Source organism: Schistocerca americana, chromosome 3, assembly GCF_021461395.2.
Source record: "Schistocerca americana isolate TAMUIC-IGC-003095 chromosome 3, iqSchAmer2.1, whole genome shotgun sequence".
Classification (NCBI taxonomy): Eukaryota; Metazoa; Arthropoda; class Insecta; order Orthoptera; family Acrididae; genus Schistocerca; species Schistocerca americana.
In genome coordinates, this window is record NC_060121.1 from 572,762,689 (window position 1) to 572,906,867 (window position 144,179).

Sequence of the window (144,179 nt, forward strand, 5' to 3'; positions counted from 1 at the left end):
ACATGGAACAGCAGACATTGTTTTCACATATTTCATAATAATTCCAGCTGGTCTTATAGATTTTAATAACTGCATTAACGTACTTGCTATCGTATTATTTTGCTTTAATCGTTAATAAAAAGTGGCTCTGAGCACTATGGGACTTAACATCTATGGTCATCAGTCCCCTAGAACTTAGAACTACTTAAATCTAACTAACCTAAGGACAGCACACAACACCCAGTCATCAATGTTAGAACCAATATTGCAAGGAGAAACGAATCTTCTATTTTACATGTTTATATTGCATGGAAAAGTAATGTCTGTGCTGACACAGATGTGAGACGATGTGCAACATTTTGTTTCAGCTTCCTAATACGGTGAATAGTCTGTCTGGTATTCAATAGTGTGGTCCTTAACGGTACTCTTCTGTTGTCTGAAACGCAGGAGAGCTTCTGTAAAGTTTGGAAGGTAGGAGACGAGGTACTGGCAGAAGTAAAGCTGTGAGGACGGGGCGTGAGTCGTGCTTGGGTAGCTCAGTTGGTAGAGCACTTGCCCGCGAAAGGCAAAGTTCCCGAGTTCGATTCTCGGTCCGGCACGCAGTTTTAATCTGCCAGGATGTTTCATATCAGCGCACACTCCACTGTAGAGTGAACATTTCCTTCTAGAAACATCTTCTGTTTTCTCTTTTTCACTATGGGATTTACTTCAGGTAAATTTAATCATTTCATGTTGGTACTTTGTTGATGATTGCATTTTCCCATTGTGCTACCATTAGGCTCTTCTACCAAGCCGATAGTCATCAAAAGTAAGAATTCTGGCCAATTAGTCCTAGAGATAACTGACTACTTTTTGTAGTTGGAGTAAAAGACTTAATAGACTGTTCTACGAACAAGATGACACAAGGTGGCCAATTACAATATGCACTAAGTTTTTAATAGATCGTTAGTTATTAAATCAGTCATCTTGCATTGCACTTCCACGTGCCTGTAGAGAGAGGATCATTAGCTTTCAAAGTCATTTCCACATCAAGATTAGCATGGAGACGCTGATTCAGTCTCTACAGGCACGTAGAAGTTCTTAATTAGACATAACGTTTTCGTCTATGTGATTACTAAGTAATCTCCTCTACAGTATTCACTAATTCAACAATATGATATACCTTCATAGCTCAGCCAAAATTTTCTGCAGCGAAAAAGACATAGAATTTCTTAATTACTATAATTATTCAAACAACGAACAGAATAATTATTCAAACAATTTCAACAATACGTTTAATGTTTATTCAACGAAACTCTAAAATACATATCACTTAAATATTGAAAACTTTGTTTGTGGCAGCAATCAAAACGTAATTGTCAATTTTATTCGGACTTGACAGCAGCATAGTAATCCGTTGTTTTGTAGGGCTGGCAACCACAGCCAAACCTCGGCATTTTTTGTGAGAAACTTCCGCACTGGCTGTATGAATGATTTTTATTAAATCTGCGACCGGTTTCGCACCACTTATCGGTGCATCCTCAGGCAATCTGAACAAAAAATAATATAATAAGAGCTCATATAAACTATTCGATCCCCCAATTTTGAGGTGTAAATTAAATTTTTAAGTAGCCAGTTTTTTTAATGAAACAAAGTACTCACATACGCTATTTATAACATAGTAACGTTGAACATTGCCCTGTAGCTGCTCCCCACAATTCACGTCCAATATACCGTCATCTGGTGAAAACAGTAGTTAAAATTTAAAAATATTTTTTAAAATGATGGGAGCGGCAATGACCTAGAAAATAAAAATAAAATACGATGCTGATAAAACACTCCTAAACACGAACGACGAAGAGCGGAACATTAGCATGAACAAACAGCGGAATTAGGGCCATGTAAATACATCAGAACATACCGTGCAAGTTGAGAGGAGCCGCGCGGCACCGGAACGCGGAAAGCGCTCACGCAGTGGCGCGAGACTCGCCAGAGGCCAGATGACGTTTACAAGGTGAGAAGAGTGGGGGGTGCTGAACATTTGATAATTCATTATGTCTATTTTTTAATCTAATACCATACTATGTGGCCAATATAAAAAATGGGCAGTTAGTTAAAACTAAGGGGTAAGGCTACATGTTTAAGTAATCAAAATTTTCTGAAAGACCCTTGTGTCTCAATCGTTTGTGAAGATTTTTGATCATCTACATTCACTCTAAATCATATAAGCGATGTTTCCTCAGTTAAAACAAGACGTCTACAAACAACATAGCAAACACGAGAATGGCCAGTAGATGTTCCTAGGGCACCCGATTGAAAGGTGATACGTCAACGTCACTACTCCCATCAATGAAACAATGAAGAGAGAGGAACAATAGTACTCGAGTATAATGAGAATTTCAGTGGTTCTCAGGTGAAAATACGTGATGCACTCTGATCGGACGCCATGTAGTCTGGCAATAGCGAAGGTTTTCTGGATCCGGTAGGTCTGGTGTGGATCGTACAGAGAAACCAGTAAAGGTGAGGTGTTTGTTTCTTTCTCACTCTACAGTGCTATGGAGTGGGCAGCATCAGATAGTGTCACCTCGAGCAAGTTGGTTCTCTAGTGGGGGAGCAGAAGTAAATTCAGCAATGCTCAGCTTGCAAGGGTATGGATTTGCGAGTATTGTTTATGCTACAGCGATGGTTCTAGTCCGCACACGGCAGGGGCGCGCCGTCAGAATCCTGACCGGAGCTGTCGTGCAGCGTGGGTCGGAGCAGAGCGTTCTCACTTGGCGCTGCCCTCTAATGGCTGAGGATGAGTTACTGCTGATGCTGCAGCCATGGGCGTAAACTTGCAGAAAGATGTTGCTAGCCGATTGGTGGGGCTTGTTGTGAGGGAGCGAATAGAGCCCCCCTCCTCCACGACATCTGGCTAGCGGCGTCTGGCGACGCCAGTCACTACACAGACTGTGGCCAGTTCGACCCTTTATCCCATCAGTGTTAGATGCAGAGCTGTATTTGTGATGCTGACTGAGCCTGGCATGTTCACCAGTAGACTGTGATGGGGTCACGAGGGTTCTCCAGAACCCATGACAATTATCCACTTAACAGTGGTCGCTGACTCAAGACTCCTTGACAGCTGGGCAGCCGATATTTATACACACCCGGACGCAGCACATCTTCATGTATACGCCTCAGGTATCATCCTTTCCCTCTGTCGTCACACTCAAGCGGCTTCTTGGATTTTGGTAACACTGTTGACTGCTGATGTGCTGGTGGCTGTCAGAAATATGTGGCGGTTTCGTGGTCATCACTGTCACTGGCAAGAGGTGTTACAAAAGAAGATAAATGTGTGGTTACAAGACCGTGTACTAGTTATTAGTGCTCTGATACTGAAAGACCTAAACATCATGAAACATATTCAGAGTATTAGTATTTTGAGCCATATTTTGGCACAACAGCAGCAAGTAATACTTGTAGTAGTTGTGGTTGCAATAGTAGTATGGGGGGTGTCCAGAGACTTAAGAACATTTCGGTATCATCAAATAAAAACAGAACATACCAACACAAAACCTTATTTATGAAGTTACTGTACGTTACTGTATTTTTCAATGTAGGCGCCATAGCTGTAAAGGCACTTATAGTAGTTTGGGACAAAGCTGTACTCCTCTGCCGCCAAAGATTTGACTCAGGATTTCACTGCTTGTTTGAGGTTTCCATTTTCTGCAAACTGTTTTCCACTCAAAAATTCTGATAGTTTCATGAATAAGTGACAATAACTTGGTGTCAAGTACGACATTGAAGTTCTTGCTGTGTTCATGCTGATGCCATAATATCTGATAGCTCCCCACTCAGATCTTCTTTGTGGACACTGGTCCCTCACTAATTAAAGATAATGAGCGTCTACGTCACTGAATCCCCTTTAATTACACTATCACCAGTTATATTCTTTACTTGCTACACATTTAGTTAGGTCAAACATTTTGTGCACTCCGGGACGAATGAAATACACACTTCCTACATGGCGGTATTTTTAATGGGTGGTGCCATTTTAAAGTGTACAGAAAAAGAGACTTGATCGCTCGACTGTAGAACTCTGGTCACACCGAGATGGGGGAAGAAGCTAACCGGCACCTTTGCGCTAGCGATGGTGGGGGACAGGCGCCGGGCGTTGGGCTCGATCGTTCATTACTTTCTGGACAACCTCATTTCTAAAATGTGGTATCGGCTGCACTTTCAAATTTGTGGCCGCTTTTCCCACAGCCGCCACCAAAGCATGAGGGCGCTGCCACGAACGATTACGCCGCTGCAAACAATATGCAAGCATCCCCTTCCCGGAGCTCCAGCGGTGGACCTACTGAAGTTCGAACAGTCATGCATAGTCCGAATTTTGTGTGTTTGTCAGTTGAATAATATTTACCGACTTTTATAGTGGCTAGAGCTCGACGTTTTCAGAATACATGTTGCACTGAAGAGTGACGGATTTATAAATCTATTGTAACTGTATGTGTTTCAACCTTCAAGTCTTGTGTTCACGTCTGAAGCTTAAAATACAGCAAAAATGTTATGCATTATTACCACTGTTTGATATTGTATACATTGTATTGTATGTTAACCGGTGGCCTAGAAACGACGGAGGGCCTCCGTCGCCGCCGCGACTGCGGTGGTCCACAACCCCACGACTACCGCAGTCCACTTCACCCCTCCGCCGCCCCACACTGAACCACTGTTTCAGGGTTATTGTGCGGTTTGGCCCCCAGTGGACCCTCCACCTGCCCCCCTCCCAGGGAACGTCTCACACCAGACGAGTGTAACCCCTATGTTTGCTTGGTAGAGTAATGGTCGAGTACACATACGTGGAGAACTTGTTTGCGCAGCAGCCGCCGACATAGTGTAACTGAGGCGGAATAAGAAGAACCAGCCCACATTCGCCGAGGCAGATGGAAAACCACCTAAAAACCATCCACAGACTGGCTAGCTCACCGGACCTGGACACAAGTCTGTCGGGCGGATTCGTGCCGGGGACCAGTCGCTCCTTCCCGTCTGGCAGTGCGTTAGACCGCACGGTTAACCGGACGGGCACTGTTTGATATCAGATGTAGAACAAATTAATATCTGAAGTCTCTGTTCATGAACAGCATCTGTTCGTCGCTCCTGTGTTCACTAAAGAACCATACAGCGTGCAAGGGAGTCATATCATAAAACTGCAGTCATACTTGACATTAAACACTAACAGCGGCAGAAGGTAAAGATATTAGCAACATTAGTTAAAGCACATTGATGTAATCAAAAGCAATAGATAATTTCCTGGGACACGAAAGGAACAACTGTGAGTGAAAAAAAGCAACAGGAATACTACAGAAAAAAAGAGCTCCAAAATAGTTTTGACATAATGATTTACATAAATTTAGTGTGGTGTGCCGCTGTCAGCAAGAAAATGGTGTGGAAAGAATTAATACATAAATAAATTTCAATAAATAAAAATTTATTCTAAAAACGTTAGATCTTTTAAGGGTGTAGCTCTGTGTACACGATATTGATTTGTTGATTCCCACATGGGTTATTTAGTGACAATTAATAGTGAAACTATGTTACTGTTCCTAATTTCGTTCAAGAATTCGACGGGGCCCTGATGAAACGATTCCTTCAGTGCCAAAGGAATCCATTTTTACCTTTTCATTTTTTAAATACAGTCGTACGCAGCAGTATGATCTCTTCTACGGCTAGGTTTCTACACCAAATAATACTAGTAATTACTCAACTAAAATATATCATAAGACTCATTTTGTAATTGCCTTACTAGTATGTTACCAGAAAAAATTCCACTTAGCTGCCAGAACCTATGATATTCCAACTAACTCCTATAACAGGCCTGAATAGATCTAGTTCTCATAACAGAGCAGTTCAGCCATACTGAATGTCTTAGACAAATGATTACCACAATTTCATCGGGATACTTTATATATAGTGTAGTGAAACAGTGTCACTTTAAATACAAGTTACAGTTCTCAGTTACTTTATTAAATATGTATTTACATCACCAAGTATTCATTTATTTTGCTTGTTAACTGTTTAGTTGAAAAGAACACAGAAACTTTTCTTAATTCACTTCCCTCATTCTGACACCACAATTAAGGTTTCAGGTTTTAAAATGAAACTTAATAATACAAGTTTTCAGCGTCATTTTGTCGTATATGGTGGTCTACTTAATGAACCCTTCATGACCTACAATTGATAATCCTTTCCTTCCTCTTGGAAATTTCCATCAATAATTAGTAAGTTCAAACAATAAATCAAATTACCTTTCCAACATACTGTTTTATTTTTATTTTAATAAATTTAGTGTGATGACCAGCATCTAAGAAGGAAAGAGGCGATCGTCTGGTTATTGGTCAAACAGACGCCTACATTGTTACTGCCTTGAAACTGCTCCAGTTCGCTTGTCAGTAGTAATCCTTAAGCACAAACAACTCGTTGTAAGCTGCGTCATGTATCGGTGAAGATCCATAGAGATTGTGAAATATGGTATAGTATTTTATTAATAATTTCTTTTCATTTTTATTTTCTCATGTCAGTGATATGAAATTAATAATTTTATTTCAATAAATACAAATACAGTAGTTCCATCTTCAAGCAAATAAAAAAATAAATGAAATTAATAATTCCATCTTACTGAGAAGAGAAAACTGAAAACGAAGTTAACTATAACGGACAGTACCACAATGCTTAAGTGTTTAGTTGCACTTAGGCCGTTTCCTGAAATTTCTTAACATTTGTGGGATTTAAGTATCAGGATTATGTTCAGGAACGACGAAACCGCCATTTCGCAGTGACTTGTTACTTATACTTTAGAGATGTTTCTCTCGAGTTTTGGATTAAGTCCTTTCTGGCAGAGAGTATTCAATATTTAGGTGCTGTTTCTCCTCTTCTCTGCAACTGATGAATATCTGTAACATTTGTGAGGTTGAAGTATCAGGATTATGTTCAACAACATCTAAACCCCAAATTAAGGGAATTTTTCGAAGTGCCTCAGTAACTAAGCATTAGAGATGTTTGTTTCGAATTCTTAGTTAATTGCTTTCCAGGTAATCATTATCTATCTGTAAAGTGCTGTTTTTCCTCTTCTTTGGAATCGGTCAATGTCTGTAACAGGAAACAGAACAATATATTAATACGTCCTGAGAGATAAGTGGCTGTAAGATAATGTAGCCCTACCACATAAAATGATGAAATTCTTTACAGCATTTTTAAACGTATGTTTTAGGGTCAATTGCATTCCATAGTAGCTGAGACACGTGGTGATATTCTTTATAGTCAAGAAAGGATATAGAAGAAAATGAGAAAATAATGGAAGAATAAGATTACTGAATAAAAACCGACAAGGTATACTACAAAATCATCACAAAAAGAATCAGCAAAACTGCTGTAGTCATCTTTAACAGAAGAGGAATCAAGATTCAGGAGACGAAGGTGCTGTATTGCTAACATAACAAGCGTGGACAAAATTGTAGAAAAATATACAGACAATAGTAAGGAAATATAATCTCTTCGATTTCATTAAATCTTTTGATCGTGATGCTAGACAACAGAGGTTTATCTAAAAGTTTAAGAGAAATCATAAAAGGCATGTATGAATAGTCACTTATATCTGTTGTAGGGAAAAGAATTCAAAATGGTTTTGAGAGCATGGGCCTAGGCATGGGACAAATGTTCGGCTAATCCGTTTTCTTTACCCTAAAAATACATTCTACAATCTTACGATATTATATAATAACTAATTGCTGACACTGAGAGTAATCTGAAAAGAGAAGCATGTCAACAGTAAAGATAGTGCGCTTCGTGCAACCAGTAGTTACCTGATAAGAAGCAAAGACAATTGTAATTTATGCGAAAAAGAAAATTTTGTCCCATATCGTAATAAACGGGAAGCAGTAGAACAACTAACAAATAATAAATACTACGGGTGCAGTATATCTCATGGAGGCTGAATTGATTTCGAAATTAAAGTAGAGAAACTTAAAGTAATGAATGGCAGAACTAACGTATGGGAACGAAAGCTGGCTAAAAGAATAAATGAACTGATGCAATAAGGATCCAGAGTGTACAAATTAAATTCCTGAGATGTGCCGAAGGACGCACATTTTCGAACGAGAAGTTCAGATATAAGAGCAGAGTTACGATTAATGACTCGAAATGAAAAATAGGAAGATCGGTGAAGCAAATTTAAAGAGCACATCACTAGGAGGGAAGTTGACAGACTTCAAAGAAATACTACAAAAATATTAGGCAATACGAAGAAGCAACATGGGGAAACTCTAAACCATGTTAAAAGACTTAGACTAGTCTCTGTAAGTAGGCGGAACAGGCAATGGCTAATATGTGCAGGAGAATATTACGATGATGACACCATAGGTGTAAATAATAATACACCACGAATTGCAATTCTCTCGTTCCTTGAAATAATTCCTCCAGGGAGGATCGTGCTCTGTTAGTGTTCCTAAAATGTACCGAAGGGTTTTCCATATCGTTAGAAGAGCTTTTGGAGGAAGATATTCATGTTTGTCCTTACCTCTTGTGGCATATCATATTGTGTCGGGAAATGGCATGAGTGGAACGTTCTCTCTCCAGAAGGCCATACGCTCGCCATATGGGTCGTGTGCGATCGAGAAGTTGGCCTGCATCAGAAAGTAACTATGGCTGGAGAGGTCGTAGGGCTGCCACACCACGGGATCCGCCTCAGGAGTAGGGTTGCTGTTGAGGCACACAGACATGCATTATTCTTTATGTCGTCTACAGATCCTCAGACGAACAAGTAAAAAGCAAGACTGAAAGTTACTTATTAATTACGTGATGAAGGAAGTACAAGGCAGAATATGCTTAATTCACTGACATTCAGTTCTATAAGCATACCAGAAAAAAATATCAGTAACATTAAGGAGATTTGGCGACACTACGGCGTAACACCACCTCTATAATTGAGAATAGCTTCAGTTCCGCAATACCGAGACAAAGTATGTTCTCTAGTATGCTATATGCAGCTGAAACCACTCACTAAAGATAAAATTCCGTTGAGTATCCTAACTGCGAGGATGTTGATAGCTACATTCCGTCTACTGTTCGAAATAATCGCAGACCATTTGGATGGGATAGAGATTGTGTAATTTAGACAGCCATTGCGGCTAAAATAAGGTTTTTAACAATTCACCAAACGAGAATCGTATACAGGCAGCTCTGTGAACACAGCTGACGCTACCTTCGAACTCCGGTGTGTTCACAGCGTACGCATCATCAAGATCTAGAAGAAAGGCCAACACCTGGGCATCGCTAATGCTGTAATAAACGTCGTCGTTCACCTTCACATTACCCTCAATACGTTGACTCTAGTGGTGGTTTCGAAAAACACCCACAAAAAATCACAGGACCACCTCTGTCCTTAACTACTCTCGCGTACACCGTGCGTTACAGCTATCACCACGTCGTGGATGATCGCTACGATTTGCGTCATTGGAAATGAGACAAAATCGCCACTCAATGGACCAAACTACTCACCTCGAGACAGTTCCTGTCAAACTCCTATACTGTTTGTCCTAACGAAGACCTGCAGCGTCGTGGGAAGCTGTATTCACAGATCTTTTGCAAGGATTCCAACTTCTAATGTCCATTTCACGAAGTTCCCGTTGCAGTCCACTATGCAATTTTCACTCTCCAGTGGACTGTGCGCTGGTATGAAATTTACTGGTTAAATAAAACTGTGTGCCGGACCGAAACTCGAACTCGGGACCTTTGCTTTCGCGAGTTTCTGCGTAGTTGGAAGCTAGGAAACGATATACTGGAGGAAGTAAAGCTGCAACAACGGACCAGAGTCATGCTTGGGAAGCTCAGTCCGTGTAGCACATGCCTGTGAAAAGCGAAGTTCACGAGTTCGAGACTCGGTTTGGCATATAGTTTTATTCTCCCAGGAAGTTCCTCTTTGCAGTGTTCAGCAAGAATCTGGTTCAAACTGACTTGCATTCGCCGACAGCAGCAATTCCTATTAGTACTATTGAAAAAAAAACAGCCATAGGTTGCATAATATACGTTATTAACTCAAGAACAATGCGTTTCGTCCGGATTATGTTACGTTAAAAAAATATGAACTTTTCTGCCAAAAAGCATTTATCACGGACGCAAGATACTGAATAAAACCTATAAAAAGGCCACTACATGGAGACGCTATTATGTCTGGCGTGGCCTGCATGAGGTTACTTTAATCGGTATCATATTTCCTCACGTATGCTTTTTTGGAAGAAAATTTCTAACTTTTTAACACAATCTGATGATGCTATATTCGGGTGATACGCATTGTTCTCAAGTTAATAAGGAATATTTTGCTCTAACGACTGTTTTGAAGCAGTAGCAGTAGAACGTCGGTTTACCACCACGCCAAGATGGAATTTCTAATTGCAATAGGGTCTCAAACCAAACACCAGTGAAAAGGTGACACTCGTCTTTTTACAGTGGTACAGTGGATAGTCACATGGTGTCACTCCTAAATATTTATAAAAATCTCTGAATCCCGCTATTAGCTTTTACATTATGTTTAACCGTCTTTCTTTCACACGGTCGGTATATATTTTTAAGAATGTTTCTTCATTCCATCAATTTTCAATCGGAAGCATATTCTTAATGGTGAATTTAGTTTTTGATGTACCGGTAGATTCCTGTTTTCCATTACGTGAAAATGACATCCCTGAATTACTGAGACCCACAGTGGTTCTAAGTCGTAAGGTCGCATATTCGCGAGAAGAACAACAACCAGCTGGCGTCTATAAACACATACTTCCGAAAATAATTGATAAGAAATACATCTCGGCAAAAAGCTAGTTGAATTACGTTAGAAGAAAGAACAACATCGAGAAAGCTTTGAGGCAGAAGATCTGCCGTTTAAGTCAGTTGTCTGGTATCAATCAAACTATGACTAACAGATCCGAAGTGTTTATAGACGGCACAAAATGTTATGTACTGTTGTAAAGTCGGTGATGATACACAGCGTGTTTCAAAATTCCACCGTAAAACGTCAATGGTATATAGAGTATGTTTTGAGGAACAAAACGAGATCATGAGCGCGTGTCCGGAAACGTCATCCAACGACACTACACGACGTCAAAGTAACTGTGTCCGTGTATGTATATATATGGTGATTCCGAGATGATGCTACGTATTTCAGGGATGATGGATCAATTTGACGTAAGGGGCCCAGGTCTGGACCGGACCGAGTTGGAAGTTAAAAGGGAAAATCTTTCTGGTAACTCACAGTGTTGCTGGCAAGATTGCAGCGTAAGCAACTTTGAGAGGTGGTAGTACGCACCGAAACAAGAAAAAAATGTCTAGTAAAATGAGCTTACAGTGCATACTTTAACAGCTGTGAGCATTTGTTCAGTAGTGGAGATGCTTTTCACAAAAGCAGGCGGCCCATGTGGCCGAACATTTCTAGGCGCTTCAGTCTGGAACCGCGCGACAGCAACGATCGCAGGTTCGAATCCTGCCTCGGGCTTGGGTGTGTGTGATGTCCATAGGTTAGTTAGGTTTAAGTGGTTCTAAGTTCTAGGGGACTGATGACCTCAGATGTTAAGTCCCATAGTGCTCATAGCCATTGGAACCACAAAACCGAAGATAAACAAGTGCTTACAGATCCTCAGATATGCGTTGTAGAGCCTATGTTTACTATAATTTTTTTTGTTTTAGTCTGTATTAAAACTTCTGAAACTTGTCTACCATAAAATCTTAGCAACAACAGTGTCGGTACGCCGGCCGGAGTGGCCGTGTGGTTCTAGGCGCTACAGTCTGGAACCAAGCGACCGCTACGGTCGCAGGTTCGAATCCTGCCTAGGGCATGGATGCGTGTGATATTCTTAGGTTAGTTAGGTTTAATTAGTTCTAAGTTCTAGGCGACTGATGACGCATAGTGCTTAAAGCCATTTTGAACAGTGTCGGTACATGCATTCCACTGGCAGGGGTGTCAAACAGATTTTCGTTTGTAACTTTGGACTCCTTCGTTTCTGGACCAGGGTTCCTTACCTCAAACTGATAAATTTATCATTCTATCATTCCCGAAAGTCAGTAACCTCATCACGAAATCACCCTCTTTGTACGTATATATAGGATAGGTGGCGGTATAAGTATGCGGGGGCAAGAGAACACATCAAGTTCCCATGCCCCAAAGCAGAAATTCACCATTCTCCCATCAGGCAGCGCATACGTCATCATATCCCCCGTTTTATATTGGAACCTCGTGGCAGTCGGACGCTTACGGATGGAGAAAACACGATAAGTCACGTTAGTACATTTAGATGTAAGATTTCTATACTTTGACTAAGAGTTAGGTGAAACTAGATATAATTAAAAATTAGATAAACTCAGTACCGGATCTGGCGGCTATAAGCTTCCAGTATCCATGACTTTATTTATGTGTTATCTGTAGATTTCTGGAAAAGAAAATAGCGAAATGGGGTAAAAGTATGCAGGTCTGTAGGGGTAAAACTTCGCAGGGCATACTTTTATCCCATCATAAAACTATTTGCGAACTTTTACGTTAGATAAATCGTTATTCACTTTAGAGAACTTTATTTTTCTTTTTGTAGTTTTTCTTTCGTTGGAGAGCGGTTTATTCAAACACGCCTACCTCTCAAACACACCCCGAGTATAAGCACAGCTTATATAGTGATTTTTTTTTTCGGGAACCGATCGAGAACATGAACGCAACAGCCATTTACAGAGGCGTTCTACCATCAAGCTCCTGGCCTTATTGAAAACGGGAACGTAATACGACAAGCATCCAAAGTTAGCGCGATTTCAGAGACTCCCTTAACAAGACATCTTAAATCAGAGACAGGCAGTGAGCACCTCGGCCGAATCACGGAAATTTTTCCATTGGAGGAAGAATAACTAATAGTGCAGCACTGCATTTTCCTCGATAAAAGTTTTCGGCCTTACTGTCACATCACTACGACATTTACTTTTTGATTGCGCGGAAAAATAAAGAGTTGCTATATTTTATCTCATGTATTTATTTGTAATCCATTTTATTTTCTTCAGCAGGGTGTAACATTACGCGCTGCGTACTCTTGTTCCATGCCCAGGTACTCAAAATTATTTTTTTCGAAAATTTTACTACTCTTCTAATAATAATTGGATAGCAATGAAACTGTTACACAGTGTTACCAATATATCAAACTAGGTGTTGCATGCTACCGTTCGTCATTTATATAAACGGTTTATATAAACGGTATCGTCTAGTAAACTTATCAGAACATCAAAACAAATTGCAAAACGATTTAGAAAAGATATCTGTATGCTGCTAAAATTGTCTGTTGACCCTAAATAATGAAACGTGTGAGGTCATCCACATGAGTGCTAAAGGGAATCCGTGAAACCTCGGTTACACGATAAATCACTCAAATATAAAGGCCGTAAATTCAAATAAATACCTACGAATTACAATTACGAACAACTTATATTGGAAAGAACGCAAAGAAAATGTTGTGGGGAAGGCGAACCAAATACTTCGTTTTATTGACGAAACGCTTACAAGATACAAAAGATCTACTTACTGCCTACATTACCATTATCCGTCGTCTTTTGGAGTACAGCTGCGCGGTGTGGGATCCTTACCAGATACGTTTAAAAGAGTGTATCGAGAAAGTTCAAAGAAGGGCAACGCGTTTTGTAGTGTCGAGAAACACAGGAGAGAGTGTTGCTCACATGATACAGGATTTGGGGTGGACATCATTAAAACAAAGGTGTTCTTTGTTGCGGCGGAATCTTCTCAGAAATGTCGTCACCAATCTTCTCATCCGATTGCGAAAATATTTTTTTGACGCTGTGCTACATAGGGAGAAACGACCATCATAATAAAATAAGGGAAATCGGAGTTCGCAAGGAGAGATACAAGTGTTCGTTTTTCCGTGCGCTGTTCGAGATTGGAATAACAGAGTACTATTGTGAAGAGTGACCGATAAACCCTCTGCCAATCAGATCTGCAGAGTATCCCTGTAGATGTAGACATAGGTGTAGATGTAGTCGATGTAACAATGCTGCAAGTTCTTAAAATCATTTTGTAAAACAGAAATTCATACTTTTATCCGCCCCCCCCTCCTTGCCATACAGGAGCCAGTGCCCTATAACTACTATGCTCTGTTGCGTCGTTGAATGACATTTCTGGGCACCGGTTTCTGTCCTTCATTTCCGGCAATCCATCAAGTGGAACTGCAGCTGGTCACGTAGTATTTGGATTAAAAAAAAAAAAAACTAAACACCGTCCAAACAGGCCTTGGAAGGCGCAACAGTACCGACCGGCCGCCGTGTCATCCTCAGACCACAGGCGTCACTGGATGCGGATATAGAGGGGCATGTGGTCAGCACACCGCTCACCCGGCCTTATGTCAGTTTACGGGACCGGAGCCGCTACTTCTCAGTCAATTAGCTCCTCAGTTTGCCTCACTAGGGCGGAGTGCATCCCGCTTGCCTACAGCGCGCGGCAGACAGGATGGTCACCCATCCAAATGCTTGCTCAGCCCGACTTCGGTGATCTGACGGGGAACCGGTGTTACTACTGCGCCAAGGGGGTTGGCGTAGTAGTAGAATAATGATGACAAAACCAGCGGACTCATTTGAATCTAATGTTGCTTATTCTTTTTAAAACATGCTACCAGTTTGAATTGTCATCTGACCATGCTTGTTATTGCCACGGAAGGTATGGAACGCATTTCATTTTGGCCCGCTCCAAACTCCAAACCATTCTGTTCATTCACATGAAAACGGTTGTGGATAGAAAGTTACGTTCGGGGTATGAGGATGACACCATGTGGTGTTGAAACTGGTTGCATGTTTTGAAAAGAATGAACGACTTTAGATTCAAATACAGCAGCTGGTTTTGTCATCACTGTTCAAGTACTACCCTCTTTTTGTTCCTCAAGACACCTTTTACAACCCATCTAAGTTTGCCGGTGTGATTTTGAAACACTGTGCGTCTATCTTTCACTTTCAGCTTTAGGTTTGTAATTCCTATTCTCCAGAATAATCTCTCCACCTGTTTCAGCTAATGCCAACTTACATTCCGTTATGTACTACTGCGCTAGTTATATTTGAGAGCAGGCAGTAATGTGTCTGCGATGGGACTAGCCCACGATTTCTAATCGTTGTCGTATTCGGTACAGATTGTTGAGGCTATTACTTTCAACTTCGGCTGCAGCCTCGTATTCTGCCAATGTAAATTTATCAGATACTGCATTGCTGTAAATGTACACTCTAATTTCAATGTTTTAAATTTTCGATACTCGCAGGTTCTGTCAGCGGAAATACCTACCCATACTTTGCGAAGTTCGTCCAAAGACGCAGCATGTTTCTGCGCACTTTGTCTTCTTCTGATTCAGGATCCAAGTTATATTCTGTATCTTTTCTCAAGAACAAAATAGCTAACTCTCCTGCATGTGAAACTCCTGAAAGAAGAAAGAAACAAATGACAGATGGGAAAGATTTGGTTATGTTAACATTGAAACCAGTATACTGACCATGGCAAGCAAATCCTCGACTTCCTAGCAGTCAAAGAGTGACGCTAACATACACTATTCAGTGACATTTTTGCCAAGTAAAAAAAAAAAATAATGATACTCCTATACATTTATTTCGACTAAGATTTCTTACAGGTTACACTTGTAAGCTAAATCCTCAACTGGTAATGAGAACCAAATATTTTTAACTAGGATCACCATTGCTACATTATTATCAGTTAGCTGGGATTTGACTGAAGAAAAACCATTTCTACCTTGGGCTGGATCTTAAACAGATCTCTCTCTTTCCGACGTTGACAGCGAAACGTATTTAAAAATTGTTTCTGCTTTCTTAGCGGAAGTAAAACCTAGACAACAGCTTTATTTCAGATAATTTTATTTAATACGTTGCAGAAAGAGATTATTTGAAGTACAGTGCTATGTAATTTGTTTACCACAATTCTTGTAACCCAAATTACAATTCATTTAACGGTCCTTACCAAAGACAACAATAAAAAAATCTGTGTTGCCACCTTTTCAAAAGGGAGATATTACTTGTAACTAAGAGGGGCTCCCACATTTATCTCATGTAGAAATATACAGTATTTAATGAAAGAGTGTAACCGATAGCGAGTGCTCGGATGCACCAGCTTTACACATAAAAGTAACCACTAAGAGCTTTTCGGTGCTCTCTGCAAGTTCTTTCTCGAAATACGAGTAACGGGCAACACAGACGTGAGGAGAAGAGTACCATTGCCCGCCGGAGGGAAAGTACTGTGAAAGCTTCATTATTGATACGGGGGAATCTTCATCACCCGGTTTTCTAACCTAGGAAAACCCCTCCTTGAGAAAGATAACGGATGAGCTAACCTCTCCACAAGTGAACAATCAGCCTAGAGTCCTCTGAAGACTCACCAGCGAGGGAATCCTGTTTTGGATAAGCTGGGAGCTGTCAATCTGTGATTGTAAACCGCGAGAGCGCTTGTTAGATGAATGTACTATTCTCAAATGAAATATTTTATAGACTTTCACTGTCCTGAGCAGAATGTGGGCACGCAGGAACGAGTAATCAAGAAGAGGAGAATTTCCCAGCCGTCAGTGAATGATATGATACTAACGACCAAATTTCAACACTCGAAAGCACAACGTGGAGAACATCTACATCATAACTGGTAAGTCCTTTTCGGTGAAATTGTTCTGTGGAGACCCCCAATTAGGATTGAGAACTCGTTATGATTCTTTTGAGAGACTTCATGTGGGGACTTCATCTCAAGGCTTCATAGTCAGGACTTAACCTGCGCTGACCCATGTATCTGAACTTCAGTCTACTCCATGTTGTTGTGATTCCCATTCTAGTCTTAACTGCAGCTGCAGCCTCGTATTCTGCCAATGTAAATTTATTACATACTTCATAGCTGTAAATGAGCACTCTAATTTCCAAGATTTCAGTCAAATCAGTCAAATCCCGGTGTCGCTAGCTTTCCGACCGTCGGCGTGACCCGTGACGTCAACGTAGTGTTTCGGCCACAAATACTTTATCCGTCGGATTTCCGATCGCCAAAGGAACCCGCAAAATTGGGGAGACTCTGCCGGCTGTTTTATAGTAACACCACATTCTCTTCACATTTAATCCAGGCTTAGGAGTGATTGTGAACATAGTACATAGACATTTTCGGTTTTTTTTTCATTTTTGATTTCATTTTTTACTTTTATCTTTTCTCTTTATACCAGATTACTGGAGAAAGTGATTAGACATCTTGACTTATTTACAAATTTTAAATTCCGACTAGTTTTCGTAAGAAAGCCAGAAATTTAAAATTTCGTAAAACTTTATGCACAGTGACCAGGAAAGGTCTCAGAATCTTGTAAGGGTGTTGCACGGTATGATGTGCCAAGAAATAATTGTTATGAAAAAAATTCGATACGCCGTGCCGTATTTCATTAATCAGTAAATGCAATTGGCCCGCAAGAGACTGTGTCGCCAAAATTGATTTTCGTTTAGTCTCCTAAAACAGAACAAGAGAGCGATACAAAAACTGGACATGGGGCAGTAGTAAGGATCGAACCATAACCAAAGGCTTGGCAATATTGTGCATTGTCATCTACGCTATGAGAGAACGGACACTAATTCTACGTGGCGAGGCACTTGAATTTGCGCGAGAAGTAGCGTGACTGGCTATCTTCAGTACTATCTCGGAAGCGGGGCAACGTATCGAATTCTTGTCTTAATAATTATAATTATATTATACCCTGCAACACGCCTACAAGCCTTTCAGGTTGTTTCTGACCAACCAGTATAATCTTGTAATGTCTTTTAACCTTTCTCCAAGATCTATGTACTGTTTTCTAGAACAAATGAATCTTTTGTAATTTCAAGTATATTAGTATATCACTTACTGCGTTCACATTATTTAAGTTCAGACATTTTTGATTTATTGAGGGACTTAGTTTTCTATGCCACACTTCGACGAGATTCGTACTCCTGAGCCACTGGTTAAAGTCTTTCCACATTTTAGTTGGCATACTAGCATTTTCCATCCTTTGGTTGACCATACAGTCTACTAACATAATGACCTTTTTCCCACTGGGCTTTTCTTCCGTTACGGCCATCCACGATTCATCGGCACTGTTAGGTGGATGAAATGCTATGCAGAACTGACGCCGAGAAAAATAAGTGTTATTCTCTATCCCTGTATTCCTCTGTTAATTCTAGTTCCAGAATTTTCTTCCACAGACATTGGATAAAGTGTAAAATGTAATTGGAAAGGGATTATCAGGGAACATTGTCTTCATAGTTTTAAACAAATCCATTTCAGAGTCTACCACTGCAGCTTTTGGTGACCAACCGGGTCCCCAATTTTTCATTCCAGAAAAAGCTTTCATAAGCATTTTGACATTTGTCTGGGAGAAAAGGAAATCCCTTCGAATCTTCTTTTGTGGTTCCGTTGTTAGCACGTATGCTGTACAGTTGTCTGAACTGTTTCGAACAACAATCAGATGTCCCGTTCATAAGAAGATACCCTTTTTCATACAGGATTTTATCTGCTTCTTCACAACAAGACACCACCGTAGTTTTCTCAAGAACGGAACAGTCGCCAATTTTCATAAGACTCTTAAGGGGACACGCCCATGAACGGGCTGCATTTTTAGCATTATCTTCACCCTCATAGTGCAACTGATCTATAAATGAGAGATAGCTCAAAATTCTTATACACATGTAGGGTCATTACTCAAAGCAGTTCCCAAAAAATCATTGTGATATTTATTATATTTTGGAACTGGCAAAAATATTTATAATAGTCTAAAAAACGGAACACTACTTCACTGCGGTACCATTTTCTTTGGAACCACTGACTGCACAGCATGGATAAAGTGTCAGAGTACAGACAACATTCACTTAAGTGTTTTATGCCTCCAGTTTCCTTCCCTGATGCTGAACTGTCAAAAAGTCAAATATTTTATTGTACTACAACAAAATATTTAAAAATGTAGTTCAAATATCTCCGACATCTTCATCATGTTACAAATTTTTCAGGAAATAGTAGGCAAGAGAGGTGGATGAGGTCATTCTAAATATCTGTACCAATTTTTGTGAATTTAACTTAAGTCATTTAGGAGAAAAGTGTAAATGAATGTTGAAAATTCTAGTTTTCGGTAAATAGCAAATGAAGATTTAGAGATTTATTAATTTACCACTATACTCGTTTAGAACATTCCAGCAGCATACTTCGGTTTTCCCCCTATTTCCTTATATTCCATACTCTTTCTCTTCATTCTTTTCTTTATCTTTGACTCCTTGGTAGCAGCTTCTGCAGCTGCCTCTGCTTCGGTTATTCACCGCTTGTCAATTGCAGTTACAGCTGAAGTCATATTCCTTTCCGTCTGGATGTTCAATTTCTTCATATAATTGATCCTTGAAACTGCACCATCATTGACTGTTATTATTACATGCGTTATACGAACCTTCAGCACTGTTAACCCAACAAATGCAGTTTTTGATATTCTCTATCATATACAACTGTTGAAGCTTTACTGTGCATTCTGAGAGAGTCCAAGCATACATTTCCTGAGTAGATTTTTTCCAGATCCCTACATATAGGCCTAATTGCCTCCATTACAGCAAGTGATAAGGAACGCTTGTGCGTATATTTTGTGCCTGTAACATTGCTCAAGCAGTACCTGCACCACGAATCTTCCTGTTTTGAACACAAACCACTCTGTCGGGTTTCATCTGTTGACATTCTGTGAAACAGTGTTGCCCAAACAGCCTGTTTGATGTTCTCCAAATCTCCTTCATTTCTCCTTATTGCTAGTCCACAATATTGAGTAGAAGAATCAATTTCACTTTTTGTAAGACGACCTGGACCACCTATGTGTTTGCCGTCTGATAGTTTTTTTTTTCACTGAAGTCTTTACATAATTTTCTCAGGCGAGCGCCCATTCTTTTTTGTACATGCCCAACACATTGAAGCTTTTCTATCAGAGTGTCCCTAATAAGGTCTGTCATTAACAACAGTATCACTAACCGATTTGAAAGACTCTTCCTTGCTGAAATGTCCTCAGAAACTTCAATACTACCTTCACAATTTCAGTACTTACATTTCACAGCATTCTTCTTTAAAAGTTTTGACAGAGTATCCTTTACAGTCTCCATCCCTAAGGTAGTCTACATACCTCACACAACGACTGACCTCTGATCTTCTTTCGGTTCCATATTTCCACTTGGGCCATCAAAATTCTTCACAAAACATGGGTGCCAATAAACTTACTTGACCAACCCCGGCAGTGCTTTGTTAGACATTCATAATCCAGTATCTTACCAGTTTCAATAAATGTGGCAGTTACAATCCCATTCAGAGAAGTATGACCTCTCTTCTGCCAAGATCCATCAAATGCTGCTACAATGTCTGTATTCTCAAACAAGGCTACTGCTTCTTCTGCTGCTCTTTTCATTGAATGTTCACTTACACCACATAAAGCATTATATATTAATTTATTGTATCTCTCAAACCTCAGTGGAGGTGGAGGCAAAAGCACAAAAAGTCTGGGCAGCTCTCCTTCCCCTTCTGATACATCGCATTGCATAAGCAAGCTGAATATTTACACTGTAATGTCGTTTCTAAGTTACTGGCGATGTCATAGTATCACTGTGAGTGTTACATGAGTTACAGGCAATCACTAACCAATTTGAAAGATACTTCCTTGCTGAAATGTCCTCAGAAACTTCAATACTACCTTCACAATTTCAGTACTTACATTCCACAGCATTCTTCTTTAAAAGTTTTGACAGAGTATTTAGGTTCACAATAACATTTCCGTCGTTATTGCTGCTCACAATATTACTAGGCTCGCTCTTATTATATTCAGAAAGCGGAAGTGTACGTCTAGAAGCGCTGCCTCTAGACACAGTTTCTGCGGGCGACTTTTGAAGCAACTGATGTGTAATATTCGGTTGTTTGGAACTGGTTGCCGTGAAAATTTCGTTTGGGGCTAAAGTTCTTTACTCTCGGCATTTGTGGCCCAGGAAACACACACACAGAAACAAAGCAACACCCAATAACTACAAAACCACACGCGTATGAAGCCCCGAAATCATATGTTCTCAGATCGTTGTTTACATTGGAACCATAGCCTTCTAGACATGCCTGTACTTTGGTTCCGGGAGTCAGTTCCTTCCAGAATACACCTATGTTAACGATCCGTAACTAACGACGGAAAAAACGGAAGAACAAAATAATACATCACATATTTTGTCGTACGTCAAACCTGTGCAACATTGCGTTCAACCTCAGTTTTAGAACGAACGGAAAATGATAATGCGCATAAACTATACATTTTTGAAATCAGCACGAAATTCCCTTTTCTATAGAGCAAGAAATTTTTCAAATTTTTGCTCATTTTCACGAGCATGTCCCCTTAAACCAACTCTTCGCCAGGCTGTGATGATCTTTTGACTACAAGTAATAAGATGAATCTAGAAATGTAAAAAAAAAAACATTGACAGATGATATTATCTCCAGATTTCTCAAGTTCAATCACCAGAGTTTCCACAGCATTTTATCCAAGTCAGACGGCTCTGGTGTCTTCCTCCTTCCCCAGATACACTTTCATCTTCCAGCAGTAGTTTGTTGCTCTGTCACAGACTGTCCAGAACTTTATTAGTGTATGTATTAGCACTAGGTTTTGATGAGATGTATTGTCGACATTAATGCGACATTGAAATATGAGCAGCCATCCTGGAATCTAAGAGTCCCTCAGGTTCCCACATCTCAGAAATTTCTCTGATTCGTTCCAGTTTGTCATTAGGCATATGTTCAAATACGGCCAAAGCTCAACACCCTCAGAATAGCATGGAAACAGTTGCGAGACATATTTCATTGAGCAGTGGTCGGCGATTCTCAACACTTCAGAGCTGAGTGATATCTTCATTTCTTTACTGGTAAACAGTCGGGATCAGAACACAAAAGATTTTTTTCCATTCCACCCTAATCTATATCCATCCAGGCCTTGTAAACGATTCAGCCTTCCTTGTGGTTCCACAAACACAGTTTCTCAATGAGGGGTACATGAAAATCCAACATAAAAAGACTCTTCATTATCACAGATCCTAATTGAATACCATGTAGGTCTCTGGCCTTCTTTCAGTAGATCATTTTTGCTCTGTCTACCAAAAATTCCAGCCTGAGCACCTGTAGTCCATATTTCATTCCTATTACTAGAAAACAGTAAGTCGTAATCAATAGAATTTACGCTAAATGGTATTGCTTCTTCTTCGTAAAGGAATTCTTCATGACATCATAATTTTCGTGTTGTTCTGAGTTTTCAGCGACGTCTTCTTCACTATAATGTTCAAAATGTCCTCCGTTAGCGAGGATACATGCATCGACCTCCGTCGCATGGAATCCCTGAGGCGCTGATGCAGCCATGGAAAATGGCGTATTGTATCACAGCCGTCCACAATACGAGCACGAAGAGTCTCTACATTTGGTACCGGGGTTGCGTAGACAAGAGCTTTCAAATGCCCCCATAAATGAAAGTCAACAGGGTTGAGGTCAGGAGAGCGTCGAGGCCATGGAATTGGTCCGCCTCTACCAATCCATCGGTCACCGAATCTGTTGTTGAGAAGCGTACGAACACTTCGACTGAAATGTGCAGGAGCTCCATCGTGCATGAACCACATGTTGTGTCGTACTTGTAAAGGCACATGTTCTAGCAGCACAGGTAGAGTATCCCGTATGAAATCATGGTAGGCAATCGAGGAAGTACCGTACATACTGACGAAACTAAAATGAGCCCTATCATGGAAATTAAGCGTTTCCGGACACATGTCCACATAACATCTTTTCTTTATTTGTATGTGAGGAATATTTCCTGAAACTGTGGCAGTACCTTTTTGTAACACCCTGTATATGCTTATCACTCGGATTGAGCCAGCGCGACTCGTTATTTAATTTTTTTTGCCTTTAGAAACCACCCGCCTTCTCAGTACTCGCCTCAGTGTTAATATCGAGAACGTATTGGAGGCCCTGGTCGCCGCTTATCTTTGGCGAGTTGGCTTTAGGCGCGCCGCGAGGCGAACAGGAGGAATAAAGAAGAGGCTTTCTGGGAGTGAGCGCTGGACTGTGCCTGAGGAGCGACGCCGGTGTCGGAGGGCAAGGGAGCATGGTCGGTGGGCCCCTCGGAAGCAGTCGGTTGGGACGGAACGCCGTGGGCTCGAAGATCCCAGGGTGTGGAGGGACGGTGTTGTCCCGATGGCAATCATCGTGTGCTGTTCAACGGCTGAGAAGCGATTTCTTGGTTCTGTCCTTGGATTCCGACGAAGAATTACGGCAAGTTTGCTGTATGAGGTGAACATAACAATTCTAAAAAGCTGCTCGTTGGTGGCGCCTGTATCTGACTTGTGTAAGCTTTGCTTCGGTACTGCTGTCTCCAGCTAGAGCGCTGGTTGGGAGGAGAGCGTTGATATAGGCATTGTCATCTACTTAGCTGCTTTAAGGTAAATGACTGTTTTGGATCGAAGGTAGATCCAAGTGAAGGACCGAATCATTACTTGTCGTATTAAGAAACCTAAGAGGGAGCCCCAGTGTATTAAACTTGTTATCGGCAGTTATAACGAGTAACTGACACCCTGATAGTGTCCACGAGTGAACTTTGGAGGTACTGTTAAGTGTTTGTAGTAAGGGAAAGATTGGCTGTGGAGCTTTTCTGTCGGACGCTCACGAATTGTGTTAACTGCAGTTCACTTCTTATGGTATTTTGCCGTTATACTTGTCGTGGCGAAATCGCCGATAGTATTTCCATAATTTAGCTTGGGACGTCACTCTATTGTTTGGTGTGGCCCTTCCAAGAGTTTAAAGTCTCAGATATTTTGTTACTGCCTTGCTGAGGTTATCTTGCAACAGTTGTTGATTAGTCCCTTGTCTACCCCACCGTACTGCTGTTTAGTGCGGTGCGGTATAGTCAAAGCGTTTAGTAGTATCGCATCTACTACCTCGCCGAGTTTAATATTTGCGAGTCGTATCCACATCGACGTATAATCCTAGTATGCAAGTTTGTAAGTTGGTTGCGCCCTGTTAACGTTTTATCCATCGTGGAAAATGTTTCCCGTGCCGCATGTGATCCTGAAGAACAAAACGGTGCACAACAGTGCATGACCGCTCCGAAATCAAAAGGTATGTTTTAAACATTTTTTAATGGGTGTAAACACTGATCTTAAGAGTTGAATTGTGTTTTTTGATTTTGAAACGTAAAGTTTTACATACCTGGTTAATTATAACATTTATGCTTATTATTTCTCATAATTCTTTGGCGGTAGTGTGCATCACATGTAAGGATGTTTATGGTGTAAAGTGTTTAAAAGGAATGAAAATATTTTGTGATAGGCTATGGGGTTTGAGTGTATCTTGATAGCAATCAAATTTTATTGCATTTAAGTTGTTTTAATTAAAAATTTTTGATCAATATTTTATTGCCTTTAGAGATTGCAGGTCATGTCTACGAAAATTTTTGTACTACCACGTTGCGTTAGAATCTTCTGTTTAACCTTGCATTATGCAATTTGTATTTTTTTCCTTTGACTGAAAACGTATTTTGAGTTGTAAGCGTTGTAAATTGATTCTGAGAGCTGTTCTTTGATCTGTTACAATACTTCAGGAATTATATTCAGGATCTTGTTGTTCATGATAACAAATGTTCACTCACTATTTTAAAATCAAGTCAATAAAGTTGCAAATTTTAAAGGTAAAAGAAAGGGCTTTTATTAGAGAAGCGGTGCCTGTCCGTACCCCCGCAACTCCAACATATTCAAAGCACTGGCCAACGCCTGCGGGGCCATGTCGCGAATGACTGAGAAACTCTAAAATACGAGGCAACAATATCAAATGACGTAACAGACGCTGAGCAGCCAAACATTATCATGTTTAAAAATTGCGTCTAACAGGACGGGCTTGCGAGGTATGTACGGGAGAAATCAACACTTTAACGCAAAGCTATAGGGAAATTTTTATAGCTGATTTCCAAAATTATAACTAACGAGAAAAATTAGGAAACAGCCTTAAAATTTCATTTAAGCAAGGCGTATAGTCATTAACAGACAATGTAATAATAATCATATACCAGCCTCTGAGGGCCAGTGTTAGTTAAAGGATTAATGGCAGGGAGCCATCTTTCTGAGTTAAAAGTAACGTCGAATCATTGGGGAGAGGCAGGTAGGAGCATCACACCACAAATCGCAAAGATTGTTGGTTGCCGTACAGCGACTGCAAAACGAGTGAGAGCGAGATCTAGGGACCACACAGTGTCAAGAAGACAATGCACGGTTCCCTGCGAAAGGACTACACTACGAGAGGACTATAAGATTGTTTGACTGGTCCTGACGGACAGACGAATTATAGCAGCGGCAATATGCGCAGAGGTTACAAGCAAAGTGTCACAATGTAACGCCGGGAAGCTTGGTTGTGATCTGCAGTAGCAATGTGTCGTCTAGTGCTCCCTCTACACCACAGTCAGCCAGAGTATAATGGGACACTGATTGTCTTTACGTAGTGCCCAGCGGAGGCTCACTTCTGTAGATGGCATCCGATCGATGCCAACGTGCCAATAGACGATTTGGTTTCTTTCTACACGTCATTTTACTAGTCATCTGCAATTTACTGGTGTACACCTTTGTTTGAAGCCTTGCGGCGTATTGGTCGTCGAATACTGTTCTTCTTTCCTTAGAGTAGCGCTAGACACATCAAGAGCGTGAACAATGGAAACACCAGCATAATGGCTTGCTGTCGTGCTGTGAAGTTTCCATCAGGAAGGGCATGTTCGTTTCCGTACATTTTCATTTGAAGCTACTGCTCCGGTTCGCGTGTAGGGCAAGCGGGTGTGCGATTCAGGATGACGTACTCCTGACCATGTAGCGGTGGCAACAGCTCACAAATACTAGAAATGATCTTTAGTTTTTTTGTTAAAGCGAAAATAGAAACAATAGTGACATTATCGATATCATTGGGTAGCACAGTGATTATTTTACTTACCCCATGGATTTGTAAGAATGATGTCTCCTCTGTAGTCGAATATATAGGAATGAAGGGTCAAGTTAGAGACCTCTACGACTTTCTTTATCATGGCATCGTTGGGATCAGACCATGCGAAGTCTTCGAAAAACTGAAAGGAAGAGACTTTTGTACATTATTAAGAAAATAGAAATAATTACGGCAGATAAACTCTGCCTGTGCTTTACGGAAGGAAGATGGAAAGGCAAAAAACGAATAAAAATTGAAAGACTGACTTGAACTAACGTAAGCTACTTGGCAGCACTGAGGCGTTACTGATCGAACAGAATGTCGTAACAGTCGTATTTGTTGTAAATGTTTGCCCGGCTAATTTTCTCTGCCCCGTATATACTTTACACATATTTTACAATGTACACTTATTGTTTCTCGGAAATGTTTTACTGACATGTGCAAGTGAGCTATGATGGTCTAGGTGAGGCTTATATAATACTAATACATCGACAAAGATCTTCCCCGTTGGGATACATGGCAAAGACATGCCGCACATTTACAGCGCCCTTAGATACGAAGTGAAAAACATAAAAATAAGAAAAGACACAGGCAACAATATGATAAAGAATTCTATGAGAATAATTATGGCCAATTGTAAATACTATTTACGTGTCACGTAGAATGCGAAACGGAAAAAGTAAAACTAAAATTAGTGTTTTCATACAGAGGCAAACATAAATCAATAACTAAAAGTTCAGCAGTGCAATGAGAAAGTCCGTTTGGATGAAGGTAGCAAAAACATATAACACGTTACTGGAATGGTTGAAATGCTTAACAGAGAATTATGTATTAAGTTACACAAAGATGGAGAAACGCAGAAAAGTGTTACGAAGTCTTATTCAACAATTGGAATGTGATACAGCAAGAAACGATGTCTCTTAGAAGTACATTTGAAAACATCAAATATTTCATTTCAATTGAAATGTGACATCAGTGGTCAGAAACTGAAATATACTGATATATGTTGCTTAAGGAAGACCCTTGATCTATGCGATCGTAATACTTAGGAAGAAAGAACTTAAGTAAGAAATCCTTTGCTGTAAGGAATAAAAATTAGGCTAGCCATAGTTCAAAGTCTTCAGAGGTACTTAATGTGGTGTTGGAAGTAATGAAGTTGTGGGAGATGAAAACCTTAATACGTAGAAGGCACTGTTGTAGACGTTGTCAACGTTGGGCGTCGAGAGATAAAAAGGTTAACATTGGCCAGCAGTGAGAAAACGTTCGCTAACGTACGGATATGTCTATGTAGAAAACAATATGTGATCTCAGATTAATACCAAAGGTTTTATTTTTCATTGAAGGTATGTATTCCATATTTATCAATTTCTTGACAGTGGTAAGTGTACCAGTCTTGCGAACTCATCTAATGGTGCATTATTCCTAATACGTGCATCGCGTATTACAAAATGTAGTAAATCCGACGCCTAAGTTTAAATAGGATACTTCGGAAATGAAACTACCTTTCGTAAAAGTTCGCAACAGTGAAGTCGGTAACGATATCCGACGCTGTACATTTCGACAATATCGAAACTAGGAAGGGCTGTCGGTAATTCATAACCATTTTCATAAAGCTAACAAAACTGGTGTCCTACCCTAACAGGCAACCATTTGTTGTTGGATATAACTCTTTCTACTACAACTCTGTAGTTGTTTACAAAGTATTCCTACGCCGGTGGATGAGGTCTAAGCCGATTTCAGTGTAGGGAATTGGGATTCTGGCGACGAATTCAGCTAAACATGTAGTTACATAACTTCGTACTTACGAAAACAGTTGGCCGTCTATCAAAAACTGTCCGACAAAAACACAGGCACAGAGTGACTAGCAGTTGTGCCGTACCATCACGTCAGTTCATCGTTAGACGTGTTTCTTTACGCATACGGCTTTCACAACTTTTCAAAGGAATCTTTATTGACGGCGGCTGGCTTTGTTCAATCCGAAGTTCGTCTTTTGATTTGTTTCGGACAATTTTACGACAGCCGATTAGGTAAAAACCTACAATGTAACATACATCAAATCTCGAACGAATCTTGAATTCTGCAGGCAAATATAAGGTATAGTTGGACCTACGGCTTTTTTAATACTCTGGAAATTTTCAAGTTACGACAGTCTGAGATACTGTAAGCTTACCTTAACTCTAGCAGTACCAACGCATTGTCCATAACCCACATTACCACAGTGGGATACTTTATGCCCACCATGAAGAGATCATGATTTGTAAACAGGTTCCAGAGCCTGGAAATATCTTGTAGCACATCCTTAGCGACATCAACGCACTTTCAATAATGTACACTACCGACTAGGACTGGTGAGGGGCGGGGGCAGATTACTTAATCCCAGCATAACAATTTAAAAAAAAGGTAAAATTCGTTAAGATTTTGATGTCTAAGTAATGTCTTGAACATAGAATACTCAATATGACATACATTGGGGAATGTGTTCTACTACTAAGACATACCTTTCTGGTTTAAGTTTAACTGAATAAAGAAACGTTTGTGAAATCTGCTGCAAGAATTCATTAAAAACAATAAACATTTTTTCAGAATTTTAAAATATAATGTAAATGACTACATCACAATATTTTCAAAAGGTCGGCACACAGTACCCCCTCCTCCTTAGTACTGCGAGGGTTAAGCAAAGATGCTTCACATATGATAGTAAGGATTGTAGATTTTTTCCGTATTGTTACATTTTTAAATTTTCTATTGTAGGTTACGAACTATTTTTGTAAAATTCTCAGTTATTTCTCCGGAGTCAGTTTTGAGAGTACTTTCTAAACTCAGTACACCATATGCGACATTTTCACTACGTAAACCAATATCTCCAGATACCCGTTGTTTTTCGTTCTAAAGACGCCATACAAGTAGCCAATATTCAATATATGAATGATATCCATTCCGTACCATTTCATTATTCAATTTTGCAACAACAAAAAATTCATGCTATATTCCGATACACTCGGCACAGAGTTTGTTATCATCTGTCCCTAGTCGTTGTGAATAACTGAAGCAGAGTTTCGTTGTGGACGTATCTGCCATAAGGACGCACTGAGCTGATGGCCAAATGGTTGGTCGATGTGGGAAGCCAATTCAGAGAACCTCTCTTACTTTGACGTAGCATGGGATAATCCCATTATCTAAAATATTTTCATAACTGTCTTAATTACCTTTTCACTGATTGAAGATAATGATCCGCGTCCAAACCAGGATCTCTGTAATATGCCAAGAAGACGCTCTGAACAATTATCGTCCTTGCACGTTGACATAATTTTCAAGGCATTCGATAGGTGCACACATGAAAATATTCTTCAGTAGGTTACATACAAATGAGAGCATTGTTTGCACCTCTCTACACATATTCGTGCATTCGTTCATATGATCGATAGCATATTACGATTCGCGATGAAGGAAACTCGGGCCTACCGTCTATTTAAATATAGCTCTCTCATTTATCTCTGTACTGAAGCTGCGACACAGCTACGATTACTGTGTTGCCGCTGATGTTTGGCAGGTCTCTCGTAAGTGCGCTATCGAGTACGGCGACACCTGGTACGTTAATTTTGCTAGTACTATCAAGTGTAATATTCATACTTCTCATAACGCCTTTAGTAATAGCACAGAATTTATTTAAGGTGGTACTATACTATAACTTATTCCGTTTTAAGTCGAATTCGTGACATGAGCGTCAATACTACAATTCTTCCACCTGCGTCATTTCGCGTCGTGTGTATGGGAGGAAGTGATAAATACGTTGCCCACTTTCTCTTGGCAAGAGAGGTCTCGTAAATTTTGACAGTTAATCTCTCCAGTATGTATAACGCCTGCCACTGAAGCCTCATAAGGATCTCTGTGATGCTCTGTCATAATGAAACTTTAAAAATAAATTGAAATTATTTATGCTGGACAAATGTTTCTGCTGTATGGACGAAAATATTAATAGATAGGGGGATGCGCTACATTAATCCTGTTTGTCCTTAGGATAGTTAGATCAATTGAAAATACTGTACACTAGAAACTCAATACGTCTGTTATATATTTTCTGTATTGCCGCTGTACACTGGAAAAGCGATTTTTATATCGAACATGTTCCTTTACTTAGTACTTCTAGTACAGCAACACATACACTCCTGGAAATGGAAAAAAGAACACATTGACACCGGTGTGTCAGACCCACCATACTTGCTCCGGACACTGCGAGAGGGCTGTACAAGCAATGATCACACGCACGGCACAGCGGACACACCAGGAACCGCGGTGTTGGCCGTCGAATGGCGCTAGCTGCGCAGCATTTGTGCACCGCCGCCGTCAGTGTCAGCCAGTTTGCCGTGGCATACGGAGCTCCATCGCAGTCTTTAACACTGGTAGCATGCCGCGACAGCGTGGACGTGAACCGTATGTGCAGTTGACGGACTTTGAGCGAGGGCGTATAGTGGGCATGCGGGAGGCCGGGTGGACGTACCGCCGAATTGCTCAACACGTGGGGCGTGAGGTCTCCACAGTACATCGATGTTGTCGCCAGTGGTCGGTGGAAGGTGCACGTGCCCGTCGACCTGGGACCGGACCGCAGCGACGCACGGATGCACGCCAAGACCGTAGGATCCTACGCAGTGCCGTAGGGGACCGCACCGCCACTTCCCAGCAAATTAGGGACACTGTTCCTCCTGGGGTATCGGCGAGGACCATTCGCAACCGTCTCGATGAAGCTGGGCTACGGTCCCGCACACCGTTAGGCCGTCTTCCGCTCACGCCCCAACATCGTGCAGCCCGCCTCCAGTGGTGTCGCGACAGGCGTGAATGGAGGGACGAATGGAGACGTGTTGTCTTCAGCGATGAGAGTCGCTTCTGCCTTGGTGCCAATGATGGTCGTATGCGTGTTTGGCGCCGTGCAGGTGAGCGCCACAATCAGGACTGCATACGACCGAGGCACACAGGGCCAACACCCGGCATCATGGTGTGGGGAGCGATCTCCTACACTGGCCGTACACCACTGGTGATCGTCGAGGGGACACTGAATAGTGCACGGTACATCCAAACCGTCATCGAACCCATCGTTCTACCATTCCTAGACCGGCAAGGGAACTTGCTGTTCCAACAGGACAATGCACGTCCGCATGTATCCCGTGCCACCCAACGTGCTCTAGAAGGTGTAAGTAAACTACCCTGGCCAGCAAGATCTCCGGATCTGTCCCCCATTGAGCATGTTTGGGACTGGATGAAGCGTCGTCTCACGCGGTCTGCACGTCCAGCACGAACGCTGGTCCAACTGAGGCGCCAGGTGGAAATGGCATGGCAAGCCGTTCCACAGGACTACATCCAGCATCTCTACGATCGTCTCCATCGGAGAATAGCAGCCTGCATTGCTGCGAAAGGTGGATATACACTGTACTAGTGCCGACATTGTGCATGCTCTGTTGCCTGTGTCTATGTGCCTGTGGTTCTGTCAGTGTGATCATGTGATGTATCTGACCCCAGGAATGTGTCAATAAAGTTTCCCCTTCCTGGGACAATGAATTCACGGTGTTCTTATTTCAATTTCCAGGAGTGTATTTATCATCGGTAGAGGTCTCCGAAAAACTTTTTCATGTTTTTGGAAGAGTCACGGTCGATTAAGAGCCTGTCTGGTTTTAAATTGTTAAATACCTAAAAGTAACGCCCTTATAACACTCTTTTATGGTACTCGTACTCGCGAAGGTGCTTATGTATCTGACGGTTACAACCGTTTAAGGATAGCCCTTTCACTTTTCTCTGATGGAAAGTTCTGTGTGCAGTTACTAAGCTGTTCAGGTATTCTGTAAGCTAGTACTTCGTTCACTACTACAGAAAGTAGCTGTAGGAAATGCCTTCCGGAAGTAAGTTCCAAAATCATACAAGAGAATTTCGTTACTGAAAGTGACGGTCTTTGGTCCACCGAATTACCGTAACTGATACCAGAGGGGGAGAAATTCCTTCATCTTAATATACGTAGATTTGCACATATGTTACCATCCATCTGTTACCCTACTTGGGTAGATTTTCTAATGTGTCATTACTTAATACCGATCTTGTTGGCCTTCGTACAGCAACTGAAAAGAGGCACTTTGTTAAATTACTCCGCTGTGAAACAATTTCCGATGATCAGTTTGACGTCAGGTGTGTCATTTTTCCTGCTGCCACTATCATCAACAAGTGATTGAGCAGATGATTTTTATCTACAACTGTTGGTCAGGTCAGTAGCAAAATTTTACATTAGAATTCGTTGGACGATTATCGTATTGGTCTTCTGCGAAATTTGGTTGCATTGGGCTTCCGTCTGTCGGCAACGCTTTGACTTCCTATAAATCCACAGAGAGCAACCACATTGAGTGACCGAACACTTTTATTCACATAAAATAGATAACCATGACAATAAGGAAGTAGTGTTAGTACTAACTAATTACTCACGGGGATCAGAGTGTCTGGATCGTCGTCAGAAATGGTGTTGTTGCCGAAGTAGAAGTCTTTCACCTTCCAGGCGGCCTCTGTCTGCTGTTCCACGGTAGGCAGGTGTAAGCTGGGACCTATCACAGCCGCGAAGTCTTCATTCAAATTGGCAATCAGTTCCGGTCTCTGAAGGGGAAAGGTTCCTGCAACAAAACTACAAAGAATCACCTAGAGCAAAGAACTGCAATGGCTGATTCACTAGGACTATAACTACTAAGCAGACTCAACAAACGGCCAGTCCACTGACGAGCACAGTACACATACATTTACCGAATTGGGCAAGGGTGCAGATAAATCGATTAACACACGAGAGAGAGTGACCACACTAGACTGTGCGGCTGGTCCCGGCGGATGTTCGAGTCCTCCCTCGGGCATGGGTATGTGTGTTTGTCCTTGATAATTTAGGTTAAGTAGTGTGTAAGCTTTAGTGACTGAAGACATTAGAAGTTAAGTCCCATAAGATTTCACACACATTTGACCCTTTTTTGACCACACTAAGAAATACTGGCACTAGACAACATTTACTACCAGGGAACCCGGCTCAGATTTATAAACACCTAATAGCGAAATTCGCTAAACTGGAGTATGAAAGAGACACACATAAATGATACAGACATCACCCTCCGAGACAATAAAACGGGTCTGCTACTTATACGTTGACGCATAATATAGGGTTTTACCGTTAGAGCGTGCAAAAGTTAAACAGGACATAAAGGAATCTCCACTGAACAATTTGAGATAGGGAACCTGGGGTCGAAGAAAGCGCTTAAGGAGATAATAGAAATAAAATCATATTACTGTGTACTTTTTTATTTACTCTTGTTACAGTTGACTGCAAATACCATCATTAACATAATAAACGTACTTTTTGTATTTTATCTTACAAAATATGCTGAAACTGACGGCCATCAACTTCAATGCAAGCATGACATCGGCGAACAAGGTTGTGACGCATTCTTACATATATCCCTGGTGTGTTTCGAATCATATCACAGGCAGCTACAATTCTGGGAACTAATTTCATCTCCGTATCCACTGAGGTCTCATACACATAATACACAATTTAGATGCCTCCATAAGGAATAATCAAGAGGATTCAGTCAAATAACCTCGCAGGGCATGGAACAGGACCTCCCTTTCCAATCCAGCGACCAGGAAATACCGACTGAGAAAGCAGCGGACGTCCACACTGAAGTAAGGCGGTGCAACGTCATACTGTATCCACATCCTCTCACGAACAGCCAATGGCACGTTCTCCGACAACTCAGGTAGAACTCTTTGCACGAACCTCAAGTACAGGTGGTCATTCAGACGGTAAAGTAGAAGATGCGGTCCAATGAGATTGTCGCCAACAATTCCGGCCCTGATACTCACAGCACAACGTACTTGATAGTGTGACTCTGCTACAGCGTGAGGGTTTTCCTCATCCACACATGGCTATTATTGCTGTTCGAAATACCATTACGATCAAATGAGGCCTTGTCAGTAAACAGCACGATTTCGAGGACATCTGGTCGATCAATCTATTGTTGGAGTACCCACTGTAGAAAGCCAGTAACAAGCACTGCGTAGATTCCTTTTTGCGTGATATGGGTGTAATTGTTGTTCGTTGAGTACTCGCCACACGCTAGTATGCGCAACGTCCATTTCACGTGTAATACGACGAGTACGTGTAGTAGGGTCCTCTGCAACACGTTACAGCACCTCCTCTTCAAAATCGGCTTTTCGAGTGGTCCTCATGTTGCCAGGTTTTCGTTTCTTCTTTTTAAATCGCCGGCGAGTTAGTGCGACGGCTTTATCCCCTGAAGATGGCGGCCAGGTGGACCGCCGAAATATCATGTCCAGAGGACGATATGTTACGGCAGCAGACCCGACATGAATATCACAACCCAGGTTCTTATTTATGTATTCTCACAGTGCCTCCTATTGTAGTAGAATATAATGAACTGACTATGACGTCTTTATCAGAAACGACCCACCAACTAATAAGCGCAAGTTCCACGCCACGCCACAGTGCGTCGCACCAACTCGTCTCATCCCCTGGGTATTGTACTGCCACTGCTGCTACCCACTACTGCTGGCATCTACCATGCCTCCGTGATGCGGGGTCCCAAACCCCTTTTCAGATGCACGAGACCCTCTCGCACGTCTCAGACGGAGCCCCGCGCAAGATGACTGACATATATGGGTGTACACTGGGTTCATACTTGCTGCTTTATATCACCAGACTCACGTCTAGAAGCTTACATAGACAGCATATACGTCATTCAACATACTACCACGAGATGGGAGCACAATACAGAGATACTATAACAGAAATCAGAGCTCACATAGAGCATTGTAACAGTGTAAGGAACACTTTCTTTTACGTCGTGTCTACTACATACTAAAACTCAACATTCTCTCCATCTAGTAGCTAGAACTAAGAGCTTCACTACTAATCAGCCTATAACAGCACAGTGCAGAAATACTTTAAGATAAATCAGAGTTCATGTAGAAACATTTAACTGCACAAAACACATTTTTTACGTTGGCCTTACTGCACACGAAAACTCGTCATTCTCTCCACTGTGTACTGTACTGAATTATAAATAGAGGTTCTGCTACTAATCATCCGAGGGAAGTGCTCTCAACCTCTGTACAATCAAGTGTTACCAGCCCTCCTAATAAAGCTGTTTAACCAACAGGTGTCCTACACTAAACAGAAATATATATTGGTAATGAGATAGCGAATTTCTACAGCAGAGAGTAGCTAAGATATTGTTAAATTTATCTCTCGGATGAGGTACTGCGAACAGTTCGGTGATAGGGTTGTTCTCATCAGAATCGACAGAAGAATAACACCGACAACGATAGTTCAGGTATACATGGTGGCGTCGCAACCGATGATGGAAAGGTAGAGAATGTATTTGATAATACTGAACAGGTAAGTCAGTACGGAAAGATAAAAAGTGGTTCAAATGGCTCTGAGCACTATGGGACTTAACATCTGCGGTCATCAGTCCCCTAGAACTTAGAACTACTTAAACATAACTAACCTAAGGACATCACACACATCCATGCCCGAGGCAGGATTCGAACCTGCGACTGTAGCGGTCGCGCGGTTCCACATTGAACCGCCTAGAACCGCTCGGCCACCCGGCCTTCACGGAAAGGCAGATGAAAATCTAATAGTCATAGGGAATGGAATGCGGTTGTAGGGGAAGGAGTAAAAGAAAGGATTGTTGGACAGTATAGGCTTGGTACTAGGAGTAGTGCAAAAGAAAGACTAATTGAGTTCGGCAATAAATTTCCGCAGTAACATCGAATACTCAGTTCGAGAATTACAAGAGGAGGAGATACACTTGGAAAAGGCCAGAAGATACGGGAAGACGTCAGCTAGATTACTTCATGGTCAGACTGATATTCGGAAATCAGGTACTGTGTTGTAAGTTGTGAACTGAGTCTATATATGCTCCAGGGCACCCAGGAGCATATATAGACTCAGTTCACAATTTAGTAGCGACGAAGAGCAGGCTGAAGTTTAAGAGACTAGTCAGAGAGAATCAACGCGCCAAGATGTGGGATACGTATGTACTAAGGGAAGAAGAGACACGAGTGAAGTCTCGAAGGCTATAAATACTGCCATAAGGAATAGCTCAGTAGGCGTTTCAGTTGAAGAAGAGTGGACATCTTTAAAAATGGTACTCACAGAAGCTACAAAGAAAGCAACAGTCAAGGAACCATGGGTAACAGAAGAAAAACTTCAGTTGGTTGATGAAAGAAGGAAGTAGAAAAATGATCAGGGAAAATTAGGAATCCAGAGGTACAAATCACATAGTGATTAAATAAATGGGAAGTGCAGGGAAGCTAAAGCAAAACGGCTGCATGAAAAATGTGAAGCAATCGAAAAAGAACACATATCATTTCTTACAATTTGTTAATCGCTGTTATTATTTTAACACTGAAATTCAAGTTTCAAACAATTATAACATGTAACAAGTAGAAAAAGTACTGTAAATAGGATCTGTTGCATAAACATAGACAGTAAGTCTCAAGGCAACAATAAATATATGCAAAACATATCAAATAATCAAACTCCTATGTTGAAAGAAGTGATAGCAGTATGCATTATCTAATCTCAAACCTATATCATTATACGTCTTTAATGCATTGATAACAAGCAATATGACTGTAGTATTTGCAATTTATTATGTTTCATAGACAGAATTAAAAAATGAAGCCAAACATTTCTTAGTAATTATCTACGTCCTCTTAGAATTAAATGCCAAGGCTTTTTAATATTTGGAATGGAACAGATGTGATTATCTGTAGAAAATTAAGTGACGCAGAAAAATGGTACGTTAAGATTCGTGTGGGATTCTTTGTCGGCAACATTGGGTAGATGTTCGGCAAAATAACATATTCTACAGTACACTTGTTCTTTACCAGGTGCGAGTGTCATATCTTACGATCTTATGTGGACTGGTCTAGATAACCTTATGATTTATTAACTGGAAATCACATAGTTATTTATTGAGAAAATTGCTGCACCGTGGACAATTTAAAGACAACTTAGTTATTTTGTCTATAATTAAACTACGATACATTTGAGTCAGCGCTCTGAAATTATGGGTCCGATAGACATTAGTGTTGCTGTTTTTCCTGTAGAAGCAAATAAACTCAAATTACTAACGTAGAGTATTCTTCAGCAAGGTGTATTCCAGCTGTTTGTATGTATTTCTAATACTGTGTCATGTAAAGCTGAGGACTATAATATTTGGGGCAGAGGATGGTGGTGAGTCAAGGGTTGGAGTGGGGGAAGAAACAACGATTGACTAAAAATGCATTACCTTATAGTATCTTTTTCAGTTCAGATTTTAGATTCTATACATTTACGTAATAAGCTACTAACTCTGATACAAATGCCGTGACCACAAGATTAACAAGAGTCAGCTGTCAAATAATGGAAGAAGCAAATAAGTTACAGAAAGTTTCGCCGAAAAATTTCCTGTTTGAATTTTGTACTAACCTTGTACTAACCTAGAAAAACCTGTCATGCAGCACAAGTGAAGCAGCTTCAACTCGGATGGGGCAAACACGAAATACGTACCAATTTCGGCAGAAACAGTGCCCATCATGATTGGCACGTTGTTGAAACGGCCGTCTATGAGCATCTGATTAGGGGACTCAGTAACTATAGCACCCTCCACGTCTGGCTCGATATTTGGTTCCCATGGACGGTGTATAACTTGCTTCTTTTCCTAAAATGCATAAAATGAAGACATAAGTCACACTTACAGCCTTTTAAGTGGTGTAGCTACCACATCTTTGCTTAGAAATAAATGGTACTTCGCGATGTTCACAGCATTAATCGTTTGTATCTTGTGGAACAAATGCCTAGTGATAAAAGGCATGTTTATTGAGAGGATTGTTACATGAATCTAATTATAAGTGAATTTTGACAAGTCAGATGCTGGTTAAGTATTTTTCACGTTGGCTACAGTTGTTTTATTTGCTGGCGGTCACCATGTACTTGTTATTTTTGCACAGAGAAAACAAACAGCACAAGCAATGAGCACTGTGGGACAAGAGATCGAAAAGTGCACAGTGAAGTGATACACACTGTTCCAATGGAAGCGTTAATTAAAGAAATAAAGGAACTGTTGTTACCATAACGTGTCTAGCAATAGATGCTGTGACCTGAGAAAATTATTTGATCACTGAGCTATTATTATTTCAAATTTGACGTGGGAAAGTAGCTGCCACCCCTGTGTGTCGTAGAAAGTAAAATTATGATCTCCATAAGCCAAAATTCCATTCTACCCCACCACACCCACAGAAATATTGTCCGTTTGAATTTTGTATTAGTCTTGTATTGACCAAGACAAAAGCAGTCATGCTACACAAGTACAACAGTTACAATTCGGATGGAGCAGACACAGAATTTTAATTTCCATAAGTTATTACTACTTCGATCACTTACAAATCATTTTCAGTTACAAAGAATATTTATTTTTCAGAACTAAAGCGTACAGTAGAGAGGAAAAAGTTGTGGGAAGAATTAAAATAATACAACAGACAGCTCTTTCAGACCGATTTCTGAAATATAAAAGATGAGCCAACCACTCTGAAGCGAACTAAGCTCTCCAGGCTAAATCTTAAACTGGAACCTAGAATTATCACAAAATTGTCAAGGTTTATCACACTTGACTGGTCATCACATAAGCTAGAGAACAGGTCTCCACTTAAATTTGCATCTGCTGTCTCACCGCGATGCAAAGTGTACTCACCGCCTGCCATTTATCCTCCCACCGTGTCACGGCTCTGAGTCAACAGCAGAATGACTGCAGGGGAAGGGAAATTGCACCACGTTTTGTCCCCTGTAAATCCCTTTCACTGCTTGGTCTGCTTGATCATTTATCCGAATTTCCGCGGGCGCTGATACCCACCGCGGAGATACAATCTTCCCTTGCAACTAAGAGGGAAGCAGATTTTCTTGAATTTGTTGTAACATTCTACATCTACATCTACATCTATACTCCGCGAGCCACCTTACGGTGTGTGGCGGAGGGTACTTATTGCACCACTATCTGATCCCCCCTTCCCTGTTCCATTCACGAATTGTGCGTGGGAAGAACGACTGCTTGTAAGTCTCCGTATTTGCTCTAATTTCTCGGATCTTTTCGTTGTGATCATTACGCGAGATATATGTGGGTGGTAGTAATATGTTGCCCATCTCTTCCCGGAATGTGCTCTCTCGTAATTTCGATAATAAACCTCTCCGTATTGCGTAACGCCTTTCTTGAAGTGTCCGCCACTGGAGCTTGTTCAGCATCTCCGTAACGCTCTCGCGCTGACTAAATGTCCCCATGACGAATCGCGCTGCTTTTCGCTGGATCATGTCTATCTCTTCTATTAATCCAACCTGGTAAGGGTCCCATACTGATGAGCAATACTCAAGAATCGGACGAACAAGCGTTTTGTAAGCTACTTCTTTCGTCGATGAGTCACATTTTCTTAGAATTCTTCCTATGAATCTCAACCTGGCGCCTGCTTTTCCCACTATTTGTTTTATGTGATCATTCCACATCAGGTCGCTCCGGATAGTAACTCCTAAGTATTTTACGGTCGTTACCGCTTCCAATGATTTACCACCTATGGCATAATCGTACTGGAATGGATTTCTGCCCCTATGTATGCGCATTATATTACATTTATCTACGTTTAGGGAAAGCTGCCAGCTGTCGCACCATGCATTAATCCTCTGCAGGTCCTCCTGGAGTACGTACGAGTCTTCTGATGTTGCTACTTTCTTGTAGACAACCGTGTCATCTGCAAATAGCCTCACGGAGCTACCGATGTTGTCAACTAAGTCATTTATGTATATTGTAAACAATAAAGGTCCTATCACGCTTCCCTGCGGTACTCCCGAAATTACCTCTACATCTGCAGATTTTGAACCGTTAAGAATGACATGTTGTGTTCTTTCTTCTAGGAAATCCTGAATCCAATCACAAACCTGGTCCGATATTCCGTAAGCTCGTATTTTTTTCACTAAACGTAAGTGCGGAACCGTATCAAATGCCTTCCTGAAGTCCAGGAATACGGCATCAATCTGCTCGCCAGTGTCTACGGCACTGTGAATTTCTTGGGCAAATAGGGCGAGCTGAGTTTCACATGATCTCTGTTTGCGGAATCCATGTTGGTTATGATGAAGGAGATTTGTATTATCTAAGAACGTCATAATACGAGAACACAAAACATGTTCCATTATTCTACAACAGATTGACGGAAGCGAAATAGGCCTATAATTATTCGCATCTGATTTATGACCCTTCTTGAAAATGGGAGCGACCTGCGCTTTCTTCCAGTCGCTAGGTACTTTACGTTCTTCCAGCGATCTACGATAAATTGCTGATAGAAAGGGGGCAAGTTCTTTAGCATAATCACTGTAGAATCTTAAGGGTATCTCGTCTGGTCCGGATGCTTTTCCGCTACTAAGTGATAGCAGTTGTTTTTCAATTCCGATATCGTTTATTTCAATATTTTCCATTTTGGCGTCCGTGCGACGGCTGAAGTCAGGGACAGTGTTACGCTTTTCCGCAGTGAAACAGTTTCGGAACACTGAATTCAGTATTTCTGCCTTTCTTCGGTCGTCCTCTGTTTCGGTGCCATCGTGGTCAACGAGTGACTGAATAGGGGATTTAGATCCGCTTACCGATTTTACATATGACCAAAACTTTTTAGGGTTCTTGTTTAGATTGTTTGCCAATGTTTTATGTTCGAATTCGTTGAATGCTTCTCTCATTGCTCTCTTTACGCTCTTTTTCGCTTCGTTCAGCTTTTCCTTATCAGCTATGATTCGACTACTCTTAAACCTATGATGAAGCTTTCTTTGTTTCCGTAGTACCTTTCGTACATGATTGTTATACCACGGTGGATCTTTCCCCTCGCTTTGGACCTTAGTCGGTACGAACTTATCTAAGGCGTACTGGACGATGTTTCTGAATTTTTTCCATTATCTCTGAGGGTGAAATTGATGTAACATTATAGGACACTAAGGAAATTTTAGCAGACGAGGAACTTATTGCTATGAAGACACATCATTTGCCCCAGAGCTTTTTCCAGGTCGACAAATCCTATGAACGTGTCTTGATTTTTCTTTAGTGTTCCTTCCATTATTAACCGCAACGACATAATTGGGTCTCTCATGCCTTTACCTTTCCTAAAGCCAAACTGATTGTCATCTAGCGCATCCTCAATTTTCTTTTCCATTCTTTTGTATATTATTCTTGCAAGAACCTTGGATGCATGAGCTGTTAATCTGATTGTGCGGTAATTCTTGCTCTTGTCAGCTCTTGCCGTCTTCGGATTGTGTGGATGATGCTTTTCCGAGAGTCAGATGGAATGACGCCAGACTCATACATTCTAGACACTAGTTTGAATAGTCGTTTTGTTGCCACTTCCCCCAATGATATTAGAAATTCTGATGGAATGTTATCTATCCCTTTAGCCTTATTTATCTTAAGTCCTCCAAAACTCTTTTGAATTTTGATAATAATACCGGATCCCCTACCTCTTCTAAATCGACTCTTGTATCTTCTTCTATGACATCTGACAAATCTTGCCCCTCATATTGTTTCAACTTATCCGCTCTCTCCTCTGCATTTAACAGTGGAATTCCCGTTGCACTCTTAAGATTGTCACCCTTGCTTTCAATGTCACCGAAGGTTGTTTTGATTTTTCTGTATGCTGAGTCTGTCAAAATTCTCATTGCCTTTTCATGTCTTCAGATTTTCCCTAGAGCCATTTAGTCTCATCCTACCTGCACTTGCTATTTATTTCATTCCTCACCGGCTTGTATTTCTCTATTCCTGAGTTTCTAGAAACATTTTTGAACTTCCTCCTCTCATCGATCAGTTGAAATGTTTCTCTTGTTACCTATGGTTCCTTCGCAGTTACCTCCTTGTACCTATGTTTTCCTTCCCTACTTCTGTGATGTCCCTTTTTAGAGATGTCCATTCCTCTTCAACTGCACTGCCTGCTGAGCAATTCCGTATTGCTGTATCTATAGCCTTAGAGAACTTCAACCGTATCTCGTCATTCCTTAGTACTTCCGTATCCCACTTCTTTACATATTGATTCTTTCTGACTAATATAGTTAACTTCAGCCATTTCTTCATCACTATTACATTGTGATCTGAGACTATGCCTGCTCCTGGGTACGCCTTACATTCCGGTATCTGATTTCGAAATTACTGTCTGACCATGGTGTAATCTAACGGATATCTTCCCCTGTCACCTTGCCTTTTCCTAGTATACTTCTTCCTCTTGTGATTCTTGAAGAGAGTATTCGCAATTACTAGCTGAAACTTTTTACAGAATTCAATTAGTCTTTCTCCTCTCTCATTCCTTGTCCCAAACGCATATTCTCCAGCAACATTTTCTTCTGCTCCTTCCCCTACAACTACATTCCAGTCTCCCATGACTATTAGATTTACTTATCCACATGGTTCAAATGGCTCTAAGCACTATGTCATTTAACATCTGAGGTCATCAGTCCCCTAGACTTAGAACTACTTAAGCTTAACTATTATAAGGACAGCACACATATCCATCTCCAAGGCAGGATTCGAACCTTCGACCGTAGCAGCAGCGCGGTTCCGGACTGAAGCGCCTAGAGCCGCTCGGCCACAGTGGTCGCCATTTACACATCCCTTTGCATACTGTATTACCCTTTCAATATCCTCGTACACATTTTCAATCCATGTTCAGCTTGCGACGTCGGTATGTATACCTGAATTCTCGCTGTCGGTGTTGGTTTGCTTTCGGTTCTGATAAGAACAACCCTATCACTGAACTGTTAATAGTAGCACACACTCTTCCTCTTCATAATGAATCCTACTCCCGTCATACCACTTTCTGCTGCTGTTGATATTATCCTATATTCATTTGGCCAGAAATCCTTGTTTGCTTTCCACTTTACTTCACTGACTCCTAGTGAGAGGAGTGACCATACAAAGGCTGTAAGAGTCCTCGAAAGCAACATTCTTGGAGCTACTGAGGATATTGTGCCTCCAAGTGGTATCACAGTCCGTCTTCATATAAAAAAATTCGACTCGTATGTTATCAAAGGTAGCGTGATATCTGTTGACGGGCTCTGGAGGCGACGAGGTAACTGTCTGTCCACACAAGGTGGAGACTGACCATCTGGTGCAAGGCCTTCCCAAGGCAGACAGTGATGGTAACACTACGAGAAATAATAGAGCATTTAGGGTCCTTCTCGGTGTTTAAAATTGGGATTAAAATTGCCTCACTTCACGAGTCTGCAATGTCTCCTACGGTCCATATGCAGTAATAAAAAGTGAGGAGGGTTTATTTGCTTCGCACTATGAGGTTCCGTAGCATTCCATAATAGAACACAGCAGTTGCCCCTTCATCATTGGTAGAACTGAAGTCTTACCTTCCTCCCCTTCCCCAACCCCCTCCTCCCCCAACCCCACCACCACCATCTTAGAGGCCATCCTGAGGCGTCGGAAACCTGGAATCTGAATGGCAGTGACTGAAAAGACCCTCGTATACGAACAAACTTGTTTGCCAAGTTTCCTCCTACTCAGCCACGGATTTGTAAAATAAGCCTGTTTATATAACAACAATATGTGTCATTGTAATCTCACTTTTGAAGCAGACGATTTTTTGTATGATGTAACTCGACATTAGTGGCAATGGCTACAAATGCAGATAAAGAATTTCTTACACTCTGGCACTGTGTTTAAAGAAGAAGAAGAGGAAAACCAAATGCTGCTGAAGGGAATTGCTTAAAATGAGAGATCTGAAAAGAGACACAAATATAAGCACTGACACCTGGTCATGGAAGTATGACACTCGGAACCTGATGATAAAATCAACTTTCTGCGAATGGACAGTGAAACTTTCAGTAAATTGTTTAGAATGACTTCGCCCTCACATTGCAACAGAGGACACAAGTATTCGAAAATTTATTCTCTGCTGTTGGTCCTCTAATAACAGTTCATTAAAATACCGTAATTTGGGCAAATATGGCATAACGTACATCGTCCTTGCAAGAGTCGGAGAACTTTATTTTTTATTTTATTTTATTGCACTCCTACTTGTATGTTATGTATAGAAGCCTATTTTCTTCTTTAGTCTGTTCCAGCGTAGTATATGACTTGGAATGATGTGACACCTCTACCATTTTGGTACTTGCGGTGCTATATTGTTTTTATCCCCGCTTGTGCTTTCCATAGTTGTGGAAACTCACGATACAGTGGGATAACATGTAATATAATAGTCTTCACGAAACCTATATGTCGTAGCATCGCCGGCCGCGGTGGTCTAGCGGTTCTAGGCGCTCAGTCCGGAACCGCGCGACTGCTACAGTCGCAGCTTCAAATCCTGCCTCGGGCATGGATGTTTGTGATGTCCTTAGGTTAGTTAGGTTTAAGTAGTTCTAAGTTCTAGGGGACTGATGACCACAGATGTTAAGTCCCATAGTGCTCAGAGCCATTTGAACCATTTTGTCGTAGCATCAACACAAACACCGTTCGCCATCTTGCCAGATTTTCGGTCAGTAAAACTTTCTGGTAAATGCGTCCAATACGGTCTACGAATTGACGAGGCATGTACACCGAGAGATTTTGATTCATGAAATACGTCGCGAATGACTTCGTAGCCACAATACGGTCTATGTTTGACAAATTTTTCAAACTTCACCGTACACGTTTTTGAAGGACATGATGTTCGCCGTTGGCTGTAGAAAATTATTAGTTTTACTCCAGTTTTGCAGTTTACGCCTTTAGGCCACTGTCAAGTGGTATTCCATAAGATTCCGCTTCAGAACATATCAGAATTCTAAAATCTTTCGACACCTGCCTACATGTCATCGTCAGAGCTAAGTTTTTTCACTTTAGGAATACTGTAACAAACAGTACATGGTTACATGTTTGGCAAACGTAGTGAAGTTGACAAATTGTTTGATCGTTTGCCGGAGCCTTAACTCTGACAAAATATTGCGCCATGATCTGAGTAAAGTTGCGCGGGTTGGTCTGGAGACTTCCGTTCCCCATTGCAACAGCCACTTTGGTTCTCCCACCTCTACTAGAAATCCTGCAAATGACCTTCCATACGACTGAACTTTCAGTGGAACAGTTTATGATGTTCAGGAAGTTTTTCCACGATTATTTCTTGCCATTTCTAATAATTAGGTAACATTTCACCTTTGTCGCCCGAAAGGCTGCGAAGTTCTTTGCAGTTGACCGTCCGTTGAACCTACAGTCAGCCATTTGCCTGGATTGGACTTCTGAGTGACCTCCATAGCACCACCAAATGAAAGGCTGCCATTTTAGCCGACCTGTAAGTATCTACATCTGCAACTACATGGTTACTCTGCCTGGTAGAGGATTCATCGAACCACCTTGAAGCTATTTCTCTACAGCTTCCCTCTCGAACAGCGTGGGGGAAACGAATACTTAAATCGTTCCGAGCGAGCCCTGACTTATGTCGTTTTATTGTGATGATCATTTCTCCCTGTGCAGATCTGCACTAACAAAATATTTTCACGCTCTGAGGAGAGAAGTTTCTGCCACAACGAGAAAGTCTTTTGATTTAATGATTCCCAGCTCAGTTCGCATATCATATCTCTGGTGCTCTTTCCCTTTTTTCACAGTGATACAAAACGACCTGCCCATTTTTTAACTCTTTTGATGTCCAATTTGACGCTTATCCCACAACGCACAACAATATTCCAGAAGTAGATGGACAATCGTAAAGCAAGCAGCCTCGATAGAACCTGTGAAATGGATGTTTCAGTGGCGTGTTGAATAGACTTGGTAATATGATGGACCCATCCTTAGACACTGCCACAGTGCATAAACGTAAAAGTTGGATGTAAAGCATCCAGTCTTCCTTACTGAGCACCCAAATTGGCTCCTGTCTTTTGGGTATCAATCTGTTTGGCAGGTGAGTACAGATCAGGAAATGGTCAGTTGAATACAAGCCATTGATCACACTCCATTCAGAGTGTGTGCGAAGTATCGAGAGTATACCAAGTGGTCAATAGCAATAAACGACCCTCTTGAAGTGTTGATGTGTGGACAGTGTCCTCTGTTTAATTGATACACTTGTGATGACTTTACGAGACCCTTAATTGGTGGGTTCAGAAACCCAAACAACAATCTCTGTGTTAAAATCTCGATAATGGTGTAAGAGTGGGAGAGCTGAGGGTGAATTTCATGAGAGCCAATGTATCTACATCTTCATGTTGGGGAAGGTGAGGGACCATATTGTAAATCTATGTTGCACATGCACTGATACAGCGATTTTTTGTTAGCTGGTGGATAGGGATAGAGGCGAGGAGTCTTATTAACGCTTACGAGGATAACAACTCCTGCAATAAATTTAATCTCACGAAGATCGTCATTTTTTGGAGGATCTAGCCACATAAACCAGGAGCATCAAATCGTTTAAAATTGGAGACATATAACTGTGCATCTCTCCAGCCTTCGCACACTGCCCAATGAGAAGTGTCAGTGGTCTGCACTCAGGTAACCATTTTCCAGTCGCGACTTACATGCTAAACATATTGGTGCCTAACACACAGCAGCAAGAATGGCCAGACTGGATACTTTACAGTAGTGTTAGGTGACACAAACAGTTAGTCAGTCACAATTATTGTCACCTACATCTACATCTACATCCACATCCATACTCCGCAAGCCACCTGACGGTGTGTGGCGGAGGGTACCTTGAGTACCTCTATCGGTTCTCCCTTCTATTCCAGTCTCGTATTGTTCGTGGAAAGAAGGATTGTCGGTATGCTTCTGGTGGGCTGTAATCTCTCTGATTTTATCCTCATGGTCTCTTCGCGAGATATACGTAGGAGGGAGCAATATACTGCTTGACTCTTCGGTGAAGGTATGTTCTCGAAACTTTAACAAAAGCCCGTACCGAGCTACTGAGCGTCTCTCCTACAGAGTCTTCCACTGGAGTTTATGTATCATCTCCGTAACGCTTTCGCGATTACTAAATGATCCTGTAACGAAGCGCACTGCTCTCCGTTGGATCTTCTCTATCTCTTCTGTCAACCCTATCTGGTACGGATCCCACACTGCTGAGCAGTATTCAAGCAGTGGGCGAACAAGCCGACTGTAACCTACTTCTTTTGTTTTCGGATTGCATTTCCTTAGCATTCTTCCAATGAATCTCAGTCTGGCATTTGCTTTACCGACGATCAACTTTATATGATCATTCCATTTTAAATCACTCCTAATGCGTACTCCCAGATAATTTATGGAATTAACTGCTTCCAGTTGCTGACCTGCTATTTTGTAGCTAAATGATAAGGGATCTATCTTTCTGTGTATTCGCAGCACATAACACTCGTCTACATTCAGATTCAGTTGCCATTCCCTGCACCCTGCGTCAATTCGCTACAGATCCTCCTGCATTTCAGTACAATTTTCCATTGTTACAACCTCTCGATATACCACAGCATCATCTCCAACAAGCCTCAGTGAACTTCCGATGTCATCCACAAGGTCATTTATGTATAATGTTAATAGCAACGGTCCTATGACACTCCCCTGCGGCACACCTGAAGTCACTCTTACTTCGGAAGACTTCTCTCCATTGAGAATGACATGCTGCGTTCTGTTATCTAGGAACTCTTCAATCCAATCACACAATTGGTCTGATAGTCCATATGCTCTTACTCTGTTCATTAAACGACTGAGGGTAATTGTATCGAACGCCTTGCGGAAGTCAAGAAACACGGCATCTACCAGTGAACCCGTGTCTATGGCCCTCTGAGTCTCGTGGACGAATAGCTCGAGCTGGGTTTCACACGACCGTCTTTTTCGAAACCCATGGTGATTCCTACAGAGTAGATTTCTAGTCTCCAGAAAAGTCATTATACTCGACCATAATAGGTGTTCCAAAATTCTACAACTGATCTACTCGAAATATTTTCCAAATTATCCTTCAGGTGCTCAGCCACAACAGCTTCTGAGGCAGGGGGCCTATAGAGACATCCAGTTACCCTCGTCTGAGCCTGCTTTAACCATGACCTTCACCCAAATTATTTCACATTTCGGTTCTCTGTCAATTTCCTTCGATACTATTGCACTTCTTATCGCTATAAATACGCCTCCCCCTTCACTGTCCAGCCTGTCTCTGCGGTATACATTCCAATCTGAGTTTAGGATTTCATGACTGTTTACGTGTGGTTTCAGCCAACTTTCTGTCCCTACTGATAGAACCTAATTAATTTATAATTTACAGTTGCTACCTAAAGCGCAGCAGTGAACTTTCAAATTATGTGCCACAGTGGTAATTCCACGTCTGAATTGTTCTTTAACTGTACAAAGTACATGTCATTTACGATAACATGCTAAGCAGGCAGTGATTATTTTAGGCCTAAATGAGGGCATGTTAAAGAAGAACTTCCAGAGAAGTTTGTGGCTTTTGCCGAGTGGTACTATGGTGCCAAACCCCTCTGTAAGACTCAGTAAATACTGTATGTACCATAATCAATAGCTAAATGATACCACATTCTGTTCACAAAGCTCTGAATATGAGATGCAAACACACAACATAACCAAAGGCATACGAACTGACCAAGCGCCATTTTCGGGCAGAGGAATGCAACATGGCCAAAGACGTGGTGGACAATGTTTCAGACGCAAAGAGGTGCATATATAGGTACGAAACGAGGTATCTATAGTTTCAGCTATCCACTTTTAAAGCCAAACAAGAAAAACAATATTATAGCAACTCCATGCCGGTGTATATGGCAGTAGACAACCTTCCTCATCTTCTGCTAATAATGCTAACTTATTCAGTCACAATACGCCTGCTTAGCTGGGACGTAACGTGGTCGCTTGGCACGCAAATGGGCCCGGGTTCGATTCCCGGCCGGCTTGGAGAATTTTTTCTGCTCGGGGAATGGGTGTTGTGTTGTCCTCATCACCATTTCATTGTTATCACGGGCGCGCAAGTCACCCAATGTGGCGTTGACTGAAATAAGACTTGCACTTGGAGGCCGAACTTCCCCGGATGGGGCCTCCCTGCCAACGATGACATACCCTCATTTTCATTCTGTCATACAGTGGAAACTACAATGCTAGGCAGGCGATGCAGTGACAGTTGACTGAAACAAATACATATTCATAGCTCATATAGTATTCTAAGAGAAGACTATGACAGTGTATGAGCCACAACTTGTTAGTGGGTCTCACATACTGGATTTTCAAAGAGTATTGTAACACCAAAAGCTGTCCTTTTATACGCCGCTACTTGACACTGTCTGTCAGATACAAGTTATCAAAACTGCGCTGGAAAGCTAGTAGCTGTCAGCTTATATGTTCAATGTATTTCGGCATTAATGCATTGTTCTTAAACTACGTGGCTCTGAAAACAGTATTCTAAAACCAGTAGCTGGCCATATGTACCTGGGAGAATGTTGGCCACCATGCAGTGGCATGGAGTGGAATGGATTGGAATGTCATAAAAGTTCCTCAATGCATTTCAAGTGGTAGCATTCACACTGGTTGTGAAAATGTTATAGACTGTATTTGACAGGAACCTCAAAAAAAAAAAAAAAAATTACAACGAGTGTCTTCACTGTGACTTCAAGAATTCTGTGTACTTCAAGCATTTTGAAGATATGGCTTGGTAGGCCCAGCCCCACCTGGAGGAAGACCAACTTAGCAGCTCACCACACTTACATGTGTTGTATGCTGCTTTTCTCATTATTTTACATGTGATGAATGGGATATTTCACTATAATTGTTGACTTTTAAAAACTAATGACTGATCAGTGATAACATTAAGAACATTACATTTTTGATATTTTCTAAATGTGTTACTCACTTGTATAGAGACTTATATTAATGATTTATTTCCATTTATAGATACGAATGCTACAATTAAATGATTGAAATTTGTGACAATTTGCTGCTGATACTATTAAAATAAATACTTTCCTTAAATATAGATTTGCAGCATCTCTCATGATAATGTTGCTGTTGTTCTGGTTTGATGTAGTTCTCCATGCTGGTCTATTTTGTGCAATCTTCTTCATCTCTCAGTCTACATGCCCGCTCACAATATTCAAGCCTTGGTCTCCTTCTACAAGTTTTACCCCATACTCTTCGTCCCGTTACCAAAATAAGAATCACTTGACGCCTAAGTTGTGGCCTATCAAAGGACCCCTTCTTCTACACAAGTTACGTCGTAAATTTCTTTCTTCCAAATTCGTTTCAGTATATCCTCCTAAGTTATTAGATCTACCTATTTCAACTGCAGCGCTCATTTACAGCACTGTAATTCAGAACCTTTTTTTCTCTTCTTGTCGTAATTGCCTGTCGTTCACGTCCACATTCGTACAAGACTTCCCTCCTGAAAAAAATCTCCAGAAAAGACTTCCTAGCTTCCACATTTGTAATAGATGTGAACAAATTTCTCCTAATCAGAGATGCTTTTTCTTGTTATTTCCTGTCTGCATTTTATATTTTCCCTGCATTTGCCATCATCAATTTTCTGCAGCCCGAAAGCAAAACTCATCTACTAATTTTATTGTTCCATTTCCCAAACTAATTCCCTCAACATTGCCGGCTCTACTTCATCTACATTCCATTAGCTTGATTTATTTTTTACGATTTTCATCTTGTAACCTGTTTTCAAGCCATTGTTCATTCCGTTCAGAGCCCTTAGTCATTGCTGGCAGAATTATATTGTCATTAGCGAAACGTTCAGTTTTTATTTATTCTGCATGAACTTTAATTCCTTCCCAAATATATCTTTGGTTTCCTTCATGGCTAGGTCAGTGTATAGATGGAGTAACGTCTGGAATAGGCTACAACACTGTATCACTCCCCTCTTGTAACTGCAGTCTGATTTCCGCACAAGTAGCAAATACCCTTTGGGCAAAGTTATTTTATCCCTGCCATCTTCAGAACTTCAAAGAGTGTACTCCGGTAAACACTGTCAAAAACTGTCTACATTTTCAAATTCTATAAACGTAGGTTTGCTTTTCATCGACTTATTACACGTAAGATTTGTTAGTTTGTTGTTGCTTTGGCGTGCAAAACAGCTGAGGTCATAAGCGCCCGCAGACGTAGGGTGATTATTGCCTCAGGTGTTTCTACATTTTTCCTGATCTACTCCAAGATCTGACTCTATTGCTTTCTCCATTCTTCTGTAAATAGTACGTGTTATTATTTTACAAACACGACTTATTAAACTGACAGTCAGTAGTATTCACACCTGTCAGCACCTGTCTTTAGTGGGATTGGAATTCTTACATTCTTTCTGAAGTGTGAGGGTATTTCGCCTGTCCCCTATGTCTTACACACGAGTTGGAATTTTTTTGACGTGGCTAGCTCTCCCAGCGGTCTCAGTAATTCAGAGGGTACCTTGTCTACATCAGGTGCACTGTTTTTGCAGCTATGTCCTTCAGTGTTCTGCTGATTTTTTTCGCAAATGTCATATATCAGGTCTCCAGCCATCTCTTCTGCTCTTTAATATTCGTCCTCAATTTCGTTCTCTTACACAGACCCTCTATGTATTCCTTTCACCAATCAGCTTTACCTTGTTTGCTTAGTAACGGTTTGCCATCTAAGCTCTTGTTATTCATTCAGTAGCTTCCCTTTTCGATAACGACCTCTGTAATTTTCCTATTCTTCTCCTAATTACGCTCTGTTGTACAGCCTTGCATTTGTCTTCTACCAAATCAGTACAGAGCTATTTTTCAGTTTCTGCCAGTTACATTTTCTACATATCTGTATTCCCTTTCGGCAACTCCGTTTGTTTTGTTTTTAAATTTTCTCTTTTCCTCAGTTACATTCGGTCTCCCCTGAGGTATCCAAGAATTTAAATTAGTACTTGTTTTTTTTTATCTATGTAATTCCCTGCTTCTTTCCTACTTCATCCCTCAGGGCTACCAAATCGTATTCTATATACTCTTAGCAACAGTTTCAGTTCAAGGTTAACAAACGCTCGCTCTAAAACTCTCAACAACCCTTGGTTCCTTCAATTTATCCAGGCCCATCTCCTTAATTTCTCACCTTTCTGCAATTTCTTCAGTTTCAATCTTCAGGTCGTAAACAATAAATTATAGTCGGAGTCCACATCTGCCCCTTGCATTTTAAAATCTGGTTTTGTTATTTTTGCGTTATCATTATATCATCAATCTGTAATCCACGTATATAACCTCGTTACACGATTCTATAAGCAAGTGTTAATGATGACTGAAGTACGCTCTGTTTAAAATTCTACAAGGTGGCTTCCCCTTTCATTCCATTTCTCAGTCCATGTTCTCCAAATATCTTTTTCCCTCTCTTCCTCTTCCTACTACCGAACTGAAGCCGCCCACAAAACTAAATTTTCATGTCATGTAACTACCTGAATAATATCCTTTGCCTTATCATCCATTCTTTTAGTTTCTTCATCTGCAGACCTAGTTGGCATACAAACCTGTACCACTGTGATGTGAACTGGTTTCAACTTTATCTTGGCTACAACGGGTTCACAATGCTCTTCGTAGCAATGTACTTGTATTCCTATTTTCTTGTTAAGGTTTAGGGTTAATACTGTATTACCCCCATCCAATTTTGTGTTGATAATCCAGTACTCACAAAACCTAAAATCTCGTTCTTTCTTCCTCCGCACTCCACTAATTCCCACCATGTATATCTTCGGCCTATCCATTTCCCGTTCGAATTGTTAAACCTACATTCCCAAATTAAAGTATTTAACATTCCACGCACCTTGCTCTAAAGTACCAGTGCTGGTATTTCTTATGACGACCTACTCCACCGAAAGATACAATATTTTACGTAAGAGGATACCATCATCACTAACTGCATGGTCTTAGCACAGAAAATGCTACAATAGCTGTCCCTTGTTTTCAACAGCTCACAGTACCAAACCAGTAAGACCATGTTGGCTCACTGTATAAACCTAGATCCATCAGTCTTAAAGACAGTTCCCCTACACTACTAAAAAGGTTGTTGGTTCTCTTTAGGAACCACGAATTAGACAGACCTCTTCGAAGATACCACTAAATTGTGATAGCACGTGTTATCTGCGTTATTCAGGCAAGCAGTCAGCCCGGTCTCTGTAAGGTCCATGATTCACATGGGACTCAAGACATTTCGTCGTCTACAACCAGTTATCAGTTTGAAGAAATCCAGAAGATATAACAAACATTAACTGCTATCATTTTAAAGCTACTTGTCGTGAAACTCAAAACAAGTTTGCGACAAAACTATTGAACTTCCCCTTAACAGTCTCCGCGTGACCCAAAGTCCCCCCTCCCCGTTTCCCCCTTCCATCACACGTCAAATCTTGTTCACACTTTTGCTCACATGCAGTACGCAGAAGGAGAAAGTTGTGTTTTTACCTACCACATCTGTCTGGATCAGTGAGTCGTTTACCAGAAGGTCTGTAACGTTCACAGACTGCAGAAAGTCGATCAGCTGTTGTGAATTGTTGGTTTCGTAGCCGAGGATGGATCCTAGTTTGAAAGAATGAGTCCGGGCATTTGTTGTTGAGAATGGATTTGCGACGACGAAGTTACTACTCTGAATAATAGCTCTTGAGAACAAACCTGCAAAAGGACGTATTACACATTTCAGTTAGTGTCGGCGCTGAGAGGTGTGCCATAGGTATTGCAGTCAAACAGAAGCTCTGTGACTTATTCACCTTGTTACTCTCCTTCTGAAAGTAGGCATCAATGGACGCTATTTGTAGGGATAGTAACATGTAATCACTTGTTAAGAGGAAAGTGAATCAGTAAAAAATAAATCGTGTGATCTGACTCCTGCACATAATGTATAACCTCGACCTGATGCAAAAGTATTTTGGTGGATCATCGAGACTGATAAGGCATAATCCTCAAATTACAGAAAGGAAGAAATTTTCACGATATAACTACTGCATGACATGATTAACATCTTACGTTCTACACATTAACTAAGGTAAGTACTTGACAAATAAAAAGGAAAAAATAGAAAATTAGTAGCATACTAACTAATTGAGACTAACTCGAGAAAGCAACTAAGCTTTGTGTTCAGTAGAAGAAGGAATTCAGGAAGCTCCAATGTGGATTCCTTTAGATACTTGTGAGGGACTAAAACAACCTTGAACGACATACTCTGAACAACCGTATTCTGTACCTGAGAACAACCGGGATACAAGAAAAGCAAGATGGGAAATTTGCAAGATTTGAAAAACAAGAGACCTGTAGTTGAACGCTTAAGATAGTAGTTAATCTGTTAAAGAAATCTATTGGGGTAGTATTTCGCGGCGTCTGTGGGAAATAATCCAACAACTGAGAGGTATTTTAAGTTCACATGGAAATGGTGCTTACGAGGTTGCATTTGAAAGTCAGTCTTGAAGTCTTTGAAATACTACGGATATTAGCAACTGCCTCGTTGGAAACACTTTCTCACTATGTATACGTTGATTTGTGCAAAAAAAGTATTGCGAGGCTCAAGATATAGGAATATCTCAAAATGCATTTGAAATATTATTAGCAGTAGCTGGCTATGGTTTAAGTGGAGTTACTCATGGAGGTACGATATGGACTCCAATTATCGGATGGCAGCAGGACTTAACAGATACGCTAAAGCGTTCATGCGGAACCAATTTGGGCTGGTAAAAAATAGTTCCAATATTGGCCATCAGGTGCAGATCTGGTTCTGTAGAGCATCTCGTCTACGCCTTCGACGCTGATACTGAATAAACTGTGTAAAGACCTTTCTTACTTGCACACGTCTCTATGCTACTCTTTTACGCATGGAAACATTGCCATACGACTTTTTTTGCGTTCGCAGCGGGAGATATTCATCAGGTGGCGAAAACAGGAACAAATTCTTTTACTTCAGTTAATATGTTCCACATTAACGCATTAGAGTATCTGGCAAGTGTCGTTGCCATACGAGAATTGCAGCCTGTACTGGACCTCTGTGAGTAACTGCACTATAATTATAATCAACCGCTAGTTGATGGGTATGAGCCTCTGCAAGTCAACAGATCTGCACATAACGACCCGCAGGGGGCTCTTGAATAGCTGTCATCGCCAGGACAGCCTCTAAGGGCAGTGATTCGAGATACTGGGCGGCAGTCAGCGAGTATTCCCTGGCAGTTTTCGTAAGACTGTCCATGTGTGCGCGGTCTTGCTTGCCTGTGGGACCCTGGGAGTTGCGTAGTGGGTGCCAATGTGACCAGTAGTGAGAGGCATTCAGTATATATGGTTTGATGTTTTAAGCGCACAAACGGCCTCAGTACATCGCATAACTCACAACTCTGCTATAAAGGGCGTTGTTCGATGCTATCGTCCTGCAAACGGATGTTATTTGAGGGTTATTCCAAAGCAGCGTTAGAAGCTTTGGTTTCTGGACGTTAGCAGTTGCCTGGGTTGTCTGTTTGTGACTGCGCCCCCCAGGGGAATGCGGGAACACCAGCTGTTTTTAGATTCTCGTTATTTCTCTAGAATATGGGAGTATGTCTTATAAGCAAATTATTGACACACTAAAACAAAGAAAATGACGTACCATCAAGGAATTATCAAACTGGTGCGGATATCGATAAATGTGACGCACAAGCATAGGCAAACAAGTGATTGCAATTTCAGAAATGATGGATGATTTGTACACGAGGAAGAGATTCACAAATTTGGGAAGTGAATCACACAATAGTCCACCTCTGGCCTTTATGCAAGCACTTGTTCAGGTTGTCATTGATTGATAGAGTTGATGGCTTTCCTCCTGAGGGATGTCATGTCAAATTCTGTCCAATTGGAGAGTTAGATCGTCAAAATCCCGAGATGGTGGGAGAGCCCTGCCCATAATGCTCCAAACTTTCTCAGTTACGGAAAGGTCCGGCGCCCTTGCTGACCAATTTACGGTTTGGCAAGCAGGAAGATAAGCAGTAGACTCTCTTTCCAAATGTGAGCGAGCTTTGTTGAAATGTAAGCCCAGGATGATTTTCCGTGAAGGGCAATAACGGGGGGCGTAGAATATCGTCAACGTGTCCCTATACTGTAGGGTACCACGAATGACAAGCAAAGTGGTCCTGCTATGAAAAGAAATGGTACCCCAACCGTTAAAAGCTGGCTGTCGGGCCGTATGGCGAGTGATAGTCACGTCGATACCCCACTGCTCTCCGGGGCGTCTCCAGACCCGTCTTGGGCCTGGAATCTCAACGACTGAAGTAGAGTAGTCTTTATGCTGATTCCCGCTTCGAATTAAGCCCGCGGGCCAGCGGAGTCGGATTCGCCTCAGACAGCGGTGGGGTACCAACGCGACTGTCGTCCATCATACGGCGCGACAGCCAGGTTTAATGGTCCGGGTTGCCATTTCTTTTTGTCAGAGGACCCTTTGGTTCTCGTCATTAGGATCCTTACGGCACAACGATAACTCTACGTTATTCTATGCCCCGTTTTGTTGCTTTTCATTGTAAACCACCCTGAGCATCCAGTTCAGCTAGATAATGCCTGCCGCAAACATCTAGAGTTTCTAGAGGTTGTCTTCGTGCTTGCCTAGCCCTACCTTGTGCAGCAAGCTTGCCGCATCTCTCACCAACTGAAAACATTTGAAGCATTATGGGCAGGGCCCTCCTACCAACTCGGGATTTTGACGATCTAACGCTGCAATTGGACAGAATTTGGCACTATGTCCCCCAGGAAGACATTCAAGAACTCTAACAATCAACTCCATGCCGAATAAGTGCTTTAAAAAGGGCCACAGGTGGACCAACATGTTACTGACACGCTTAATTTGTGAAGCTCTTTTTCTTGAATATATCATCTATTTTTTCTGAAATTGTACATCTACCGATTTACTTTCTTTTCGGCTAATTACTTCGTCGTGCGTCGTTTGTTTCTGTCCTAGAATGTACAGGTCAAAAAAGTTAATGTTGTGTGTACACGTGATGTTGTGAGAGCGCTCTAGTTAAAGAAGGAACTTTCTTATAACCTGGGGTGTTCATTGTACATTTCCGTTCGTAATTTTTTTATTTTAACATAAATCAGCAGTTGCTAACTTCCATAACAGCCTACACGCTATGATTCCATAACTTACTTTGAGCTTGTCATTTTATATTTGTGCCGTAAATTTTTTCAGGTGTTAAATCTGAAGAATTTTCCTTCAAGACCATTTTCTTTCAAAGGGAAGATTGTTTTAGTATCAGCGATATATTTAAATTTACCAAAAGTTGGCAAGCTGGAGCGTTAATCTTTCTACAGTTTTGATTTTTTTTTCAGAAGGGGACGGAAGAAGTGATATAGTCATCGTAAATGTTAGACGTTGTCCCGCTACGTCTACTTATTGTTGTAACAAATTGTGAAATGAAATGATCGTATGGCATTGATGGCCGGAAGTCCCCAGCCGGGGATGTTCTGCAGCTAAGTTGCAAGTCTTTTCATGAGATGTCAAATTAGGCGAACTGCGTGTCAGTGATTATGCAATGATAATGAGAACAGTACAACACCCAGTCCCAGAGTGGAGGAAATCTCCGATCTGGCCGGGAATCGAACCCACGATAACTGTATTGCGGTCCGACGCGCTGATCACTCAGCTAAGGGGCGGACTGCAACAAATGGTAATTATCCTTTAATTGTTTTAAGCTAGAAGTAGAAAAACCAGCAATCACAACTTCAGGAACCCGTCTTTCTCCTGTTACAGGTTCTATGCAGTGGAATTCCATCGGCTCTACTGTGTTTATTCCTGAATATGCCCTTAAGATTTGCTTAGCTAATACATTCACTGTATATAATGCTGATTTATATGCGACGTTAAGAGCTTTGGATGTGATGAGATGTAATCACACTACCAAAGTCCTCATTTACTAGTGGTTCTATAAGCTGTCCTTCACTTATAACCAGAAAAAAGACACACCCAATTGAGTAACGACTACCTGGTGCATTTACAAGTGCAGGGAAAGGACGTGTTATTCTTCTGGGTAATATGATATGTCGTAATTCAAGGAGACGAAGCAGCAAATGAAGCTGATAAAACGGTTGTGCAGCATATTCGGTCAGCCCACAGGCCGCTATCTGTAGTAAATAAACTGACTGAAGTTCTCATAGATGGACTTTGAAAGATGTCATGCGACATATGCACAGAAACGCAGATGAAAAACCAACGAAGAAACAAATGGAAAGAAAGAAAAGGGAATAGCGTCTTTGATTAGTAATCAGAACACAATGGGTCCCCGGATAAATCCGCGTTTCTGTTGAAATTCTGTATAAAAATTATCAGCAACGGTGATCGAATACCTCCCGTATAACGAGTCACTCTTGTTCTGCCAACGGCCTTGTCAGTGACGATGAAGGAGTTATGGCAAAGAGCCGCCACGTAAACAGAGAACTGTGCGCTGTTCTCGACAGTTTATGGCCAATGGTTGTTGCTCTGAACAGAGAAGTACCGATCGACCAAATGTGCCTGATCGAATTATGGGGTGGGCGAGGGGAAGTTCCGAACATAGTCCAAAGAAATATCAACCGTCCGCGCAATCTACGAACTGTGATTACCGAACCAAACTGTGTGGAAGATTTTGCGACGGCGGTTATGTTTTAAACTGTACCACTGCAGTTCGCGGAGGAATTAAAACCGAAAGATTATGTCTGGGGCATCACTGAGTCGGTGGTAGTGGTGGACATAATGTGGCTCCGTTCTCTTGGCCCTGTAGGTTTCCTGACCTGACACCTTTCGAATTTTGCCTTTGGCGGTACATTACAGACCGTTTCTGTGTACCCCCACTTACAAGAGCAGTGGAACAGCTCAGAGAACGTGCCAACGCCGCTGTGGTGACCATTGACAGGATGTTGCTACGTAAGGTAAGCAACGAATTTGACTAGCGATTGGACGTGTGTCATGTTATTAGAGGGGCGCTTATAGGACGTTTTTAGAGTTCAAAATGGACAGATGGCGAGTTTACGCTTCTATTCCTGCATCAATCGTATTTGTACATGTAATACTTAGTAATACTTTGAAACGAATGAATCATTTATAGTAGTGCTCTTGTGTACAAAGCTTTGTAATCGGCATTTAGAAGTACGTTATAAAATAGTTCATGATAAACAACAGAAATTCTGCCAGGGAATCTGTAAGGCCAACTTTAATGCAAGTGGAAGAACTCTGTCAGAAGTTTTGCTCACCTGAGGACTGTGGCGAGATAAAGTGATAGCAGGTAGACAGTGCACCGGCGCTATGTCCGAATACGGTGACTTGCTGCTGGTCGCCGCCAAAGCGCTCGATGTTTCTCTGTACCCAGGTCAGTGCCAGCCTCTGGTCCTTGAGGCCCGCGTTACCAGGGGCGACAGCGTCTCCCGTGCTCAGAAAACCTGGAATTAAACACGGCAACCCGGACGTAAGAATGTAACTAACAACCAAGGCAAGCTACAATGGTACAAGGCACTTAAGAACATATGGAACTATACTGATCGCAACCACATTTGTTCAGTTTTCATGTTGTTTCAGTTTTCATGATGTGTTTGAAAAGCATCTGCAGATGTACGATGAAAATATCTTAATTAACCACACAAAAATTACAAAACAAAATCAATGAGACGCATACCAAGATAAGACACGATATTTTAAAATGTGCATGATCCAGTTACGTTAAAATGTACACTGCCTATGGGCAACGTCAACGTGCAATAACAATTCAGAGACGACAGGTGGCATCCAAGCACTGGGGGGGTGGAGGGCAGAGTGCAGGGGGGGTGGGGGGGGGGGGAGGGTATCGTTAAGCTACGCGCCAAGGGTGAAGCATTTCCGAAATGGGTAAGTGTGTAAACTGTTAGCATGCTCCCGTGATTAAAATATACCGTGCGAGACAAAATGGCGCTACCCGAAACCAACGCCGAGGCAACTGTGGCACACCACAGTCCATAGATATACGTGAACGGCGACTGCGGAAATGTGTACGGGCGAATAGACATGGAACTTTTTGGCATCTGACTGCCCAAATAAACCAAGTGTCTACCAACAATGACTCCCCAAAGCTGGTTAAGCGAATGTTACTGCAAATGGGCGTTCGCACGAGGCACTTATTTCATGAACCCCTATTGACTGCTGTTCATTGCCTGGAATTTGCATACCAATACCGCAACTAGACGTTCATTGAGTTGAAAGTGAAAGCCTATTCAGATGAATCACATTTTACGCTCCATCGGAGAGATGGTCGTGGTCGCGGACATTTAACCTCAACTGAGGATTCTCGTTGAGTGTCATCGTACCCCTTTGGAATGAAGCACGACTGCAGTTTTTGCTGTGGTGTACTGGATGGAACCATTAGAGACCGTTCAAATCCGTTCGACGACATTTGAACGAACCAGTAAAAGATGTTTATGCATTTTCGGCTGTCCTGTTTCTCGGCCTCCTATGGTGTGACCACAGGGTGAGGGTATATCGGCGAGACATTGGCACATGCATGAAAAAAACGGGAGTGTCCCTTTAAAGCTTTCTTGATGACACCCGCCAAGCTTTATTGAAAATTTTAAAAATGTGACTTTAGAGAAGCAACTGCAGTCACGCATCTAGAATTGGAGGGTGTCTATGCGTTGCCTCCCTGCAGGTGCGTAAGACTACTTCACAAGTTTTCTCTGTACAAGTTTAGTTTTAAAATTCTCAATAAATGTTGACGGGTGCCACCGAGGATGTTGCGGAACGAGAAGGTTTTAGAAGGACATTCCCCGTTTTATTCACGCATGTGCTAATGACACCTCTCCCCCCCCTCCCCCCTCACCTGTAATCACGACACAGGAGGGCGTGAAACAGGAAAGCGTAAGCACCCATTTGTGTTTTGGGTCACGTTCAAATTCCATCGAATGGGATTGAACTGCCCCCAGTGGTTCCAGCACATACACCAGAGCAACAATTGCTGGTGCACTGCTCTCCATAGTCCAATAGGGATGCATCCTCACAATGTTCCTGTGGAAGTATTAAAATGTCTGTGGCTGTCAGCCGCTTCAAAGGTTGTCAAGAACGTCGCCCTGTTGCTCATAGCATTCCGATCTGTCGTTATATCGCGAGATGTGTTGGAATCAACGCCCTAAGGGAACTTGTTCGTTCATTGACGCCCTTCAGACCACCTGCTAGGGCACTTTCGTGTCGATTCTGATCGGGTGTCTCAGAAATGCTTTCCTCGGCTACCTACAAGAAAATCGCGTGATTTCAACGTTGGGTGTTGCAGTTCTGACTTTTGTTGCAAAGGATGTAAGGCGCCGCGATTTTGGACACCTTAAATGTAGAGTGCCTCAGTTTTAAGAGTCGTTTCTAGTGTTGCTAGACACTAGTTTTGCAACATGGGACAGGTTTTTGTTTGTATATTCGTCGCGTTTGAGATTTAGTACACGTGGCATCGAGAGTGACGAGAATAACTTCCTTACAAAAATTTGTACGTTTAAGTAGAAACAGGATGGAAGCATCACTGGAGGGGAAGCCAGCTTTTAGGTAGCCACGCTTTGGCACAATGGCCTGCACAGCCGCAGCCTAGACAAGGTCAAGCGCTGGTGACGGGCAAGGCAGAGAACTGGGGGAAGAACAGAATATAGTGTGAGCGGCACGTGAGGACGCAAATTACCACTCGTGGATGATGGAGTGTTCATACGGGGGTAACTGACCTGGCTGTTCACTTGAAAGCCAGCCTATTATACGACACTGTACTTACCAAGCCATTTGCTGAATGAGCTGCCGTGGCTATTAGAAGTGAAAGAGCGACTGCCATTGGCTGCTCCATCCACAGTAGAGAAGGGAAACTAGGCTGAGGAGACGCTTCGCTCTCTGACATGACGATAGGGAAAGGAGATACACTGGTGTGAACACTTCGTTCTCCCGGCTCCAAAATTCAGTCAAGATCTGGCTGAATTCTTTTACTAAATCTCCAGAGAAGAGAACGAAGAGAGCCAATATAGTCTTGCGAGAATAGCGAATAGCGCCAGCCTTGCGCGTGTACTTAGCCCTTAAAAGAAGACTGGGATGAAGTTAATGTTTGTCGCTCCATGAAAAGGTGGGGCAAGTTTGGTGATACAGAATCAGACAAGCTCAGTATAGGATTCTTATAGATTTACAGATCCGACGACATATGGCCTCAGCCAAGCCGACGACGCTGTGCAACACAAGGTAAAGAACGTAGCACGCTAGTAAATGTAAATGTCGTGTCACAAGCCAGTTTTTACCCCTGAGATACGAAGCTCGAAGTAGGAAAACCTGTCCTCCATGCAGAATTTCCCCAAATTAACGTAGCCTATTTCCTTCGTGCGCTCGATGGCTACGTTTGATTAGCATTTGTGCGAAAGGAATAAAATTTGTCAAGGCCAGTAACATTGTTCAGTAAGACGTTATGATAGTCTTTAACCAGAGAGTCGTTCTCTCAGTTAAAATAACTGACTATCCAGAATTTTATATTATATTATTATTTATATTTATATTATTCACCTTTTATATTTTATGTTATTTCAAAAATTTAAGACCAGGATACCCATGTGTGGACAGGTGATGCCTGAGATTGCTGTTGAGAACTGTAATGACCTAACATGTGCATATGGGATTCCAATAAATACAATTACAGTGAATAGTTTTTGTCTACTCTAAGATAGAGGTTCCCTTCCTACCTCATTGGAATATTTTCGGAACATGGACGGCAGCTATTCTTCTGAAGTAGTAGCAAGTTTCCTTATAGGTCGTGTTCAAACTACGTTATACGCGCTAAGTGGAATCGAGCACAAAATGCAAACATAGCAGTCACTTATTTCCAACCACAGGTGCGTTTAGAAGGCTTCAGTCGAAGGGATGAAACGCGGGTAAGAGGGCCTGTGACGTCCTTCTCAACGTTTGACACGTCCACGATGAGGCTGGGCACAATTGTAGCGAAATATGGATCCATCGTGAGACCACTGAAATTTGGTACCCGTGTGACACCATTAACCCACCCCACACAAGACGTGATCTTCTGAGCCTTGGCCTTTCTTTGCAAGTGGCGACGCCTTGCTGTTTGAAGCGTCCTTGAGTTCGAGGGTGACGTCCCAGGACGGCGTAGTTTTACTCCATTACAGTGGAAGGTGGCAGGCATCTTTGAGCCAAATTTCAAACTTCTGCGTCGCAATGGGAGACAATGTTGGCGTTTCGAAAAAGTGATCCTTTAAATGTATTGCGCATTGCTGTACATAAAAATAATGAGTCGATCAATACGCAAACCTCAGTACACAATGACGTGCCCATGTCAAGGTTAGACAGCTTTCTGGTGATCTTGATTATCTACAAGTTTTCTGAATCGACAGCTTCATTAGAACATTTTGACTATGTCAAAAAATAAGACTGTTGATAAATCCGATGGTTATGGCTTTAGGGCAGTTTTACGTTTAAGTTTTATCAGCTTCTTCATCCTCTTTGGTAAAACCATGCGCTGAGTGGTTGTGACTCCTTGTTCCAGATCTATTCGTCGAACAATACACATATTCCAAAATTAAGCAGTGGCTCGTAGCGAACCTGGGACCCAATACCTTCTCACAGCCTCTAGACCAGAATGTCGGAAAGCAATACTTACCAAGCTGCCCCAGCCGGTAATTAACCGTGACGAGTATGACACTGTAGGAAACGAGGAAGTCGGGGCCGTATTCCTGGTCAGAACCACTGCCAGTTCTGAATGCGCCACCGTAAATGTAGAACATCACAGGTAGGTTGGCGCCCTCCTGTGGAACGCCCGGCACGTACACGTTCAGGTAGAGGCAGTCCTCGGAGCCGCTGCCGTCCTGTTGGACGCAGTCGTTGCCGTATTGAGTGGCATTGCGTACTCCTTCCCAGTTTCCTGCCGGCTGAGGAGCCTGTAAGGCATTCCTAGGATAATTTCAGATTTAGCAGAGATTCATCACAATGACATTTATGAAACATTTGAGAAAACTGTCACTATGACTAATCTCCTAGGACACATACCTTCTCTCACTGATGAATTCAATCAATTTATTTTCACAGCCGGCCGTGGTGGCCAAGCGGTTAAAGGCGCTACATTCTGGAACCGCGCGACCGCTACGGTCGCAGGTTCGAATCCTGCCTCGGGCATGGATGTGTGTGATGTCCTTAGGTTAGTTAGGTTTAAGTAGTTCTAAGTTCTAGGGGACTGATGACCTTGGAAGTTAAGTCCCATAGTGCTCAGAACCATTTGAACCATTTTTTATTTTCACAGGATAATAGATTTACAATCGCCAAATTAAAATAAAATATAAAAAGGATGTAAAAACGTGACTGATTTCTGATAACTCATTTCTTCGCACACTTATTTTCTGAGATCACACGTAACCATTGCTAGAAAAGCGATACAATGACTGAGTAGGCAATAATGATCTATGTATTTTATAATATCACCACACATTACTTTCGGCGCCTTTCATTGTATTTAGCATCGTGCTTTGTTTTCTGTTTCACGCAGGCAAGACTTACAGAATTCATTTTGTGCCCAAAATGATCTGAAACACAAATAATTTTTGTAATATACACTACTGGCCATTAAAATTGCTGTGATGGTGTACTCAACGACGAACCCGGGTGCACGAATGGCAAAAAGTAATTTTTTCGGATGAATCCAGATTCTGTTTACAGCATCATGATGGTCGTATCCGTGTTTGGCGGCATCGTGGCAAACTCACATTGGAAGCGCGTATTCATCATCGCCATACTGGCGTATCACCCGGCGTGATGGTATGGGGTGCCATTGGTTACACGTCTCGGTCACCCCTTGTTCGCACTGACGGCACTTTGAACAGTGGACGTTACATTTCAGATGGGTTACGACACGTAGCTCTACCCTTCATTAGATCCCTGCGAACTTCAGCAGGATAATGCACGATCGCGTGTTGCAGGTCATGGAAGGGCCTCACTGGATACAGAAAATGTTCGACTGCTGCCCTGGCCAGCACATTCTCCAGATATTTCACCAACTGAAAACGTCTGGTCAATGGAGGCCGAGCAACTAGCTCGTTACAATACGCCAGTCACTACTCTTGATAAATTGTGGTATCGTGTTGAAGCTGCATGGGCAGCTGTACCTGTACGCGCCATCCAAGCTCTGTTTGACTCAATGCCCAGGCGTATCAAGACCGTTATTACGGCCAGAGGTGCTTCTTCTGGGTACTGATTTCTCAGGATCTATGCACTCAAACTGCGCGGAAATGTAATCACATGTCAGTTCTAGTATAATGTATTTGTACAATGAATACCCGTTTATCATCTGCATTTCTTCTTGGTGTAGCAATTTTAATGGCCAGTAGTGTAAATTCATAATATTTAGTTTTCAGTCAACACACATTTCCTTTTACATTTGATTTGCTATTTTAAATAGTCCCCCATTCGGATCTCCGGGCGGGGACTACTCAGGAGGACGTCGTTATCAGGAGAACGAAAACTGGCGTTCTACGGATCGGAGCGTGGGATGTCAGCTCCCTTAATAGGGCAGGTTGGTTAGAAAACTGAAAAAGGGAAATGGATAGGTTAAAGTTAGATATAGTGGGAATTAGTGAAGTTCGGTGGCAGGAGGAACAAGACTTTTGGTCAGGTGGAAACAGGGTTATAAACACAAAATCAAATAGGGGTAATGCAGGTGTAGGTTTAATAGTGAACAAAACAATAGGAATGCGGGTAAGCTACTACAAACAGCACAACGAACGCATTGTTGTGGCCAAGATAGACACGAAGCCCACGCCTACGACAGTAGTACAAGTTTATATGCCAACTACCTATGCAGATGACGAAGAAATTGAAGAGATGTATGATGAAATAAAAGAAATTATTCAGATAGTGAACGGAGATGAAAATTTAATAGTAATGGGTGACTGGAATTCGATAGTAGGAAAAGGGATAGAAGGAAACGTAGTAGGTGAATATGAATTGGGGGTAAGAAATGAAAGAGGAAGCCGCCTGGTAAGAGTTTTGCACAGAGCACAACTTAATCATAGCTAACACTTGGTTCAAGAATCATAAAAGAAGGTTGTATACATGGAAGAAGCCTGGAGATACTGACAGATTTCAGATAGATTATGTAATGGTAAGACAGAGATTTAGGAACCAGGTTTTAAATTATAACACATTTCCAGGGGCAGATGTGGACTCTGACCACAATCTATTGTTTATGAACTGTAGATTAAAACTGAAGAAACTGCAAAAAGGTGGGAATTTAAGGAGATGGGATCTGGATAAACTGACTAAAAGAGAGGTTGTACAGAGTTTCAGGGAGAGTATAAGGGAACAATTGACAAGAAATACAGTAGAAGAAGAATGGGTAGCTTTGAGGGATGAAGTAGTGAAGCCAGCAGAGGATCAAGTAGGTAAAAAGACTAGGGCTAGTAGAAATCCTTGGGTGACAGAAGAAATATTGAATTTGATTGACGAGAGGAGAAAATATAAAAATGCAGTAAATGAAGTAGGCAAAAAGGAATACAAACGACTCAAAAATAAGTTCGACAGGAAGTGCAAAATGGCTAAGCAGGCATGGCTAGAGGACAAATGTAAGGATGTAGAGGCTTATCTCACTAGGGGTAAGATAGATACTGCCTACAGGAAAATTAAAGAGACCTTTGGAAAAAGGAGAACCACTTGCATGATCATCAAGAGCTGAGATGGAAACCCAGCTCTAAGCAAAGAAGGGAAAGCAGAAAGGTTGAAGGAGTATGTAGAGGGTCTATACAAGGGCGATGTGCTTGACGGCAATAATATGGAAATGGAAGAGGATGTAGATGAAGATGAAATGGGAGATATGATTCTGAGTGAAGAGTTTGACAGAGCACTGAAAGACCTAAGTCGAAACAAGGCCCCCCGGAGTAGACAACATTCCATTAGAACTACTGGCAGCCTTGGGAGAGCCAGGCCTAACAAAACTCAACCATCTGGTGAGGAAGATGTATGAGACAGGCGAAATACCCTCAGACTTCAAGAAGAATATAATTATTCCAAACCCAAGGAATGCAGGCGTTGACAGACGTGAAAATTACAGAACTATCAGGTTAATAATATACGGCTGCAAAATACTAAAGCGAATTCTTTACAGACGAATAGAAAAACTGGTACAAGCCGACATCGGGGAAGATCAGTTTGGATTCCGTAGAAATATGGGAACACGTGAGAGAAAGCTTTTGACAATGTTGACTGGAGTACTCTCTTTCAAATTCTGAAGGTGGCAGGGGTAAAATACAGGGAGCTAAAGGCTATTTACAATTTGTACAGAAGCCAGATGGCAGTTATAAGAGTCGAGGGACATGAAGCAGTGGTTGGGAAGGGAGTGAGACCGGGTTGTAGCCTCTCCTCGATGTTGTTCAATTTGTATATTGAGCAAGCAGTAAAGGAAACAAAAGAAAAATTCGGAGTAGGTATTAAAATCCATGGAGAAAAAAAAATATTGAGGTCCACTGATGACATTGTAATCCTTTCAGAGACAGCAAAGGGCTTGGAAGAGCAGTTGAACGGAATTGACAGTGTCTCGAAAGGAGGATATAAGATGAACGTCAACAAAAACAAAACGAGGATAATGGAATGTAGTCGAATAAAGTCGGGTGATGCTGAGGGAGTTAGATTAGGAAATGAGACACTTAAAGTAGTAAAGGAGTTTTGCTGTTTGGGGAGCAAAATAACTGATGATGGTCGAAGTAGAGAGGATATAAAATGTAGACTGGCAATGGCAAGGAAAGCGTTTCTGAAGAAGAGAAATTTGTTAACATCGAGTATAGTTTTAAGTGTCAGGAAGTCTTTTCTAAAAGTATTTGTATGGAGTGTGGCCATGTGTGATGTGAAACATGAACGATAAATAGTTTAGACAAGAAGAGAGTAGAAGCTTTCGAAATGTGGTGCTACAGAAGAATGCTGAAGATTATATGGGTAGATCACATAACTAATGAGGAGATAATGAATAGGATTGGTGAGAAGAGGATTTTGTGGCACAACTTGGTTAGAAGAAGGGATCGGTAGGTAGGACATGTTTTGAGGTTTCAAGGGATCACCAATTTAGTATTTGAGGGCAGCCTGGATGGTAAAAATTGTAGAGGGAGACCAAGAGATGAATACACTAAGCAGATTCAGAGGGATGTAGGCTGCAATAGGTACTGGGAGATGAAGAAGCTTGCACAGGATAGAGTAGCATGGAGAGCTGCATCAAACCAGTCTCAGGACTGAAGACCACAACAACAACAACCTGCTCGTACACCGCTATAGTTGCTGTGCGGTCAGAGACTGGCTGTTGTGTTTCCGTTACGTTCGTATCCTTAAAACTGACATGTCACAGTTAAGATGGCTGCGTAGCTAGGCCCCAAAAGCGAGTAAATGGAATAAATAACCTGCTCGTAAAAAATAGGGCAGAGAGCCCTAGCGCACGAGACAATGAATTGGGTTCTACCAGGATCTATCAGCGTAGCGCATTAACGAAAATGTGTTCGTACACTGGCAAACTGCCTGTGGCGGTTATTAGGCTAGTTTGCAAATGCTGAAGTGGGCACCTAATTCCACCTTAGTTAATATGATACACGAAACAGTTGAAAAACGAGAACACACAAAACAAACTCTACTCGTTTCGCAGATAGATGGCACACATGCATTTTGCTCAATTTGGCCCCCTCGACAACTGTGCGTCAGGTGGGCATCCGGCCATACAGTTTAATAATGAAATAAAATTTGCCTAATATAGAAATAAATGGACGTTGTAACGTACAGAAAGGAGAAAAGCTATGGAAAAGAACTATGTCCTTAATATTTCAACCAAACGCTACAATAAGAAACAGATGTCTTTTCCAAAGAGAGATACGTTTCTTGTTGATATTATTGTTTTTGCTATTGCTTTGATTTTTGCTTCGTATATACTAAACATGATCACAGGAAAATATACGAGGTGCGCTTAACAAGTAATGCAAACACTTTTTTTCTTAAAGCAGATTAGTTTTATTCTGTGCTGCAATACACCACAATATCCCCCACATTTTTGGCTACAAGACTCTAGTTTTCCACATAATTTCCAATAAAACGCAACCCTGCTGGGAGGGTTACAGACGCCATTTTGAAGACCGTTTAAGACGCCGTTTTGAAGACCACATATAGCGCTGCCACCAATCTGAACTTAGTGAAACTAAAGGGGCTGAGGCGGGAGTATTCCAGGATATTCCACAACAAATTCCGCACTTTTTCAACCGAAATCGGTCGAAACAAAAAATTTGTTGCATCACTTATCGAACGGCCTTCTTTCATGGCCACTGTCCCTTCCTCTCAAAGTGGCACAGCACTTTGTAACTGCCACTCGAGCTTTGATATTGTGGTTGTGTCACAGTGTCAAACATTTGGGGTTCAAATGATAGTATTATTCGCCTTGTGTTTGGGTTATCTTTGCATGGAATTGCTACAGGAACGAATTCTGTGGTTAGCTTCTACACGAAGCGCTCATGATCACACGGAATGCTTTCCAATAAATTATCATAAGAGATTGAATCACTGGTTTGCTAGGCAGCTTTACCTCTATATGGATTAACAATTGTTTGTATCTTCGCTCCAGTTCATAGGTTTCGTTGCCTCTATACAACTCTTCATACAATACTCTCAGATCAATTATTATCTTCAGGCCTATTTTTTTGTTTCACAGCATTCTGTTTTGCGGCAGTAACAATATCGACAACTATCTCGTATCTCAGAATGGTTTGCTGCTGCAATAACTGCGGTGGATGCCAAATCAGTGCTCATCAGTTACTGTTGTATACAGGAGACAATGAGGAGCGTTCTCATTATAATGAGTCATCATTTAACTTCCAGAATGGTAGCGGGCGTATTTGCATTAATTACGAGGACAGAATGTATTACCAGATTTGCTGGAACCGACTGCGAAACGAACGCCGCATAGAACGGTGAAATTTACACAGTAGCGACACTGAAACTGACAATAGCACCTCCGTCAGCCTTGTTGTATCTCGAGTGGTGACTCATTGGTTTCTTTGGAAGAAAATAATGAAGCACCAAGACGGCGCTTCATCTCCAGATACCTAGTATTGGCGTCCATAAGCCGCTGTCAGCCAAGTGCCTCTAGAAGCACCACTAATGATGCCACTGGCTGCCAGTAGTTATACGAACCAGACAACGTCTGTCACCAGTTTTTAATGACAGCTCAAATTCTGAGGCATTAAACCGGCTTCTACGGAAATAGTCAGTTGTGAGAATGACATCGTACATAGAACTACGTCTGCTCACTCTTCTGTTAAAATGATAAGCTGAAAGGTTAGGAAAAAGATAATATTCGATATACATTGCTCGATTGACCATAGAAATATGTTACGCTGTTTGACGATCTAACAGCGGACGACAATAAAGTGTTCAACTGTCTTCAAATGTCGAAGTCATTGTTTAACAGGTTGCTTGGCTATATAACAGAAGATACGTCATGTAACTGGAATCAACACAGAACTAAACAAGAAGAGAAATTGGTCCTCGCACTGTCGTCATTATTATATTTCTCATTATACATCTTCAACGGTGTTCTAAAATTCTGAAAACACTTTCTGTAACCAGTGACGACATAGTAAACTAGTGGTAAATAAGGTTGGCAGAAACGAACAATTAAGTGAGTCTTTGAACACGTTATCCATACACATTATAAAAACGGATGTATTCATACATATGTTTTTATGTGTGTATATATGCGTGTTCCACATCTCTTCCTAAACCACTGGACCGATTTCAAGCCGGCCGGAGTGGCCAAGCGGTTCTAGGCGCTACAGCCTGGAACCGCGAGACCGCTACGGTCGCAGGTTCGAATCCTGCCTCGGCCATGGATGTGTGTTATGTCCTTAGGTTAGTTAGGTTCAAGTAGTTCTAAGTTCTAGGGGACTGATGACCTCAGAAGTTAAGTCCCATAGTACTCAGAGCCATTTGAACCATTTGAACCGATTTCAGCCAAACTTAGTATACACACAATGATCAGCCACAACATATTGATCACTTTAGATATAAACCAGTTCAGGCGATAGCAGAATCACCTGGCCATGAATGACTCTTATTGATCACAATCAAGGTGCATACAGTGTCAGTGAGCGTGCTGTCAGTGAGTAAAATTGGGAAGCCACGCGATCTACCTCAGTCTGTCTGAGTGCAGATTGTGATGACCTGGATGCTCGACACGAGGATTTTGGAGACTGCACGACTTAGCGGGTGTTCGAGGAGTGTTGTGGTGAGTGTTGTGGTGTCTTCAAAACGTCGCGAAACCAAGGTGAAACAACGTCGCGATGTCGTGACGTTGGGCGGCCACCCTTCATCAGAGATTTTGGACGTCGTAGGCTAGTAAAACAGGACAGCCGGCGAAATGTGGCGGAACTGACATCAGACATTGATGCTGGGCAGAGTAAAAGTTTGTCTAACACACTATGCACCGAACACTCCTAACGATGGGACTCCGTACTCCGATGCATGGGCCAGTGCTAACAGCACGACATTGGCAACTACGACCGAAATGAGCACGTGACCATCGGCGCTGGACGGTAGTGCTGAGGCAGTGTTGCATGGTCTGATGTATCACGTTACCTTCTTCATGATTCCAATGAGAGGGCGCGAATCCGTCGCCTTCCAGGCGGACAGCTTCTTGACAGCTGCACTGCGGGACGGAGGCAAGCTGGTGGGGGCTCCGTTATGTTCTGGGGAACAATCATGTGGGCATCACTGGTTCCACTGGAGGTCGTGCAAGACACCATGACGACCGAGGAGAGTCGTAGACTGGTTGCAGACCGTGTATAGCCCTTCATGACGATCATGTTTTCCTCCGGCAGTGGTTTTCTTCAGCAAAATAATGCACCATGTTACAAGGCCAGTAGTCTGATGAAGTGGTTCGAGGAAGGCAGTGCTGACCCTCGAACATGCCAGACGTGAATTCGATACAGGATATTTGGGACGCGACTGAACGTGGCGTCAGGGCTCATCGCCCCCTCTGTGAAATTTAAGGCAAGTAGGTGACTTGTGTGCCAACTCCTCCTTTGACCTACCAAGGCCTCATTGCTTCCAGGTAACGACATGTTGCCGCTATTGTCCGTGCTAAAGTTGGACACACCGGCTGTGACGTAGGTGGTCATAATATACTGGTTGATCACTGTATATCTCATTGTCAGACAACAATCACTGTGGGTGCAATAACCAGCGATCTATCATGGGAAGGCGGTGGAGGAAGGGAGGGGGGAGAGGATGGTGAAAAGCAATTGCAGCCCGTGACGCGTGAATTACCGACTTTATACACACAGTATCTGAGAGAGCACTTAGCGACTTGCAGCAGACTTTACACATAATTTCAAAGCTTTGGAAATTTTATCCGTGGTAACCCCTACAAAACTCCCACGGTCTTGCAGCAGTGGTAACACGGGTTCCCGTCAGATCACCGCTGTCGGGCTGGACTAGCACCTGGGTGGGCGACCATCCTGTCTGCCGAGCGCTGTTGGCAAGCGGGGTGCACTTAGCCCTTGTGAGGCGAACTGAGGAGCTACTTAATTGAGAGGTAGCGGCTCCGGTCTCGGAAACTGGCATACGGCAGGAAGAGCGTTCTGCTCACCACATGCCCCTCCATATCCGCATCCAGTGACGCCTACGGGCTGAGGATGACACGGCGGCCGGTCGGTATTGTTGGGCCTTCATGGCCTGTTCGGAAGGAGTTTAGTTGTTTAGTTTAACCCCTACAATAAAGATAATAGATAAACGCTTACTACTTTTCCGCTGTTTATGGAATAAATGTACCACGAGACCTGACGTTATAATTTATTACTTCCTTACTACCAGTTGTATTCGCGAAATGTTTTGCAGACTATGTGAATATATATCGCTGAATTAATCTGCAAAATTATATCACTGTAAGAATCAGTTCATAAGACATGACGTCATATACAATGAGATGCATCGAAAACTGTCACATCGTGCATGACGTTTAAATTTATTACTTCTTTGGTACTAACTTTGTTCGCAATAAATTTCGCAAACATTATTCATTTTTTTTAATTTTCAGGCTTCTGACTGTTCGGGTGCGGCCCCGCCACGAATTCCTCTGGTGTGCCAACCTGTACACCCTTACTATAGCTAGTCTACTGAGGACTAGGCTAAGTGCCCCGACTCATGGCATTTGGAACTCCAGAGGGAAACACTGCTTGGCACATGGACCGTGTGCCATCTACAATGCATGTTTAAACACTTTGATCATGGCTTGGCACCTGGACAAACCTACAAATATGCAACAGAGTACTGAGAGGAAGAAAAAACAACATTGAAAACGCCTTTTTAGAAAAAATTGCGCTTAAAAATTCACAATGTCCACTCTCATAACGCGCAGGGCGGTAAGACGTCAACTAGGACACACAGTCAACGAAAATAAAAGATTAATATTGTGTTGTTGTTGTGGTCTTCAGCCCTGAGACTGGTTTGATGCAGCTCTCCATGCTACTCTATCCTGTGCAAGCTTCTTCATCTCCCAGTACCTACTGCAAACTACATCCTTCTGAATCTGCATAGTGTACTCATCTCGTGGTCTCCCTTGATGCCTCTCAACATGTCCTTCCAACCGACCCTTCTTCTAGTCAAGTTGTGCCACAAATTTCTCTTCTCCCCAATTCTATTCAGTACCTCCTCATTAGTTAAAAATAAATGGTTCAAATGGCTCTGAGCACTATGGGACTCAACTGCTGTGGTCATAAGTCCCCTAGAACTTAGAACTACTTAAACCTAACTAACCTAAGGACAGCACACAACACCCAGCCATCACGAGGCAGAGAAAATCCCTGACCCCGCCGGGAATCGAACCCGGGAACCCGGGCGTGGGAAGCGAGAACGCTACCGCACGACCACGAGATGCGGGCCCTCATTAGTTATGTGATATTCCCACCTAATCTTCAGGATTCTTCTGTAGCACCACATTTCGAAATATTCTATTTTCTTCTTGTCCAAACTATTTATAGTCCATGTTTCACTTCCATACATGGCTACACTCCATACAAATACTTTCGGAAACGACTTACTGGCACTTAAATCCATACTCGATGTTAACAAATTCTCTTCTTCAGAAACGCCTTCCTTGCCATCGCCATCTACATTTTGAATCCTCACTAATTCGTACATCATCAGTTATTTTGCTCCCCAAACAGCAAAACTCCTTTACTACTTTAAGTGTCTCATTTCCTAATCTAACTCCCTCAGCATCACCCGACTTTATTCGACTACATTCCATTATCCTCGTTTTGCTTTTGTTGACGTTCATCTTATATCCTCCTTCAAGACACTGTCAATTCCGTTCAGCTGCTCCTCCAAGTCCTTTGCTGTCTCTGACATAATTACAATGTCATCGGCGAACCTCAAAGTTTTTGTTTCTTCTACATGGTTCAAATGGTTCAAATGGCTCTGAGCACTATGGGACTTAACATCTGTGGTCATCAGTCCCCTAGAACTTAGAACTACTTAAACCTAACTAACCTAAGGACATCACACACATCCATGCCCGAGGCAGGATTCGAACCTGCGACCGTAGCAATCGCGCGGTTCCGGACTGCGCGCCTAGAACCGCTACACCACCGCGGCCGGCCTTCTCCATGGATTTTAATACCAACCCCGAATTTTTCTTTTGTTTCCTTTACTGCATGCTCAATATAGAGATTGAATAACATCGGGAATAGGCTACAACCCTGTCTCACTCCCTTACCAAACACTGCTTCCCTTTCATGCCCCTCGACTGTTACAACCACCATCTTTTTTCTCTACAAATTGTAAATAGCCTTTCGCTCCCTGTATTGTACCCCTGCCGTATTCAGAATTTGAAAGAGAGTGTTCCAGTCAACAATGTCAAAATCTTTCTCTATGTCTACAATTGCTGGAAACGTAGGTTTGCTTTTCCTTAATCTATTTTCTAAGATTAGTCGTAGGGTCAGTATTGCCTCAAGTGTTCCAGTATTTCTACGGAATCCAAATTGATGTTCCCCGAGGTCGGCTTCTACCAGGTTTTCCATTCGTCTGTAAAAAAAATCGCGTTAGTATTTTACAGTAGTGAATTATTATATTGATAGTTTGGTAATTTTCACATCTGTCAACACCTGCTTTTTTTGGGATTGGAATTTTTATATTCTTCTTGAAGTCTGAGGGTATTTCGCCTGTCTCATACATCTTGCTCACCAGATGGTAGAGTTTCGTCAGGGCTGGGTCTCCCAAAGCTGTCTAATGGAACTGTGTCTGCTCCCAGGGCCTTGTTTCGACTTAGGTCTTTCAGTGCTCCGTAAAACACTTCACGCAGTATCGTATCTCCCGTTTCATCCTCTCTACATCCTCTACTATTTCCATAACAATGTCCTCAGGTACATCACCCTTGTATAGACCCTCTATATACTCCTTCCACCCTTCTTTGCTTAGAACTGGGCTTCCATCCGAGCTCTTGATATTCATACAAGTGGTTCTCTTTTCTCCAAAGGCCTCCTTAATTTTCTTGTAGGCAGTATCTATCTTACCCCTAGTGAGATAACCCAGTACATCCTTACATTTGTCCTCTAGCCATCCCTGCTTAGCCATTTTACACTTTCTGTCGATCAAATTTTTCAGACATTTGTATTCTTTATTCCCTGCTTCATTTACTGCATTTTTATATTTTCTCCTTTGGTCAATCAAATTCAATATTTCTTCTGTCACCCAAAGATTTCTACTAGTCCTAGTCTTTTTACCTACTTGATCCTCTGCTGGCTTCACTTCATCCTTCAAAGCTACCCATTCTTCTTCTACTGTGTTTCTTTCCCCCATTCGTGTCAATTGTTCCCTTATAGTCTCCCTGAAACTCTGTACAACCTCTGGTTCACTCAGTTTATCCAGGTCCCATCGCCTTAAATTCCCTCCTTTTTGCTGTTTCTTCAGTTTTAATCTGCAGTTAATAACCAATAGATTGTGGTCAGAGTCCACATCTGTCCCTGGAAATGTCTTATAATTTAAAACCTGGTTCCTAAATCTCTGTCTTACCATTATATAATCTGTCTTAAACTTTCTGTTCTCTCCAGGTCTCTTCCATGTATACAACCTTCTTTCATGGTTCTTAAGCAAGTGTTAGCTCTGATTAAGTTATACTCTGTGCAAAATTCTACAAGGCGGCTTCCTCTTTCATTTCTTACCCCCATTCCATATTCACCTACCACGTTTCCTTCTCTTCCTTTTCCTACTATCGAATTCCAGTCACCCATGACTGTTAAATTTTCCCCTCCCTTCACTATCTGGATAATTTCTTTTATCTCATCATATATATTATCAACCTTTTTCTCATTTGCATAGGTAGTTGGCATATAAACTTGTACTACTGTGGTAGGCGTGGGCTTCGTGTCTATCTTCGCCACAATAATTCGTTCACTGTGCTGATTGTAGTAGCTTACCCGCACTCCTATTTTTTATTGGTTATTGCACCTGCTCCTGCATTACCCCTATTGGATTTTGTATTTATAACACTGTATTCACTTGAACAGAAGTCTTGTTTTTCCTGCCACCGAACTTTGCAAATTCCCACTAGATCTAACTTTAGCCGATCCACTTCCCTTTTTCAATTTTCTAACCAACCTGCCCGATTAAGGGATCTGACATTCCACGAACCGATCCGTAGAACGCCAATATCCTTTCTCCTGGTAACGACGTCCTCCGAAGTAATCCCCGCCCGGAGATCCGAATGGTGGACTATTTTACTCGAGAGGACGTCGTCATCATTTAACCATGCAGTAAAGGTGCATTCCCTCGGGAAAAATTACGGCTGTAGTTTCCCCTTGCTTTCAGCCGTTCGCAGTACCAGCACAGCAAAGCCGTTTTGGTTAGTTTTACAAGGTCAGATCAGTCAATCATCCAGACTTGCCCCTGTAACTACTGAAAAGGCTGTTGCCCCTCTTCAGGAACCACACGTTTGTCTGGTCTCTCAGCAGATACCCCTCCATTGAGGCAAGCAAGCCACCCCACCAACGGCAAGGTCCTTGGTTCATAGGGATTACTATATCCAAATTGTTTATTCAGAGCAGCATTGAGAAGGGAAGCAACAACAGCCTTGGATAAAATTCAGACGACCCCCTTCATTAATAGCTGTGCCTTGTGTAAACTACAGATTGTAGTTGTAATCATTTATAGCGGGAGCTATTTTATGGGTGACAGCACAGCAAATATGAAAAGGAAATATCTCCAAAGTTCCCTTCAAAAATGCTGCCCAGCCCTTTGTAGTTGTTCTCCTGGGTGGATTAACATGCTGCGCATTATGAAACACTTCTCCGACTCAGCACTTAAATGATTATACAAGACAAGAACAGTGTTACAAAATCACTCTTCTACACGCTGCAGTAATATAGCTTGGAGCCCAAGGTAGACAGGCTTTCACTTCCTTATTCGGTTCAGTATGCTCGCAGTATGCCCGTGGTCTAGGGTAGCGTCTTTGATTTATAATCAAAACGTCTTCGGTCCCGGGTTCGATCGCCGCCACTGCCTAAATTTTGGTAAATAATCAGCATTGGCGGCCGAAGACTTCCGACATAAGAAGTCAGCCTCATTCTGCCAACGGCCTTGTCAACGAGGGCGGAGGAGCGGATAGAGGTTCAGGGCACTCTCTTGTACTAGGGGTGGGAAATTGCCCCTAAAGGCGGAAGAATCAGCAATGATCAACGACATGAGGATGCAGAAGGCAATGGAAACCACTGCATTAAAGACACGTAACTTGTATCCACAGGACATGTGGCCTGTAATTGAAGAAGTGTCATGATGATCTCTCCATTGGCAGAACATTCCGGAATAGCCCCCATTCGGATCTCCGGGAGGGGACTGCCAAGTGGGAGGTTACCATGAGAAAAAGATTGAATAATCAACGAAAGGATAACGTTCTACGAGTCGGGGCGTGGAATGTCAGAGGCTTGAACGTGGTAGGGAAACTAGAAAATCTGAAAAGGGAAATGCAAAGGCTCAATCTAGATATAGTAGGGGTCAGTGAAGTGATGTGGAAGGAAGACAAGGATTTCTGGTCAGATGAGTATCGGGTAATATTAACAGCAGAAGAAAATGGTATAACAGGTGTAGGATTCGTTATGAATAGGACGGTAGGGCAGAGGGTGTGTTACTGTGAACAGTTCAGTGACCGGATTGTTCTAATCAGAATCGACAGCAGACCAACGCCGACAACGATAGTTCAGGTATACATGCCGACGTCGCAAGCTGACGATGAACAGATAGAGAAAGTGTATGAAGATATTGAAAGGGTAATGCAGTATGCAAAGGGGGACGAAAATCTAATAGTCATAGGCGCCTGGAATGCAGTTGTAGGGGAAGGAGTGGAAGAAAAGGTTACAGGAGAATATGGGCTTGGGACAAGGAATGAAAGAGGAGAAGGACTAATTGAGTTCTGTAACAAGTTTCAGCTAGTAATAACGAATACCCTGTTCAAGAATCACAAGAGGAGGAGGTTTACTTGGAAAAGGCCGGGAGATACGGGACGATTTCAATTAGATTACGTCATGGTCAGACAGAGATTCCGAAATCAGATACTGGATTGTAAGGCGTACCCAGGAGCAGATATAGACTCAGATCACAATATAGTAGTGATGAAGAGTAGGCTGAAGTTCAAGACATTAGTCAGGAAGAATCAATACGCAAAGAAGTGGGATACGGAGGTACTAAGGAATAACGAGATACGTTTGAAGTTCTCTAACGCTATAGATAGCGCAGTAGGCAGTACAGCTGAAGAGGAATGGACATCTCTAAAAAGGGCCATCACAGAAGTTGGGAAGCAAAACATAGGTACAAATAAGGTAGCTGCGAAGAAACCATGGGTAACAGAAGAAATACTTCGGTTGATTGATGAAAGGAGGAAGTAAAAAACATATTCCGGAAAAATCAGGAATACAGAAATACAAGTCGTTGAGGAATGAAATAAATAGGAAGTGCAGTGAAGCTAAGACGAAATGGCTGCAGGAAAAATGTGAAGACATCGAAAAAGATATGATTGTCGGAAGGACAGACTCAGCATACAGGAAAGTCAAAACAACCATTGGTGACATTAAAAGCAACGGTGGTAACATTAAGAGTGCAACGGGAATTCCACTGTTAAATGCAGAGGAGAGAGCAGATAGGTGGAAAGAATACATTGAAAGCCACTATGAGTGTGAAGATTTGTCTGATGTGATAGAAGAAGAAACAGGAGTCGATTTAGAAGAGATACGGGATCCAGTATTAGAATCGGAATTTAAAAGAGCTTTGGAGGACTTACGGTCAAATAAGGCAGAAGGGATAGATAACATTCTATCAGAATTTCTAAAATCATTTGGGGAAGTGGCAACAAAACGACTATTCACGTTGGTGTGTGGAATATATGAGTGTGGCGACATACCATCTGACTTTCTGAAAAGCATCATCCACACAATTCCGAAGACGGCAAGAGCTGACAAGTGCGAGAATTATAGCACAATCAGCTTAACAGCTCATGCATCGAAGCTGCTTACAAGAATAATATACAGAAGAATGGAAAAGAAAATTGAGAATGCGCTAGGTGACGATCAGTTTGGCTTTAGGAAAAGTAAAGGGACGAGAGAGGCAATTCTGACGTTACGGCTAATAATAGAAGCAAGGCTAAAGAAAAATCAAGACACTTTCATAGGATTTGTCGACCTGGAAAAAGCGTTCGACAACATAAAATGGTGCAAGCTGTTCGAGATTCTGAGAAAAGTAGGGGTAAGCTATAGAGAGAGACGGGTCATATACAATATGTACAACAACCAAGAGGGAATAATAAGAGTGGACCATCAAAAACGAAGTGCTCGTATTAAGAAGGGTGTAGGACAAGGCTGTAGCCTTTCGCCCCTACTCTTCAATCTGTACATCGAGAAAGCAATTATGGAAATAAAAGAAAGGTTCAGGAGTGGAATTAAAATACAAGGTGAAAGGATATCAATGATACGATTCGCTGATGACATTGCTATCCTGAGTGAAAGTGAAGAACGGAACGAACGGAATGAACAGTCTAATGAGTACACAGTATGGTTTGGGAGTAAATCGGAGAAAGACGAAGGTAATGAGAAGTAGTAGAAATGAGAACAGCGAGGAACTTAACATCAGGATTGATGGTCACGAAGTCAATGAAGCTAAGGAATTCTGCTACCTAGGCAGTAAAATAACCAATGACGGATGGAGCAAGGAGGACATCAAAAGCAGACTCGCTATGGCAAAAAAGGCATTTCTAGTCAAGAGAAGTCTACTAATATCAAATACCGACCGTAATTTGAGGAAGAAATTTCTGAGTATGTACGTCTGGAGTACAGCATTGTATGGTAGTGAAACATGGACTGTGGGAAAACCGGAACAGAAGAGAATCGAAGCATTTGAGATGTGGTGCTATAGACGAATGTAGAAAATTAGGTGGACTGATAAGGTAAGGAATGAGGAGGAGGTTCTATGCAGAATCGGAGAGGAAAGGAATATGTAAAAAAACACTGATAAGGAGAAGGGACAGGATGATTGGACATCTGCTAAAACATGAGGGAATGACTTCCATGGTACTAGAGGGAGCTGTAGAGGGCAAAAACTGTAGAGGAAGACAGAGATTGGAATACGTCAAGCAAATAATTGAGGACGTAGGTTGCAAGTGCTACTCTGAGATGAAGAGGTTAGCACAGGAAAGGAATTCGTGGCGGGTAGCATCAAACCAGCCAGTAGAATGATGAAAAAAACAAAAAAAAAAAAAGCTCGCAGTGGGCGAAGGAAGCTTTATGAAATACATATTTCGATATGTCTCTACGTAATGTAATAGTATTCTAATATTACATCTGCGAGTACCAGCGATGATGCGTAACCTTAATTGAGACGACAACGCTCTTTACTGTGAAAAAAAAGCATGTAGCCTTTTCTGGCTATATATTTGAAGTGCAGAAGAGATACAGCTTGTAAACGCAATTATCAAAAATAAACAATTTCTCTTGCGAAAAAGAGTTCAATATCGTCTACGAACCTTTATTCGATGTTAGATGCCCGGACCTTCATAAAACTATTAGTGTGTTTAGCAACACAGTGCGTAGTGATTTCCTCACATATTAACAATACTGGGCGAATCTGCTACTATCACTGTCAAAACGACGCGCAATATTTCGCCGTCAGCTTGTGTGTTCAAGACGTTCGCTAAGCGGCCAATTTGTTAGAAGACACCACATTACCACTGTTGTTCAACCTTCTCCTTCTGAAAATGTTTCCAAAAAATCTTACGGCGACTGTGTACTTTAGCTGCCAAGAGAGACGGTCTTCATCGCGAGTTGGTTTTCTCCGACTCAGTCCGGCGATCTCTGAGAACCGGAGAAACGGAAACGTCCGACCGCCAACTGATCCTATACATAAACCGTTCTCCTCTACAGCAGCCACGAAGAAAACATAACCATCTAAAGTCAAATTCTTTCACATACTTTTATCTTAGACAAGTTAATAATTTTAAAATATATGCATCTAGGCAAAGATATAAGAGAGAGTTTAAATGCAGTACCTGTCTTATCTGCGTCAAAGGTCAAGTTAGTTAATTAATCAGTTTCTTTACGACGTGGCAGTTCACGCTGAACGCATCAGAAAACCCTCAGAGCAAGTAGACGAATACTAGGAAACAAGCGTGGCGAACATCGCATCTGGGAAATACCAGGGTGACCGTGAAAGGATGCTACTGAGCACTCGGTATGCTTGACTGGAGATCTCATCCGAGATGTGGAGGAATCTGTGCCGGCGGCTACTGAACGCACTGGGCGCAACCGGTTGGATGTCGTGACGCGGGACGAATGGTTCCTGACGCTTCGGTTCTGAGGCTTCTCTACTGGGCGGAAAATGTAGATCCCACCTTAACAGGTCAGTCTTTATGACACGGAGGAAGCGACTCCTAAGACAATGTAGAATGTATTGTTTGTACGCTGTTTTTATTAGGTTAGAAGAATTCTGTTTTAGAGCCGTGATTAACTGCGTGCTGAAACTTAGACAGATCAGTCACATTATCCTAAGAGAACATTTGTCCTCACATACATGAAATAGAACACGTCTTGCATTGGTAAAGTCCCAGAAGAGAAATTTCGGTACAGTACTCTTCAGGAGGAGTCGGACAACATATTACTTCCCCCCACACACATCTCGCGTATTGACCATGAAGAGAAAATTCGTGAAATTAGAGCCAATACAGAGGCTTACCGACAATCATTCTTCCTACGCACTATTCGCGAGTGGAACAGAGTTGAAGGGGGCACATAGTGGTACCGAAAGTACCCTCCGCTACACACCGTTAGGTGGCTTGCGGAGTATGATGTAGGTGTAGATGTAATTGGGTAGATACTCTGATAATGAATTTTAATGTAGGCAGTTCAGCTGAAGGCGAATGGAAACCTTTGACAAGGGAAATTACAGAATTAGAAAAGACCAACATTGGTACAAGGGACCTAACAACTAAGAAACCTTCGGTTCTCTAAATACATAAATAATCTGATGGACAGAGTGAGCAGGAACCTACTGCTATTTATGTACAGGTAGTTATCGTCGATGAGTGACAGTAGGACGGTATCAGATGACAGACAAAACTTCTAGTTGATGTGATAAATGGAAGCTTATTCTAAATGTAGAATAGTGTAAGTTAACGTGGATGAGAAGGAAAAACAAGCCTCCAGTTTTCGAGTACAATATTGGTAGAATGCTGCTTGACACAGTCATGTCGATTTACTATTCTGGTGTAACGCTGCAAAGCGGTATAAAGTGGAATGAGCTCGCAAGGACGGTAGTGGGGAAGGCGAGAATTTTAGTATTGGGATAATTTTAGGAACATGTAAATCATGTGTAAAAGATACCGCGTATAGAACAATAAGTGCAATCCGTTCTAGAGAAATGCTTGAGTGGTTCGGATCACCACCAGGTCACATTAAAGGCAGACATCGAACTAAATCAGCGGCGTGAGGCTTGATCTGTAGCGGTAGTTTGATCAACACCGAGTATTATCGGCAAATTTTGTGAGCTCTTATGGAAATACCTGGAGCGAAGACGACGTTCTTGTCGCGAAATAATTTTGAGAAAATTTAGGGAACCGGCATTTGAAGCTGACTACAGAGAGATTGTATTGCTACCAATGGACGTTTTACGTTAGGCCCATGAAAGGAAGGTGAGAAAAATTAGAGCTCACACGGAGGGATACAGACATTCGTTTTTCTCTCACTTCATTTGCGAGTGGAACAGGAAACAAGTTAACTAGTTGTGGTAAGAGTTACCCTCTGCCATTCCATGATTTCCTACATTTCTCCAGACGGACCCCGGGACGATTCCTTTGAAAGTGCACTGCCGAGTTCCTTCCTCACCCTTAAATAAATCGTAATTTGTGCTCCGTCACTAAAGACCTCGACGCCGACGAGACGTCAAACCCTTATCTCTGTTCCTTTTTTTCTTTAGCTCCAGGTACCTGTAACGCTATATAAATTACGAATCGTATGTAAGACAGCACATATGTGTTACAGAAGATGCATCGGTGGCTTTCAGGAAAGCGTGTTGCTGTATTTTTCAAATCCTCGTCAAGCTGGAAGTTTTTTTTTTTTTTCCAAGAAGAATGACGCTGTTGGGGTCTCACACGTCGCCTTTAAAAGAATCGTACTTACAGCATGTAATAATTACTATTCGTAATAGTATTACTTGTACTGTGTCAAACTGACATCCCATTTGTATATTACAAATTATATATAACTTCTAGCACGAGTTATTTATCCGAAACGCTGTTTGCAAGTTCCCGCTTTGCCGGTTTTCTTCATTGTAGATACGTTTCGACATTTTTTCTTCCATCTGGATATTTTTGTTGAGATTTCTCGATGGACTGAAACAAGATCAGTTCAAAAACTGTGTGCCCTGTCACCTTCAGACAGCTGTCCAACTTTACTCACTGACAGTTGAACACTCACCAAAAATCGCAACTTCCCGGTTGGCGGCACGGCATACGGGATACCCAAAAAGGCCGAGTAAGAGGTGTTGTAGACGCTCGTGGCTGTGGATCCTCGTAGTGTTCCCTGCTGAACGGTCACCAGCACATCTTCTCCCTGCAACAGGAGTGAGGATCACGTGGGTATGAGGGTGAGATAAAAAGTCTCCGTTGCCAAAAGCATTCGCCAAAATGTAAATAAACTCATTCCCTCGATCATTAACCCCGGAATGTTTCAGTATATAAAATTTAAAACTGTTACATAAGAATCAATGTCATACTATCACTTTTGAAGACGTTATGAAGTGAATATAGGTTGACGCTGAAAGGTATCTTTACATTTGTGGGGTATCTTTACAGTTAATCTGAATATAGGGGTAAAGTGTGGCCTCAATACAACTGTCGCGCAAACGGAATTCAGTAGGATGTGCCGTACATCACAGCTGGATGAAGCAAGAAGTGGAATTTTAGCAGTGAGAGCGTAAACAAAAATTCTGGCAGAAGAACATTTATTTTATCGGTAAATTGCACTCATGACCGAGTATAGTGGGTAACATGATGACTGCTGTTGGCTGCAATCCAATACGTCGCATACTAATTAATTCTAGAAAATTACTTCGGAGTCCCCTGCAAGGTCTGTGATCTATGGAAAAGGAATGTTTAAAGGATGGTTTAATTACGAACGCTTATATTCACATACACTTGACACACTAACAGGAAGGAAAAGAACTAAAAACCTTCACCACAGCATACGTGGGCAGCAAGAAAGGCTGTTCCGATTTCAACATGCTGGATAAATTAATAAAATTTCTGTTTGAAGTGTATTGCTATAAAAATGAAGCCTAATTAAGAGTCATAATTAATTCAGATATTCTACAGCGGAAGATCACAATAGCCTTGGCACCATAAACTTTCTTATTAGATCGCGAGCACGTGGACCTCACAAACAAAAGCGTGCACAAAGAAAGTTATCAAGTGAGACAAATTGCACAAAATTCTGTCATAAAATCACGGAAATCATACACAACATATATGCTCTTGCGAAAGGGATACTAAACAGAATTAACTGAATCACAATAAACCCAACACGGCTCCACGTGTTTGATTAACAGTTCAACTGAACAATAGCCTACACCTTCCCTGGATTTTAACGCATTTAAGAGTCGCGAATTAGCAAGTAAAATACGTCACACAGGATAATAAGCTATGAACAATGAAAGGAATAATTTTCTTTGACTAGCTCAGAAAAACTTACATAAAACACAACATTAACTTCTCATCGCAAAGGCACAATTACCGCCAGTAGGTCTCGCGTCCAACGGAACAATCCACGAGCATTCGCTCTCAACCAAAACCGCCCCATACCTACGAAAGTGACCAGAGGAACCCCTACTGTGGTGCTAACCTACAAAAAAGGTCCGTCCAAGGCAAACAGAAACCACTTTGCTACCCGGCACGTGTTTCCTACACTTGGCTGTTCTGACACATTGGCAGACTACTACGCTCCCACGTACCTACACCCTGAAATCATTGCACACTCTCATCCATACATTCAACTGATCGGACAAAAAGAGGAAAGAATAGGTACATTGAAATATGGCACATAAATGCATCAAACACGCGTGTGGGGCTCCGACACGTACCAATAACCTAATGAAATGTTAAAATGAAATATGGATAAGATACTGTGGCCACTACGAACATATGCAGCTGCTCAGTCTTTCCCCTTTTCTTCTTTACATCCAGGGTAACAGACCATTTGCAGAGGCAAACAATTAAGAAGTTGGCACAAACCGTAGACAGTCAGCTAGTTACACACCTGACAAATGGGCAGGGAATAGCCTTCTATAACTTGTAGGGGGGACAGAGTACACAATATTACGAACTGGAATCCATGTCTTAAAACGTTCCGTTTACGTACTACAGCCGCTTGAAAACTTGTTTTCTAGGTAGATATACAACAGGGTAGTGACGGCGGCGCAGGGGAGGTGGGGAGGAGGGGGGAGGGCTGATTCTATCGGATCGGCTGATGTCATTTGACGTCTATACTACCTCTCCCACCTGGTTCGAGTTCCATTCTCGTGTCTGTAAGTGTCACGGCTACATGGTTGAGCACACGTTTGCAGAATATACCGACACGATCCTTCTGTATGGCGAAGCTCACAGTAATGAAACAGCTGCTCGTCGCCTTTATCAAGATCGCTATCCACAATGTCCGACTCATTACATACCCCTCTCGCTGCAATTACGCAACGGCCTCGAGAGCAGTACCTTTACTGTGAGCAGGCGTTACTGTGCTGCTGCAGGGAGACACAGCACTTCCGAAATGCAAGAAGCCGTACTAAATCTCGCTGAAACGAGCCCGTCAACTGGTTATCTTTCTTGGATTTTTAATGAGCATAATGGGGAAACAAGTGGTATACTGGGTCACGGTTAATAAATTACTTGTACAAGTGGTTGCGTTACCAATAAATTTTCAAATGATTGTAGCAAGGAACGGTGCGTTTCCAGACATGCGTTCCAACTCGAAATATTATTTACTCAGCCCCCTTACAAGTTATAGATTTCTGTAAGGGTGCTCTAACACTGTGAAAAAACGGTGAAAGGTTAGGGGTTAACATACTGTTGATATCTACGTCATTACAAACGTACTGCTGTCTAACTTCGAGAATGATTCTGAAAATAAATCAATGTGATCAATTTAAGAGAACACCAGCCTTTTAGAAGGGATGATTTTAGTAAACCATAGTAAAACTGTATCAATTTGGTATGGCATGGATCAGATAATTATGAAAATAATTAGTGGTGGTAGTGCATAAACGTCAATCTCCCAGTGTAACTGTTGACAAATTAGTGTCCAATGGGCAGAATGTTCCGTCAGACTATGACGTTGCCATCATCAGGTTAACCGAAATCCCGAGACTCAGTCCTACAACCGTGAACTATTTTGTAAGGCACTGATCATTTACAGGGTTCTTACCCACAACCTGTTACACGTCACACTAGTAGAAATTCTTCTTCGTAAAAGAAGGAGTTGTCAATGGAGAACATTTTCAGTTTATTTTACTTTCCTATCTGTCAGACATTTTATATATCTAGCTAAGTGATCAAAAATGTTGAACACAGCATTATCCACCTATTTTAGTGTTAAAGACTACCTTACACTGGTGTAATGAATTTAATTTTTTCTTCTGGTATTATGTACCAACATCGTTGTTCCTTTACAAATGCACTGTATTATGTACAGCAAACTTCCTGATGGAAAAAAAATTGCATAGCAGTAGTCAGAATACCTAAATCCTGAAACAGATGTCTACAAGATGATCTTGGTAGTTCACGACATGTTTCCATTACACCAAGTTTTTGAATGATGAAGACTATGTTTCCTAAAGATGAGCTGCGCCAGGACGTTGTTACATATACCTTTATTGAATGAAAATATGTAAAAATGTCGACTTACTGATTTGTCTCTCTTCATAACTTGCAGTGATTCCAAGTGTGAATGTGGGTAAACTAAGCTGTTTAAGGAGTTTCAAAATGTTCTTTTCCCAGTTTAAATTCTCGTCAGTACGGTCACATCATCCGTGTAGGACCCCTAGATGTGTAGAACTGAATACGTTGCGTCTTTTTAAAACTGAGAGTGAGACCATTTCCAGACGACCGATCAATGATATTCTTAAGAATACTGTTTATCATTCCTTTAGTTGTTGTACGCATACTTGCATTGGTTACTAGCGTCATCTGCAAAAAAGAACTAATGCTAGTTATTGTATACGTGTGTGAGCAACAACAGCAGACCTAGACTGATCTTTGGCTAACACCACATGTGATTTGTCCTAGTTAGAATAATATCTCTGGAGTGTATCAGCTGAATCACTAAGTAGAACATCCTACATTTTTTTGGTTTGGTGTGGCATTACCCATTGATTGGCTATACAGTCAGTCCCATCAAACTTCAGTTTATCTAAGAGATAATATGTTAACAATAATATATTAACACAGTAAAATGCCTCATATAGGTAGCAGAAAATACCAACCACGAAATTTTATTATTAAATGCTTGTAAAATTTTATTAATGAAATGTAAATGCAGTCTGAGTAGAGCAAATATTCTCAAATCCAATCTCAGATTTGCTGAGGATATTACCGTTGCTCAGGTGAGATACAATTCTATAACACATCCCATTCTTAAAAATGATATCAGTAGTGAAACACGTCGGTAGTTATTGACATCACTCTAATCATCTATCTTAGAAAGGAGTTTAGCAACTACATATTTCAGTCGCTCTGAAAAATGTCTTAAGTCAGTGATGAATTACATTTTTAATGTGATATAAGGTTTACTGACGAACAAATGCTTAGTATTATTTTGGAAGTACCATCAAATCCAGATGAACTTTTATTTTTGAGAGAATATATAATTCTCTAAATTTCAGAAGGAGAAGTTGGTGAATCGTTCATATGAGTGAGCTTGATGAGACTTGCTTTTTCAACATACTGCTGCGATTTTTATGTTGTATTGCTTGTCACTATACTTTCTACTATATTTCATAATTAATTATTAAATACATTTGTTACATGTTATTTATGATTTATCGCCCTTCCGTTTAATACATTAGTAATGTTATGCTGTTTCGTGGCTGATTGTCCTGTCTCTCGTTCCACGACATTCCGTACAGCCTAACGTTTGATGCTGAAATTACTCTTACACTATGTGCATGTTCCTCAATTTTGATGACTTTTCTTAGTAAATCTTAGTTGTTTTGGTACTATGCTGCTACTTCAATATCTCTCCTTGTTCTCGCCAACAGATACTTCTCCATTTTCCTTGTACAAGTATCCCTCTAGTGTCCCACAGTTTTTACATGGCTGTTTGATGGCCTCTCTTATTAACTTAGGTAGTAATGTATTTTAAGATAATAATACGAATTTATCAAGGGATAGATTAAATTTTAAGTTAGCATTTGGTTCCTTATCAAGTTCATTCCAGATCATTTCTTATAAACTATTCTCAAAAAGCATTTTTTGTGGAGTCATTACTTATTCTGATTTCCACCGAGGAGTTTCAGTACTGTAAGGCACTATCTATTTATCGTAAATAGCTGTGTATCATGACCAGAGACAGCATTTGTTACTGGGCAACAAATGTTTTGCCTTTGAGCTTCGCCAAAGAAAATAACACCGATTAGGGTCCTACTGTCTTTATTCACTCATGTTGGAAAGTTAATTACTGAGATATTTTTGAATTTCTGTCTTAATATATACAATAGCTCCTCATTTCCCATATTAGTTCTGCTTGATTAAGATGCTAGAGTGTAAGGTTACCTTGTGTAACTTATCTATCCCTGTGGCTTTGACGTCCCCATATAGTACAGGATGTCTATATTTTCATAGCTGTCTAAATTTTCAGAATAGCTAGAAGCTCTTCTACCTTCTTACTTAGTCTTTTAATGTTCTGATGAAAAAAGCTAACCCCAATTTTCTGTGCACTATCAAGCATTTTGTGAAGCTCTCCAGTTATTTACAACTGTTTTAGAACACGGTGCCTGAATCCTTCTAACCTGATACAGGTGCCTCTTTTACACCAGTAACCACAGGACTGTTGCGATGTGTGAGGACCCCCTGTTCCCCCCCCCCCCCCCCCAGGATATTATCTGCAAAAAGTTCAACCAACTCTTCTCCCATTAAGATGTATGTAATGTCTAACGCATTCCCGTCTCCCAATTGCAGCAACTGGCACTGCACTCGTATGAGATTTCGTTTCAGTTAGCAGCAGCCTCTTAAACTCAATGTTCACACAGTTCACAGAAATGTTAACCAGGGCCGGTCATGGCGCTGCAGCACCTCCAAAAAACATTTGTGTGTGTAATTACTGTTCCTATTTCAACCAGATCACCCCTAATGCCCTAATTGCTCTTCTTATCCAGGTTGTTCTCAACTCCACCTACCACAGTAATGTGACCCACTTTGTCAAAATCCTTGCACAATGGACTTGGCTCAAAAAAAAAAAAAAGGTTCACAAATGGTTCATATGGCTCTAAACACTATGGGACTTATCTGAGGTCATCAGTCCTCTAGACTCAGAACCACTTAAACCTAACCTAACCTAAGGTCATCACACATCCATGTCCGAGGCAGGATTCGAATCGAACCTGCGACCGTAGCAGCAGCGCGGTTCCGGACTGAAGCGCCTAGAGCCACTCCGTCACAGAGGCCTGCTGGCACTTGGCATTACAGTACTCGTGACCTGGTACCCTGTTCCCAATTTGTAATGTACCGTCTGGCCTATACCGTTACAATGACTACAGCCTAGCAGCAAGAAATCTCCTCCTCGTATGCTCCTTTGGTAACGACTTATCGTTGGTATCTTTGGTACAAATGTGTTAAACCCTACTGTGACCTACAACTGAATTAGGCTCTTCTGCTACTACTTCAGGTAGAAAGTCAAGTTTCTTCCATACTGTAACCTCAGATGTAAACGATGAAGTTAAAGGAGTCTTCCTCTTTCATCTATACTCATTACTTGTTACCAGTACCTAGTTTCCATGATCTTCTGCCCCTTCAATCCATCTAGTTCAGATTTCGCGTGGTCTAATTGAGGCTGAAGAACGCAAATCCTTTCCCACTCTTCAGCACCGAGCGAGGTGGCGCAGGGGTTAGACACTGGAGTTGCATTCGGGAGGACGACGGTTCAATCCCGCGTCCGGCCATCCTGGTTTAGGTTTTCCGTGATTTCCCTAAATCACTCCAGGAAAATGACGGGATGGTTCCTTTCAAAGGGCACGGCCGACTTCCTTCCGCGTCCTTCCCTAATCCGATGAGACTGATGACCTCGCTGCCTGGGTTCCTTCCCCAAAACAACCAACCAACCACTCTTCAGCGATTATCCTCTCTTTTATACTGAGTTTCAGTTTTTCTGAAGAGCTTCGCTGAATTCCCACTTCAGACTCCCACTCTAGACCGCGATGAATTTCCAACTCATAATGTACTCGTACCCTACAGCAACAGCCACAGTTGTCTGAATTACAATACAGATCATACGCTTAAAAATAGAATTAAATCACTCAACACACTTTACACAACACCAATTTTCGTTGAAACTTCCTGGAAATTAAATCTGTGTGCCTGGCCGTGACTCTAACTGGGGATCTTTGATTTTCGCGGGCAAGTGCTGTACCGACTGAGATACTCAAGTACGCACTTTTCCATAATCCATATAAACTTTTTTTTACACCACTGTGACGATTTTACCGTTTGTGAAAATACCCAGCATTATGAATACTTCCCAGATATTACTGTCAACAAAGTTTTCGAGTAATAAAACAAATTTTTAGTTTCCTTTGTACGTGAAATATCTGTAACATTTGGAACAAATTGCTATATAAAAGCAATCCTCATCTTGTCCATAAACAGGCGACTTGCCTCACGTCACCTACGGCCCTCCACCCCGCATACCCTTTGACTAGCCACAAGGAGCACTCCTCTCTTGACTCAGGACCACCCAGTACTGGAGCAAATGAATCACATTCTCTGTCAGGGTTCGACTACCCCTCATCATGCCCTGGAATGAATAGTATCGTCCCCATTATCCTTACCATCCTTCTACAGTTGTATTCCCCCACCCACTTAAACTACACAATATCCTCATCCACCTGTACTCTAACCCTGCACTCAACCCCTTGCTCCATGTCTCGTATCCCTACAGTAGACCTAGATGCGAGACTTCTTCTATACATTCTACCAATACCACATACTCTAATCCTATCACAGGCATCTTCTAACTCATCAGATTCAGGGCCACCTGTGAAAGCAGCAATGTGAGCATCCATCTCAGCTGCCACCATTGATCTGCATTCTGTATGTGCATAGCTACTGACAAGCTGCCTGCATTCATGATTGGTCGAACTTTCGCCAGTACTACACATACTTTCTATCCCACCTACACACCCACTCAGTACTTTACCCTCTCCACTTCAGCCCCCTAATCCTCCCTGCACCCTCACTACAGCCCCTGCACTTAGCAGACCTATCCTGTCCCGAACACCTCCACATTCCGTCAGGCAGCACTAGCACAGTCCCCAGTCCTATTCTGCTGTCCCTCCCCCTCCCCATCCCTCACTTCCTCCTTAATACCAAAGCCCCAACCCAGCCACATTACTGTTCATGAGATATGCAGCAGCAGTTGTGTATTAGCCCCTGGATACAGTGGCCATGTGTGTGTCAGTTGTGCTTGCGTCAATGTGTAAATGTGTGTTGTTTCCTATTCTGAAAGATGGAATTTCTCCAAAAGCTTACATATTCAACATCTTTCTTCACTGTCCCTATCTGCGACTCAACACTCTCTACATGTGGCAGGTAGCAATCTGTCATTAGTGTTGTTATTCCATCACGGACCTTACATCGTTTGAAATGCATTACTTAGTTCACTTTGTGAACTGTCAGTCGCTTACAATGAAGTAGTGGATAAGATAATGTATAACATTGGCGAAAGCTGTGAAGACGAGGAGGTTTAACAATGCACTCGACGATAGGCTTGGCTCCATAGCTGATGGTGTCTCCCACCGACGGGGACCACTTGCATAGTGAAAAGGGAACTATCAAGAGGTGGGTAGTGACTGGAAAGGAGGAATTCTTATGCTGAAATCTGCTTAAAGTGAGTATAAAGTGATTTGATAACCTACCAGTATGTGTTGTTCAGATAGTACGTGAGATACTCTTGAGCTGCGAATGGACTGAGAATAGGAGGAGCTAGACTGGTTGATCCAAGTCTGAAAAGCTGAATAATACTGGGGTAATGTTGGTCCTGAATAAGATTTGTGGAGAATTTTCGTCCCACACGATGCGTGGGGCGAAAGATGCCTCCAATTTCTCTTTTATGAAATGAGTGGTACATGTATGTTGTCTTGTAATTCTGTGATACCATTCGTCAGCCGATAAGATGATTTCTGAAAACAAAACTTGATCACCATTCATTTTTCAGTTCTTATTTATATCAAAATAAAGTGACCCTATGTCACTGTTTGAGACACTAAACGTTCTTTTTGAATATTTGGATATGCATGCATTATTTACATTACCAATTTTCCAAAGTTGTCAAAACGCTTTGTGATTTTGTAAATTATAAATGGATTTTTTGAATGGTTGCGCCTGTGAAAGCAATGGGTTTGTTTATAAATAACTTTTCTGCTACCAATCACAATTTTCTTTCATTCGTATTTCACAGGACACGTGTCGGGAAACAGTTCCCGGTTTCAAGTGTGTTTTCTCTTAGCTTGATTGGTATCTGTCAAATAAATGTTTGTTGTTAATTAATTCGTAACCTGCTGGTACACTACATAGTCTAAGACCCAGCACAAGGGTAGAAGATAAAAATGGGGTGTTAGAGGGCTGCGGACTGTGGCGGGGACCTCCTGTGGTAGTGGTTTGACAGATGTCTCTTTCCAGGCAACAGGGAAACCAGTTGTCAAGGACTGATTGAAAATCCCTGTTGTATGGGCAATAATGGGTCACTACGAAACTCTGTCATTAGGACCGAGACCTAACGGGTCCAGTAAATGCTGGTGTGACACGCCTGACAGCTTTTTTTAACAGAATTGCCAGTAATGTGACTTCTCGATCGAGGCAGTTACGTCAAATACCATATTTACTTTGCATTTATGGTTCAAATGGCTCTGAGCACTATGGGACTTAACAGCTGCGGTCATCAGTCCCCTAGAACTTAGAACTACTTAAACCTAACTAACCTAAGGACATCACACACACCCATGCCCGAGGCAGGATCCGAACCTGCGACCGTAGCAGTCACACGGTTCCGGACTGAGCGCCTAGAACCGCGAGACCACCGCGGCCGGCACATTGCATTTATATAGAACAAGCAGTTTGCACTATCAGCGTCTGGTTTATATCAATTGTGAGTTAATGTAGCGTTTCTCGCAGACTGACTAGCTCTGTTGCCTTTGTAATAGTAAGCAACATGATATTCAGGTGTGGGACGTCGTTTCTATGCACGATGTACGGCGTCTCTGAGTTTCCTAAGTTGCTTTACCTCAACCGTTTTACATGTGCTGGTTTTCCTCTTCCTTTTCCGGTCTTTCGGGAACAATAATTGTACCGTAATATAGTGGATTACATATGTTGCTCAGAAAATCAGAAGATTTCTCTTTCATGTTCCTTAACGTAAGGCACGTTAAATACCAATCTGTCACTTGCATCTTTGTTGAAGTTTAAGATACAATGGTGCACTTAACGTCAGAACCATGGACCTTGCCGTCGGTGGGGAGGCTTGCGTGCCTCAGCGATACAGATGGCCGTACCGTAGGTGCAACCACAACGGAGGGGAATCTGTTGAGAGGCCAGACAAACATGTGGTTCCTGAAGAGGGGCAGCAGCCTTTTCAGCAGTTGCAGGGGCAACAGTCTGGATGATTGACTGATCTGGCCTTGTAACATTAACCAAAATGGCCTTGCTGTGCTGGTACTGCGAACGGCTGAAAGCAAGGGGAAACTACAGCCGTAATTTTTCCCGAGGACATGCAGCTTTACTGTATGGAGTAGCATTGGGAGCTGCATCAAACCAGTCTCAGGACTGAAGACAACAACAACAACAACAACGTCTGTGTAAATAGTCCGTTGTGGTTTTCTTTCTTGGACACTCTAGCGACCACAACACGAAATTTATGTTACAGCCACACATAACAGCTGCGGATATTACTCTGAGGATTTCATTGCAAATGTATGTATGAGGCTGTGACAGTTTACTATATAATGGGTAGGTCAAGCTGAAGTGGCGTTAGATTTGAAGAAGATAGTGATCTGGTGTAAATGAGCATACAGCCAACTTGTTTCTCTTCATTAGAGTTGGATGTACATAGCGTGATAATACGTCAGAGCTTGTTTACCCCCTCTCATATCTTACATCTGCCCTGTTCTAGAAGACATAGATGAATGCATTTACACTGTTGTGGATCGCTTCTGTCTGACAGAAATTTTATATACATGTTTGCATCTTGAAACATATGGTGGAACTCGTCGCGATGACAGGCCAGAGACTGGACAATTTATGCAAATTGAAGGTGGAGGAGGTGGTTGGGGAGAGTGCACGGAAGAAGGGAAAAGGCAGAAATTCATTATGTCATCTGCATCGGAACTTTACGCGGAGTAAGTGTGACAAGTGAAACTGTGCCCTAGACCGGGATTCGAACCTGGGGTCTCTTGTTTACTAGGCAATAGCGCTAACCAGTGAGCCACCTGGACACAGTGTCTATTGCTATTACGCAGACTACTTCGGTATTGTCCTCGGCTGACCCACATTCCCACCTCGCACCACCTATCCATAGTGCCCATCTATGTCCACCTTGCTCGCTACTTTGAAATTCCTGCAGGAGGTCGAATGTGATTGTAGATTCGTACTTACGGTGTCAGGATCATAGCTGATCAAGGAGAATTAGGTATATAAATACATGGTGTCTGTTGTTTCAGACATGTCCAAAATCCCAGGCAGCACATCGGAGTCAAAGCATGAAGTATGTGCAGAAGGCGTATGGAAACTGGGAGAAAATAGGAAGGATAGTTCTGCGATCGAGGCCAGCTGGGTTATACAGCTGTCACACGAAAAGAAGAGGTAGTGGGAAGTCAAATTTACTGAGTAGACCAAAAACATTTCTCACACAACTGTAGCAAATGCAAGATAAAAAATGACAGTGTATGATTTAATGTCAATAGCTCTAATGATAAGTAACACCAATTATTTGGTAACAAGGCGCTAAATAAAACATGGTAAAGTTAAGTCAGTACAGGGGAAAAGACACATAAAAAAGAAATAGTTATAAAGTAAAGTAGTTCAGTATCAAACGGGTAAATCACATTTATGTTGTACGGAAACAGTATCATACAAACATATAAATAACCACCGCATGAAAAGACGTGTTTTTAGGTTCTACTTGTTAGGTTTTCAGTTCATTTGCTACGAAAATTGTGTTTTTTAGCAGCTTTCTTCGCCATTATCGTGCCATTACGGGTACACAAGTTGTCTAATTCACATCTTGAGACTCCCAGCTATTGGCAGAGCTAACTCAAAAAGTTTCTTCTCCTCTCTTAACGTCATTCCATATATGATACAAATTTCACTATTATAGTTCTAGGTTTCGTAGAGCACGGCCTCATTTACACCACTTTTTGACTTTCATCGTCATTTTCTGTCACTGCACCCCTAGCTTCTCTCAGGCAAGATTTATCACCGTACTTTCGAAGTTCTCTTTGCCGTGCTCTGGAATTCCGATCTGATAGTGATCAAGCTCGTCAGATTATTCTGTTAAGTTACGTTTGAGCAATTATGCCATATCCACAGTTCCCTTCAATGATTTGGTCAGGGCACAGACAAGGATCACATAGACCTACAGTGTCTTCGCTACATTTTTCGCAACACTGCTGCAGTGACAGCATCAGCAACAGTCTGGACCATTGACCTGAAGCATGTTTTGTCTTGTTTCGCTGCACTCACATTTACCTTGACGAATTCAACACTTCCCACAACGCCCAGTCGTGTGTCCACAGCATTCTCTGTGGGCTCGCCTCCTCTGCTCTCACTGGCCTGGCCATTGTGGCATACGGCTCTTTGGTTTTCCATTTTAGATACAGTTACATATTAAATATCATTAAACAGAATGGTAATGGGGTGTTAGATCAAGGATCTCGAAAATATTTAGCAGTGTTGCTATTTAATAACAGCTCCAAATTTCTGGTAAATCTGCGAAACAAACAAACATGCATTACTCACTAGCAGACAAACATGCTTTTGTCTTCTCTACATAGTTTGTTTCCAAACCTCTTTCAAACTTTCTTATTTCAATAATGAGTCTCTTATATCTTCTTCTTCAGTCATAACTGAAAACAAAATCTCCTACCACATAGTCGTACTTAGGACATTCATTCCACCTGCCAGGTCTATCATCTCTGTTTAACTCTGAAATTTATGTTGCACCACAATGTTGATGCCCTTTCTTTGTTTGTTAAGGAACAATCACATAATTAAAATTTAAATGAATGGAAAATTATTCTCTTATGTGAATTTGATACCAAAGTACATTGGTTTCATTATATAAGTATAATTGATTATAAATAATTTATTTTACAGTTGTGTTAACTGGAACAGCAATTAGATTACTAGTAACGCTAAGAGTAGTCTACCTAAAATTTCGTGGAACATTCAAATTCTTCTTAGGAGGTTCAGACACTGAGAATAAAGTTTTGTGTCTTTAGTATAAAATTTTTCTGCCTTATTTGTATAAATTATGTTTAATTATTTAAATTCATCAAATTTATTTCATTATATTAAGTTAATGCAATAGGAAAGTTATTAAACAGATAATATGGTAGTGATTTTCCTATCAGAAGTAGGCTTTGATACACTCCTGTTTCGTTTAACAGTTCATTGTTTACATTCTTTTATCTCATTACAATGCACATGACGTATTACGTTTACTAACATCTTTAAATGCAGTTCACCAATATTTTTTCAGTAACAGTTGTTATCACTTTAGGCCGTTTTGATGTATGGGCACTGTGTAAATAATAATCCAAGCAGTAGTATTGTAAATATTCCTTAGACTTATTATTTTGATGTTGCATCACTCTTAGCTTCTAATGCTGCATCTGTGCAGGAATATAACATATCTGGGGGTTCTGTTTGATTAAAATTTGTGTTCATATAAAAAATTGTTCGATTTCTACATATAGAGTGTGACATACGTGAATTTCCAGTTTTCTTTCTCATTTTATGTAAACATCTACTACAACATCAATATAATCTGACTATTCATATCTTCAGTTTGATTGTTATCCATGATATTCATTGTGAGCGTTGCTTCAATAGTTTAAACTACACAATAAAATAGCTCTAGTTATGGTATTGTAATAAAATTAATCTTGAAACTGGTAGGAATGTTCATATAGTTCTGATCAATATCCCTGAAGTATATTTAGAAAAGGGTGTCTAATATGTAACTGGGGTATTACTTACAAACACTGCAACTAAAAGTACTATAACTGTTTTGAGAATGATAGATAATATTCCTGTTAATGGTGAATCACTATCTTCTAATGGTTCTGGGGTTTATAACATCACTTGCGATACATGTGTCATTTATTATATAGGACAAACTGGAAGATCATTCAGTCTCATTTATTATATTGGACAAACTGGAAGATCTTTCAGGATCAGATACAAGGAACATTTATTGGGAAAAAGAGGCGCTAATGTATAGAATTACAATTTTGCTGATCATCTATTAATTTCCGGCCACAAATCGAAAAGCGTTGAAGAAAGCTGAGTTTGACGTAGGGAAGAAATGGATCATAGGCTCGACAGATTCGAAGAGTTGGAGGTTATCTATCATATTACTAAGAACGATGGTCTCAATCTCAATGAACTGTTAGAATTATGTAAATTTTTTTCTTAATAACTTTAATGCACTACTCGCGGAATTTCGGTTCTTTTATTTTCTACTTGTTTTCCTGCCTCTAGTTCCGAAGCATCTTAGTCTTCGAATCTCATAGATGAGTACTACTAAAGCTGCCTTCACCCACATATTTTTCGGATTGTGCAGCTATTTGTATGAATATTCTGTAATATCCTGTGCTTTACATAACGATAATTCCTGTATAGCCCCATAGATGGCTGTGTTGCACTTTATTTGCCCTACTTTTTTTGTAATTTCAAAAGTATATTAAGTTCTTTTCCTTTGCACTTGGTTTTTCTGTCAATTGTTGCTTAGGTCAATTATATCTGTTATAATGACTCAGGTGGGCATATTCCACCCAATAGGGGGCACAGCTTGTATTGCTTTCGTAACAGCAATGTAAGCCACTAGACTGATCAGTCTGACGTTGTTCCCAGCAAGGGATACATGCCAAAGGCTTCAAAGTGTTTAATTTTAATTTTTGACTCGAGCATATCTGCTCGAAAGTTGGACCATTGCTTTCTCGCAGTGTAACTTCACATAAGTAACCTTTGTATGCCATGACAATTGTCATCTAGGTTAATAATTTTGTCAAAAGTATTTTTCTGTGTATTATTTTGCAGGGTCTCTTAAAAATACATTCTGAAGAAGACATCCTTAGAGGAGTGGAAACATAGGTCAGTGTACCAAACAGTTATTTGCAACCTGTTAGCTGTGTAGTAGAGTAGAGTATAGAAGATAAATTAGTGATAGTACTAATGAACAATGACGTTTAGTAAAGACGAGGAAAACAGAATCTCTTTCAAACATAAATTGAATGATATAAAAGAAACAATCCAGTGACAATAGTTTCAAATCCACTTGCCTGTAAATGTTGTGCTGGGAGGATACTTTCAGCTGAACGTCACTTATTAATACTTCAAAGAGAAGTAAAAAGACTGTAGGGAACGATCTGTGGCTGACATTTTTGCGCTTCTGACAAAGTTGTAATAGTAAACGTGAAGATGCGTTATGTGCGGCTTGCCTGAGACGGAAGATGCTCTTACCAAATGAGTAATCCGATCATTTTCTAATGCCGTACTTGAACTTGTTGGTACTCAGAATAAATCTTTCATTCGACACCAGAGCGTATGCTATATTAAAGCACACTGATTGCTCTATACTATTTTTGGATTGTTCAGTATATGAGAGAGATTACCGCAGACGTACCTAGATATTTGCTAGAAGTAATTGTTCTTCATTTATGTATTCATATAGTAGTTCTGTCTTTGTATTTGCAACTAACCCTCAATATATACACATGTAAAGCAATGCGAACACATGGACAGAAGGACCCTTTATTGTATGACTACAAGATACACTCCTGGAAATGGAAAAAAGGACACATTGACACCGGTGTGTCAGACCCACCATACTTGCTCCGGACACTGCGAGAGGGATGTACAAGCAATGATCACACGCACGGCACAGCGGACACACCAGGAACCGCGGTGTTGGCCGTCGAATGGCGCTAGCTGCGCAGCATTTGTGCACCGCCGCCGTCAGTGTCAGCCAGTTTGCCGTGGCATACGGAGCTCCATCGCAGTCTTTAACACTGATAGCATGCCGCGACGGCGTGGACGTGAACCGTATGTGCAGTTGACGGACTTTGAGCGAGGGCGTATAGTGGGCATGCGGGAGGCCGGGTGGACGTACCGCCGAATTGCTCAACACGTGGGGCGTGAGGTCTCCACAGTACATCGATGTTGTCGCCAGTGGTCGGCGGAAGGTGCACGTGCCCGTCGACCTGGGACCGGACCGCAGCGACGCACGGATGCACGCCAAGACCGTAGGATCCTACGCAGTGCCGTAGGGGACCGCACCGCCACTTCCCAGCCAATTAGGGACACTGTTGCTCCTGGGGTATCGGCGAGGACCATTCGCAACCGTCTCCATGAAGCTGGGCTACGGTCCCGCACACCGTTAGGCCGTCTTCCGCTCACGCCCCAACATCGTGCAGCCCGCCTCCAGTGGTGTCGCGACAGGCGTGAATGGAGGGACGAATGGAGACGTGTCGTCTTCAGCGATGAGAGTCGCTTCTGCCTTGGTGCCAATGATGGTCGTATGCGTGTTTGGCGCCGTGCAGGTGAGCGCCACAATCAGGACTGCATACGACCGAGGCACACAGGGCCAACACCCGGCATCATGGTGTGGGGAGCGATCTCCTACACTGGCTGTACACCACCGGTGATCGTCGAGGGGACACTGAATAGTGCACGGTACATCCAAACCGTCATCGAACCCATCGTTCTACCATTCCTAGACCGGCAAGGGAACTTGCTGTTCCAACAGGACAATGCACGTCCGCATGTATCCCGTGCCACGCAACGTGCTCTAGAAGGTGTAAGTCAACTACCCTGGCCAGCAAGATCTCCGGATCTGTCCCCCATTGAGCATGTTTGGGACTGGATGAAGCGTCGTCTCACGCGGTCTGCACGTCCAGCACGAACGCTGGTCCAACTGAGGCGCCAGGTGGAAATGGCATGGCAAGCCGTTCCACAGGACTACATCCAGCATCTCTACGATCGTCTCCATGGGAGAATAGCAGCCCGCATTGCTGCGAAAGGTGGATATACACTGTACTAGTGCCGACATTGTGCATGCTCTATTGTCTGTGTCTATGTGCCTGTGGTTCTGTCAGTGTGATCATGTGATGTATCTGACCCCAGGAATGTGTCAATAAAGTTTCCCCTTCCTGGGACAATGAATTCATGGTGTTCTTATTTCAATTTCCAGGAGTGTAGATACAATCACAGGAAGCTGTTCCTTCCATAAAATGTCTCTCAATTTGCGTACGGAGAGATCTGAAGGGCAATGACCATATAAAATTAATCGCGGTTAGGGCAGATGCTGGAGATTCATTGGGAAAGTTCTCAGAAAGTGTACCCCATCAAAAAAGGAAGTAGCTAACATGACATTCATTCGATCAGTCAGTTTGGGATCCGTGCTAGACCTGGAAATGGAAATGAGCGTTTGGCGTCATTGGCCGGGAGGCCCCTTACGGGGCAGGTCTCGCCGCCTTGGTGCAGGTCTTATTACATTCGACACCACATTGGACGATCTGCGCGCAGGATGGGGATGAAATGACGATGAAGACGACACAACACCCAGTCTCTGAGCACAGAAAATCCCCTACCCAGCCGGGAATCTAACCTGGGCCCCTTAGGACGGCAGTCCTTACGACGGAAGTCCGTCACGCTGACCATTCAGCTGTCGGGGCGGACGGTACTAGACATGAGTAATAGAGTAAATAGAGAAGACGACAGATGAACAGCACGTTTTGTTTCAGGTTGATTTAATAAGAGCGCAAAACGTCACGGTGATGGCCAATCACCTGCAGTGGCAGACGGTGCAACACAGGCATTCTGCATCACAGTATACTCTACTGTAAAATTGCTGAAAGAGTACGTTTGTAGAAGAGCCAGCCAACATACTGCGTGCTCCTGCGCATATCTTGCGAAAAGAACGTGAGGATAAAATTAGAGGGATTGGGGCCCTCACAGGAGCCTCACTGGAACAAGATAATGGGGAAATGACGTTTGTACACAAAGTACCCTCCACCATACACTGTAGCGTTGCTTGCGGAGGATAAATGTAGATGTATATTTGTCCATTTCCACGACGTAGTTTTAATACGTGAGGAATTGTCTATACACCCTGCAGAATCAAGGAATTTCTTAAGAGGCTCTTACGGATGATGTGTGAACTGCAGTGAAAGAAAAGCTAGAATACTGTGTAAGGTCACTGTTACATAACCCTTGGATAAACATTATTGCAAAGGAACAGCAACAGGTCTGAGAGTCTGCGCTGAATATACTGCCAGCAATAATTACCTTGCAGAGCGTTACGGACCCGACGATTGCTAGCGTAGCGGCGATTGGGAAATGCATAGTTGGGGCGTTGTTATCCTGTTTCACTGCTGCCGAGAGTTCCCCAGCGTCCTGAAAATCACAAGGATTCCACTGAGATAAGTTTTGTGATATTCCGACACTTTATATACAGCAGCGATATATTCGAACACTGTACTAGGCGTTATCTGATGAAGCTGCTGTTATCACCATTACTGGCGGAAGTTATGAAACGTTTCGTAATTACAAAGCTACTCCGCTGAGAATGCCTTCTCCTGTAGGATTAGAGTGAAATATACGTTTCTGATTTCTCACATGTGAAATTTCTAGTAATGGCCATGCTCCATGTTTTACGATATAATAAAACTTTTCTGAATTTTGTGTTGATAACGAATGACTGCACAAGGTGGCAGCACATACAGCATCTTTGTTGTGGCGTCGGTCGGATGTCCAGGTTTCGAGGAGTCTGATATTTCGTCGAAGCGACGATTTAAGAAATTTATATTTGAAAGCAGATTTTTACAGAAAATATAAAGAAGGTTTAGACGAATCAAACTAATAGCAATAAACTACAAATTCTACTAAAGAAAAATACAGAGACAAGCCAGGGGCCGTCGAAAACGATAACAGCTGATAGCCGAATGTTCGGCGCCGACAACGTGTATCTGTAGGGAGTGCGGACCACAATCAATGACGGATGTGTCGCCTCTCAAATATCTGAAACAGACGGAGAAAACCTTTCTTAAATTCACTGAATCGTTGTCAGACTTAGTTAAATGGCTGTAATTCTTGCAAATGTGTGCAACGAAGTTTTGTAAACGGGTGGGAAGGAAGGGCGAGGGAGGAGGGTGACAGTAAACAACACAGAAGAATCAGCAAATTGCAAGTTGGTGATATACGCGCTGTCGTAGTGTGGCAAACGATGCCAGTGGCTCTCCTAACAGAAAACGATAGCGAGGGATATCTACGATAGCTTCCAATGATACCGTGGCCTTGATAGTTGTCCAGTCACTACACAAATGAAGAAGTCGAAAGCGACGTGTTGTTTTATTTCCGTATTAATGTGTTAGAGAATTTCCAATCGTTTTAAGTCCCAAAAAAGCTGGAAGTGTCTTTATAGAACACAACTAGTGTAGAAATCTAAAGATAAGGAATTCGAGCGACGCCGCGTGAGTCATCTGTCGACATTAATAAGACGTCACCTGCAATATCTTCGAGAATTGAGTAACCGTCTAGTGCCCAGTGAGAAATACGTATTGCACAAGATCATTAAGAATGGACAATAAACTTAAATCGACTTTCGAGACAGTAGCTCTTTTACTTTTTGCATAAACCATGTACTCTAACAGAGTAGATCAGCAACAGCACTTTAAAGTTTCCTTTCAAGAGCTACCCTCCTTCATCAGCTCTCTTTTCGGAAGTATTGACCACTGGGGAACTTTGTAGCTTACTGTAGAAACTGTAGTAGTACTAAGGATGCACAATCATGTGTCTTCTTAGATGAATGAAATGAAGTAGGATAGCATGCTGACAGGGCCATCCTATCAAGGCACGGAAGACTGTTAATTATCGGCGGGGCAGAGGATCAGTGACAACTTGAAGGCGTTGAAGCAAGAAGGGGTCATAGGACAGCCAGGTGCCCCACATGTCTACTACAGGCGTCAGGCCCTGCTTGTATAAACCACACTTGTGGGCCGTGAAGGGCTTATGCTCCTGCAAATTAAATGAACCCAAGATCGCTATATCAGTCACTTGATCAATAAAGCTTATAACAACAGCCACTGAAATAATTTTCATTTATTGTTCAATCTCAGTAGCACATTTTTAATTTTATGACACGTTTCGGTCACTGTAGACCATCTTCATATCTAAGTAGTAAAGTCGTCAGCCCGCCTTGTATTTTGAGACTGCTCTGGAATAACGTTCCGGAAAGACAAGACGACCTGCTGGGGCAACTATTGATCTGAAGATGATCCAGAGTAATTGAAGCATGTCATCAAACGATAAATGTGCAACTGAGACTGAAAAACAATTGAGAATTATTTTCAGTATGAGTATGGTTGCTGTTTGTCCCGAGACGAACATGTCGGTAACAGTGAATAATGGCCGCTTAGTCTTAACACGGTTCATGGAAGTTTACCCGATGTATGTAGGAAGAGTGTCGGTTTCTTGGATGATGATGATTGCTGGAAAATTACTTGACGAGGGAGCGTTGCAACCTGTTAGCAGCCATTGAGCTGGCCAGGGTAAACAAGGTCACGTTTTAGAATCGATGTTGGCAGTTGAGTGTGCCTTGTTTCGAAATTTTGTGGAAAATTAATGCTGACAGGACTCGAAGTCGGCACGATACTTTTCTTCCTGACTGCTCTTGCCCACTAAGTTATTATGACTCCCGAGTTTCCTTCAGTGCTTTAATTTTCGTAAAACTTTCCTTTCCCTTTCGAACGTTCACAGACACGCTCTTGCGTTCCTTGCTGTACTAACACTTCAGAAGGACATCCATAGCGGAGAATTTACTTGGTACAGCCAGGGGCTTGTTTTCAAAACTAATATCTCGGCCTGTAGCGGTGTATTCGCTGTTTTGAGTGCACGTGGCAGATTCGTTGTAGAAATAAGATCTAGGCCGTCGGAAAGTCATTTCTTCTCTCTCTTGTTTCTTCCAACCGTACTACAAAGAATGAACAATGGAGTAAATTTCCAAGGAGAGCACCATTCTCTTCTAGCAACTAAGAAATTCCAATATTCAATATATATCCTTCGTGATTTATTTTCTGATCTACGGTCACCGGATTCATCCCACACAGAACTGCTAATCTGTGGCCACAATACTGGAGTCCTTTTTTTTGTGAAAAATGTTTAGTCGATTGCATTCTTTAGATTATGTCATTCAAATTACTTTCATCAGAGTAAGCACCTTGAGATTTTGCAATCAAATCACATTCTCTAAAAAGCTACATTCCCAAAAGAAATTAACATAATTCTTGCATATATCATGGTAGTTTACATTCAGTATATTTTTGGTACGTACACGTCTTTATTAAAAACATGTAAGGTGACCAATCTATCTTACACTTTTTATTTCTTCAGAGAAGAGTCAGGAGTAAAACCTACACATGTCTCTTGTTGCCATGTTAGAATTTGCTTCTTTTGCCAAATCTCAGCGGACTTTACACAGTCTCACCTCACTAGCATGCTGTGCAGACGCAATTGAGAGATAAATCGGAAACTGTGGTTTATTAAGTTTATTAAGGAAAAGTAAGGTCAGAATTTTATGGAAAATGACACCCACGGTACGAAATAAAAGTGTAATGACTTTACTTATGTTATTCCCAAAGCCATAGCATTTCTCGTTTCACCAGCTGTCGATGACCTTTAAAGCTTACATTCTTTCATGGGAAAAGTCTCTAGTTTCTGGAGTAACACAGTACCTAATGAAGTTTTGCGTGATAAACATATAGCAAAATACTCTCCTCTTCTACGTTTATGAAACATGAGGAATGTTGTGCGTGTTTCACCCTGGCTTTGTCGCTGGCGCGGTGCGATCGCAAATGAGTGGGCTACGTCAGATCAATTTCCTCGACATCGGTGACAGATAGAGACCTTCAACCAAGTCTAAATAAAATTCAATATCTTAGCTAAATTTCATACGCAGCAACATATTATGTAATATTCCCCAGACACAAAATCATAGCGACCCCTGTTTCGCATTGCAAACATTTTCGAATTTTGTGAAATGCCTTACTGACACGTAAATATCCCAGTAACTACGAGCATAAACGAAATGATGGGCACATCATAATGAACCTGACATAAAGCTACAATTAAAGAAAAAAGAAAATTTTTTACCAAATATTTTCTGTGAAATCGTTTGAGAAAGATTGCAGGGCGCACGCGCCGATTTCGTCATCACCGATCATCCGAAAGGAGGCAAACTCTTGTCGGCCTCCCCTTCTTAACAAATGAACGACCTCTCCCACCTTTTTGGACGAAAACCGCTCACTGCGCGTCGTCCACCGTACCCTGCGCCAGCTATTCACTGAAGTCAACGCGGTTAATGAGGGTTCCCTGCACATTACAAATGGTGGGACTTGGATGTCTGATCACCACTGACGGCAGTGCTCGCTCTGAAACGTGCTGCCGTGCTGGTCACCGGTTTGTAAGGAGTTCTTGTCACATGGCGCTCCATTCCTCCACCTGCACGGTTGACAGCCGCTGGATGGTCTTTGCTGAATGTGGGTGTGCTGCATTATGAGATCGCATTCGTGCTTAATGGGTTTTTAAGCAGATCAGACCATTCACCGAATGTTCTGAAGCTTCAAGACTTTCTCCACTTGCACAGTTGGAAGCTGTCGCACATTGTGATCCACTAAGATCATGTCAGGGCCGAATGCACTCCTAAAAAGATAAGAAAAGGGAGAGTTACAGTGCCACAATTACATCGACCATCGTATGGTGAGATGTGGCAACACTTACACCCAGGAACGTTGTCGATAATGATCGTTTTGGGGATACAAGTGTTATGGTGTAGTGAGACATAATGTTGCAAGGGCGTACTGACCTACAAATTTTTAAACATGGTACATTCACTGGTCAATGTTATTGCAACACTATATCAATTCCCTTCATAAGTCGTTTCAGGTAACATCTGGCTCTGACTTCATAACTACGGATGCAATGCGCTACCTCATCGAGCTGCGCGTCTTGAAAGGGTCTTAGAATGACAGGATATATGCTGCGAATGGACTGACCTTCCTGTTCCTGTGACTAAAATCCCATTGAGCAGTGTGGGATGCATTGGGAACATGTACAGCATTGCAGCACGTGCACATGCACCAACCACCACCCAGCATTTGTCAAAAGAGCTAGTGCAGGGATGAAACGCCCTACTACAAGAACTCCATATTAAACTTGTGGCCACTATGGGAGCACATTACAGAGCATAGATTCTCGTCCGTGGTGATCACACTCCACGTTAAGAACTGCGTCCCGTCTCTTGCATTGCTAAAAGGCCATTATATCTTTCTTTTGGTTTAATTTTGTTGAGTTCTGGGATTCGTTCTTTAATAATTACTCCTAGAGGCTCAGTTTATTTAAGGTAGCTTCTGTCTTTGAATAGAAGTGTCCCTTCTGTTCTTCTTACTACATATTTCTTTCAGTTACCTTCTGTATCACACAGCAGCAGTTCTTTCTATGTATAGTCCACGTTCCATTGGGCTACGTTACTTCTCAAATTTTTCTTTAATTTTTGCACATCAATGTATTGTCGTAGTCAAGGTAGATACGAAGGCACTCCCCAACCATAACAGTACACCAGCTGGGCAGAAATTAAGAGAAATATAAGGTTCCGCAATCTGGCCCTAGACAGGTCCAACATGTGATCTCCTGCCAGTGATGTCACCCTCTGTCAATAACATCATCCTCCGCCAAAGACGTCATTCGATGCAGCATGGAACACAGCTCTCTCCCTGCCATTGTTGGGCTAAAGAATGAATGTTGAAATGAAATTACTCAGATTTTTTAATAAGACGAAAATGCACTTTTGAGGGTGGCTTGGAATTCGACATTAGGAGAAAGGAGAGATGCAAGAAATATAGGAGAACGTGGACTGGGGAAGAGGAATAGACGGTGAAACAGCCTGTTAGAATATAGCTCGGAGCATAGTTCAATCCTTGGCTTAAGGATTATGAAAGAAGATGGTGTACGTGGAAGAGACACAGAGCTGAAAGCTTCAAATAAAGTACATCATGATAAGTTGCAGATTTCGAAAACAGATTTTAAACTTCAAATCATATCGAAAAGCATTTGCCTATTCTCACTATAATTTACTTATTATGACTAGCAAATTAAAACTGAAGAAACTGCAGAAAAATAGGAGCATATTTCAATCCTTGGCTTCAAGATTATAAAATAACGCGGAAGTGTACGTGGAAGAGACGTGGAGATGAAGGCTTCAAATAAGATACATAATGATAAGACATAGATTTTGAAAACATATTTTAAACTTCGAATCATATCGAAAAGCATTTGCCTGTTTTCATTTTAATTTACTTATAATTTTTAGCAAATTAAAACTGAAGAAATTGCAGAAAAATAAGTGAGGATAATAAATTGAAAAGAAAAATAATTGACTGTGGAGATTTTCAAACGAAGCTTTAAGCAAGTGCTGACCAATACAATGGAAAGGAATACAGGACAAGACGGGCGGGTAGAGTAGAGAGACGAAATAGTGAAGGCAACACAAGATCAAATAGACAAACGGACGAAATGAAATAGAAATCACTGGACAAGAGAAAATATATTAATTTTAATAGACGAAATAGAATAATACGAAAGTATAAAATAACAGGAACTGAAGCAGACGGAAAGAAATACAGACGTCTGAAAAATGAAATTGACAGGAAGTGAAAAATGCCAAAGCAGGAATGACCATGTGAGACATACAAAGCAGTAAATGCAATCATTACTAGAAGAATGATAGACGTCACCTATAAGAAAGGTAAAGGAAACTTGGGACGAAAGAAAACATACCTCTATGAAATGAAGAGCTCTAATGAGTAGGCTGTACAGCGCAAGGAAAAAGAAAAGCGAACTGTGAAGAGAATGTACAGGATGACTCCAAGAAGATGTTAAATACTTTCAGAGATGATGGAGAACTGTAATTGTATCAGTTGGACGTAATGGCCACTGGTCCAGAAACGATCGAGTTCGAAGTTATCAGCGACAATCGATTTGGTACCTCTTACAGAGCACCGATATTGTTGTTTCTAAGATTGTAGGGTAGGCAACATTGATAGTTGGTAAGATGAACCAAAACTAGGAAAAAAGTCGAGTGAACATAGGTTCTAAGATACATACCTTAATAGCTAAGAGCACATGTTCAACTTCGACTGAAACACATCTCTTCTACTGAACAAGTGTTTGTAGCTCTTAAGATACGCATTTTGGAGACGACTTTTACTCGCTATGTTGGACCATACTACAACCTCTGAAAGTTACCTTAGCAACAATAGTACCGGTACATCCATTCCACTGACAGAGATACAGGGTGTTTCAAAAATGACCGGTATATTTGAAACGGCAATAAAAACTAAACGAGCAGCGATAGAAATACACCGTTTGTTGCAATATGTTTGGGACAACAGTACATTTTCAGGCGGACAAACTTTCGAAATTACAGTAGTTACAATTTTCAACAACAGATGGCGCTGCAAGTGATGTGAAAGATACAGAAGACAACGCAGTCTGTGGGTGCGCCATTCTGTACGTCGTCTTTCTGCTGTAAGCGTGTGCTGTTCACAACGTGCACGCGTGCTGTGGACAACATGGTTTATTCCTTAGAACAGAGGATTTTTCTGGTGTTGGAATTCCACCGCCTAGAACACAGTGTTGTTGCAACAAGGCGAAGTTTTCAACGGAGGTTTGATGTAACCACAGGACCGAAAAGCGATACAATAAAGGATCTGTTTGAAAACTTTCAACGGACTGGGAACGTGACGGATGAACGTGCTGGAAAGGTAGGGCGACCGCGTACGGCAATCACAGAGGGCAACGTGCAGCTAGTGCAGCAGGTGATCCAACAGCGGCCTCGGGTTTCCGTTCGCCGTGTTGCAGCTACGGTCCAAATGACGCCAACGTCCACGTATCGTCTCATGCGCCAGAGTTTACACCTCTATCCATACAAAATTCAAACGCGGCAACCCCTCAGCGCCGCTACCATTGCTGCACGAGAGACATTCGCTAACGATATAGTGCACAGGATTGATGACGGCGATATGCATGTGGGCAGCATTTGGTTTACTGACGAAGCTTATTTTTACCTGGATGGCTTCGTCAATAAACAGAACTGGCGCATATGGGGAACCGAGAAGCCCCATGTTGCAGTCCCATCGTCCCTGCATCCTCAAAAAGTACTGGTCTGGGCCGCCATTTCTTCCAAAGGAATCATTGGCCCATTTTTCAGATCCGAAACGATTACTGCATCACGCTATCTGAGCATTCTTCGTGAATTTGTGGCGGTACAAACTGCCTTAGACGACACCGCGAACACCTCGTGGTTTATGCAAGATGGTGCCCGGCCACATCGCACGTCTTTAATTTCCTCAATGAATATTTCGATGATCGTGTGATTGCTTTGGGCTATCCGAAACATACAGGAGGCGGCGTGGATTGGCCTCCCTATTCGCCAGACATGAACCCCTGTGACTTCTTTCTGTGAGGACACTTGAAAGACCAGGTGTACCGCCAGAATCCAGAAACAATTGAACAGCTGAAGTAGTACATCTCATCTGCATGTGAAGCCATTCCGCCAGACACGTTGTCAAAGGTTTCGGGTAATTTCATTCAGAGACTACGCCATATTATTGCTACGCATGGTGGATATGTGGAAAATATCGTACTACAGAGTTTCCCAGACCACAGCGCCATCTGTTGTTGAAAATTGTAACTACTGTAATTTCGAAAGTTTGTCCGCCTGAAAATGTACTGTTGTCCCAAGCATATTACAACAAACGGTGTATTTCTATCGCTGCTCGTTTAGTTTTTATTGCCGTTTCAAATATACCGGTCATGTTTGAAACACCCTGTATGAAGAAGATGTTCAGTCAGTCGTTTCCTGACCAGGGTCCCTACCTGAAATTGGTACATATTCCTTCTCCGTCATCCTTGGGAGTTTGTAACATCATCATTGAATCAGCCTAGCTGACTTAGTTTTGTGACCTCCCTGTCAATTTCAGTTGAAGGGACCAAATGTTAAGGTTGGTTAAGCTCCAGACTGCATAGACTGCAGTCTATGTGATCGCGGTAAGCTTATTGACACCAGTGCTTACTAATTTAAGTTATATATTACAGCACTGAAGATGGTCACTAAGTGACCGAAAATCTATTTTGCGATAATAAACAAAAATATACGACCAATGCTGTCTCTCCTTCCAAGTATAATTACGTGCAATAAGAATCTGTAGTTTCCCTGTTATTCAACTTATATTTTATTTAATTGCTGGATTATCGACACCAATAAGTGTTTAGTAGAAATATACCGCATTCTCAAAAGTACTTCTACTACCGTACTCATCATTTAAGGTCGTTAAGATAGTACCTACAAATTTTATTTAATTGCAATCTTTCATTTATAAATTTATATGCTCCATTCATAATTCGCAATTGATGAGTGATAGAACTCATCGACCATTCGATTCATGTGTGTCTTATTATCGTATACTGTAGACTCAGCAGTGTTTGGCCTGTAATGCGGCAACTACATATCCCAGCCCTTAGACAACGAAACCAGCCAAAACGTTTAATATCCCAAAAGCTTTGGACGTTCCTCTAAGCACATTTTGTTTTAATTATACGCCTTTTGGCAGCTGTTTGTCTTTAAATTCAAAATTCGTTCCTGTCCTTAGTGAATATAATTCTGTCCTTTTATTTGAATGTACTTCCCCTCCCAGCTCAACGTCACCTCCTTTGTCATATTGTAACTCTGGCAGTGATAGAACAGGACTTGGCATGTCAGTTCATCAGAACGCATAGAGTCTTGAAAATCCTACGTAAGATCTTTAATGTTGTTAATCGGTCACACCGAGGATATTAGCGTTAAATTAATGGTTTTTTGGTCAGGACCCTCTGCCTACAACTGAATATTGGCAATATTTGCTTCATCAGATGCGTTTCGCCTTAGTTTACGAGGACATCAGCAATGGCCTAATATGTACAGGGTGCTAGGAGCACTAGAGCAGATATTGTGATCATTGGTACCTTACTGTTTACCCACTTCACGTGTTGGTTGTTTTTTTCTCTGCGCCTTATCGCAGATATGTCATGTAACTTACTACCTCATGTTTCCTGCATAATCGTACCTGTACCACTAAGAGGACTATGCCTATCAGTATAGACTAAACGTCTTGCGTCCACAGCTCCACACCTGACCTGCTGGCCAGGAGAAAATAATGATCAATCGTTCGCCCTTGCCAGATGTGCTCGTAGGTAGCCTACCAACCCCCTAAAAAAATACTGCTCCTGGTAACTACAGTTATTGATCTTCAGGTGACGTAAACATTGACGTAATGTAGTTCATTACGCTGTACTCAGTCCCCAGGATATATATTCTGGGGACTGAGTACGGTGCGATGAACAACATTACATCAGTATTTACATCATTTGAAGACCACTGATTGTAGTCATCAGTGCAGGAAACAAACCGCACACACCGTCTTCCACTATGTCACTCATATTATGGACTTTTGCCAATGCTGACATGTACGAGCGAATTTACGTCAAAAATCTTAAATCTATATAAATAAAACAAACGTTATTAACACTCTACATCGTTATTCTTCATGTATGATTATTTATTTCAGATCATAGTCATCCCGCCGACGAATACGTTTTTGCCAACGTGGGACAATTTTGTTGAAGGGAACACTGCAGAATGTTTGACTTTATTGACCGGACAACAGCCTCACCTCTCCTTGCACTGCTTCATCACAATGAATGTGAACTCATCGCAGGTGTTTAAGGTTTTGAAACGGATGATAATCATATGGGGCCAAGATGGGATTGTACGGAGGATGATCGATGACAGCGAACACAATGCGTCGGATTGTTGCATATGTCGCACCGCTAGTGTATGGTGTGATGTTGCCCTTTAGGAGAGTGTGTTCCATATGTGGAAGAATTCTTCGAACTCCAAATTCGATTACAGTACTGCGTTTCTCACGCACCGAGATAGTTACGTTACAGTCAGCCATGTTACAGGCTACAATTAGGAGCCTTCTGCCGTCAGAGGGCTGCAAATATGTTGACATGAAAATGAAGACGTAGTATGCAAATAACGTTTGTTTTATTTAATAATCTTTAAGAGTTTTCATATAAGAAACTCGGAGGCATTGTTTTTCAACAGTCCCATGTATATCGAGCTGCCTGCGATCAAAGGTTGAGTGTCCGTATGTGCTAGCTTTTTGGCTAGGTTTTTTTAGTGAGTTGGTGTTTATAGCTGTGTGGTCATTGATCAGTTGCTTGCTCTGTACTATTTATTGTGATGATTTTCATCTTTCTTTAAATGTTGCACAGATACGGGAAAATTACTGTCACAGTCCGAACATCTGATGTGTACTTTATATCTTGTGTTAAAATTCCTGTTTGTCATTCAAACATACGCTGCATTGTAGCTTTCACCTTCAACGTGACAGATGCTACATTTCTGGAATTTGGTACTCCTTAGAGTGGAGGTCGTTGTTTCGTTATTATGTTCAGAGCTCTGTGTGTTTATGTGTATTTGTCTGCTAACTTATGCCGTTTGTGTGGTGTTTCTTTCATGTGGAGCGAGTCCGTTATGGCATCAGTCACGATTTGCTTCTGGAAACGTTACCGGTGTTGATCGGTTAATAGATTGAAGAAATGAACTATTTTGAGAATTTAACACCATAAGGACTGTGAAGAAGCATGGAGAGATGTACCTGCATTGCAGATCCGTTCACTGGCGGGATGTCTAGATCTGTGATGCAACATGACTGCTACATCCTCCAGTACCCAGATTTTGGATAAATAAAACTACAGTTACAGCTTATTGTAACTGAAAGCAATGCTGTCCTGTTCTAGTTTATCCTCAGTGTCGGCCCACAGGAAGTTTATTTACGATAATAAAAAATGAAATAAACCGAAAATTGAATCATTAGATAGAAATGTGCAAACGTAAATGCTTCTTTCTACCCCAAACAAAAGTTTCAACGTCGCAGTATAAATTTACAAACACAGATATGAACTCAGGCACATCTGTAAGATTATTTCACACGACATTGATTAACTGCATAAGTCGCAGTGGAGTGGAAGTGAAATAAGAATTATTGTCTCGGGTTATTACGTGCCATCGGGCAAAGCCGCAGACTGCCAAGATAACAGTGTCAGGAACAACACAGCGCTGTACGCCGCTGGTGCAATTGGCAGCTTGAGCACACCTATCACAAGCCTTTGAGGTAATTCATCTGGCCGTTATCAGCTGCTAATGACCAGCGCGTAATCCGTTATACTCCAGATAAAAGTGAGAAATACTTACAGATGTTCCTCCTCTGAAGACGTTTCCAGCAGAGGACAAAGTTTGCAGCCAACGCGGCTGCAGCCACGACCCAACTGCCGGCACGCCTGCTCTCGAGGTCACCAGCCAGCACAGTAAGCTTCCCGTCCCCTCACCTCCCCCCCCCCCCCCCCAAAAGCCATCCACCACTCCTTCGGCTCTGTCCACAACACCGACCTCATCCTCCTGCTTATGTAACCTCCAGGACGACAGCAAAAATGTGCTTGCCGTAGTTCGTCATTTATATACTGTGAAATAACGACGGTCATTTACTTCGGTGTTTGATGAAAAGCAAGAAAAGACACTAAAAAAATTATACCAAAATTCAAGAGCTATGTAACTTCTTCACAAGTCTTCAAAGTCGGCAAAATTGCTTTATCTTCACCGTTGGCACCTTTGATCAACTTGCTGCAGTATCTGTTCATATACAACTTCACAATATTACGAACTTAAATATAAGGGCACTCTTTTTCTTTTATTATTCCTTGTAACCGAAATTTACTGCGTAAGTTATTCAGGGAACTTACACATACTAGCCCTGTCAGTAACACACTCAATCATCTTAAAAAAGAAAACGTGCATCAAAAGACTTTGCTGTAGCGTTCCGTCTAAAGTGGTTAGACAAAGAGAAGAAGAATGATTAAGATTTGACGTCCTGTCGACAATATGGTAATGAAAGATAGGGTGAAAAGCAAACGAAATAACTCAATGGTCGTCGTGTAAACTGCGAGTCCAGTGTGGTACCCACTACATTGCCTCGCTCGGTAAAAAGATAAAGCAGATAATGTTATAGATGACAGAGTTGCTACCATGAATTAACATATTGTAAAATTTTTAATAAGATGGAATGGAGAAAGCTGTGATACACGGTTAGTCATTATTGGCTGCTGACTTTGATTTCCAAACATCACACGAGCCACCGTTATATTTTTACTTTTTGTTGAATTTTTTTCCCTGTCATGAGTGTTCTAACTAGTTTGATGCGGCCCACCACAAATTCCTCTCCTGGACCAACCTCTTCATCTCAGAATATCACTTAGTTGTTAGATGTATTCCAAGCTCTGTCTTCCCCTCCAGTTTTCATCCTCTTCTAACTCACACTAGTACCATGGAGTCTATTCCCTTGTGCCTTAACACGGGTCGTATCATCCTGCCCCTTCATCTTGTAAGTGATTACGATACGTTCCTTTCTTCACCCATTCTGCGAAGAACCTTCTCATTCATTTTCTTCTTAGTGAATCTAATTTTGAACATTTTTGTGGAGCAGCGCATCTCAAACGCTTCATTCTCTTCTGTTCGGTTTTCCAAAATCGACGTTTCACTACCATACAATACCTTGCTCGAAATTTCTTCAAGTCTTATATTTGATACCAGTCTGTTACTCTTGGCCATGAATGCCCTCGATGCCTGTCCTAGTCTGCTCCTTATGTCCACCTTACTTTGTCGAACATGGATTATTTCGCTCTCAGGGTAGCAGAATTCCATATTTTCCTCTGTTTCGTGATCACGAGTTTTGACGTTATGTTTTTCGCTAATTTTATTTCTGCTACATCTCATCACTTTCATCTTTCTCCTGTTTTCTTTATATCCTTATTCTGTAAATATTAGACCTTTTCATTCATCAGGTCCTGTAATTCTACTTCACTTTCACTGACGACAGTAATGTCAACAGCGAATATCGTCACTGACGGATTGAATATCAGTCCCACACTTGAACCTTCCTTTATTTCCGTCATTGCTTCTTCGGTATGTAGGTTGAGCAATAGGGGTGAAAGACTGCATCCCTGTCTCACATCCCTCTTATTCTGACCACTTGGTTCTTAGTATTACTCGTATTTCCCCGTATTTCACTCTTTTTTTTCCAGAATTTCAAACATTTTGTACCAATTTATGTTGTTGAAAACTTTGTCTAGGTCGACAGACCCAATGAACGTCTCTTGATTTTTCTTCACTCTTGCTTCGAATGGCAAGCGGAAAGTCAAAATTGCCTCACTACTGCCCTTCCCTTCCTAAAGTCTAACTGATTGTCATCTAACTGGGTCACCTACCGTGATTCCGATGGAATGTCATATATCCCTTCTGCATTAATTCATGACTAGTCTTCCAGAGTTCTTTTAAATTCTGACACTGATACTGTATCGCCTAAACCTTCCATATAAATTCGAATTTCTTCCTTTATCAAGTCATGAGGCAAGTCCTCTCCAGTGTACTCATTCCAACTATCCACTCTTTGTCTTTAACACTGGAAGTGCCATCGCATACTTAACGCTACCAACATTGCTTTTCACTTCAGGGACCCATCTTTTACTTTTCTGTATATTGAATCAGTCCTTTCGATGATCGTTCTGTTTCGATAACTTCACATCTGTCCTGTAGCTTTTCGCTATCGTATACAATTCTTCAACAGCCAGGAACATAATAGGTGTTTCTGTCAATCGTTCGTAGTCCAGAAGCAACGAGGTGGCCATCTAAACTATGTGGTGCAATAAAGTAATATTACTAATTTTAGTATTAAATTGTGTCTACACAGTACTGTAATCGGTCACTTGAAATTTTACGATAGCTACAAGTCCTTTAATGTCGTTAACTCACAATATGCAATGACGTCTTGAACGAATACACACAACAACATAATTAGCGGAGGCAGACTAACACCAAACACTTTCGGAAAACGTCATTGTCTTATAAGCAAGAACACGTGGAGGAAAGTTTACCAAAGCAGCAGAGTGCTAACTGGATAACGTCAGGCGCTGAGAACGGTCTTACAATTATTTCCGCCGCCTCGAAGTGCTGCTATCCCGTACGCGCGCAAAAGCAGCTGTCGATGGCACGTGTTGTGGCTGACCTTGACCGGAAGCGTCTCGATTTATCACGGTGTTGAATCGCGTCGCGCGGTGGCAGGAGTGTTGCTACAGCTTGTGCAACTACACGCTCTTACATGCTCTGTGGCGGATGTCTCGAGTTGGTGCTGTGAGAAACGTAGAACTCGTAGTGCCGGAAGAGATGACATCACATCACAACCGAAAACAGACATCAGCGTCCGTTCTCTGAGTTGGCCATAATTTCAGCACTTGACACTGGTTCCAGTTATCGTGCAGAGAGTGCTCCAAAGCATTTTTTGTCTGCTTTATTTGAATACCGGCATGCATCTGAAGATAAATGGAGTAATTTTAGATTGATTTCGGATTGCAATCAACGGGAAATGGCGTAATTTATGTGTGATATCTGGCTCGCATTCGAAGAGAAATGGCACAATTTTAGTGCCATATTTACGGTGTGTTGTTGCCTATTAGTGGACGATACCTGCCTGTCACTGTGCAATACAGTCGTGATACTTGTCCTGCCATCTGCGTCTTCAATGGGCCAAGATGATACTGGACGTCTAATATGTCCCAACTGATCTCTGTTTTAAGTCTTTTAAATTACGCAATGCATCGAGTACACCGATGGCGAAATTCATTTAATCGGATATGTGTGAAATATGTAGTTCAGGCTGTGAATGGTGCTTTGATGTTTTGGACGTATTTAATGTACTATGACTTGTCACCAATGATTCAGATTACGGTGACCATGAACCAGGAGATGTACTTCTATATTCTTCGTGCGTATCTAATACTACAGTTTCTTGACAAGTCCACTACGGACACTCCCCCATATCGAGCTGACAACAGCCACGTTCACAGAAGAGCATCCATAACATCTTGCTTGGACAAACACTCAAGCCCCCTGCGATTGGCCCACTAAACCACTCGAAGGGAATTCCGTAGCAATATCTGGGACTATATGGAAAAACAGATGAAGAGTAGTAAACAGCATCTGAGCAGGTTGGTACCTTCAGCAGATCTAATCATTAATGCTTGGGTTCAGCCGCAAACTCATAAAAGTTAGAGACGGTGTTACATATGGATGTGACTAATTTTTGGTCCCTTGTGTTTAGTTTTACTACCAAAACTATGGCCCTAGTGAAAAGTAGGATGTTACAAAATGTATTGTAGTTCATTGCTTTCCCCCCAACCATCCCACACCGGATGGAGCGGAAGTGGTCGGAAATGCCAGAATTTAAGTTATTCTAGGAAAAAGCTGTTTGAATCAATATGTTGCACGTTCGTAAAATGTTAGGCTATCTGCATGTACGTTAGAACTGGATAGTACAATGGATAGTACAATGCTGTCCCTGGGAATCAACGAGAACTTACTGTCGCTTGTAAGAAAACGTGACTGAGCACTTCCTTTGTAGTACACTGTTTGATAATCTTCTCTGGAAAGATGTGAGAAGGAAACAGGAATTATTAATGCACAGTCTATGAAAAGGATCGGTCCTGTTGTTTGAAGAGCATGTCGTCAGTGCTCCAGCAGGGCTTAAGGTTGCCCTAGTCGTAGGATACACGTACTAGTGAGCGATCTGCCTGTTTCTCTTCTTCAACGGCTTGCGATGTGTAAAACTAATTACAAAGATAACAGTGCAGTTGCCCATATTGGAAATACCGTTACCTGCACATACGTCAATGTAGACATTTACATACATACTCCGCAATCCACAATACAGTGCGTAGCGGAGGGTACGTCGTACCACAACTAGCATCTTCTCTCCCCGTTCCACTCCCAAACAGAACGAGGGGAAAATGACTGCCTATATGCCTCCGTATGAGCCCTAATCTCTCTTATCCTCGTGGACATTCCGCGAAATATAAGTTGGCAGCAGTAAAACCGTACTGCAGTCAGCCTCAAATGCTGGTTCTCTAAATTTCCTCAGTAGCGATTCACGAAAAGAACGCCTCCTTTCCTCCAGAGACTCCCACCCGACTTCCTGAAGCATTTCCATAACACTCGCGTGATGATCAAACTTACCTGTAACAAATCTAGCAGCCCGCCTCTGAATTGCTTCTATATCCTCCCTCAATCCAACCTGATAGGGATCCCAAACGCTCGAGCAGTACTCAAGAATAGGTCGTCTCGTTTACAGATGAACCACATCTTCCCAAAATTCTACCAATGAACCGAAGACGACTATCCGCCTTCCCCACAACTACCATTACATGCTTGTCCCACTTCATATCGCTCTGCAATGCTACGCCCAAGTGGCAGTGTTAAAGTAGTAAATCGTTTGTGGCGGTGTCAGGGGACGAACAGAAAGGGATTTAGTAATCCTAACGGTAATTCACAGAACAACATAAGTACTCTCAGCAGTTGTTTGCAGTGGTTGCTCACGGGACGAAATTTATTTCCGCACAATTGCAGTGGAGCAGCGTTTCTCAGTACTTCAGTATTCGGAGCCCAATTTGCAGTCATAATTGTCATGCCATAACGAAAGCTAAACAGACATAAACTTTAAAAATTACCAATAATAACTAAATTTATTGACGCTTCGCAATATCTATCCACTACAACGTCAAAACCAAAATCCATGGCTCTCTATTGCTCTCTCTCTCTCTCTCTCTCTCTCTCTATCTCTCTCTCTCTATCTATCTATCTTTCTTACAACAGATTGCAGGCGAATGTTCGCTCGAAAGTCTCTCAGCTGATGAAGAGTTCACAGCAAGTGGCAAAACTAAAAAACAGTTTATTATTAAATAGCCCTTTTAATTTTGGGAAGGGTGGATCGATGAGTTTTATTCACCGAAAACAAGATCATTTCGTATACTATTACCATTTTCAATATTCTACCTTTGAAAAACCGAATTTCTTGCGTTGGTTATTTTGAAGACGAAGTATAACTCTGAGCTGAACGTAGAAAAACAACTTAGAGCGTCTGATTCTAATTTCCTTCGAAATACTTTTCTCTGCAAGCCAGACCGAAAGGAGGCCCTAACAACTACAAAACTTTATTTTAATTTAGTAGTAGAAAGTTATCTATCAAATACGTTATGCAGCATGTTTATAAGCGATGTATATCAGTGTAAATGTGAATTTTAACTTTTATTTTGTCAGAATGTGTTTTGCTTTACTTTTCTTTCAATTAATTGATCAGTTTTTTCAGTCTTTTTTATATTTTGTTTGACCTATTCTCTGTTTTATCAATATCAGTTTGAAGGATTTTACGCAAGGGGAACTAAAAAACACGGAACGTATTGTTTATCTTTATCACATTTTCATTTATTGAAAACAATGAAATGAAAAATATTTACATTTCAGCAAACAAGGATTTCAAGAATGTTAAAAATTTAAATTCCGCTGTGCGATGTATGTGCTTGCTTTTGAGAACAAAGTTCCTTAAGACGTGATGCAACAGGAGATATGGCCACTCGAAGCTCTTTGCTTGTGTTTAGCTTTGAACAGGATTTCGACTACATAGTTGTCGGAAAGCCAGTGTCGTACAAGTATGCTGTTGTGAAAGTAATCAGAACCTTCATTGCGTTTTGGCTCAGCTTTGTGGATTCCTTGCGAAACAACAACACAGAAACTTCATTATATTTACTTTTCGATGAAGTGTCACAAATGAGGTCAGTAAATCGTTGTTCTTTTATATTCAGATGTAATGGTCCAGGAGCATTTATGAACTGATTTTTAACCCAATTAAATCTATCAATATAATCGCTGAAATACATTCCGAAAAGAACCTTCAGTGCTGCAACACGATGAAGAAGGCAGTGTTTACTCTCCCTGTCCTGTAACATAGACACTATAGAGGCGAACCTACACTAAATGATCAAATGTATCCGGACACCTGGCTGAAAATAACACAAGTTCGTGGCGCCCTCCGTCGGTAATGATGGAACTGAATATGTAGTTGGTCCACCGTTATCGGTGGTGACAGCTTCCACTCTCGCAGCCACACGCTCAGTCAGGTGCTGGAAAGTTTCCTGGGGAATCTTCACGAGGTGCTGCACTGAGGAGAGATATCGATGTCGGTGGGTGAGGCCTGGCACGAAGTCGGCGTCCCAAAACATCCCAAACCTATTCTATAGGATTCAGGTCAGGACTATGTGCAGGGCAGTTCATTATAGGGATGTTATTGTCGTGTAACCACTCCTCCACAGGCCTTGCATTTTGATCAGGTGCTTGATCATGTTGAAAGATGCAATCGCCATCCCGAATTGCTCTTCAACAGTGGGAAGCAAAAAAGTGCTTAAAACATCATTGTAGGCCTGTGCTGTAATAATGTCATGAATAACAACAAAGGGTGCTAGCCCCATCCATGAAAAACACGACCACACCATAACACCATCGCCTCCGAATTTTACTGTTCGCGCTACATACGCTGGCAGATGACGTTCACCGGCATTCGCCATACCCACACCCTGCCATCGGATCGACACATTGTGTACTGTAATTAGTAACTCCACACAACGTTTTTCCAAGTGTTAAATAGTCCTAAGTTAACGCTCTTTATACCGAGGTAGGCGTCGTTTGTCATTTACCGCCGTGATGTCTGTGTGGCTTATGAGCAGCTGCTCGACCATGAAATCCAAGTTTACTCACCTCCCGCATAACTGTCTATGACTTGCAGTAGATCCTGATGCTATTTGGAATTCCTATGTGATGGTTTGGATAGATATCTGCCTATTACACATTACGACGCTCTTCAACTATCGGCAGTCCCTGTCAGTCAACAGACTAGGTCGGCCTGCACGCTTTTGTCCTGTACGTGTACCTTCACGTTTCCACTTCACCATCACATCGGAAATTGTTGAAAGGTGGCTACACTGAGTCACAGCGCCAGAGATTGCGCCAAAGATCATTATTCCGCCGCCTCCACTGGTGCAGGGTCGAGTACAGTTGTTGTTCTGTTGGGCGAGAAAGTAGATGCTGTTCGGTTAGTGTAATGTATAGATGGAGGATGTTGCAATGATCACAGTGTATTTTTCGTGAATATATATTGAGTTAAAAAAATATATATACATTTATTTAATGAAAATGCCTCTTGGTCATAGGTTCAGTCAACAAAGCATCTGGTTCGTGTTCATGTATTAGACTTGTAATTCTGGTTTCTATGTGCAGTTATAGTATTTCTGGTTTTTCAATTAGTTCATTGTAAATGGTGTTTAAAATATCTTATCGTATTGAGGAAGAACCGTGCCACATACATGTACGTTGAGTCACACTACGACACACAGAATAGTTACACTTGTGCTTTGTTGTTTCGTACCTTTTATAGTTGCAGGGGACTTAATTAATCAATTGTGTTAACTGAAATTTCTTGTCATTCTTCATTTTTATTTTATGCAGTCAGATTGCGTGCTAGTACTACTCAGGGCCAACCGGTCACGAGACTTCATAACCGGACACACAGCTACTACAGTTATTGCATTTATTGATTATTCTTTTTAGTTAAGCCCCCATGCACGTAGCGACCGCTGCTTCAGATCGTATCTTGGAATTCTTTTGATAGTAAAATTGGCAGACAGTAGTACTGTTATAGTAATTTGTAGTTTAGTGATTGTAGTCTATATTGCAGATACAGAATTTGTAATTGAACATTTGTAGTTGTCTTGTCATTCTTCTGATGGTATTTTTGTAGAATTTAATTTTTGATGAGTTGTGTACGGGTTTGACAATTTTGTGCAATTGTGAAGGTTTTAATGGTTCGTTAATTGTGTTTGTTGGGAAGCATTTCGTGTGGATGGTATTGTTGGTGATAAAGTGTTATATTGTGTGTAATTTTCGTATAGTGACGAGTTTTGTATGTTTTGTAAAAGATTACGCGATCGATGAAAAAGGCAAAAATGATGGATAGTCAGAATGACGAAATTGTTAACATAGCGAACTCGCCATCACAGGAGAACAGTAGGATGAATATGAAGTAGAGAACAATTTAATAAGCCGGGAAAATAGACCGGGACCAGTTCAAAATTTTTCACAATCAAAAAATTTTCAGCATACGAGATTAACGACAGAAGATTCTGGAATAGTATCGAACACAGATAGCTTTACAGCTGTGACGAAGGAAGTTAGTTTTACGGGAAATGTTAGGGGCGAAAAGAATTTCGAACCAGTTAATATGGGGCAGTTGATGAGTGCAATATTAAATTTGGGATCACAGTTAGGATCTGAATTAAAACCAGTGGCAACACGGTGGGAATCTGATATGGGAACATTGGCAACACGGGTAGACTCACAAATAGGAACGATTAATACTGATATGGGAACAATGGAATCACGGTTAGACTCACGAATAGGGACATGTTTCAAAAACATGAAAGATGAATTAAAGAAAGAAATTAGAGAAGAAGTACAACCGATTTTGAATGCTCACAATAATAGATTAATTTCAATAGAAATTAGACAAAAGGCACAGGATAGAGAACAGGAAGAAAGAGATCGCGTGATGGTACAAATATTTTCAGAGCTAGATTTATAACGTGCACACGACAAGGAAGAAATATTTGAAAGAATCGAGGAATCCCTACCAATGACAGAATAAATAACCTAACACAACAATATGAACAGTTAACTACTAAATGTGTCAATACTGAATCCCAAGTCGCGACACTTACGGAAGACGTAAATAAACAGAAAGAATAAATAGGTGACTTATCGGAAAGAGTTGAGGAGATTTCAGATAAATTGACAAGTCTTAGTTTAAATGGGGACAGAGATTCAGATGATACAGCTCCATTCCCATTTGCAGAAGCAGAGGAGTACCAGAATATAAATAAACATGTTGAAAATCAGGGAAAATTTAATGAACGCGTTAAAAGGGAATTTGAGGCGTTACGAAGGCAAGTTAAACAAACTGTAAGCAAAATCGTAGGAAAAGACAGTAGAAGAAATTTGGAATCACCGATAGCAGGGGGTTTTGAAGAAAATAATTTATTTCATTTACGAGATGCAACAACACAGCGCCAGGCGCGCGAACTTGACAATAATCGACATTCGGACTAGGACAGACGCAGTAGGTCTTTGTCGCCACGAGGCGAAAACTTTGACTATAAACACTTTTTAACTGTTCGGAAATTTAAGATCTTTCGCAATTCTAATAATGACATACATACATGTTCATGATTAGATCAATTTATGTACGCACTTCCGCCAAATTGCCCACTAAGTCACAAACTGGAATTTATGTGTGGCTATTTAGGTCCTCAGGGGATTCACTACACTAAGTGAATATGTGCCGTAGCATGTACAGGTCCCCGAGCTGTAGTGGTGCTAATTCCCTTTTAGTTTTCTGCACTGCTGCCTACTCTTTTGCTATTCTTTGTATCTATCAAAACAACTCTTCAACTATCAATCTATCTAGAAAAGGAGTCAGTAAAGAATAACCGGATAGGACTATTTTACCCAAAAGTGACAGTTTTCAGGATACTGATGAAAACGAACCGGCGACGCTCATGCGCGCACTTATTAGAGATTGTAATAATTTAAATAACTTTTATGATGTATTTCTATCGACATATTGGTCCGGAAACACGCAAGACAGAGTCAAACATAGTCTTATTATGCAGCGTAATTTTAAAGTCTCAGTTCCGCACGCTGGCAGAATTCTTTGAATATATGATTCGAATCAACTCCTTTCCAACCCTTATAGGCCGACTGAACTAATTCGCATTTGTTTAACTAAGCTGCCACAATCGATAAGACACATTGCTTTAGCCGGAAGACATAAAAACGACATTGAAACCTTTATTGCTACAAGAACTTGAGTGATCTGTCATTGACTATATAATAACAGATCAGGAATTCAGGAAGGCTGTGAGGGACACACATGTATTCAGGGGACTCTTTGATGACACTCATCATTATTTAATCTCCAGTGAAATTGGTATTGTGAGGCTGAAAGTGCAGGAGGTCAGGCCCATATGTAGGAGGATAGGAGTGGAGAAACTTCAGGATAAGGAAATCAGACACAAGTACATAACAGTGATCTCAGAAAGGTACCAGTTAGTTAAATGTAGTCAATTACAGTCATTAGAAAAGGAATGGACAAGTTACAGGGACACAGTACTAGAAGTGGCTAAAGAATGTCTTGGAACAGTAGTGTGTGAAGGTAGGATGAAGCAAACAGCTTGGTGGAATGACACAGTTAAGGCAGCCTGTAAAAGGAAAAAGAAGGAGTATCAAAAATGGCTACATACTAGAACTCAGGTAGACAGAGAAAGTTATGTTGAAGAAAGAAACGCAGCCAAACAGATAGTTGCAGCATCCAAGAAGATATCTTGGGAAGACTTTGGAAACAGGTTGCAGACTTTGGGTCAAGCTGCTGGAAAACCATTGTGGAGTGTAATTAGCAGTCTTCGAAAGGGAGGTAAGAAGGAAATGACAAGTGTTTTGGACAGGTCAGGAAAACTGCTGGTGCATCCCGTGGATTTCTTGGACAGATGGAGGGAATATTTTGAAGAGTTGCTCAATGTAGGTGAAAATACGATCAGTAATGTTTCAGATTTCGATGTACAATGGGATAGGAATGATGATGGAAATAGAATCACATTTGAGGAAGTGGAGAAAATGGTCAATAGATTGCAGTGCTATAAAGCAGCTGGGGTGGATGAAATTAAGTCGGAACTCATCAAATACAGTGGAATGTCAGGTCTTAACGGGCTATACAGGATAATTGAAATGGCCTGGGAGTCGGGGCAGGTTCCATCAGACTGGACAAAAGCAGTAATCACACCAATCTTTAAACTTGGAAACTGAACAGATTATAACAACTACAGAGGTATCTCTTTAATCAGCGTTGTGGGTACAATCTTCTCAGGTATTGTTGAAAGGAAAGTACGAGTATTAGTTGAGGATCAATTGGATGAAAATCAGTGTGGGTTTACGCCTCTTAGAGGTTGTCAGGACCAGATCTTTAGCTTACGGCTAATAATGGAGAAGTGTTATGAGTGGAACAGGGAATTGTATCTATGCATTATAGATCTAGAAAAGGCATACGACCGGGTTCCTAGGAGGAAGTTATTGTCTGTTCTACGAGATTATGGAATAGAAGGCAAACTTTTGCAAGCAATTAAAGGTCTTTACATGGATAGCCAGGCAGCAGTTAGAGTTGACGGCAAATTGAGTTCATGGTTCAGAGTAGTTTCAGGGGTAAGACAAGGCTGCAACCTGTCTCCACTGTCGTTCATATTATTTATGAATCATATGTTGAAAACAATAGACTGGCTTGGTGGGATTAACATATGTGAACACAAAATAAGCGGTCTTGCATATGCGGATGACTTAGTTGTGATGGCAGATTCGATTCAAAGTTTGCAAAGTAATATTTCAGAGCTAGGTCAGAAATGTAAGGACTATGGTGTGAAGATTAGCATCTCCAAAACGAAAATAATGTCAGTGGGAAAGAGATATAAACGGATTGAGTGCCAAATGGGAGGAACAAAGTTAGAGCAGGTGGACGGTTTCAAGTACTTAGGATGCATATTCTCACAGGATGGCAACATAGTGAAAGAACTGGAGGCGAGGTGTAGCAAAGCTAATGCAGTGAGTGCTCAGCTACGATCTACACTCTTCTGCAAGAAGGAAGTCATCAGACATTTTCTTAAAGATGTGGGTCATGTTGATAAAGTTATATCAGATGATGGATCACAGTTTCACTCTAAAATTTGGCTTTGTACTCTACGGCGTCGTAAAATTAAACCAATTTTCATTTCACTTTTTCACCCTCAATGTAACGCTTCAGAGTGGTGGATGAAGGAAATCAATAAATTGCGTCGTCTTTATTTTCATCATAATCACAGAGCGTGGGATCAGTATCTTGATATTTTCCAAAACATTCTGAATGAACTCCCTAATGATTCAACTTCTTTACCGCCTATATTGACATTAAAAAATAAAGCACCGACAAATCGCATTTCTGAAATAGATCCTTTTCCGTCCACACGGAAACTGCGCCATTCTGAAGTTGTCAACCTGGCTCTACAAAATATTGCATCTGCGGCTGCTAGAAGAGAGAAATCAGCTAAACGTCCTGGTCGTTTAACACTTTGTCAGTTGGTCAAAAGGTGTTAATTAAGTCTCATAGTTTGTCTCACAAAGGAAAAGGCTTGTGTCGCAATTTTTTTCTTCTTTACAACGGTCCATATAGAGTTCGCAAAATTATTCATGATAACACTGTTGAAGTAGAAACTCTTAAATCACGGCGCTCTAAGGGAATACATCATATATCGAACGTTAAAATTTTTGTGGAATGACATACTTTTGAGAAATTAACAGTTACACTTAAACACGCAGAGTGTTTTTTTGGCGGCGGCACATACACAAAGCGACAGTCAAGTCTGCGCGCCGCACAAGGTAGTCGTTGACCGCAAACAATTACTTCCCACGTCACGCTTACCTACAGCTGATCGAGCGTTCAGTGCAAATGCACTGACAGCCGTAGACAAATACACAGTCTAATTTTTCCGATTAAATTCAGTATAAAGCTATAATGACTTGATAACTTATATTATTAACGTTCAGTTTTTTTCCAGGATACAGTCGTACAAAATATTTAAGAACTTCAGGTAAATTCTGTGTGTGTCCGACGTTAAGAGGACTGCTATCGATAAAATTTCAGGAAGATTGTAATTTCGAAGAATAAAGTAATAAACTAAAAAGGTAACTATTAATTGAGTTTATTTTTCAAGTAACATATTTCTACTTAGGTATGTACTTTATATGTAATTTGCTGCTCGCGAATACGTGATTTATACTTTGTGTTAACTGATTTTGACAATGATTGATTAATGAACAGGATTATTACTAATGTATATTATGCATCGCTTGGCTGCTCTGCTTTTTCACTGATGTCATACACTCTTGGAAATGGAAAAAAGAACACATTGACACCGGTGTGTCAGACCCACCATACTTTCTCCGGACACTGCGAGAGGGCTGTACAAGCAATGATCACACGCACGGCACAGCGGACACACCAGGAACCGCGGTGTTGGCCGTCGAATGGCGCTAGCTGCGCAGCATTTGTGCACCGCCGCCGTCAGTGCCAGCCAGTTTGCCGTGGCATACGGAGCTCCATCGCAGTCTTTAACACTGGTAGCATGCCGCGACAGCGTGGACGTGAACCGTATGTGCAGTTGACGGACTTTGAGCGAGAGCGTATAGTGGGCATGCGGGAGGCCGGGTGGACGTACCACCGAATTGCTCAACACGTGGGGCGTGAGGTCTCCACAGTACATCGATGTTGTCGCCAGTGGTCGGCGGAAGGTGCACGTGCCCGTCGACCTGGGACCAGACCGCAGCGACGCACGGATGCACGCCAAGACCGTAGGATCCTACGCAGTGCCGTAGGGGACCGCACCGCCACTTCCCAGCAAATTAGGGACACTGTTGCTCTTGGGGTATCGGCGAGGACCATTCGCAACCGTCTCCATGAAGCTGGGCTACGGTCCCGCACACCGTTAGGCCGTCTTCCGCTCACGCCCCAACATCGTGCAGCCCGCCTCCAGTGGTGTCGCGACAGGCGTGAATGGAGGGACGAATGGAGACGTGTCGTCTTCAGCGATGAGAGTCGCTTCTGCCTTGGTGCCAATGATGGTCGTATGCGTGTTTGGCGCCGTGCAGGTGAGCGCCACAATCAGGACTGCATACGACCGAGGCACACAGGGCCAACACCCGGCATCATGGTGTGGGGAGTGATCTCCTACACTGGCCGTACACCACTGGTGATCGTCGAGGGGACACTGAATAGTGCACGGTACATCCAAACCGTCATCGAACCCATCGTTCTACCATTCCTAGACCGGCAAGGGAACTTGCTGTTCCAACAGGACATTGCACGTCCGCATGTATCCCGGGCCACCCAACGTGCTCTAGAAGGTGTAAGTCAACTACCCCGGCCATCAAGATCTCCGAATCTGTCCCCCATTGAGCATGTTTGGGACTGGATGAAGCGTCGTCTCACGCGGTTTGCACGTCCAGCACGAACGCTGGTCCAACTGAGGCGCCAGGTGGAAATGGCATGGCAAGCCGTTCCACAGGACTACATCCAGCATCTCTACGATCGTCTCCATGGGAGAATAGCAGCCTGCATTGCTGCGAAAGGTGGATATACACTGTACTAGTGTCGACATTGTGCATGCTCTGTTGCCTGTGTCTATGTGCCTGTGGTTCTGTCAGTGTGATCATGTGATGTATCTGACCCCAGGAATGTGTCAATAAAGTTTCCCCTTCCTGGGACAATGAATTCACGGTGTTCTTATTTCAATTTCCAGGAGTCTATTTTTTGTTATGTGCCTGCTGTGCCTATTTATTTAAATTATAATTGTCACCTGATTAGTTGTGCTGATATGGTTATGTATGCAAGTTATACTTTGTGATTTATCTGCTTGCGCCTTCATGTTTACTTATTGAGAAGTATATGAACATTTATTTGCTTATGCTGATTTGATGCTAATGACCTGTTTATTATGTAAGATTTGTGATTTGTTGTCATAACTAATCTTTAAATTGGTACATAGAAATGCTTAATACTGTATACGAACATGGAGCTTGGGTTAAACTATGGTATTAATTATAGATTGTTCGCTTGGCAGAGCCTCGTTGTAGGGATTGTGCTGCATCCACTTGTTGACATTCTGTCTTTACTGGTATATTTACTCGCTACTACATGTTTTGCTTACACTCAGTGCTTTATATTTTAAATAAGAAATGAACTGCTATAATTCTACGAACTACATTGGTACAAGAAACTTCATTGAAGTTACATGAACTGGAGGTTTTGTAGAATCTGTATAAATTCATGCTAATAGAAAGGAAGCTAACGACATGAAATGCCAACACTAGCTTTAGGCCATTGACAGCTATTACTCTGAGCCATTGAAATAGCAAGTGACACTTGACACAAAGGAATACTCTACATGTTTGCTTCTGTTTTGCCATGATTCTTGAAGTGGTGTACACACTGCGAAATATTACGATTTATTCATTCAAAGTATTATGTGATCATCCATACTACATACTCGCACCTACTTACTGAAAGTTATTCAAACTGAAGGCTGTTAGAGGTCATGTATGCATTTATTTTATTTTATGATGGACTATGTAACCAAAATGTATTTTATAGTTCATATTGAGTAGAGGAATTGGCTCAGGAGGATTACACAGAGGTTGTGTGTGGACATTGTGTCTTCAGGTTGTATGGGACGATGAATTGAAGTTTGCACTCTGATTTTATTTGTACTTGTTCAAAGAGACTGACTAGAGGAAAGAGTTGTTATGGAAGTGAAATGATATTGGTGATAAGGTTTATATGTATCGACGTGTTTAAGATGTATTATTGAAGTATTGAGATTGTGTGATGATGATTATTGGAGTTTTGGTGGATAACAAGTAAGGTAAATGATATTGGTGATAAGGTTTATATGTATCGACATATTGAAGAGAAATTATTGAAGTATTGAGATTATCTCATGCTGATGATTATTGGAGTTTTGGTGGCTAAGAGGTAAAGCAAGTGAGGAGTATATTTTTTTTTTTGTTTATATGGAACAAGAAGGATGAAGATAGCAGACTAGAACACTCAGTGGAAGTAAGATTGTCTACACACACACTTTTTTAAATCAATAAGCAGTATATACTTTTTTTGGAGAGAGGAAGTATTTGCATATCTTGGAACACTGACAGTTGTTCAGCAACCGTACATTTTGATTTGGATTGGCAAACATTGGTCTTGACATGATGACTATGACGTTGACTAACTATTATTGACTATTATACACTGCTGCCACTACAATTTGATACACATGTTGAACATCAAATTTTGACAGAATTGCATTTACACAGTTAACACTGTTCAATTACACAATAGTACTTAATATGCAGAGGAAAGATGAGTGAGTGTGTTTTGTGTGTTTTCCTTTCCTAATCCCAAATAACTGGTACCGACCTAAATCCTACATATTATTTTACTGGTTTGTTGTGGCTTGCACTGACACCCACAAATATTATAGGAGTACTGATTTTTGTGTATTTGTAATAGTTAATATAACAATTATCTGATATCATTTGTGTGTTTATTATAATTTGTATGTTTAATGTAAGAGCATTAATAATAATTTTGTAAAAGCAGTTGTGTGTGCATTCAAACTGTTGTCCGTGCTTGCACTTATTAACATTGGTGGGTGCCACTTGGAAATGTTTAATTTCTGCTCAGGAACTCTGATGAACTGTGTAATTATTGCTGGTGAATATTATGGTCTGTTACCTGCATCTGCTCGTCATTGCTGGGTGCCACTGATGGAACTGCTTCTACTGAAATGATGTCACTTGTGGCTGTCTGCTAGGAATACTAGTGCAGATATTGTGATCATTGGTACCTTAGTGTTTTCCCACTTCACGTGTTCGTTGTTTTTTTCTCTGCGCCTTCCCTAAAATATGTCATGTAATTTACTACCTCATGTTTCCTGGTTAATCGTACCTGTACCACTAAGAGGACTATGCCCATCAGTATAGACTAAACGTCTTGCATCCACAGTTCCACATCTGACCTGCTGACCAGGAGGAAACAATGGTCAACAGTTCGCCCTTGCCAGATGTGCTTGTAGGTAGTCTACCAACCCCCTAAAAAAATACTGATAACTATAGTTATTGATCTTAAGGTGACGTAAATACTGATGTAATGTTGTTCATTATGCTGTACTCACTCCAAAGGACAAATATTCTGGAGAGTGAGTACGGACTGATGAACAAATATACATCAGTATTTACATCATTTGAATACCACTGACCGTATTCATCAACTTAGGAAACAAACCGCACACACCGTTATCCACTATGTCACTCATATTATGGACTTTTGCCAACGGTGAGATGTATGAGCGAATTTACGTCAAAAATCTTAAATCTATATAAATAAAACAAACGTTATTAACATTCTACATCGTTATTCTTTATGTATGATTATTTATTGCTGAACATAGTCATCCCAGTGAAGAATACATTTCTGTCAACGTGGGACCATTTTGTTGAAGCTTGACTTTATTGACCAGACAACATCCTCACCTCTACTTGCACTGCTTCATCACAATGAATGTGAACTCATCGAAGGTGTTTGTTTTTTAAACAGACGATAATCATATGGGGCCAAGCGAACACAAGGCGTCGGATTGTTGCATATGTCGCACCGCTAGTGTATGGTGTGGTGTTGCCCTGTAGGAGAGTGTGTTCCATATGTGGAAGAACTCTTCGAACTCCAAATTCGATTACAGTACTGCGTTTCCCACGCACCGACATAGTTGCGTTACAGACAGCCATGTTACAGACTACAATTCTTAGCCCTCTGCCGTCAGAGGGCTGCAAATATGTAGACACGAAAATGAAGATGTAGTATTTAATAACGTTTGTTTTATTTAATAATCTTCAAGAGTTTTCATATAAGAAATTCCAAGGCATTGTTTTTCAGCAGTCCCTCGTATATCGAGCTGCCTGCGATCAAAGGTTGAGTGTCTGTATGTGTCAGCTTTTTGGCTAAGTTTTTTTAGTGAGTTGGTGTTTATAGGTGTGTGGTCATTGATCAGTTGCTTGCTCTGTACTATACGTATGACGTTTTTATTGGGATTATTTATAGTGACGGTTTTCATGTCTTTCTTTAAATGTTCCACAGATCTGGAGAAATTACTGTCACAGTTTGAACATCTCATGTGTGCTTTATATCTTGTGTTAAAATTCCTGTTTGTCATTCTAACATATGGTGCATTGTAGCTTTGACCTTCAAATTGACCGATGCTTCATTTCCGGAATTTGGTACTCTTTAGAGTAGAGGTTGTTAAGTACGTTTGCATCCTATTTACAGTTTTATTTGCAAGCACAGGACCTTGTTTCACTATCGTGTTCAAAACTCTGTGTGTTTATGTGTATATGACACTGTCTGCCAAGTTATTTCGTTTGTGTGATGTTTCTTTTATAGTTTGTACCTTGGAGATCTATGTGGAACGAGTCTGTTAAGGCATCAGTCACGCTTTGCTTCTGGAAACGTTACCGGTGTTGATCGATTAATAGATCGAACAAATGAACTTTTTAGATAATTTAACATAGCGTAGCTTCATAAGGACTGTGAAGAGCCAAGGAGAGATGTAGCTGCATTGCAGGTCCGTTCACTGGCGGCATGTCAAGATCTCTGATGCAGCATGACTGCTACATCCTCCAGTACCCAGAATTTGGATAAATTTAACTACAGTTAACCGTATCTTGTAACTCAAAGCAACACTATCTTGTTCCAGTTTATTCTCGGTGTCGGCCCACAGGAAATTTATTTACGATGATAAAAAATGGAATAAACCGAAAATTGAGTCATCAAAAAGAAATCTGCAAACGTAGATTCTTCTTTCTACCCCAAACAAAAGTTTCAACGTCGCAGTATAAATTTACAAACACAGATATGAACTCGGGCACATCTGTAAGATAATATCTCATGACATTGATTAACAACGTCAGTCGCAAGAATAATGAAGCAATGGAGTGGAAGTGAAGTAAGAATTATTGTCTCAGGTTATTACGAGTCATCGCACAAAGCCGCATACTGCGAAGATAACAGTGTGAGGAAGAACATAACGCTGAACGCCGCAGGTGCAGTCGGCAGCATGAGCACACCCATCACATGCCAGTGAGGTAATTAATCTGACCGTATCAGCTGCTAGAGACCATCGCGTTGCCCGTCAAACTCCAGAAAAATGTTCCTCCTCTGAAGACATTATCAGCAGAGGACAAAGATCGTAGCCAGCGCGGCTGCAGCCATGACCCAACTGCCGGCACGGCTGTTCTCGTGAGGTCACCAGCCAGCACAGTACGTTTCCCCTCACCCCTCACCCCCCCCCCCCCCCCCAAAAGCCATCCACCACGCCTTCGGCTCCGTCCACCACACAAACCTCATCCTTCTGGTTATGTATCCTCCAGGACAACGGCACAAATGTGGTTGCTGAAGATCGTCACTTATATACTGTTGAATATCTACGGTCATTTATTTCTCTGTCGTTAAAAAGCAAAAAAAAGGGACTACAAAAATCTGACCAAAATTCATGATGTAACTCTTACGCAAGTCTTGAAAATCGGCAAACTTTTTTTATCCTCGCCATAGGCACCTTTAATGAACATGCTGCAATATCGATTCATAGACAACTTCACAATTTTACGAACTTAAATTTAAGGGCACTTTCTTTCTTTGATTATTCCTTGTAACCGAAATTTACTGCGTAAGTGATTCAGGGAACTTACGCATACGAGTCCTGTCAGTAACACACTCAAGCACCTTAAAAAAGAAAACGTGCAACAGAAGAGTGGGCTGTAGCGCTCCGTCTAAAGTGGTGAGACAAAGAGAAAACGATTGATAAGGGGGTTCACGTCGCGTCGGCAGTATGGTCATAAAAGACAGGATGAAAAGGAAATCAGATAACTGAACGGTCGTCCTCCAAAATGTGAGTCCAGTGTGCTACCCACTACGTAATAAGGATACAGCACATAATGTTGTAGATGACAGAGTTGCCACCGTGAATTAACCTGTTGTAAGAATTTAATAAGATGGAATGGAGAAAGCTGTGATACACGGTTTGTGATTATTGGCTTCTGAAAAAATGGTTCAAATGGCTCTGAGCACTATGGGACTTAACTTTTGAGGTCATCAGTCCCCTAACACTTAGGACTACTTAAACCTAACCAACCTAAGGACATCACACACGTCCATGCCCGAGGCAGGATTCGAACCTGCGACAGTAGCGGTCGCGCTGTTACAGACTGTAGCGCCTAGGACCGCTCGGCCTCCCCGGCCGCCTATTGACTTCGGCCTTTGATTTCCAAACATCACACGAGCCACCGTTTTATTTTTATTTTTTGTTGAATTCTTTTCCCTGTCATGAGTGTTGTGACTCGTTTGATGCGGCCCGCCACAAATTCCTCTCCTGGACCAACCTCTTCATCTCAGAATATCACTTAGTTGTTAGATGTATTCCAATTGTAAGTAGGCTGTCTAGGTTTTTACGTTGGTAACGCCATGTAGCGCTCTGTATGAAAATCACTGGCTGTGCTGTGTGCAGTCTGTGGCTGGTTTGCATTGTTGTTTGCTATTGTAGTGTTGGGCAGTTGGCTGTTAATAGCGCGTAGCGTTGCGCAGTTGGAGGTGAGCCGCCAGCAGTGGTGGATGTGGGGAGTGAGATGGCGGAGTTTTGAGAGTGGATGATCTGGAAAGAGACTGGATGCAGTGAACTGATATATATATATATATATATATATATATATATATATATATATAATAACTTTTGAACACTATTAAGGTAAATACATTGTTCGCTATCAAAATCTTTCATTTTCTATGCCTATCAGTAGTTAGTGCCTTCAGTAATTAGAATCTTTTATTTCTCTGGCAGTATTGGCGCTCGCTATATTGCAGTACTTAGAGTAACGAAGATTTTTGTGAGGTAATAATTCATGAAAGGTATAGGTTATTGTTAGTCAGGGCCATTTCTTTGTAGGAGTTTCTGAAAATCAGATTGCGTTTCGCTAAAAATATTGTGTGTCACTTTAGTGAACGTCTGAGTATGTTCAGTTTTGCTCAGCTGTTTGAAAATCAAATAACATAAGATGTTTATCGGCACAGTAATTCATTAATTTTTCTAATGGGACGTTACACAATCTCTGTCTTCCCCTCCTGTTTCCATCCTCTATAACTCGCTCTAGTAACATGGAGTATTTTCCCCTGTGCCTTAACACAGGTCGTATCATTCTGCCCCTTCATCTTGTCAGTGATTACCATACGTTCCTTTCTTCGCCTATTCTGCGAAGAACCTTCTCATTCCTTTTCTTCTCAGTCCACCTAATTTTGAACACTTTTGTGGAGCAGTACATCTCAAACGCTTCATTCTCTTCTGTTCCGGTTTTCCACAATCGACATTTCACTACCATACAATACCTCTCTCCAAACGTACGTTCTCCGAAATTTCCCCTTCACATTAAGTCTTACGTTTGATAACAGTGCGTTACTCTTGGCCATGAATGCCCTCGTTGCCTGTGCTAGTCTGCTCCTTATGTCCTCCTTACTTCGTCGATCAAGGGTTACTTCGCTTCCAGGGTAGAAGACTTTCATATTTTCCTCTGTTTCGTAATCACCAGTTTTGACAAGTTTCTCGCTAATTTTATTTCTGCTACATCTCATCACTTTCATCTTTTTTCTGGATTTTTTTCCAATCCATATTCTGTACACATTAGACTGTTCTTTTCATTCATTAGATTCTGTAATTCTCCTTTCACTGAGGATAGTAATGTCAACATCGAATCCTGTCAGTGACAGACTGAATTTTGATCCTACTCTTGAACCCTTCTTTTATTTCCGTCATTGCTTCTTATGTATGTAGGTTGAACAATAGGAGCGAAAGACTGCATTCCTGTCTCTCATCCTTCTTATTCTAAGCACTTGGTTGTAGGTTCTACTGTCTTACTTTTCGGTCTTACTTCGAATCCTGCCTCGGGCATGGATGTGTGTGATGTCCTTAGGTTAGTTAGGTTTAAGTAGTTCCAAGTTCTAGGGGTCTGATGACCTCAGAAGTTGAGCCCCATAGTGCTAAGAGCCAAAATTCGGTATTACTTCTTGTACATGTTGCATATTACTCGTCTTTCCGCATATTTCACTCATTTTTTCCATAATTTCAAATATTTTGTACTTATATCGTCTAAAGCTTTTTCTAGGTCGACAGACCCTATGAGCGCCTCTTGATTTTTCTTCAGTCTTGCTTCGAATGGCAAGCGAAAAGTCAGAATTGCCTCATTAGTGCCTTTCCCTTCCTAAAGTCTAACTGATCGTCATCTAACTTTGGTCACCTATCCCGATTCCGATTGAATGTCATCCATCCCTTCTGCATTATATCATCACAAGTTCTCCAGAGCTCTTTTAAATTCTGACTCAAATACTGGAGCTTCTATATCTTCCATATAAATTCGAATATTTGCTTCTGTCACGTCGTGAGGCAAGTCCTCTCCCTCATTTAGACTCTCAGTGTACTCACTCCACCTATCCAATCTTTAACAAAGGAAACCCATTCGCACACTTAGTGTTACCACACTTGCTTTTAATTTCAGGAAGGGTTTTTTTATTTTTCTGTAAGCTGAATCAGTCCCTTCGATGATCATTTTTGTTTCGATATCTTCGAATCCGTCCTGCAGCCTTTTCGCTACCATATAAAATTCTTCGAAAGCTGAGAAGATAATAGGTATTTCTGTTTATCAGTGTAGTCCACAAATAACGTGTTGGCCACTAAAATTGCAACAATATGGTACAATAAAGAAATTTTATTAATTTTAGTATTAAGTGGTGCATACACATTGCTACATCCCATCACTTTAAATATTACGATGGTTCGAAGTCCTTTAATGTCGTCAGCGCATAATTTGCAGTACACAATACATTGTTCACAACAACATTCTTAGCGGAGGCAGACTAACATCAAACAGTTTCGGAGAACGTCAGTGTCTCGTAAGCAACAACTCCTGGAGGAAAGTTCACCAAAGCAGCAACGTGCTAACTAGATGACGTCAGTCACTGACAAACGTTCTTACAATCATTTACGCAGCCTCGAAGTGCTGCTATCCCGTACGCGAGCAAAAGCAGCTGTCGATGCCCCCTGCTGCGGCTGACTTTGACGCTAAGCGTCATGATTTATCGCGGTGTCGAGTCACGTCGCACGGTGACAGAAGGAGCGTTGCTACAACTTATGCAACTACACGCTCTTATATGCTCTGTGGTGGATGTCTCGTCTTGGTGCTGCGAAAAACGTAGCACTCGTAGTGCCAGATGGGATGACGTCACATCACAACAACAGACATCTGCGTCCGTTCTCTGAGTTAGCCATAATTTCAGCGCTTGACACTGGTTTCCAGTTATCGTGCAGAGAGTGCTCCGCAGCACGTTTTCGCCTGCTTTATTTGCGTTCCAGCACGCATCCGAAGATAAATTGCGTGATTTTATAGTGATGTGGGATTGCATTCAACGGGAAATAGCGTTACTTAAGTGCGATTTTCGGCTCGCATTCGAAGAGAAATGGCACAATATTAGCGCCCTATTTACAGTGTGCTGTAGCACATTAAATCAGGATACCTGTCCGTCATTGTGCAGTGGAGATTTGAAGCGGGGAACTTCATCAAAGTGTCTTGTTCTTGCCGTCTCCATTGGGCCAAGTTGATGCTGAATGTGTAGTGTGGCGCAATGGATCTCTGTTTTACTTCTTTTAAATTACGCAATGGAATACGCCGATGGCGCAATTAGGGATTTAATTCCGTATGTTTGAAGGATGCAGTTCAGGCAGTGAATGGTGCTTTGATGTTTTGGAGGTATTTAATGTACCATGACTTGTTGCCAATGATTCAGGTTACCGTGACTATGAACCAGGACATATACCTCTTTATTCTTTCTGCATATCTACTACTACAGTTTCGTGACAAGTACGCTATGGACACTCTGTATTCCGAGATGACAACAGTCATATTTACAGCAGAACATTCATAACTTCTTGCTTGGACTAACACAAAAGCATCCTGCGATTGGCCCACTATATCACTCGAACTGAATTCCGTAGAAATGTCTGGGACTATAGGGAAAAACGTATGAAGAGCAGAAATCAGCGTATGGGCAGTTTGGTTACCTTCATGAGATCCAGTTATCAATTTGTGGGTTCATCTGCAAATGGCATATCCCGAAAAACTCATGGTCTCACTCCCTGGTCGAAGTGATGCCATTATAAGAGTTCAAGACACTGTTACGTGTGGGTTTGGCTAATATCTGGTCCCGTGGTTTAGTTTTACTACCAAAACTATGGTCCTAGTGAAAAGTAGATTGTTACAAAATGAATTATAATTTATTGCTTTTCCTCCAACCATGTTTCACCGTATAGAGCGGAAGTTGTCGGCAATGCCAGAATTTAAATTATCCTAGGAAAAAGCTGTTTGAATTAATATTTCCCACGTTCCTAAAATGTTGTAAGAACGTTGTCAGTGACTGACGTCATCCAGTTAGCACGTTGCTGCTTTGGTGAACTTTCCTCCAGGAGTTGTTGCTTCCGAGACACTGACGTTTTCCGAAACTGTTGTGTGAAGGAAACCAGCTCAGTATGCTAAGATTAGGAATGCACAATCTATGGAAAGGATCGGTCATATTCTTTGAAGATCATGTAGTCAGTGCTCCATCAGGAAAGTTTGGCGTATTCAGTGGATACACGTCCTAGTGAGCGATCCGCCTGTCTCCATTCGTCAAGGGCTTGTAGTTTATAAAACAAAATGAAATGGTAGCAATACCTTTATTATTAAAGTACATGTGCTAATATTGGAAATACCGCTCCATGCAGATACGTAAATGTAGACTTTCTTGGCGTATACTACCCATGAAAAGCTCTTCGTTCTGCAGCCGGGTGGCAGTGTTAGAGAAGCACATCGTTTCTGGCGATGTCAGGGCACTAGTAGAGAGGGATTTAGCGATTCTAACGATAGTCCACAGAACAACATAAGTTCTCTCAGCAGTTGTTTTCAATGGTTGCCAACTAGACGAAATTAATTTCCTCATAACGGCAGTGGAGCAACGTTTCTCAGTATTTCGGTATTCGGGGCCCAATTTGCAGTCATAATTGCCATGCACTAGCTAAAGCTAAAAAGATATAACTTTAAAAATTACCAAAAACAAGTAAATTTGTTGATTGTTTGTACTGTTCTCGGGTCTCCAGGCCAGTGGAGTCGTTTTCAAACCGCGATATTTCGACAGCGTTCCTTGCCGTCATCTTCAGGTGATACCTGCAGACTGAGCATCTGCTATTTTTTTTTTTTAAATAAGAGGTGGAGCCCCTCTACGCCCACACCGGCATGATGGCCAACACAAAAGGTCTACTGCCATCTCTGCATAAGACTTAGTATTCACTAAAGTGAGGTGTCGCAGGATGTGGGTACTGCGATGTTTACATACGTCTGGTTAGGATTAACCATTAATACGCGCTCATCTGGAGATAGATTGGTCGAAATCTGACGAAGGGTAGCGGTTTGAAGGGCAGAGGAAAAAAAGTGCCAAGGCAAGAGCCAAGGGAAGAAAACCCTTGCGAAAGTTGGGTCGGGTGGTAAGAGCAGTAGCGGTTGTCTTGCTGCCTGCGATAGGTTGTACAAGGATAGGCTTTGTTAGTAGTGGGTATCATGCATGTCGGTACCTTGACGTTGTGCGTTTGAGCTGCTCGGCGGCTGGCGCTGGATGCTGGTACAGAGTCCTCGTTCAGCGTCAGCAACCTGCAGTAGTTAGGTTTGTTATCGATCTTGTGTCCGATAGGTCATATACCGGAGGCACAGTGTGAGGGAATGTTGGCAGATTGTTTGTGCGTCTGTGGGCGAGCTCGTCGGTGTCCCTGCTGTGGCCTGTTGGTCGGCTCTAATAGCAGCTGGTAGTTGGCAGTCAGTTTTGCTGATATGCAGGGGCTTGTCGACGTTTGTCGCTGTTTGCGTATGTTAGTTTACCATAGGTGGCTATGCCCTAGCTAGCAGTGTCTTTGGCCGCTTGTGCTTCCACCTGTGGTTGTGATCGTAGTTTCCCAGAGTGAGGATGAAAGGATTGTTCGAGTGTCTCGAGTTCCTGTATAGTCGTGTGGCGTGTTTTTTGAATACTTCCTTGAGGGTATCAAGGCGGTATTCATGGTGAAGATCCACGATGCGTGTGTAGCGTGGAGCGTTGCTAATGATTCGTAGCACCTTGTTCTGTATGATCTGCAGGCGGCGCAGTCGTGTAGGAGCTGCATATCCCCAGACGGGAGCTGCGTACGTCATCAGAGGTCTAATCGTATTCAGTGTGCTTTCCCTGTTGAGCATTGGGTAGAGCTGTTTGAGCCTCGCGTGCGCTCGGTCGGCAACGTATTCGATGTGGTCCCCCCATGTAAGTTTCCGGTCCAGCCAGACACCAAGGTACCTGACTTTCTCTCGGAAACGTATTCTACGGCTTTATCCGTGAACTCCTGGAGGACGCGGTTTTGAATGCCATCAGGCCCAGGGGCTTTTCTAGCGTTGGTGTGCTTGATAGCCCTTGTGGTCTCATTTCTGCTAGTACGTCTTATTTCGTTGAGCGAGGGCTGGGCTACAAGTCGTGCAACCTCCTGGTCCGTTTCAAGTGTGAATGCTGGGTCTGAAGGAACCAGATTCGGCATGAAGGACGCTGCAAGTGTTGTGGCCATAAGCTCTGCCTTTTCCGTCGCGGAGTAGGCTGGGCCGTCTGGTCCTTGTTACGTGGGAATGTAATGTTTCTCCCTGGTGAAGTGTCTGGCCAGCTGCCACATGCCAGGACGTGTGGTATCCAGCCCAGCGAGTTTCTGTCCCCGTTTCTCGTTTCTGAATGTTTGTATTTTATTCCGTATTATGCCCTGGAGTCTGTTGACGTGCAGTTTATAGAACGGGCGCCTGGTACGCTGCCAGTATCTCCTGAGGCGGTTCCTCATTGAGATAAGGCCCAGGATTTCCTGGGGCAGGGCCGTCGAGTGTTGTCTTGGTGTTGTAAATGGAATGGCGTCAGTCATTGCGTCTTGGATGGCAGTTGTGAGAGCCTCCACAGCCTCATCGAATTGCTGTGTGTTGTTAATTTCGTGGGTGTCAGCAATGCGACTATCAAGCGTTTCCTTGAACAATGTCCAATTCGCACGCTTGTAGTTAAGCATCCTGCGTGGTTCGATGTCCTGCAGTGTCTCTTCCATGTGCGGTATCACAGGCATGTGGTCTGAGTCCAGATCGTTTTCAACCGTAAGGTTGAGTGTGCATGTGATGCCCTTTATGAAAGCTATGTCTAACACGTCTGGCCTATGTCGAGCCTGTTTAGGCACGAACGTGGGAACGTCCCGCCCAAGTGAAGCATCTCCGAACGAACGAACCTGCACAATGGACTGAGGAAGATAACCTCGACTGGGGGAGAAGTACTAGCGCAACAAGGCGCTTCACCTTCTGTCATGACGGTTTGGCTAGAAAATGACTTGGTTTTGTCGTGCTGCTTGGCTCTTTGTGCATTTTTTTTTTGTGATAAAAGAAAGATGAAAGGATAGTTAGAGAGACAGTGAGAGAAATGGAAAACGAAGGGCCGAAGTGACTGGCCGGTGGTTCAAGCTAAGGCTCCGCTACTGGGGCAATGGCCGCGCGTGGTGTCCGTTACTGAAACTGGCGTTGTTTGCGTGCAATGTCTTCCAAGGCTTCCATAGTTTCGCTGTCCATCTTCCGCCGACCAGACCGGAACTCTTCCTTCACGAATACGTCTATAATGTTGACTAAGGCATCCCATTGAGAGGGGGTGAATGTGGAGTGTGAATTTATCAGGGTTATTTCCTTCTTCGTGAGCACTTCCATAAACGTGTCACGGTATCTGTACGTGCGAAATTGGAGCGGTCGATGGGGGAGGGAAGGTATGGGCTGGTCTGGGGGAGTGAAGGGATATGGTTGGTCGACATGGGGGTAGGACCCGTTCTTCAGTGCCGCGGCAATGTTCTTCAGGACGACCTGCACGTTGGTCGCGTCAGGAAACGGGAGGCGAATCCCCCTCTTCTTCGTTGGCTTCTCGGCTGGCGAGGAGACAGGAGGCGCCTTAGCGCCCTTGCTTGCGGCTGCCACCTCGGAGGGGGGCAGCTCAGGAGGGACATCTTCTGTTTCCATGGGCGCCACCTCCTGCAGTGCTGCGGGAGGGGGAGCGGAGGTTGTTTGCGTGGCCGCATCGACCCCCACCGGACGACTCACGGCGGGGGCGGCGGCGGGAACTGGCGGCTTCTTCTTGTTAGCCCGCAGCTCATCGCGCAGCTGTTGGAGCTGGCGATGGACTGCTGCGAGCTCCTCCTTCAGTGCGGCCCTTTCGGCCGCAAAGGCGGCTTGCAAGCCGGCCATGGCGTGGTCGGTGGCGGCTTCAAGACGGCGCGGCTCGCACCCCTCGCCGGAGCGGGGCGGCGGGGCGGCCGTCGTGGCGCTTGACGCCGTCGCAGGACGTGGTGCGACGGACAGCCGGTGGAACTCCCAAAGGTAGCCGCAGCGACGCGAGTTTGCGGCGTGTGACCCGCCACAGTTCGCGCATCTGCTGGCCATACCACGGGGCTTCGTACAACTGCAGGTGTCGTGAGCCGCCGCGCACTTCAAGCACGCGACGGCGATCTCCACCCCTTTATACTCTGATCGCTCCCCACCCTTCCCACGCGTCCTGCCGCACGTGGCGCTGCGTGGGGTGGTGGTGGGGAGGGGCGGGCTGCTGGCGGCTGGATGCGAACTGGGGACCATCAGATGTTCTGTGGCCTTCCTCAGACGCGGAAGTCGCTTTGGGTCGGCGCTGTGCTTTTAGTTGGCTGAGTGCTAGGTCCCAGGATTTGCTGAGGTTGAACCCGGCGTCTCTGTAGATCAGCTCATGAGCTACACGTATTTCAATCGCCTCCTTCAAAACACAGTCCCAAAAAGACGAGGCCTGCCTTGAAACTTCCGTTTTCGTGTACTCCATAGTATCTCCAGTATCGATGTAGTGTTCCGCAACCACAGATTTTGTAGACTGTTTCAGTTGTGTGTCTTCAGTATTCCTGTGTTCCTGGCATCTTTCTTCGATTGTCCGTAAAGTTTGCTCGATGTATCCCTTACCGCAATTACACGGAATACGGTCACCCGGTTTGGGGAGCTCCAGGTCATCTTTTACTGTACCTAGCAGGCCACGTTTTTTCGGAGGTGGGCGGAAGACACATTCGATATTTTTCAGAGAAAAATTTTGTTTCGTTTTCCTGTCAATTCGCGATATTTGGTTTCAAGATGTTTCTTAACTTGTTACGCTTCATGTTATCAACAGCTAAAATGGTTACACAAATTACACAATGCAGACGTTCATCATCACTGATTGTAGTTTTCGTGAAGCCTAGCAATAAGTACTTCTCATAATACCTTCTCATTTTCGCCTTTGGAGTACCTCCATTCTTTCCGCCACTTAATGGACAACCCTTGTTTCATGCCTATCACCAACCAGGGACCGCTTCATATTGCAATGAAATCTTTCTTGTTATGTCT

General features: G+C 42.0%; 1 protein-coding gene across 4 annotated transcripts; it reads right to left on the reverse strand.

Annotated features, from left to right (window-relative positions):
- Positions 1-6,511: 6,511 nt before the first annotated feature.
- Positions 6,512-114,389, reverse strand: LOC124605668 (carboxylesterase 5A-like). 4 transcript variants are annotated; one of them, XM_047137510.1, is made up of 12 exons: positions 114,288-114,389; positions 102,224-102,331; positions 83,880-84,014; positions 63,530-63,806; positions 59,139-59,324; positions 53,383-53,585; positions 37,569-37,719; positions 32,438-32,619; positions 25,991-26,120; positions 15,284-15,416; positions 8,510-8,691; positions 6,512-7,083 (listed from the first exon to the last, which is right to left on the reverse strand). In XM_047137510.1, the coding sequence occupies exons 2-11, from the start codon at positions 102,278-102,280 to the stop codon at positions 8,523-8,525; spliced, it is 1,623 nt and encodes a 540-aa protein (XP_046993466.1). In that variant the 5' UTR covers positions 102,281-102,331; positions 114,288-114,389; the 3' UTR covers positions 6,512-7,083; positions 8,510-8,522. The 4 variants fall into 4 exon arrangements, 3 of the variants coding, with proteins under 3 accessions (XP_046993466.1, XP_046993467.1, XP_046993468.1); XM_047137511.1 differs by lacking the exon at positions 114,288-114,389 and adding an exon at positions 102,834-102,852; XR_006978670.1 differs by lacking the exon at positions 15,284-15,416.
- Positions 114,390-144,179: the final 29,790 nt, after the last annotated feature.

What these genes read in the sequence shown, in the direction of transcription:
- LOC124605668 (XM_047137510.1), bottom strand. Translation starts at nt 102,280, where the DNA reads ATGCATTTCCCAATCGCCGCTACGCTAGCAATCGTCGGGTCCGTAACG. An exon ending in GGTCCGTAACGCTCTGCAAG is followed by an intron (nt 84,015 to 102,223) that starts GTAATTATTGCT and finishes CTCCTGTTGCAG; the next exon opens with GGAGAAGATGTGCTGGTGAC. An exon ending in ATCCAGACACTCTGATCCCC is followed by an intron (nt 26,121 to 32,437) that starts GTGAGTAATTAG and finishes TCTTCCTTTCAG; the next exon opens with TTTTTCGAAGACTTCGCATG.